General features: G+C 32.6%; 2 protein-coding genes across 2 annotated transcripts; one reads left to right on the top strand and one right to left on the bottom strand.

Moving 5' to 3' along the window:
• The first annotated feature begins 77,505 nt into the window (after positions 1–77,505).
• Positions 77,506–120,876, top strand: LOC127699947 (uncharacterized). The gene is made up of 21 exons (XM_052203321.1): positions 77,506–77,572; positions 78,782–78,823; positions 80,019–80,311; positions 81,341–81,635; positions 82,237–82,338; positions 82,745–82,780; positions 83,537–83,581; positions 83,989–84,393; positions 84,671–84,715; positions 85,756–85,787; positions 86,386–86,449; positions 96,323–96,415; positions 101,165–101,469; positions 102,745–103,027; positions 104,713–104,814; positions 105,426–105,461; positions 107,702–107,746; positions 112,323–112,727; positions 118,912–118,956; positions 119,907–119,950; positions 120,766–120,876. Exons 1-20 carry the CDS (start codon positions 77,506–77,508, stop codon positions 119,936–119,938), a joined length of 2,772 nt encoding a protein of 923 aa, XP_052059281.1. The 3' UTR covers positions 119,939–119,950; positions 120,766–120,876.
• Positions 120,877–137,377: 16,501 nt separating this feature from the next.
• Positions 137,378–139,143, bottom strand: LOC127699946 (zinc finger protein 239-like). The gene is made up of 3 exons (XM_052203320.1): positions 138,762–139,143; positions 137,707–138,251; positions 137,378–137,542 (listed from the first exon to the last, which is right to left on the bottom strand). The coding sequence occupies exons 1-3, from the start codon at positions 139,141–139,143 to the stop codon at positions 137,378–137,380; spliced, it is 1,092 nt and encodes a 363-aa protein (XP_052059280.1).
• Between the last annotated feature and the right edge of the window lie 5,036 nt (positions 139,144–144,179).

Here is a 144,179-nt window from a genome sequence, read left to right as displayed (position 1 = left end):
TTTTTTTTAGTTGTAATCTCTGTCCTGCCTTTTTATTTTTCACTCTATTCAGTCCTGCCTTTTTTTAATAAGTTTTTCCTGCCTTTTTTACATAAATTGTCATCCTGCCTTTTTTTTATTGCCAAGTTGCTCATCCTGCAATTTTTCTTTTGCCAAGTTGCTCATCCTGCCTTTTTTACACAAAACTCCTGTCCTGCCTTTTTTTCAAATTTCATCCTAGCCCCCCCTTCCCCCCCCCCCCCCTCTATAAAAATCAAATGGTAGCTCCCTAAATAGGGTTCAATATCACAATTGCTCGTGGTAAGAATATTTCAAACGACTTTAACTTGAACTAAAGTTTCTTTAATGGTACGGAACACATCGTATGGAGATGATGTATCCCCATTTTTTTCAAATTTCATCCTAGCCCGCCCCCCTCCCCCTATAAAAATCAAATGGTAGCTTCCTAAATAGGGACCAATACCACAATCGCTCGTGGTAAGAATATTTCAAACGATTTTAACTTGAACTAAATTTTCTTTAATGGTACGGAACACATCGTATGGAGATGATGTATCCCCATTTTTTTTTTCATATTTCATAAATCAATTACTTAAATTGTTGGATTGTTGATCAAAGGTCAAGGTTTTGTTTGTCTACAATGGTTAATGAAACATTTTCAAGGGATGATGTACTCATGTTTCAAATACTAATTATATGTAAAACTACGAGTGAGCTGCGTCGGATAGAAATTGATATTGCGCAAATAAATATCAATACATCTGCTAACCTTTTTTGAGTTGATTAAATCTCTACGGAAAGTCTGTTACTGTGATAATTGAGTTGTTGTCAATGGTTATATAAAGAACCCTACAGAACAGACCAAAATTCACCTTTTATTTCGTATTTGAATGTTCCAAAATTAATCAAAGGCTTATACATGTACATGTATGCACTTGCATAAGGTAGATTTCTATCAACGCAGCTCAAGTATAAAAGAGTTATACCAAAGACATAAATAAATACCCCGAACAAAACTATTTGAACTTCAGTTCAAGGCCAATATCAAAGTTCATGTTCAATGGTATACACCACCTCGTATTTTTGTTATGCACTAAACGAAATGATAAACACCGTCTTGTAGCACTTTCTTTCAGAAATGCACCTTCATACCATTTATGGTTAGTCCATGGAAAAAGAAAGAAAACATTTTTTTAATGAGAACAAGTAACTATAGAAAGATAAGAGAAAGATAACAATGTGATATTTAAACTCATATGTCAAAATAAGGCAAATAATGATAAAACGATTACTGGGCAAACAGTATACAAAACAAAACAAAGAAAACTAAAGACTGAACAAAACGAACGCGGAGGTGCTCTGGAAGGGTAAGCAGGTTCTACTCCACATGTGACACCCGTCGTCTATACCACGATATTCCATTGTCCATTATTGATTGACGAACTTGGTCATTAAAATAAGGCGGATTGGAATTCTCAAATTTATAAATACTACACGTACACCGCCTGAAAAACAAGCACGTACAATATAATTTTAACTTGTACTTGTAAAAAGAAAAAGTATCGTACCAATGCAATAGAAAACTAAAGATATTTGCGGTCAGAGCAACACAAACAGGGCGGGAACGATAGGGATGGTGGTGCTTCTTCAATCAGAATTTTCTTATTTAAATGAGATAAATAAATGTATACTTTTTTTCCAGGGTATGAGTACTACAAATAAATGCGTAGTTATCCAACATTATACTAATTACAGACTGAGCATAACATACTATCTATATGCAAGCGAATCTTTAAATCAAACCCAACTAGAAGAGGCACTGGTAATGTATTTGATAACATTTCAAAGCGTTAGTTTTATTGCAGAACCAGCTATCATCGAAGCACAACTTAACAATAACATTGATACAATTGTAGTTACAGTCGCTTTTACCATCAAATTGTCTCTAACCATTACTGAAATTAACTTGATAGAGAACAGATTTAGAGGAATAACATGGAATATGAAAATAGATAACAACGTTATTCAAGCCAATGTTAAACAGAAGTTGACCAGTAAAAATCCAACTAAACTGACGGTTTTGAAAGTAGGTAGATGGCCACCCCCTTATAATATTGAATACATAATGGATGAGCTGCCTGATACTAATTTTTCATATATAGAAAGTGTTTTGTATTTTTCTGACATATGTGAAGAGTTTAACGTTGATTTTAAAACAATCAAAGCCGTAAAAACTGTTGTGCATTTGGGTAATCATAGTTGCATAACAAACGTGGCAGACTTTTATAACAGAGACGGTTTTGTTGATTTAACGACGTATGTGACCTATTCTTGTTTCTCCATTTCTGTCGTCGCTCTAACCATAATGACTATTCTAAATAGGAGAAAAAGAAAGGTCCAGTCGATTCCCATATCAAATTTAGAAAATTTAGCAGTATCTATCATTGCTGCCAATCTTTTGTTCATGTTTGGAATTGGTGCTAATGATATCCAAAGTGTGTGTTATGTGATTGGTATTGTACTTCATTACATATGGTTGTTAGAGTTTGTATTTATGTCAACTTCAGTCCTGTTTATTGTGATAAATCTTTTGCAATTGAAGTCCAATATGGCACATAGACCTACAAGGTCAATGCGATATCGCATGTTTTTGAGCTTATTTGGACTGTTAAGCCCTAGTTTGCTTGTAATCCCTGCAGTTATTGTCGACGTGTTAGGAAAAGACGAACTTAGTCCCGGGTACAATGGGGAAGTATGTTTTCCAACAAAATATCCAGGAAATATGATATTCTTTTTAGGACCAATTTTTGTATCAATCACTATCAACTTCATCTCTCTGGTGTTATTCATAGGGTACATTGTGATGGCTAGCTCTAGCATCGGAAATGTTACTAAATCGTCTACATATTCCCATGCCTTTGTCTTTTTGCGAATAACTATCATTAGCGGAATTTTCTGGATAAATGGAATTGTTGCTACATTTTATGAAAACGAAATATTTAATTATATTTTTATTCTTCTCTGTGGTTTACAGGGGTTATTTATTAGTCTTGCTAGTTTGACAAGCACGGCTATGAAAGATATAAAGAAAATATGACAATTTACCCAAGAAAAATATATTAATGAATAAAAATAGTATGGGAGTGAATCGCAATCTTGGATCGCAAATCTCGGCAAACAACCGGTTATAGGTTTAATTGCATTTAGAAAATTATGGTGCAGAAATTAAATGTAGGTGTAGGACACTGCATTTAATGGAGAAAATTATCTACAACTTCATCTTAACGTTATGTTTTAAACAGATACAGAAAATGTATGATTGTCTAAAAAAAACTGTACTTTCAACGAGAGGTAAAACAGATAATGTATTATTTCAAATGAATGTACAGAAAATTATGTATTTTGTTAAAATTCAGTAAAACGAGAATACAGTTAAGTTTTTCTTTTTTTTTTTTTTTTTTTTTGAAATCATTCTATAAGTGCGAGCTGTTTTATAACTATTCAATTTTCATTATAGTGACCTAGTGGTGCCTTTTCCGTGCATAATCTTTACAAACTATGACACGCCTACAACTTTTAACTGGAAATTAAGTTCGATGACATAAACCCTTTAGAAAAAAAAATTAATGTTGAAAACTGATAGGTTCCACTTGTCATAGGCGCAATCGTATCTCTTCTTGTGACATCACTAAATACGACTTATCACGTGATTTTTTTTTACTTACATTTTGAAAAACTACGGGTGCAACTACTGAGCTAGAACTGTTGTGGCTTCTGTAGCACATGAGTTCAACATCAGTTTTTAGTTGGACTCGTGTTGGTCAATCTTGATTTTTTTATGTCGTGATATATGGATTGTTTTTTGTCCCAGTTCTTTTTTGTGTGCCCTGTTTTGTGTCCGTTACTCTTCGACTTGTGTTTTTGTCGCCCCTCTGATAAATCCAAGGAATGAATGAAATACAATGGTCACCTTTGAATGTCAAAATTCAACGGTAACTTTATACACTTTTCTATTTACAGCTACAATCCAACCTTGCTTTTAATTGACCTGTTGCGTAAACATCTACATAATTTAACGACCTTTAACCAGGAAAATGTCAAATTGTATATTTGCAATAAAATTAAGAGTGTCATAACATCACTACCTTATTCCTACCAAATGTAAATAAATAAAGCAACAGTGTTCTTAGTTTTACTTATTGCTTCCATTTTTATTGCAATCAACTTGTTTTAAACATATAACGATTAGTTAGACAGTTGTATATATTCCTAAGCATGTTAAAGGTTATATAATCAAATTGGTATACACTTAGTCATTAATTTTTATTCATTTATTCAACAATAAGTGCTAGCTATGAAGTACATGTATGTTTTCTTATTACAACTTCTGATTTTTTCTACAACTAGACGACACATTCTATCGAAATTTAAAATATACGTGTGTCTCATTTTTTGATCTCTATGAGAACTTCAACAAATATTAGTATACACATGTAAATGAAAAAATAATTTGTGGGTGTATATGTTATGGTGTAGTTCTTTTTATAGCATGTCCTGTTTTATGTTTAGTATGAAGACATATGAATTTTATTGTTTTCTTAGTCCCTACAAAATGTCGTATACATGATTGATTAGTTTATTTTTAATGTAATTGTTATTTGAATTTCAACTTCTCACACAATTGTACAGGTTCATTATATTATGGGTGCATGTGTTCTTATTTTATACAACTAGTGAAATTGATGTACTTATTTATTTACACTTTGTTCTTTGTTAGTTTTCATAATGTATATAATATATATATATGGATGTTCATAGTTATGTAATAAATACAATAATAATTTACAGATTTCATGACATGCTTTTTCTTTTTCAACATTTTATAATATAAAAAGGTGTGAATGGGGTTCACAGAAAAGAGAATAATGGGCACAATGTAAAGAATAAATGGCAAAAAAATAAAAAATAGAGAAAAATATAGGGCAACAAAATAAAGAATAATGGGGTGCTCAAATATAAAGAATGGAGAATATCGGGCAAAACATATAAAGAATACAGAAATGAAGGACCCCCACCCAGAGCCTCATATAAACTATGAAAACATATTTATCCGAAAAAGGATCTCTTTATGAATATTTTTTATAGTTTATGTTCAACTTGTCATTAGTGGTTCTTTTACAATTATCTTTACAAAAATGCAAATATATGTTTTATAGAGTCAAGCAAATATCTTGCTGAAAGAGACATTTATAGTAATGGTGGAAATCATGTACTTTTAGTATCTTCATTCAAATGTGTCAAAATGTTTTTATTCAGACCATTTTGCATTTGGAAAAAATAGACATGTTCTATGTTTTGCTTTTATAAACAAGAAAGAGGTGTGGTGGTATGATGGCTTATGAGACAACTATGAACCTGAGACCAAAGGACGATGCCATTTACAACTATTGGACGTTGTATGGCCTTCAACAAAGAGCAAAACCATACCGTTTTTCAAGCTATAAAAGGGCCCGACATGACAATATATAAAACAATTAAAAAAAGAACATCAACACCAAGATTTTTGGTAAACAAAAACAACAAAACAAAAACAAAAACAAAAATGGCATTGATTCGAGGATCACTGATGAGACTTTTGGATATGAAAGGCGCGTATGGCTTACAAAATTATAATCATAGTATCTTTGATGTGTTTTTTTACACAACCTAAATAAATATTCACTAAAATCGTATTAACAAAGAACTTAAACCGCAACATCCTATTTAAGTCGAAATGAGTTATCTCTCTTTGGCAAATCATCAACAAAATCACAATGTTGTGTGTTTTAAGCATTTTTCGTTTTGTCATAGGAAATCTGACTGTTGTTTCAGGCATGTGTGTAAGTATAAACGCCAATCGGATATAAGATTGTCGTTCATAAAATTAATATTATTATTCAAGATTTATTCAAAAGGCCCAAAAACCGTCAACCAAAAATAATGAAAAAAAAATCTTCTTAAGGATGTACTAAGGTCAGGTTTAGAATTTTTGTCAGAAGTTCGGACTCCTTGTTTTTTTTTCTACGACACAGGGTAAAATATTTTGCCCCATAACACCCATTTTTCTTTTCATATAAGACTTCAATAGCTCATAAAAGGTCATTCACTAAAATTTAAGCAGATTCTAGATTTCTTTTCTTTTGATTTGAGACCCAAATAATACCAAGGCAAATATAAGGTAAAAGTCCGAGTCAGCCTTTTCCCGCCATTTAAAAAAATTTAAATATCTCGAAAAGGAGCTCCATTACCTATCAATATGTTTAGCTTATTTTGTTCCTTAACTAATGCTCTTCTGACTTATAGTATCAATTTTAAATTCTAGATTTTTTTAACTTCACCTATGTACATTCTTAATATGCATTTCCATAACTTTATAGATAAAGAAATCTCAATATACTGAGCAAATTATTTGATTGATATATATATATATATATATACATATGTTTAAAAGTTCATCATTATGTGTCAAATAAAGGAATTTCATAATAGTATGGTTTTACTATTTGACTTGATTGTTAAAGCGTTTTCGTGTTAATAGTAGTATACATTGTACTGTAGTGTTAATAGTAGTATACATTGTACTGTAGTGTTAATAGTAGTACACATTGTACTGTAGTGTTAATACAGTTGGGTGCAGACCAAGCATTACATAAAGTAAACGCAAGTTAACGCCGCGTGCACATATTTCGTTAGTTAACTTCAATTTTCGCGTTTACTAGTAAACGCGCGTTTACTATAATTACGTTAACGCGGTCAAAATGGAAATTTCTAATGTCTACCCGAGTAAACGGGCGTTTACTCTGTGTCCGTTTAGTCAGTAGTAAACGGGCGTTTACTTCAGATTTCACAAATTTATTTTTACGTGCACTTAAAAGTAAACGGGCGTTTACTACAGATTTCACAAGTGTAATTTTACGTGCACTTGAAAGTAAACGCGCGTTTACTTTTCGCGTTAACTTATTGTGTAAATTAAGAAATCAACTGCGTGTTCATTTGTACATTTTATTTTATTAAAACGACTTTTATTTTAATATTTTACGTACATGTGTTTTAAACCAGAACAATTCAAAAACACTTTTAATTCGAAATATTAATTTTATTAAATTAAAAATAATCAGTTCCAATAACTTTACTGATTAGCAGAATTTCTATATTTTCTTTTCAAAAGTTACGTGTACAAATATCGAGGCGGATAGAAAGGTTATCCAACACATCGGAAAAATATTTGTATATGATGGGATATAAACATCATGGTTTACGTTGCTTCGTTCCCCATTTTTAACTGTCACTTCGAATTGCTATATACTATGAGGTATAACTCGATGTATTAATATTTAATACATTATTTTTAATCGTAATTCACCTTGTTTGATTGGATTTACATGATTTAAGCTTCTGTTTTGCCAAATGTTCAAACGAAAATTGTACAGTCTATTGAAAGGGATATTAATAAAGTTGTATAAGTATGTACATATTTGTACCATCTCTTCAATTTAAACAGACTTATCCATAACGATTATAAATGGTATTTGGGACGTCCAAAAAATATACTCGATCTGAACATGAATGAAATATTGCCACTGGACGTTATGCTACAAACAAAATCAATCAACCTACATAATGTATTAACAGTATACTATTCCAAGAAAAAAACTTCTCATAGTTTTCATTATAAAGTACATGAATCAGTCATGTGAGTGTTGAATGATGCCGTTAAATAGTTTTGTTTAAAATAAAAACCATCACGAACTGCTGACATAAAAATATTACTGATTTACTATGTGACTATAAGATTTACATAATAAAATGCAAATATGGTCAGTTTTGGTTGATGCGGACAAATAATTTTGTTATGCAAGTCAGTCTGAGGTATAAAAACTACTGAAATTTGTTTATGATTCAATATTTTGAATAAAAAAAGAAAACTTCTGGCACTCTAAATTGATGCGAACAAAATTTTTTAGTCATTATGTTCCAATATTGCTATCATTTGTATTGTACAATCCATCCTTACATGAAAAGATAACTCATTTACTATGCGGCTATATAGATTTACATAATAAAGTGCTAATATGGTCAGTTTTGTTTGATGTGGACAAATAATTTTATTATACGAGTCAGTCTGAGGTAAGAAAACTACTGAAATTTGTTAACGATTCAATATTTTGGATAAAAAGAGGACATGCTGGTACTCTAAATTGATGCAGAAAATTTTTTGAAGTCATTATGTTCCAATATAGCTATAATTTGTTTTATACAATCCATCCTTACTTAAAAATATTACTGATTAACTATGTGACTATAAGATTTACATAATAAAGTGCAAATATGGTCAGTTTTGGTTGATGCAGACAAATAATTTTGTTATACGAGTCAGTCTGAGGTATAAAAACTACTGAAATTTGTTTACAATTCAATATTTTGAATAAAAAGCGGACAAGCTGGCACTCTAAATTGATGCGAACAAAAATTTTTTGTCATTATTTTCCAATATTGCTATTATTTGTATTATACAATCCATCCGTATATGAAAATATACCTCATTTACTATGCAGATATATAGATTTACATACTAAAGTGCTAATATGGTCAGTTTTGGTTGATGCGGACAAATAACTTTATGATACAAGTCAGTTTGAGGTATAAAAACTACTGAAATTTGTTTACGATTCAATATTGTTAATAAAAAAAGGACATGCTGGCATTCTAAATTGATGCAAACAATTTTTTTATGTCATTATGTTCCAATATTGCTATCATTTGTATTATACAATCCATCCTTACATGAAAATATAACTCATTTACTATGCGGCTATATATATTTACAAAATAAAGTGCTAATATGGTCAGTTTTGGTTGATGTTGACAAATAACTTTATGATACGAGTCAGTCTGAGGTATGAAAACTACTGAAATTTGTTTATGATTCAATATTTTGAATAAAAAAATGGACATGCTGGCACTCTAAATTGATGCGAACAAATTTTTTTAGTCATTATGTTCCAATATTGCTACAATTTGTTTTATACAAACCATTCTTACATGAAAATATTACTGATTTACTATGGGACTATAAGATTTACAAAATAAAGTGCACATATTGACAGTTTTGGTTGATGCGGACAAATAAATTTGTTATACGAGTCAGTCTGAGGTATGAAAACTACTGAAATTTGTTTACGATTCAGTATTTTGAATAAAAAGAGGACATGCTGGCACTCTTAATTGATGCGAACAAAATTTTTTAGTCATTATGTTCCAATATTGCTATCATTTGTATTATACAATCCATCCTTACATGAAAATATAACTCATTTACTATGCAGCTGTATAAATTTACATAATAAAGTGCTAATATGGTCAGTTTTGGTTGATGTGGACAAATAATTTTATTATACAAGTCAGTCTGAGGTAAGAAAACTACTGAAATTTGTTAACGATTCAATATTTTGGATAAAAAGAGGACATGCTGGTACTTTTAATTGATGCAGAAAATTTTTTGTAGTCATTATGTTCCAATATTGCTATAATTTGTTTTATACAATCTATCCTTACATGAAAATATTACTGATTAACTATGTGACTATAAGATTTACATAATAAAGTGCAAATATGGTCAGTTTTGGTTGATGCAGACAAATAATTTTGTTATACGAGTCATCCTGAGGTATAAAAACTACTGAAATTTGTTTACGATTCAATATTTTGAATAAAAAGAGGACATGCTGGCACTCTAAATTGATGCGAACAAAAATTTTGTGTCATTATGTTCCAATATTGCTATTATTTGTATTATACAATCCATCCGTATATGAAAATATACCTCATTTACTATGCAGATATATAGATTGACATACTAAAGTGCTAATATGGTCAGTTTTGGTTGATGCGGACAAATAACTTTATGATACAAGTCAGTTTGAGGTATAAAAACTACTGAAATTTGTTAACGATTCAATATTTTGGATAAAAAGAGGACATGCTGGTACTCTAAATTGATGCAGAAAATTTTTTGAAGTCATTATGTTCCAATATAGCTATAATTTGTTTTATACAATCCATCCTTACTTAAAAATATTACTGATTAACTATGTGACTATAAGATTTACATAATAAAGTGCAAATATGGTCAGTTTTGGTTGATGCAGACAAATAATTTTGTTATACGAGTCAGTCTGAGGTATAAAAACTACTGAAATTTGTTTACAATTCAATATTTTGAATAAAAAGAGGACATGCTGGCACTCTAAATTGATGCGAACAAAAATTTTTTGTCATTATTTTCCAATATTGCTATTATTTGTATTATACAATCCATCCGTATATGAAAATATACCTCATTTACTATGCAGATATATAGATTTACATACTAAAGTGCTAATATGGTCAGTTTTGGTTGATGCGGACAAATAACTTTATGATACAAGTCAGTTTGAGGTATAAAAACTACTGAAATTTGTTTACGATTCAATATTTTTAATAAAAAAAGGACATGCTGGCATTCTAAATTGATGCAAACAATTTTTTTATGTCATTATGTTCCAATATTGCTATCATTTGTATTATACAATCCATCCTTACATGAAAATATAACTCATTTACTATGCGGCTATATATATTTACAAAATAAAGTGCTAATATGGTCAGTTTTGGTTGATGTTGACAAATAACTTTATGATACGAGTCAGTCTGAGGTATGAAAACTACTGAAATTTGTTTATGATTCAATATTTTGAATAAAAAAATGGACATGCTGGCACTATAAATTGATGCGAACAAATTTTTTTAGTCATTATGTTCCAATATTGCTACAATTTGTTTTATACAAACCATTCTTACATGAAAATATTACTGATTTACTATGGGACTATAAAATTTACAAAATAAAGTGCACATATTGACAGTTTTGGTTGATGCGGACAAATAAATTTGTTATACGAGTCAGTCTGAGGTATGAAAACTACTGAAATTTGTTTACGATTCAGTATTTTGAATAAAAAGAGGACATGCTGGCACTCTGAATTGATGCGAACAAAATTTTTTAGTCATTATGTTCCAATATTGCTATCATTTGTATTATACAATCCATCCTTACATGAAAATATAACTCATTTACTATGCAGCTGTATAAATTTACATAATAAAGTGCTAATATGGTCAGTTTTGGTTGATGTGGACAAATAATTTTATTATACAAGTCAGTCTGAGGTAAGAAAACTACTGAAATTTGTTAACGATTCAATATTTTGGATAAAAAGAGGACATGCTGGTACTTTTAATTGATGCAGAAAATTTTTTGTAGTCATTATGTTCCAATATTGCTATAATTTGTTTTATACAATCCATCCTTACATGAAAATATTACTGATTAACTATGTGACTATAAGATTTACATAATAAAGTGCAAATATGGTCAGTTTTGGTTGATGCAGACAAATAATTTTGTTATACGAGTCATCCTGAGGTATAAAAACTACTGAAATTTGTTTACGATTCAATATTTTGAATAAAAAGAGGACATGCTGGCACTCTAAATTGATGCGAACAAAAATTTTGTGTCATTATGTTCCAATATTGCTATTATTTGTATTATACAATCCATCCGTATATGAAAATATACCTCATTTACTATGCAGATATATAGATTTACATACTAAAGTGCTAATATGGTCAGTTTTGGTTGATGCGGACAAATAACTTTATGATACAAGTCAGTTTGAGGTATAAAAACTACTGAAATTTGTTTACGATTCAATATTGTTAATAAAAAAAGGACATGCTGGCATTCTAAATTGATGCAAACAATTTTTTTATGTCATTATGTTCCAATATTGCTATCATTTGTATTATACAACCCATCCTTACATGAAAATATAACTCATTTACTATGCGGCTATATATATTTACAAAATAAAGTGCTAATATGGTCAGTTTTGGTTGATGTTGACAAATAACTTTATGATACGAGTCAGTCTGAGGTATGAAAACTACTGAAATTTGTTTATGATTCAATATTTTGAATAAAAAAATGGACATGCTGGCACTCTAAATTGATGTGAACAAATCTTTTTAGTCATTATGTTCCAATATTCCTACAATTTGTTTTATACAAACCATTCTTACATGAAAATATTACTGATTTACTATGGGACTATAAGATTTACAAAATAAAGTGCACATATGGACAGTTTTGGTTGATGCGGACAAATAAATTTGTTATACAAGTCAGTCTGAGGTAAGAAAACTACTGAAATTTGTTAACGATTCAATATTTTGAATAAAAAGAGGACATGCTGGCATTCTAAATTGATGCGAACAAAATTTTTTAGTCATTATGTCCCAACATTGCTATCATTTGTATTATACAATCCATCCTTACATGAAAATATAACTCATTTACTATGCGGCTATATAGATTTACATAATTGAGTGCTAAAATGGTCAGTTTTGGTTGATGTGGACAAATAATTTTATTATATGAGTCAGTCTGAGGTAAGAAAACTACTGAAATTTGTTAACGATTCAATATTTTGGATAAAAAGAGGACATGCTGGTACTCTAAATTGATGCAGAAAATTTTTTGTAGTCATTATGTTCCAATATTGCTATAATTTGTTTTATACAATCCATTCTTACATGAAAATGATACTGATTAACTATGCGACTATAAGATTTACATAATAAAGTGCAAATATGGTCAGTTTTGGTTGATGCAGACAAATAATTTTGTTATACGAGTCAGTCTGAGGTATGAAAACTACTGAAATTTGTTTACGAGTCAATATTTTGAATAAAAAGAGGACATGCTGGCACTCTAAATTGATGCGAACAAAAATTTTGTGTCATTATGTTCCAATATTGCTATTATTTGTATTATACAATCCATCCGTATATGAAAATATACCTCATTTACTATGCAGATATATAGATTTACATACTAAAGTGCTAATATGGTCAGTTTTGGTTGATGCGGACAAATAACTTTATGATACAAGTCAGTTTGAGGTATAAAAACTACTGAAATTTGTTTACGATTCAATATTTTTAATAAAAAGAGGACATGCTGGCACTCTAAATTGATGCGAACAAAATTTTTTAGTCATTATGTTCCAATATTGCTATCATTTGTATTATACAATCCATCCTTACATGAAAATATAACTCATTTACTATGCAGCTATATAAATTTACATAATAAAGTGCTAAAATGGTCAGTTTTGGTTGATGTGGACAAAAAATTTTGTTATTAGAGTCAGTCTGAGGTAAGAAAACTACTGAAATTTGTTAACGATTCAATATTTTGAATAAAAAGAGGACATGCTGGCACTATAAATTGATGCGAACAAAATTTTTTAGTCATTATGTCCCAACATTGCTATCATTTGTATTATACAATCCATCCTTACATGAAAATATAACTCATTTACTATGAGGCTGTAGATTTACATAATTGAGTGCTAAAATGGTCAGTTTTGGTTGATGTGGACAAATAATTTTGTTATACGAGTTAGTTTGAGGTATGAAAACTACTGAAATTTGTTAACGATTCAATATTTTGAATAAAAAAAGGACATGCTGGTACTCTAAATTGATGCAGAAGTTTTTTAAGTAGTTATTATGTTCCAATATGACTATAATTTGTTTTGTACAATCCATCATTACTGAAAATATTACTGATTTACTATATGCGACTATAAGATTTTCATAATAAAGTGCTAATATGGTCAGTTTTGGTTGATGTGAACAAAAAATTTTGTTATTAGAATCAGTCTGAGGTATGAAAACTACTGAAATTTGTTTACGATTCAATATTTTGAGTGAAAAGAGGACATGCTGGCACTCTAAATTGATGCGAACACAATTTTTTGAGTCATTATGTTCCAATATTTCTATTATTTGTATTATACAATCCATCCATATATGAAAATATAACTCATTTACTATGCTACTATATAGATTTACATAATAAAATGCTAATATGGTCAATTTTGGTTGATGTGGACAAATAACTAAACGATACGATTCAGTTTGAGGTATGAAAACTACTGAAATTTGTTAACGATTCAATATTTTGGATAAAAAGAGGACATGCTGGCACTCTATTTTGATGCGAACAAATTTTTTTAGTCATTATGTCCCAATACTGCTATCATTTGTATTATACAATCCATCCTTACATGAAAATATAATTCATTTACTATGCGGCTATATAGATTTACATAATTTAGTGCTAAAATGGTCAGTTTTTGTTGATGCTGACAAATAACTTTATGATACAAGTCAGTCTGAGGTATGAAAACTACTAAAATTTGTTTACGATTCAATATTTTGATTAAAAAGAGGACATGCTGGCACTCTAAATTGATGCGAACACAATTTTTTGAGTCATTATGTTCCAATATTGCTATTATTTGTATTATACAATCCATCCATATATGAAAATATAACTCATTTACTATGCGGCTATATAGATTTACATAATAAAATGCTAATATGGTCAGTTTTGGTTGATGCTGACAAATAACTTTATGATACAAGTCAGTCTGAGGTATGAAAACTACTGAAATTTGTTTACGATTCAATATTTTGAATAAAAAGAGGACATGCTGGTACTCTAAATTGATGCAGAATTTTTTTTAGTAGTTATTATGTTCCAATATGGCTATAATTTGTTTTATACAATCCATCATTACTGAAAATATTACTGGTTTACTATATGCGTCTATAAGATTTACATAATAAGATGCTAATATGGTCGGTTTTGGTTGATGTGGAAATAATTTTGTTATAAGAATCAGTCTGAGCAGTAACATATATATTGAGATACTGTTCCCAGGTCTGAGGTATGAAAAGTACTGAAATTTGTTTACGATTCAATATTTTGAATAAAAAGAGGACATGCTGGCACTCTAAATTGATGCCAACAACATTTTTTAATTAACTGTTAATGTCAATATGTCAATCAAGAATGATCAGTTGGTCATTTAATTTTTATGTACCTTATCATTTGATATTTTATGTCAGTGTATCCAGGATACGATGACAATCTGCGTTAACGCGCGTTTACTACAAACAGTAAACATGCGTTTACTTTTGACAAATATAGAAGACGCGCATTTTTTCACGTTAACGCGGAAGTAAACGCGAAAGTAAACGCCCGTTTACTCTTTACAAAATTAGAAGACGCGCCGTTTTTGCGTTAACGCGGAGGTAAACGCGAAAGTAAACGCCCGTTTACTTTTTATGTCTACTAAAATTTCGGAGTTAACGCACAGTTAACGCGGCGTTTACATGAAGTGCACTCGAGTAAACGCCGCGTTAACTTTTTCGGCCCGTCTACATGTAATGCTTGGTCTGCACCCAACTGGGTGCAGACCAAGCATTACATAAAGTAAACGCAAGTTAACGCCGCGTGCACATATTTCGTTAGTTAACTTCAATTTTCGCGTTTACTAGTAAACGCGCGTTTACTATAATTACGTTAACGCGGTCAAAATGGAAATTTCTAATGTCTACCCGAGTAAACGGGCGTTTACTCTGTGTCCGTTTAGTCAGTAGTAAACGGGCGTTTACTTCAGATTTCACAAATTTATTTTTACGTGCACTTAAAAGTAAACGGGCGTTTACTACAGATTTCACAAGTGTAATTTTACGTGCACTTGAAAGTAAACGCGCGTTTACTTTTCGCGTTAACTTATTGTGTAAATTAAGAAATCAACTGCGTGTTCATTTGTACATTTTATTTTATTAAAACGACTTTTATTTTAATATTTTACGTACATGTGTTTTAAACCAGAACAATTCAAAAACACTTTTAATTCGAAATATTAATTTTATTAAATTAAAAATAATCAGTTCCAATAACTTTACTGATTAGCAGAATTTCTATATTTTCTTTTCAAAAGTTACGTGTACAAATATCGAGGCGGATAGAAAGGTTATCCAACACATCGGAAAAATATTTGTATATGATGGGATATAAACATCATGGTTTACGTTGCTTCGTTCCCCATTTTTAACTGTCACTTCGAATTGCTATATACTATGAGGTATAACTCGATGTATTAATATTTAATACATTATTTTTAATCGTAATTCACCTTGTTTGATTGGATTTACATGATTTAAGCTTCTGTTTTGCCAAATGTTCAAACGAAAATTGTACAGTCTATTGAAAGGGATATTAATAAAGTTGTATAAGTATGTACATATTTGTACCATCTCTTCAATTTAAACAGACTTATCCATAACGATTATAAATGGTATTTGGGACGTCCAAAAAATATACTCGATCTGAACATGAATGAAATATTGCCACTGGACGTTATGCTACAAACAAAATCAATCAACCTACATAATGTATTAACAGTATACTATTCCAAGAAAAAAACTTCTCATAGTTTTCATTATAAAGTACATGAATCAGTCATGTGAGTGTTGAATGATGCCGTTAAATAGTTTTGTTTAAAATAAAAACCATCACGAACTGCTGACATAAAAATATTACTGATTTACTATGTGACTATAAGATTTACATAATAAAATGCAAATATGGTCAGTTTTGGTTGATGCGGACAAATAATTTTGTTATGCAAGTCAGTCTGAGGTATAAAAACTACTGAAATTTGTTTATGATTCAATATTTTGAATAAAAAAAGAAAACTTCTGGCACTCTAAATTGATGCGAACAAAATTTTTTAGTCATTATGTTCCAATATTGCTATCATTTGTATTGTACAATCCATCCTTACATGAAAAGATAACTCATTTACTATGCGGCTATATAGATTTACATAATAAAGTGCTAATATGGTCAGTTTTGTTTGATGTGGACAAATAATTTTATTATACGAGTCAGTCTGAGGTAAGAAAACTACTGAAATTTGTTAACGATTCAATATTTTGGATAAAAAGAGGACATGCTGGTACTCTAAATTGATGCAGAAAATTTTTTGAAGTCATTATGTTCCAATATAGCTATAATTTGTTTTATACAATCCATCCTTACTTAAAAATATTACTGATTAACTATGTGACTATAAGATTTACATAATAAAGTGCAAATATGGTCAGTTTTGGTTGATGCAGACAAATAATTTTGTTATACGAGTCAGTCTGAGGTATAAAAACTACTGAAATTTGTTTACAATTCAATATTTTGAATAAAAAGAGGACATGCTGGCACTCTAAATTGATGCGAACAAAAATTTTTTGTCATTATTTTCCAATATTGCTATTATTTGTATTATACAATCCATCCGTATATGAAAATATACCTCATTTACTATGCAGATATATAGATTTACATACTAAAGTGCTAATATGGTCAGTTTTGGTTGATGCGGACAAATAACTTTATGATACAAGTCAGTTTGAGGTATAAAAACTACTGAATTTTGTTTATGATTCAATATTTTTAATAAAAAAAGGACATGCTGGCATTCTAAATTGATGCAAACAATTTTTTTATGTCATTATGTTCCAATATTGCTATCATTTGTATTATACAATCCATCCTTACATGAAAATATAACTCATTTACTATGCGGCTATATATATTTACAAAATAAAGTGCTAATATGGTCAGTTTTGGTTGATGTTGACAAATAACTTTATGATACGAGTCAGTCTGAGGTATGAAAACTACTGAAATTTGTTTATGATTCAATATTTTGAATAAAAAAATGGACATGCTGGCACTCTAAATTGATGCGAACAAATTTTTTTAGTCATTATGTTCCAATATTGCTACAATTTGTTTTATACAAACCATTCTTACATGAAAATATTACTGATTTACTATGGGACTATAAGATTTACAAAATAAAGTGCACATATTGACAGTTTTGGTTGATGCGGACAAATAAATTTGTTATACGAGTCAGTCTGAGGTATGAAAACTACTGAAATTTGTTTACGATTCAGTATTTTGAATAAAAAGAGGACATGCTGGCACTCTTAATTGATGCGAACAAAATTTTTTAGTCATTATGTTCCAATATTGCTATCATTTGTATTATACAATCCATCCTTACATGAAAATATAACTCATTTACTATGCAGCTGTATAAATTTACATAATAAAGTGCTAATATGGTCAGTTTTGGTTGATGTGGACAAATAATTTTATTATACAAGTCAGTCTGAGGTAAGAAAACTACTGAAATTTGTTAACGATTCAATATTTTGGATAAAAAGAGGACATGCTGGTACTTTTAATTGATGCAGAAAATTTTTTGTAGTCATTATGTTCCAATATTGCTATAATTTGTTTTATACAATCTATCCTTACATGAAAATATTACTGATTAACTATGTGACTATAAGATTTACATAATAAAGTGCAAATATGGTCAGTTTTGGTTGATGCAGACAAATAATTTTGTTATACGAGTCATCCTGAGGTATAAAAACTACTGAAATTTGTTTACGATTCAATATTTTGAATAAAAAGAGGACATGCTGGCACTCTAAATTGATGCGAACAAAAATTTTGTGTCATTATGTTCCAATATTGCTATTATTTGTATTATACAATCCATCCGTATATGAAAATATACCTCATTTACTATGCAGATATATAGATTGACATACTAAAGTGCTAATATGGTCAGTTTTGGTTGATGCGGACAAATAACTTTATGATACAAGTCAGTTTGAGGTATAAAAACTACTGAAATTTGTTAACGATTCAATATTTTGGATAAAAAGAGGACATGCTGGTACTCTAAATTGATGCAGAAAATTTTTTGAAGTCATTATGTTCCAATATAGCTATAATTTGTTTTATACAATCCATCCTTACTTAAAAATATTACTGATTAACTATGTGACTATAAGATTTACATAATAAAGTGCAAATATGGTCAGTTTTGGTTGATGCAGACAAATAATTTTGTTATACGAGTCAGTCTGAGGTATAAAAACTACTGAAATTTGTTTACAATTCAATATTTTGAATAAAAAGAGGACATGCTGGCACTCTAAATTGATGCGAACAAAAATTTTTTGTCATTATTTTCCAATATTGCTATTATTTGTATTATACAATCCATCCGTATATGAAAATATACCTCATTTACTATGCAGATATATAGATTTACATACTAAAGTGCTAATATGGTCAGTTTTGGTTGATGCGGACAAATAACTTTATGATACAAGTCAGTTTGAGGTATAAAAACTACTGAAATTTGTTTACGATTCAATATTTTTAATAAAAAAAGGACATGCTGGCATTCTAAATTGATGCAAACAATTTTTTTATGTCATTATGTTCCAATATTGCTATCATTTGTATTATACAATCCATCCTTACATGAAAATATAACTCATTTACTATGCGGCTATATATATTTACAAAATAAAGTGCTAATATGGTCAGTTTTGGTTGATGTTGACAAATAACTTTATGATACGAGTCAGTCTGAGGTATGAAAACTACTGAATTTTGTTTATGATTCAATATTTTGAATAAAAAAATGGACATGCTGGCACTCTAAATTGATGCGAACAAATTTTTTTAGTCATTATGTTCCAATATTGCTACAATTTGTTTTATACAAACCATTCTTACATGAAAATATTACTGATTTACTATGGGACTATAAGATTTACAAAATAAAGTGCACATATTGACAGTTTTGGTTGATGCGGACAAATAAATTTGTTATACGAGTCAGTCTGAGGTATGAAAACTACTGAAATTTGTTTACGATTCAGTATTTTGAATAAAAAGAGGACATGCTGGCACTCTTAATTGATGCGAACAAAATTTTTTAGTCATTATGTTCCAATATTGCTATCATTTGTATTATACAATCCATCCTTACATGAAAATATAACTCATTTACTATGCAGCTGTATAAATTTACATAATAAAGTGCTAATATGGTCAGTTTTGGTTGATGTGGACAAATAATTTTATTATACAAGTCAGTCTGAGGTAAGAAAACTACTGAAATTTGTTAACGATTCAATATTTTGGATAAAAAGAGGACATGCTGGTACTTTTAATTGATGCAGAAAATTTTTTGTAGTCATTATGTTCCAATATTGCTATAATTTGTTTTATACAATCTATCCTTACATGAAAATATTACTGATTAACTATGTGACTATAAGATTTACATAATAAAGTGCAAATATGGTCAGTTTTGGTTGATGCAGACAAATAATTTTGTTATACGAGTCATCCTGAGGTATAAAAACTACTGAAATTTGTTTACGATTCAATATTTTGAATAAAAAGAGGACATGCTGGCACTCTAAATTGATGCGAACAAAAATTTTGTGTCATTATGTTCCAATATTGCTATTATTTGTATTATACAATCCATCCGTATATGAAAATATACCTCATTTACTATGCAGATATATAGATTGACATACTAAAGTGCTAATATGGTCAGTTTTGGTTGATGCGGACAAATAACTTTATGATACAAGTCAGTTTGAGGTATAAAAACTACTGAAATTTGTTAACGATTCAATATTTTGGATAAAAAGAGGACATGCTGGTACTCTAAATTGATGCAGAAAATTTTTTGAAGTCATTATGTTCCAATATAGCTATAATTTGTTTTATACAATCCATCCTTACTTAAAAATATTACTGATTAACTATGTGACTATAAGATTTACATAATAAAGTGCAAATATGGTCAGTTTTGGTTGATGCAGACAAATAATTTTGTTATACGAGTCAGTCTGAGGTATAAAAACTACTGAAATTTGTTTACAATTCAATATTTTGAATAAAAAGAGGACATGCTGGCACTCTAAATTGATGCGAACAAAAATTTTTTGTCATTATTTTCCAATATTGCTATTAATTGTATTATACAATCCATCCGTATATGAAAATATACCTCATTTACTATGCAGATATATAGATTTACATACTAAAGTGCTAATATGGTCAGTTTTGGTTGATGCGGACAAATAACTTTATGATACAAGTCAGTTTGAGGTATAAAAACTACTGAAATTTGTTTACGATTCAATATTTTTAATAAAAAAAGGACATGCTGGCATTCTAAATTGATGCAAACAATTTTTTTATGTCATTATGTTCCAATATTGCTATCATTTGTATTATACAATCCATCCTTACATGAAAATATAACTCATTTACTATGCGGCTATATATATTTACAAAATAAAGTGCTAATATGGTCAGTTTTGGTTGATGTTGACAAATAACTTTATGATACGAGTCAGTCTGAGGTATGAAAACTACTGAAATTTGTTTATGATTCAATATTTTGAATAAAAAAATGGACATGCTGGCACTATAAATTGATGCGAACAAATTTTTTTAGTCATTATGTTCCAATATTGCTACAATTTGTTTTATACAAACCATTCTTACATGAAAATATTACTGATTTACTATGGGACTATAAAATTTACAAAATAAAGTGCACATATTGACAGTTTTGGTTGATGCGGACAATTAAATTTGTTATACGAGTCAGTCTGAGGTATGAAAACTACTGAAATTTGTTTACGATTCAGTATTTTGAATAAAAAGAGGACATGCTGGCACTCTGAATTGATGCGAACAAAATTTTTTAGTCATTATGTTCCAATATTGCTATCATTTGTATTATACAATCCATCCTTACATGAAAATATAACTCATTTACTATGCAGCTGTATAAATTTACATAATAAAGTGCTAATATGGTCAGTTTTGGTTGATGTGGACAAATAATTTTATTATACAAGTCAGTCTGAGGTAAGAAAACTACTGAAATTTGTTAACGATTCAATATTTTGGATAAAAAGAGGACATGCTGGTACTTTTAATTGATGCAGAAAATTTTTTGTAGTCATTATGTTCCAATATTGCTATAATTTGTTTTATACAATCCATCCTTACATGAAAATATTACTGATTAACTATGTGACTATAAGATTTACATAATAAAGTGCAAATATGGTCAGTTTTGGTTGATGCAGACAAATAATTTTGTTATACGAGTCATCCTGAGGTATAAAAACTACTGAAATTTGTTTACGATTCAATATTTTGAATAAAAAGAGGACATGCTGGCACTCTAAATTGATGCGAACAAAAATTTTGTGTCATTATGTTCCAATATTGCTATTATTTGTATTATACAATCCATCCGTATATGAAAATATACCTCATTTACTATGCAGATATATAGATTTACATACTAAAGTGCTAATATGGTCAGTTTTGGTTGATGCGGACAAATAACTTTATGATACAAGTCAGTTTGAGGTATAAAAACTACTGAAATTTGTTTACGATTCAATATTTTTAATAAAAAAAGGACATGCTGGCATTCTAAATTGATGCAAACAATTTTTTTATGTCATTATGTTCCAATATTGCTATCATTTGTATTATACAACCCATCCTTACATGAAAATATAACTCATTTACTATGCGGCTATATATATTTACAAAATAAAGTGCTAATATGGTCAGTTTTGGTTGATGTTGACAAATAACTTTATGATACGAGTCAGTCTGAGGTATGAAAACTACTGAAATTTGTTTATGATTCAATATTTTGAATAAAAAAATGGACATGCTGGCACTCTAAATTGATGTGAACAAATCTTTTTAGTCATTATGTTCCAATATTCCTACAATTTGTTTTATACAAACCATTCTTACATGAAAATATTACTGATTTACTATGGGACTATAAGATTTACAAAATAAAGTGCACATATGGACAGTTTTGGTTGATGCGGACAAATAAATTTGTTATACGAGTCAGTCTGAGGTAAGAAAACTACTGAAATTTGTTAACGATTCAATATTTTGAATAAAAAGAGGACATGCTGGCATTCTAAATTGATGCGAACAAAATTTTTTAGTCATTATGTCCCAACATTGCTATCATTTGTATTATACAATCCATCCTTACATGAAAATATAACTCATTTACTATGCGGCTATATAGATTTACATAATTGAGTGCTAAAATGGTCAGTTTTGGTTGATGTGGACAAATAATTTTATTATATGAGTCAGTCTGAGGTAAGAAAACTACTGAAATTTGTTAACGATTCAATATTTTGGATAAAAAGAGGACATGCTGGTACTCTAAATTGATGCAGAAAATTTTTTGTAGTCATTATGTTCCAATATTGCTATAATTTGTTTTATACAATCCATTCTTACATGAAAATGATACTGATTAACTATGCGACTATAAGATTTACATAATAAAGTGCAAATATGGTCAGTTTTGGTTGATGCAGACAAATAATTTTGTTATACGAGTCAGTCTGAGGTATGAAAACTACTGAAATTTGTTTACGAGTCAATATTTTGAATAAAAAGAGGACATGCTGGCACTCTAAATTGATGCGAACAAAAATTTTGTGTCATTATGTTCCAATATTGCTATTATTTGTATTATACAATCCATCCGTATATGAAAATATACCTCATTTACTATGCAGATATATAGATTTACATACTAAAGTGCTAATATGGTCAGTTTTGGTTGATGCGGACAAATAACTTTATGATACAAGTCAGTTTGAGGTATAAAAACTACTGAAATTTGTTTACGATTCAATATTTTTAATAAAAAGAGGACATGCTGGCACTCTAAATTGATGCGAACAAAATTTTTTAGTCATTATGTTCCAATATTGCTATCATTTGTATTATACAATCCATCCTTACATGAAAATATAACTCATTTACTATGCAGCTATATAAATTTACATAATAAAGTGCTAAAATGGTCAGTTTTGGTTGATGTGGACAAAAAATTTTGTTATTAGAGTCAGTCTGAGGTAAGAAAACTACTGAAATTTGTTAACGATTCAATATTTTGAATAAAAAGAGGACATGCTGGCACTATAAATTGATGCGAACAAAATTTTTTAGTCATTATGTCCCAACATTGCTATCATTTGTATTATACAATCCATCCTTACATGAAAATATAACTCATTTACTATGAGGCTGTAGATTTACATAATTGAGTGCTAAAATGGTCAGTTTTGGTTGATGTGGACAAATAATTTTGTTATACGAGTCAGTTTGAGGTATGAAAACTACTGAAATTTGTTAACGATTCAATATTTTGAATAAAAAAAGGACATGCTGGTACTCTAAATTGATGCAGAAGTTTTTTAAGTAGTTATTATGTTCCAATATGACTATAATTTGTTTTGTACAATCCATCATTACTGAAAATATTACTGATTTACTATATGCGACTATAAGATTTTCATAATAAAGTGCTAATATGGTCAGTTTTGGTTGATGTGAACAAAAAATTTTGTTATTAGAATCAGTCTGAGGTATGAAAACTACTGAAATTTGTTTACGATTCAATATTTTGAGTGAAAAGAGGACATGCTGGCACTCTAAATTGATGCGAACACAATTTTTTGAGTCATTATGTTCCAATATTTCTATTATTTGTATTATACAATCCATCCATATATGAAAATATAACTCATTTACTATGCTACTATATAGATTTACATAATAAAATGCTAATATGGTCAATTTTGGTTGATGTGGACAAATAACTAAACGATACGATTCAGTTTGAGGTATGAAAACTACTGAAATTTGTTAACGATTCAATATTTTGGATAAAAAGAGGACATGCTGGCACTCTATTTTGATGCGAACAAATTTTTTTAGTCATTATGTCCCAATACTGCTATCATTTGTATTATACAATCCATCCTTACATGAAAATATAATTCATTTACTATGCGGCTATATAGATTTACATAATTTAGTGCTAAAATGGTCAGTTTTTGTTGATGCTGACAAATAACTTTATGATACAAGTCAGTCTGAGGTATGAAAACTACTAAAATTTGTTTACGATTCAATATTTTGATTAAAAAGAGGACATGCTGGCACTCTAAATTGATGCGAACACAATTTTTTGAGTCATTATGTTCCAATATTGCTATTATTTGTATTATACAATCCATCCATATATGAAAATATAACTCATTTACTATGCGGCTATATAGATTTACATAATAAAATGCTAATATGGTCAGTTTTGGTTGATGCTGACAAATAACTTTATGATACAAGTCAGTCTGAGGTATGAAAACTACTGAAATTTGTTTACGATTCAATATTTTGAATAAAAAGAGGACATGCTGGTACTCTAAATTGATGCAGAATTTTTTTTAGTAGTTATTATGTTCCAATATGGCTATAATTTGTTTTATACAATCCATCATTACTGAAAATATTACTGGTTTACTATATGCGTCTATAAGATTTACATAATAAGATGCTAATATGGTCGGTTTTGGTTGATGTGGAAATAATTTTGTTATAAGAATCAGTCTGAGCAGTAACATATATATTGAGATACTGTTCCCAGGTCTGAGGTATGAAAAGTACTGAAATTTGTTTACGATTCAATATTTTGAATAAAAAGAGGACATGCTGGCACTCTAAATTGATGCCAACAACATTTTTTAATTAACTGTTAATGTCAATATGTCAATCAAGAATGATCAGTTGGTCATTTAATTTTTATGTACCTTATCATTTGATATTTTATGTCAGTGTATCCAGGATACGATGACAATCTGCGTTAACGCGCGTTTACTACAAACAGTAAACATGCGTTTACTTTTGACAAATATAGAAGACGCGCATTTTTTCACGTTAACGCGGAAGTAAACGCGAAAGTAAACGCCCGTTTACTCTTTACAAAATTAGAAGACGCGCCGTTTTTGCGTTAACGCGGAGGTAAACGCGAAAGTAAACGCCCGTTTACTTTTTATGTCTACTAAAATTTCGGAGTTAACGCACAGTTAACGCGGCGTTTACATGAAGTGCACTCGAGTAAACGCCGCGTTAACTTTTTCGGCCCGTCTACATGTAATGCTTGGTCTGCACCCAACTGTAGTAGTATACATTGTACTATACATTGTACTGTAGCTATACAACTTCATGTTGTCTGTACTATGTATCTACCAAATATAGTAACAAAGATATATTTCGTACCATGTCGATTTCCTGTCGCGTCGCTTTTCCTCATTATCTGGGGTTCCTTTAGGAAGGGGAAATAAGTTTTCTTAAACAGAATTGTTGAATCGTTTAGCTGAAGTATAAAAACAATATTAGGTAAATGTCAGCAGCCGGTTTTACGAACGTGTCATTAGTCTAATGAGAATGAGTCATTAAGTCTTCATTAGCCTAATGCATCATAAAGGCTTAATGAAGACTTGATGACCCATTAGGCTAATGCCACGTTCGTACAACCGGCTGCAGAACGATATCAACTTTTAAAATGTTGTACCTTTATCAGGAACAGTCAAACTAAAACAAGGTCAAGGATGTACAAATACCTTAATACTCGAGGCAATATATAGGACATAAACAGAACAACCATATTCATCTGAGGTCTATTCTACTAACGCGAGTTAGAATCTTAGTTTTAGAATACGTTTTTAAGAGGGTGGTAAAGGGTTATTTCCGTGCAACGTTTCGGCCTTTTTATTTCACGTGTTTTCGTGTTTTGACGTTTTATTTCTCGTTTTCTAGTGTTTTGTTCTACGTGCGTGCTTCGTGTTTCCCCCTATTTATTTTCCGTGTTTCGTGTCGGTACTCTTAATTTCTCATGCTTATCCGCATTTAATTAAAAAGAAAACCAGGACTAAATTCAAAGTCAGTCCGGAGATTGTTTTAAATTATGTGTTCCCAGGATACTTAGGGAGCTACCAGTTGATTTTTAAGGGAGGGCTAGGATGAAATTTGATAAAAAGGCAGGACAGGAGTTTTGAGTAAAAAAGGACCGGATAGAGTGAAAAAAAAAGGCAAGACCGAGATTACAACTAAAAAAATGCAGGGCAAAAATTTGTAATCCTAGCCCCGTAAAAATCAAATGGTAGCTCCCTAATTGCTATCAAATTACAATCAATTACTATGAATATTTTTTTTTTCAAATCAGATGCAACTAGCGGACGCTAAGAGTTGACCGTAGGGTCTTCATGACAATTAACAATGACTGCATGATCTCCGAGAACTGCTGAGTAATAACATCTTGTACATTTTTCTAAATATTTACGATTTTATTTCTCATGCTTCGTTTTTTTCCGATTTTTATTTTCCGTGCAACGTTTTTAGTGATTTTTATTTCACGTGTTTCCGTGTTCATACCCCCCTTTACCACCCTCTCTTAAATTTTACAACAATATACAATTATTATCAACATTAGCAGAATCGCACTAGTTCTTATATATTGTCCAAATATATCCTCGAGACTGATTGATTGGTTGGTGGTTTTAAGAACGTTATAACACTCTTGTCTTTATCGAGGTGGCCAGTTTTTTATTGCTGGAGGAAGCAGGGGTGCCCGAAGAGAACAACCTGCCTTAGGAAGAAAAACTGGTCAAAGAAGATCGAAGTCGGAAGCACCAACATCGAGCGGGCTTCGAAACATCAGTGTTAACAGACGAGTTATAATATTAGATTAACTACTTAGAAAAAAGTGTTAAAAATATCGATCTCCAAGGTAAATTAAAAAAAGGGGGAGGCCATAAAACTGGACAAAAGCAAATGCTCGACTACTAGTATATCAACCAACGGAACGAATTGAAAACAACAGTTATGATCCTGACTTAGTACGGTAATTTTTTAGGCCGATCGGCCACAGAAGCCCAAATCCTTGAGACCATGAATCAAGTTTTACTTGACTCTAAAAACTATATCGATTATCTTAATTTTAAGGAATAAGATTAAAAATTCATTAAGTACGATTTAGGCTTATTAAAACATGGGTTAATATCAAAGATTTAAGCGCATTCGCAACTGCAATGTCACATATAATCTTATTCACGTGACATATCATGATTAAAGGCAAGAAATCCCTATTAGACAAAATGATTATCTACCATAACATTAATATGTACATCACATATAGCATGTACATGTACATATCATGTATATATCTCTCGTCTGATACATTGTATTTGACTGACACTAGTATGGAAATAATAAAGAGCACAACCGTGGCCAACAATATAAGAAGTGTCAACATAACAATTCCTCCCCAATTTTTAAATTTCAAAGTAACTTTATGGGACTCTTACTTAAAATTATAAAAATTCTTGCAAACGAACACAATCCTATTTCAGCACTCAATAAAATATAGCTTCAGAATTGAAAACACCATCAACAAAAATAATATTAGTATTAAAATGAATCCTAGTCAGGATTACCATCCGCATTTAAATATAAAAAATGAAAACAACACGTGCTTCCGAAACGATTTTCTGGATTTACCTTCATCAGGAACGCTGAAAGCCAAATTTTTAAAAGCCAATGATGTAAAAAGGTCAACTTTGCCTGAGGCAGTTGAAACCTTAGTTTTTTTATGATTTCAAAATTTATAAACGAGCAAAGAACGGTTTGTTATAAATCATGTCAGTACCGAAGTACTGACTACTGCACCGGGGTTACGCTCGGGGATTGGTAGTCAAATAGCCGAGGTATTGACCTATTGAAAACAACACGTTGTAAATTTCATGCTTCCGTAGCGCTTTTCTGTATTTACTTTTCAATAGGAACGCTCAAAGATGAATATTTGAAAGCCAATGATGTATAAGAACCGAAACAGTTGAAGAGCTATGTGACCAAAACTGACCTTTAAAAAGTAGCCAAACTCATCTAAGGTCAACTTTGCCTGATGGAGCTGAAACCTTAAAATTGGAATGGATACAATTTAGAAAAGGTGTACAAAGGTAAAATGCATGATTGATGGATGATTATTGAACGTCCAGTGGCAAGTTAATTGCATATTCCTGACATGTGATATGAATATGAATTCTGCTTTGTAATATACCGATACGCTGAGCAGGATTTGTAACGTGCTAGTTCACACGGTAACAGTCTTCAGAAAGACATGTCACCCTATATACTCGAACATATTATTTACACTCTCGACCAACCAGTCTTCGTTCTTACTCCTAAATGCCGCGTTCTAAGCGGTGAAACAGCAAATATCATTTTTAAAGTCGTTGCTTTAACTCGAACCGGGATCAAACCCACGACCTCCCTCATCCGAGATGAACATACCTCCGAGACAGAATTAAAATCTGAAAAAAAAAAATCTGCAGTATTTTGTCAAAAAAGAGTAACGTGTGGAAAAATATACAATATGTTTTGCTGAAAGGAGAGCTAGATTTGAGGACAACCCAAAGAACCAAAAATACAAATATGTGGAGCACAATTAAAAAAACAAATTGTTTAGCACAGGAAACCCAAGCTCCTGTAGATTATGCTTGAAGCTTAAAAAAAACCCTCTATATCAGCAGAATATAAGGACGTCACTCCTATAAATATTAAATTTCGAAGTAATAGATAAACGCGGAGCAATTTACGGAATATATAACAACGTTTAGTTCTTAATTCCTAATGACAAACGATCTATTTATCCATTCATAACAACCAATAACAACCGATCTATTACTCAATTAATAACAACCGATCTATTACTCAATTAATAACAACCGATCTAGAAATCCATTCATAACAACCAATAACAACCGATCTATTACTCAATTAAAAACAACCGATATAGAAATTCATTAATAACAACTAATAACAACCGATCTATTAACATATCAATAACAACTAATAACAAATGATGTATTAATCCATTAATAACAACCGATCTAGAAAACCGTTAATAATAATTAATCTTTTAATAACAACTTATAACAACCGATCTATTAATCTATTGATAGCAACTTATAACCGATCTATTAATCTATTCATAACAACTTATGAAAACCGATATATTTATCCATTAAAAACACCGCTCTATTTATCCATTATTATCAATTATAACAACCTATATGATACACTAATCTATTCATAACAAATTTTAACAACCGCTCTATTAATCCATTAATAACAACTTATTACAACCGATCTTTTAATCCATCAACAATAACCGATTTATTAATCCATTAATAAGAACCGATTTTTTAATCGACGAATAATAAATAATAACCGATCTATTTACATGTACCATGTATTAGACGTGTTAGGAAAGGGGTTTAAATACTACGCTGATGTTAAATACCAACACCGATAAAAGATATAAGTGTGGACTTTCTCAAAATGCAATTGCACTGAAAAGTATCCCGGCGTATTATAGTTTAGCTTTGTGGTGTGTTTGATACAACATGAAGCGAACAGTTAACGTCGACTCCAAATTTTAAGACGTGCAATGGCCTTACATAGATCTTCATACATTCATACATTAATTTGTATTTGTTCGATTTAAGAGTGCAAAACAAAACTTAACAAAAATATATGTAAGAGTCAAGAATGGGAATGACGGATTTTACGGCCACAAGTCCAAATATATATATATATTAAGCGATATGATTAGAACATGTTTAATAGTTAAATAACTCAGTTTGTCTCTCCACAATAGATTTGTCCTATTTCCGTTGCAAAATATAGTAAGCATGCATTTTGTGTCCAGGGATACAGGGACGCGTATATATGTATGTGTGGCTTAAACAAATCAGTACTTATCTGAACACATCGTTATATCTTTATATAAAAAAGTAAATAAAAAGTGGACACAAGTGGATACAGTGTTATTTCTATATAAAACTTTAAGAAGCAGGGGGCTACAGTAGAAGGTTGTCTTGCTGCGCATCGTTTTAATGTTCAAGAAAACCACTTTTCATGAGCTATATGTGATTCGAATTGTCTACCACTTTCTGGGTATGAATGCAATGAATGGAAAGAGGGATGAAAGAACGGACGGATGGACCAATTCGCCAATCACTATATACCGTTCAATTTAGACAGCGGAGTGTATAGTGAATCTAAGGCAAGAAAAAATGAAGCAAATCGAAAAAAAAATGTCCGACATATAATTTAGCAGACTTTGTTTTGAAAGAGGTGAAAATTAATATTCCATTTTCAAAATAGCCTCCTGACCCAAAGATACTAACATTAACTTCTCCATATGAATTCGAAAGTTTAACGCCACTTTCAACAATATCTCAATTTAATCTTGGTGTTCTGTTTTGTTGGTGGAGGAAGCCGTGGTAACAAGAAAAAAAAAACAACTTCCGACCCTTCATCGAAACGTATATTTAACATGCTTTATAATGTCCAAACGTTGTAATCTTTTAATACTTAATTCGATAACCTCTCTTTTCCGAAAAACTAACTGATAAAAGTTGATAGAAGGAAAATGTCAGGGCAAAATTTTGTATGTGAATAAGAACTAATTCATTTAACATTATATAAAATTGTCAGTGACCTTTCTAGATAAAATAAAAAATATAAAGATAATCAAATTGAAAACGCTTTTGTTTCAGTCTTTTTTTAATTGTCAAGTACACAAATTTCTAGTTTTTTTTTTTTTTTTTTTAGAATTTTACGCTACTGTGTAACACATTTCTCTATTCTAGAAAATGATGTAAAATAAGGAGATGCGGTATGATTGCCAAAATAGACAACTATCTACCAGAGACCAAATGACGTAAATGTTTGATCACCGTTTGACAGACCCCCAACACGGAGCAAAACCATTCCCGCATATAAAAGCTAAGAAAGGCCCCGACATGACAATAATTTCTAAATAAATTTCAAATAAACGAACGTTTTGAACAAAGATTGATGTAGAGTAAAAAATCGGATTCGAATGTGATCGATTTGATTCCTGTGTTTTTTTCTATTCATTTATTTTGATCACTTTGTAGATTTTTCTTGTAGTCGTTCAACAAAATAGTAAATGGGGGAACAACGATCTTAAACTTAATCGATCCCTACTATGACACAATGCAAGAATAATGATCGTGTTGAGATGGTCCTCACTATAGCCTGTAGTGGTATTGGTATTTAACATCAGCGTCAAAATCGTATTGACGTCTATTAGCAATGAAGCGTAGATTAACGACTATTTACACTACCATTCAAAGTGAAATATAAGATGTATTAGCAATGAGGCTTACATTAAAGGTTACTCACGCTTCAATTCAAAATAAAATTGTGAAAGTATTAGCAATGAGGCTTACATTAAAGGTTACTCTCACTTCAATTCAAAATAAAATAGTGAAAGTATTAGCAATGAGGCTTACATTAAAGGTTACTCACACTTCAATTCAAAATAAAATAGTGAATGTATTAGCAATGAGGCTTACATTAAAGGTAACTCACACTTCAATTCAAAATAAAATAGAATACAGCTAATACATTCACTATTTTATTTTTGAATTGAAGTGAACGTTGAAATAATATATTAACCAATTTTTTTTCTTCATCATAACTTTTTAGCTTAAATGTGTATTAAGGCATTTGTATTTAAATTTGGTAAACAATGCCATTAAGATAAATGTTCATTTTATTTCACACTGTATCTCTAATAAGTGAAATACTAATGCCTGACCCTTTGGATAAACATGATGTAATAAAATAAGGTTTATTGAAATTGAATCATTTGATCACTACGGTCATGTTTAATTGTAATTGTAATTGTAATTTTTTGGTCAGAATAAAGGAAAAATGGATACCTATTATATCTTTTATAAAAAAAAACCGTGTGGTACGATTACCAATGTGAAAATTATCCACCAGTCTGAGATCGAATGACGTGGATCTTTCGTCTCTTTTTTGCCATTTAGTCATTGTGATATTATCTAAATGGTATATTAAAAAATAACCCACGTTCACGTCTATATACTTAGTATTGTATTTTGTTTTGTCGATTAGGTGCAGGATTACAGAATAAAACACAAGTTTTAACTGTACTGTACGAATTTCTTTTAATGCGCAAAGAACTCGTGTTGTTTCAGTACATTTGGAAAAAAGCACTGACACTGACAGAGATCAGTTGTTACGCCGAAATATTTGTCAATACGACTTAATTGAATCTTGGTCGTATGAGTTATTTTTTTTATAGCACTATCGTTGCACAAATCTTTTGACTTATAAATATATATATATATATATATAACATATACTGAATTAGACAAGCAAACATGGGTACAGAAATCAATACTAAATTAACAAACTTCTTTTATTTTTCTCCTAAGCTAGGATTAGTCCAATTCTTTGAAATGATATAGAAGTTAACAACTATAGGTCAATGAATGGCCTTGAACAATGAGCAAAACCCATAACGCATAGTAAGCTATACAAGGTATATGTTCGCATCAGACATTGTTTTATCATCCTCAGCACCTGATTTCCAGCAACAAAGGTTAAAAATCAACTGTCAAAGATGCGTCAATTTCAAATTGGTCATAAGACAAGAATTCGAAGAGGAATATAATTCATAACAGCGTGGATGTTGACACCTGGTATTTAAACGTATTCGTGTGTGTCACTGGCTGTCAAACACAATATTCGAATATTATGTACAAACTCCAACATCATATGTTCATAAATCATAATGTAAATATTAAATGGATCTTATTTGTTAAAAAAGTATTTGATGACTGTAGCCATACATATGTATGGGAAACACATAATTTTGCTTATAAGGCATGGTTGAAAGTCGTCATTATACAGAGACTCATTGACAAGTTACTTCAAACATGGACATCGGCGATAGAAAACTCTTCAAACGCAACAAATTATAAAATATTTAGGACTAAATTGGAATTTGAGAAATACCTCAATATTTTAGATTAGAAAAATGCTTTCATTTTTTGCAAATACAGAACAACAAATACTAAATAATAAAAGAACTAGGAAGATGGCAAAACATACAAGTCGGTGACGAGTACCACTATATTTTTGAATGCAATTGTTTAACTACGAAGCGTAAACACTGTATAAAAACTTACTTCACAAAAAAACATAATACAAATAAATTTCAGGAACTAACGTCCAGTAGTCGCAAGGAAGTTTTAGTTGTTAGTTGCATATGCATGTATAGTTTTGTATATTGTACATTTTGTGTTTTTTTCTTTTTTTTTCCAAATGTTATTGTATCTTCGTACCGATGTTATGCATTGGCTGTTTGAGAATAAAGATATATACAACAAAGCTTCCACTCAACTACAGTATACCAGGGTCCTCTCAATAATAGTTTTTGCTTATAGGATACTGTCGTATTTCTTTGAATGAGCCAAAATAATTAAAGTTTTATACCAAACAAAAAATAATCATCATTTTTTTATCTCGATTAATTGATGATGTCACCTCTGAATATACATTGTACTTATTCTTTCAAAGGAAACTTTTGGATGTGAATATATAAATCATATTTAAAACAAATTCCTATAAAATTGTATACAAAACTTATTTTTTTAATAGAAACGTGTTAAAAAGTAATTATGTACACCCCTATTGAAAGGTCCCTGACTTACTGCTATTGTGTGGAATCCCCGTTGTCGACATTCAGAGTGACACCTACGATCATGGCTTAATCCACGCTGTTTTGAATTCTATTCTATAAGTTGTCCCGGATCTTTAAATGAAGTTGAATTAAACATAATTAACATGTCGAGCTACAAATCCTTTTTATAACATTAATGGAAACTTAAACCGTTTTTTTTTTCAGACGATAAACCAACGTAGAGTGATATAAGAATTTCCGAAGCACATGAGATCACCCCTAGTTTTTGGTGAGGTTCGTGTTGATAAGTCTCTGGTTTTCTTTGTTGTGCTTTGTGTACTGTTGTTTGTCTGCTTGTCTTTTTTCTTTTTGAGCCATGGCATTGTCAGTTTATTTTCGACTTATGAGATTAAATGTCCCTTTGGTATCCTTGGCGTCTCTTTTAGTACAACTTTGGATTACAAAATGTCCAATTTCCTCAATACATGCTTTAAAAAAACGAATTGAATGAGGGTTTGAAAGAACCCTTTTCTGAAAAAAAAAACTATTATCCTTTACTGTAATCGTTTACTGTAATCGTGTTTATGTAAATTTGAAAGACACCTTTTAATTATGATTGATTGGTTGACTTTTTATGTTTAACGGCACGTTCGCTACTCTGTTTCAAAATAACAAGCTTTTTAAAAGACTGTTGTAAATTGATAGTATATAAATAAAGGAACTAAAACAGCAGAAAAAAATGAAGGGTCCGTGTGCTTGTTTTCGATATATAAACCATTGAAAATTTGGCGGGAAATAATTCTCTCTAGACTTTTCATACATTTAACATTGGCACCCTTTTTCTTTAAAAAATTATGAAAAAATAACAAGGATTTTATAGCATTTTCAAATATAGCTTTTTAAACTATATGTAATAAAATTATGAAAAGAAAAGTAGGGATAAGCGGGGAAATTTTTTTAATGGTAGTACATGGATAAAACCAGAGGATTCCGAATATCTGGCAAAAATTCAAAAACAAGAGGAGCGAACATCCTTAAGCACTATTAGCTATTTCGTGGCGACAAGAATTAATTGGTAGAAGAAGCCGGAGAGTCCGGAGAGAACCACCAACCTGTGAAAGGAAAACTGACTATACTAGTCAATCACGATTACATTAATCTTGTCTACAAAGAGCCCGTAAGAGTAGAGTGGAAAGACGACACATTATAACATTTTCGAATGTTTAAATTCCTTGAAATAACTAATACAAACAGTTCCTTGATATTCGCCTTTAAATGGTCAATAATGATATTTAACTTCCACAGACTTGCGTCTTTCTATAACAGTTTGGAAAACAAAAATTGACAGTAGTTGGTTTTTAACATTTTAAAGTTAAATTATCCATCTTCTTTTTATAAAGAATACACCACACCTTACCTACGCTACGACCCAGGGCGAGCCATATATTTTAGTTTTAGGACCAAATTATAACTGTACATTAGACAGAAAATGATAATCACTATGACGTACTACTAAGAAAAGGTGTATATACATATATGAATAGTTGTACATGTAGGTAGATAGTGAAGAGAGATTCCATTCAAAGAAATACAACTACCTTAAAAAAATGAAAACAACTCATAATAAATTTCGTACGTCTGAACCGCTTTTCTGGATTTACCTTTACATGTTTAGTCCTGAAGATCGGTGACAAAATTGTGGGTTTGATGATAAAAGCACCAGATTTGGCATGGTAGTAGTTCTGGGTGTTCAAACAATATCAGATATGGACCCACCTTGAAATTTCAAAATGGCGGCTATTTCCAAGATTGCCGTCATCAAATATCAAAATCAACATATATCACCAATATAAGGTCACATTTAAGGTCAAATTTGGCATGGTAGTAGTGCTGGGTGTTTCGCAAAATATTAGCTATTCAACCCACCTTTAAATTTCAATATTGCGGCTTCTTCGATGATGTTGATTTGTTAAATATCAAAATCAACAAATATCCCTGATATCAGTTCAAATTTGTCATGTTAGTTGTGCTGGGTGTTTGGAACAATATAAGCTATGAACCCAAATTGAAATTTCAATATGACGGCTTTTCCAAGATGACCGCCATAAATTATCAAAATCAACAAATATCCCTTATAGAAGGTTACAAAGTGTTTTGTTATACTGTACCTTCAGTAAAACTAAGTGCTCTATATTACAAAGTGTTTGAAACATTAATATGCTAAAGCCAAACATCGAAAGATTTGTGTAGAAAGTATACAACATCGTAACTACGGTATCATTCTTGCAGAACAGTAGTCAACAACGAGGGATTACGTATAAACACTGGCGTTGTTCCAATATTTAAGCTAGACTTAATTAGAATGTATACTTCTCAACTCGAACAGTTTTCTTTCTGATCAACTATGAAGACATAGTAATGATCTAAACAAAATGCAGTAATCCCAGGCTTGCCAGGCCATTAACAAGTCAAATGCATGCTTCTTCTGTTTAATGATTATTTTGGTGTTGCAATTAAGCAAGCAACCGCAACAACCTGTTTGTATGTCAACGATACTTGAAAAAGCTGCTCATGCAGGTAGTTCAAAAAAGATATGATGTAGGCAAAAGTCTTTTCCACAGTCATTTCAACATTAGTTGATAATCGTTGGGCCAAATATGCAGATGCCGTTATTCCATTGAGGCAAATACGACGCTATCCATTTCACGCTAAGAAAATGCCTGTACCAAGTCAGGAATATGACAGTTGTTATCCATTCGTTTGATGTGTTTGTTTTTTTTTTTATTTTGCCATTTGATTGGGGAATTTCTTTTTTGAATTTTCCTCGGAGTTCAGTATTTTTGTGATTTTACTTTTTCAAAGATACTTCTGTTTGTTTGCTCTATTCTTCTTTAATATAACATTCAACTAAACTAAAACTATCTATTAATGTATATAGGCCTTCTTTTAGATGCTTGGATTAAGAAATGAGGTACTAAATGACCAAATGTACAGTTTACGTTTGTCGTTTATGAATGATCCAATTATCTACAGTACTCAGAGATTCCATCTATGAAACATTCAACACTGAAAATGTGGTTCCTCCCTCAAACGCTAGAGGTTTTACAACAGCAGCTGTGCACAATATTGACAACAACAAGAGTTCAACTATGGCTAAAGAATCGTGACATAGTACGACACTTCCAATATTTCTGTATTTTCTCATCTTAGTGTAAATTTATGGCAAATTCGTCATAACCTTATGCTTAAAAATATATGCATTTCCCTTATAATTTCGAGTACTTTAACCAATATATTATGCGCCATCACAACTGTTCGTATTATTGCTAAAACTTAGTATATATTACTATAATAGAATAAGACATTTCCTTAACACTAACCAAATATAACCATGCGTTTCATACTTACATCTTATAATTACCGTTTTATTGACATGCACTCTGTCAATTGTCTAGCCAGAAATACATGTATGCAACATGGTATAATTACTTAATTGTGCAACTCTATCCTTACATGGTATAAATAAGTTTACAAAATGATAACACAGATGGCTTGAAGCAGATGCTTATGAAAACATTAAATATGTCTGAACAGCATTCCACGCATGTAGAGCCAAGGCAAATTGTCATCCGCCTTTATATATCAGTCCGTATTGACCAATGTTTCAGGAAGAGATCAAATCTGTTACAACGATTCTACAGTTTATGAATACAATCCAACATTGTGTTAATTTTTTCCGAGACATATATCAATTATCACTTGTGATCACTTGTGTTTTGCTTTTGCAAAATCGGAATAGTGAAACTGGGCGAACATATATCTAGCAGAACAAAAAATATTTTTGTTTTAGGTCTTCATATACATATTATAGAAATGGCATCGTTGAGAACCTTTTGTGATTGGTTAGAAAACAGTGGTTGACCAAGTGTTCAATCAAGTAAACATAGTACTTCATGAACAGCAGATTCTTTTTAGAGGCTCGCGTGCATCATAAACAAGACATTTCCACGAGGTTACAGTAGGTGTACTTTTCATTCTTATGCAAAAATCCTTACATATTTTTATTGAGGAACGAGACCCTGGTGAGAACTATGTTACATTCAAAGAATGAAGTAATTAAAGGAAATTTGAGAGTTCACTTAACCACAACTGGTCTTTAACATTAAAGACATGTTGGTGTGAAATCATTAAGAGAATGTTCTTTCTGGGTGTATAAAGATTCCATTATACTGCTTATTCATTGGGTCTTTGAATTTTTCATCGAAATTATGGCTTCCAGTACCCGTGCGCGATATTATGCCATTTACCTCTGTAGTATTAGTGTTGTAAATGTAATTTTAAGATGGTAAATGTAGATCAAGCCAATGAGAAGAATAATATACTTGTAAAAGGAGGAGGTGGGGCACTCATATTGACCATCAATATCGCCCGACTATCATTGTTATAGTCATAATTATAAATTAACTGTTTACAAAACTTTGAATTTTTGAAATACTAAGGCTTTTCTACCTCAGGAATAGATTACCTTAACTGTATTTGGCAAAACTTTTAGGAGCTTTTGGTCCTCAATGCTCTTCAACTTCGTACTTTATTTGGCCTTTTTGGTTCGAGCGTCACTGATGAGTCTTTTGTAGACGAAACGCGCGTCTGGCGCAAATACAAAATTTCAATCCTATTATCTATAATGAGTTTATCTACCGCATTTAATGGTGTTTTGTCTAGAAATGGCCATAGTAATTAACAAGTTTCAAGCCACATTTGAACTAATATAGCGTGATCAGGTAAACCACATGATGTTCTACATCAGGAACGGTTTTAAAGCAAACACACAACATTCTCAAAGCATGTGAAAGCTTTAGGCAAAGGAATGTTTCGGCTTTTTACCCAGAGTGCTACTTCGAGTAAATGTGGATGATATATACCCTATTGGACATTTATCAGAAAGGTATCGGCATTTGTAATTAGCTAATAAAATGTGGTTAGCAGATATAAAACGGATGTCACTGTAGATGAAAATGCGCGAGGATAATGATGTTAAGTACGATGCTGTTTAAAATGTGGTGGGGAGTGGGACAAAGACTAAACGGGCTGTCCTTAAGAAACATTTTGAAAACTGCATTGAAAATATGCAGCGAATTCAACACCAACCCCACTAAAAACCGGGAATGATTGCAGGTGCTCAAGAAGATTCAGCAGTTTCTGTTCAACAAGAGACACCTGCCTTGGTGCTCTGTTTAAATAGATTGATGAGTCATATCCAGTTATAAGACATATATCGTATAATATTGGATTTATAAATGTCTCTTTTCTGACCAATAGAATCACACAAAATTTAAAACATGTAAAAACCATTGGTACATGTAAATTATCGAAATCTTGACCTAATGTGAACGTTTGAAATGAAATAAGGTGTCCAATGCTTGTACGATGGATAAACAATACTTTCACTAGTTGACAACACAGGTGGTCCGGAAGGGTGTGTAGTTTTTGGCCAACTGGCAGCTCTCGTGATGTTACTCATTGCAAGTAGAAATTCGGTGATCATCTTGATGTTACCACACTCGAGGAAAAGGAAAGTATTGTAGCACGGAGAAATGGTAGATATCCATTATCATTTGTTACTCAGATAGTACTTAACGGTCAAACAAATCCTGATGGCGTGAAAACGTTCAAATGTTTTCAATTTTGGGATCTTTGATTAAATTGTCTTGCAAGCAATCTCTAGAATATTGTATGGAATGAATAATGCAATCGATAGATGTAATGTCATGAAAGCCTTGTCTTTTTTTTTTATTCATTTTCACTTTTTTGGCGGCTTTTTAAATTTCCGCCATTTTGAAAAAAATGACAAGTCTTATATAACGTCATGACTTACTATAAACGTTGGATTATATTTTATATGTTTTTAAATGATTTAGTTTGAATATAATTTGCATTAAATTATAAATGGTTGTGAAATATGGACTGATTAGCAGACATTTTTAAAATAACGTCCATATTGGAGTTTTTTCCAGAGTGGGTTCATAGCTTAAATTGACTACCAATTATATATTTACAATTGTGCAAAGTTTCATGCTTTTATCATCAAACCCACAATTCCTCTAAAAATATGCACGAATCAGCTGGACTACTTCATCATCAGGAACGCTAATAGCCAAGTATTTAAAAGCCAGGGATATCAACAAACGCTACATGTAGCTATAACGAATTAGATGGTGCGCGTAATAGTGGTGAAGATTACGTTTTGGTTATAGCTCTTCATCTTTTTAATAAGCTTTAGATTTTCAAATATTTTGGCTTCGAGCATCACTGAAGAGACATTGATTGTCGAAATGCGCATCTGGTGAAGAAAATTGGTACCGTTTATATTAGTATGCATATGCTCAAACGATATTTAACACATTTAGTTGCAATACTTAGGAAGATTACTACAAATCTGAAGTGTTATGATTAACAGATATCCTTGAAACTGTTAGGGATGATTGAATGAAAAATAATAAATAAGATCCCATGTGGTATTACACATCATCAGGCTTATATGGCTTCATTTTTTATGTGTGCAATTTATGTAGTGTACATTCTAGACATGAAAAATTGAATTATAAAATTGTATGATCTTTTATCTGTTAATGTATCATCCGGACTTTATTCGCATTATGATAATCATAAACATTACAGCATCCTTAATACAAAATGTTTTCGTTAAATGAAATGTTCAAAATACAATAACATCAGTGTCCAAATATTAATTTATTTACAAACTGAATGAAATCAAAGATACACAAGGTTAATCATTTTAAACACAAAACTTGCATTCAGCATTTTCCTTTAAGTCGTTCGAGTAACATATTCTACCCTGTTTGATTGCAATATTTACAACTATATCACTCTCGATTGTTAAATGTTCAAATATTATATTACTCGGTTAACCTCGTAGGTTAAAGTTTTGACATTGAACTATCTCCAGTGGATAAACAAAATTGTAACAAACAATATGCAATGCTTTCTCGTACTGTATATTGTATTTGTATGCCTAACAATATTAAGTGTGCATTGTATCTCTGTATAACGATGTACCTTTAATATAGAATTTCGTATAATGAACTTGTATCATGAAACTAAAATTATACTGTATATATGTCATCTGAATTTTTTTTTTTAACATTTATCAATTCAAAATAAAGATAATATTGCTTAAAATTAAGTATACATCTTTGTTTTTTAAATTGTGGTAATCGCCAACGATACGTCAACCCAAGTACCCATCAACAAAAACATTTTTATTTAGAAGTGAGGTGTTCTCTTAAGCTCGCGTGGAATGGAACATTCATTCAATTTTGAATGTGTGGCATGTACACACTCTGGAAGTTATTTAACGCTATCACTTGGGGTATAGACATTTTAGCAAGCTTTTCCGACGGAGTGGTACGTCCGTGATAGTGCGAGATGAATAAAAATACAACCTGTCCAGTTAGAATGGGAAAGCTAAATCTTTAACTATATGTACCGTTACCTATTAAGAAAGACCCACGCTTTAAAACATCCTGTGTCCGCCTGTTCAATGGCTAATTGGTCCGAGTACACAGTTATTTCGTAGTGCATTTCTTTTAGACAATAAATGAAAATTGAAAAAATCCCACCTGCGCTTTCTCAATAATATTTTTACAGTGTGTTGTATTACTTTTGGGACAAATTATATCAAACTTATAGAAAACTTCATCGGCTCTAACACAAAATATGGACAATTTTATGTTAAGGGGGTCTTCAAATCTTTTGACAGCTTCCGAAGTGCTAATTTTTAACATTTTTCAGCTGGACCAAATCACTACTTTACTTTAAAATTCATGACCCAAATTTTTTTACAGTGTCATTTCACCCCCCTACTTGCTATTTGAGTCATAAAACATGGAGAAATAAATTTGGAAGGGGTATAAAAAAAATTAGCAAGTAACACACTGTCCACACTAGGGACTATATTCGTGGACAACGAAAATCAAAGGACGATAACTGTGTACTCGGACCAATTGATTTGTCCCTACGGAATATTCCCAGACAATCACCTGTGCAGTATAACATGAGTAAAAAGTTAAATCACAAAAATACTGAACTCCGAGGAAAATTCATTTGGAAAGTCCCTTATCACATGGCAAAATCAAATGACAAAACACATCAAACGAATGGACAACAATTGTCATATTCCTGACTTGGTACAGGCATTTTCAAATGTAGAAAATTGTGGATTGAACCTGGTTTTATAGTAATTTGTTTTCGCTCTGGATATGCATGAAATATTTGCCATTGGACATTAAGCATCAATCATTTCAGACTAAATGTTTATAGAGTGTTAACATTCCGGAATTTCTTGTATAGAAACAAAAATATGGAACGATTATCCGTTACTAGTCTTTAGATAAAGATATTAATAAAATATAGAACGATTATCCATTACTAGTCTTTAGATAAATATATTAATAAAATATAGAACGATTATCCATTACTAGTCTTTAGATAAAGATATTAATAAAATATAGAACGATTATCCATTACTAGTCTTTAGATAAAGATATTAATCAAATATGATTGAGGGTCTGGGTGGGTTTACACAATAAAGAATTATGGGCAAAACAAAAACAGAATTGATGACAAAAAATTACAGAATGATTAGATACTAAAACATAAAGAAAAGAGAATAATGGGCAGCAAATTTAATAAATAAAAAAAAAGAAGGTCCCCCGATTCAGACCCTCATTAATACAACATGATACAATTACAAATACACATATACAATAATGAAGGCTCCCCTCTTGTCCTTCAGCATACCTTGGTTTTTAATAAATGATGTTTGATGAGCAGAGGATCGTCTAGAATTATCAGGTAAATTTTCTTGCGGAAAGAAATATGATTATTTTTATACCATCTGATGACGTAGAATAAATAGTTCTTTTGGTAATAGCCATAATTATATGATGAAAAGCTTCATGTTAGACATTAGTTTGTCAATTAGATACATTTGTATTCAAAAGTAGATAGTAACAGATCAAGACGTGATATTTTGATTTGTGTGTTTAGATTTTTATGATTTGTTTTATCCAAAACTATGGACATAAAAGCGCCGATCGCTTTCGGATGCCTACTTTTGTTTATATGCATATCAAATGCACTATGTATCTTCGTTTTAATGAAAACAAAGAAATTTAGGCAAAATCGTTTTCACGCTTTAATTTTAAGTTTGAGTATCAGTGATTTGTGTAACGGGTTGGCGTTGGGATTTCGGATATTCTTTTATTTTGTACACGTGCCGTACGCATGTTTAGTTTGTGAATGGATGATGTACTTTTCCACCATATTGTCACTGTTTAATACCTTCTTGGTATGTTTAGAAAGACTAAACTGTACGTTTATTTCACAAAAACGATGGATTCATAAACTCACATCAAACTGGGCAATCATGTGTTCTTTGATTATGTTCTTAATAACCGGAAGTTTGTCAGTACCCGTTCAAGTATTGTATGCACAGTCAACACACACGTCAGAAAATTGTATATTTGTTGAGTTGGCGACGCCTTTCATCGTTGATCTGCCTTTACTGATAATGGTTATTGCAATAACAGTTGTGTATAGTATTATTATTAAACGAATGCATGATCGAGAGCAAAAAATTCATCCTCTTCCGACATCAGTTTCTACTAGAAGGTACAGTTCACAGAACAACGAAAACACTAAATCAATCTGCGAATCTGTTAGAAGCAGTATTCCAACGAATAAGCAAAGCAATACGCTTTCTTCTGAAAACCCGTGTTTAGTTGAATCCAGTGCGACAACCACGTGTTCAAAACATCATCCAAACACAGCACTCAATTGGAAAAAGAACGTATCGGAACAATCTAGGTTGGAACATACACGTCAATCCAAAATTAAGAACAAATATGAGTTAAGACGTATGGAAATTCGTCCGTGCATATCAATGGGAATCGAAAGACAATCAGGACTACAAACCAAATCGGACAAAGCGACGATTACACGACTAGATGAATCTTCAGGTAGGAAAAAGAGATTTAAAAACAACGTTATAACTCTCGGTGCAATCATTTTAATAACATACGTCTCTGTGTTACCAAAGTGTGTCTTATCAAGTATAATGCTTGCTGCACCACGACTAATGGTTGATGAACCTAAACTACATTTAATCAAAGGATTTTTACTGTTTAATTCTTTGCTAGACCCATATATTTATATACTTCGGATAAAAGAGTTCAGAGAAAAGATAAAACTGAGAAGTTAACATACCGGATTGATTGAATCTAAACTACATTAATTTTACAAAAGGATTTGTACTGTTTAATTATTTGCTAAATCAGAGACATATGTCTCTGGCTAAATATACTTCGGATAAAAGAGTTCAGAGAAAAGTTAAAACTTTTAAGTTGACATACGGACAGCCACATTGCATAATCTTGTAATTTAGGAAATATGTACTAATTAAACCAGAAGATTTCATTCTTGTTATTATTTATGTATTGTAAGAGCTTGCATTTCAGTAACTGCTAGTAGTCCTTTGTTAATTTGTTAGAATATGTAACAGGAGAAACTAAGCAAAATGACAATGATACATAAATTAACAAAGGACTACTAGCAGTTAATGACATGCCAGCTCCACACCTCAATTAAACTGATTGAAAGATTATGTCCTCATCATATGAAAATCAAGCACAATCCCTCCCGTGAGGTGTTTAGTATCATACCATCATAAAATATATGAGAAGAACATAACCCGTATCATGCCAACAACTGGTTTTAGAATAAATGTGTTTATTTCCGATGCAAAGGCCCAATGAGTGAATCAATATTAATTACCAAAATATGTCATCTTTAATGACCTGACAACAGTATCGTAAATATCCCTTCTGAATAAGTCTGTTTCAAGGTTTGGTTAGCCTTTGAGATGAATGCCGACATTTTTGTTTGACTATTTTGTGATATCGAAAACCCTGGTGTAATAATTTTTCAGTAATAGAGAGATTTCTTTCGTTAGAATCAAAAACGTTGTTACATACACGAGCGAATTGAACAAGTTGAGATATATAAACACCATATCATGGTGACAAGGGAACGTCACCATCTAAAAATGGATAATTAACAATAGGAAATGAAAAATCATCTCTTTTATCATAAATTTTGGTATTAAGCTTCCCGTTAAAGATATAGATATCAAGATCCGGTAAATGTTCATTGTAAGTGTTAGCTCTATTTAAAGTCTCAAGTTCAATTTTAAAGTTCAGCCATATAAATTTCTTTCGTGTACATATTGAAGTCCTCATTATTGAGAGCCAATATATCATCCAAATATCTAAAAGAGTTATTAAATTTTTGTATCAGATGTTGTTTCGATGGGTCTTTGCTGATTTTAGTCATAAATTGTAACTCATAACAATAAAGAAACTGGTCCGCAATAAGTGGTGCACAGTAAGTCCCCATTGGAATTCCGATAACTTGACGATATACGGAATTTCCATAGCGAACAAAAATATTATCTAGTTAAAATTCAAGGGCAGTTATAGTTTCAAGGCAGGTTCAATTGGCATAGTTCTTTTGTTTGAAAATGACCTAAAAGAGTTTGAACATATATATTCGCATTCTCACTTTTTAAATGCCCATTTAATTAGGTGTGTGATTTTTTTCTTAATAAGATTATGAGGTAAAGGGGTATATAGGGTAGAAAAATCAACACTTTGAACAGATTTGAAATCACCGATATAAGCATGCTATTTATCAAGTACTTCCAACGATTTTTTGACTATCCAAAAATAATTAATTTCATTATTTTCAAAGGCCTTATTTGAACATTTTATCACCAGGTTTTTGATTGTACCAAGTGTACTAGTAAGTAGAATAGACAGTTTTGTAGTGGAACAATGACTTGCGGACGAAACACATCTATATCTGTAAGGTGTTTTGTGCAGCTTCGGAAGTCAGTACATGGTTGGAACTTTCATTGTATTTGGTTCTGCTTGTAAAGACGTAGCTATTAGTTTATGTTTGTTACAGATGTCATTTTCTGAAAATGGAGGCAGTTGGAATGTTGGTGAATTCGTGATTTTCTTTTGCAGAACCTCAATGTAAAATTTACGTCAAACCATAATGATATTATTAGCAGCCTTATCAGCCGGGACAAAACAAATTCCTTGGCGAGTTCTTTGAGCTTATGTTTGATACGAGAAATAGGGTTATTATGGTTGTTTTTAGGAGTAAAATGTTCTTTGAAATGTTGTATACGTATATCAACTATGTTCGTTACTGAAATAAAAAAAAAGAATCTAAGGATTTCTTGTCAGCTTTTTCTCGTTTTATCCATTCCGAGCAGTAAGTACGGATTGAGTCGTGGATGATATTACGACACATATTCCAATTAATAATTGACGGGGGACGATATTTAGGTCCTTTGCTGAGGAATGATTTCAACTCTCGGTCACGAACAATGTTTAGGTCTCCTGTTATAACATGGGAACTGGTCCATAAATGTAGGTGTATTGTCACTGATATTTACATCTTTACACACTTCGCTATAATGAAACACATATTTCCGGGTAGGTTTTTGGTAAACATAACAAAGAAGGGAGTTCAGTATTATCAAAATAGCCAGAAATTTGTTCTTTAACAAAGTGATCATCAAAAATACCGGCAATATTTACAAAATCAAAACCTTTCTTAATGTCAACATGCACGAACATAACGTATAAATTTAGACAAGTAAACGTCATACAATATGCCGACGGAATAATCCTGCTGAGAAATGCAAAGCCTACAATTGGAAAGTTGAAATCATCACGTTTGTCCTAGATGTCTTAGTGTCGTCCCTCTGTGTCAGTATCGAGGAAGTGATCAAGATATAAGCAGACATTCTAGTTGCCGTAGTATCCTAAATCCTAAGTTCACTTTGATATACGAGATACAAGCACTATAACTGACAAGGAATATACACAAAGTTCGTTACATTCGAAGAGCAACTTACTAGAATTATATACATCATTGTATATTTTATATTCTCCCTAACCGGACTTGACCCTTTCCTCCCCTCTCATTATACGACAACACCGACATCATTTCGCCGTATACACTCCTCTACCCTGGGATGGAAATCGCATTTTATTTCGGGAGACTATATTTTGTTGTAGGTTTAACTGTTTTCTTCAACAAACAAAAAACAACATCGAAAGAAAAAATATCACAAAATAGAGAATAAAAAACAGGACCATTTAATATCGTAATAAAAAGAGAATTACAATAAAATACTTTAAACAGTCTAATAACTGAACGTTTATTCTACTTATCTTAAATGATATTGTAACACGAGGTCTCTATTGTTTTATATGTTAAATGATCTTCGAAGCAAATCATATTGAATATTTTAGACTTAATCAAAATTTGCGTTGGGAGAACAATATGGGTCTTTATTGGATTTGAAATAATACATTGTGTCATTATATTCTAAAATACTACTGGCTGTGTGAGGATCTAGATGGGGTTATCAGAATAGAGAATAATAGACAAAAAGGGCAGAATAAAAGGGCAAGAAAGATAAAGAATAGACACAAAAAAGACTAAAACAAATTAAGAATAGAGATTAACGGATGCTGAGATATAACAAAGAGAGAAAAATGCTCTAAAAGTTTAACCCCAAGGGTGACTGCGGAACAGAAGTATGGTCACCGTTGGTCTTACTCCGTCCAGCAGTGAAACGCTCGCCAAAGTGGGGAGTCCGTTTGGCTGTGCGGAATGTACAAATTTGCAGTCACGTCCTGTCAGAATGGAGACGTTAAATCCGATGCCTCGTGTAAAGAAAGGGCCACGCTCTTTGCACGTTAAGAACCATTGCAACAACTCTTTGTAAGGCCAAATTTCTGTCCCTATCCTATACCTTCATTTCCCGTGGCAGTCCAAATTTCTGCGACCTTAATCCCGGACGCCTCTATTAAAGAACCTACCTATTGTTTTTATTGTTAATTTGTTCTCGTCCTGAATATGCATGAAATATTTGTCACTGGACGTTAAGCAACCAACAATCAATCAATCAATCAATCTAAAAGTTTAAGAATAAAGAAATGGAGGACCCCCTTCCAGACCCTCCTGCATTAATAGTTTGGTATTCATCATGGTCTGTTCTATTTTATTTCATTGAGTTTCATAGAAAATGAGATTTTGGGTAATATTACAATATTATATTTGCGTACAGTTCGTTTTCGGGTAACTTCCGCGATCCGCGTTTAAAGTATGCCTCATTTTTTATTTTTTTAAATCAGAGACAACTATTTTGATTTAAACAACAATACTGTAAAGTGACGGGTGTAATTACAGGATAAAATAAATAAATGTACATTCCAAAATATAAAATGTATTCGTACTCTCTACGAAACAGGAGTAAAGCTCGGCGAGCCTCGCTTTTCGTCATGTTTCTATAGCTCTTTCAAATAAATTTATATGTTACGACAAGGACATACATATATTGTATATGCATTTGTGTCTGACATACTTCCTGAACCTTTTGGCTTCATTTTTCATGTGTAATGTATGTGGTGAACATTCCAGACATGAACACTCTATTAATATATATTTGTATGACCTTTTTCTGTTAATATATCGTCCGTAGTGCATTCGAATAATTATAATAATAATAATAATTAATATTAATAATAATAATAATAATAATAATACCAATAATAATACATCCGGATTACTCGAAGTTACTATTGGCATCCAATCATAGATTTCTTCATACTAATTCAATCAATATATAGTTTCTTTATACTTTTGTCTGATATAAGGGAGATAATTTGATACATTCAGTTCAGAAAATGCGCCTCTTCCGGTATCATATGATAGCGTTATTCACACTGATTCCAAAAATATATTGTTTCTATATACTTTTGCCTAAAATAAGATAATTGCCAACTTCCGGTTAAGAAAAGGTCATTACCGATTTCAAATGTTTATATATGCCTATTTACAAAATATATAGTTTCTATGTACTTTTCAATGAAACAGCAAATCAGCAATAACGGCTGCTTCCGGTTAACTCCGGGTCACGTCAGGTTGACATTTTTCAAGGTCATATGTCATCCAACATTTTTGCCAAAGACCATATGGCTTTTTCATGTACCAAGTTGAAGTAATAATCGATTAACCTTAAATTAAAAATTTTAGGGGCAATAACTCCAATAAGATGTCATTGGATTGTTTTCGACTTAATGTATGTATCTTCATCACAATAAACACTTTACATTATTCTTTAATATATATCTTCAGTAGTGTCAGAGAAGACCGTAAAAGAAGAAACAATCAAAATTTAGAACATGACCTTGACCTTTGACCTTGACCTCAAATTCATTTTTGTGAACCAAGGACCTCAAATAAGGGTCTCTTATCACTTTTCATTCATGTGATACGTGAATATATCACTTGTGACAAATACAGAAGGGGAAATAACTCATGGAGTCTTCATATCGCTTCGGTCAAAATTGGACAAAAGATCCTGATGATATGACGAGCAATTTGGTAGAATAAGTTTGTCGATTTCTTTTATGGTTACAGAGGAGAGGCAACCACAAGGAAAACAGTGTTTGGGGAGATAACTCTTACAAAAAAAAGTATTCGGTTAAGCGGGGTCACTTCCAAAGGCGCTTAAACTGTGTGATATACCAAACATCTAAGCGACATCTTGCGAAACAAAATGTATTTATTTACAAGAAATAAAAGTGGCAGAAGAAGAAAAAAAATTATTAAAAACAAATTGTTCAGAGAACAATTGAATGTCTTCCCACATCAATTTTCCAACTAAATGATGAGAAGTTACCGTTGGTTTACTCAAAGTTACATTCGTCTAATCCAGATAAGTTTCTTCATACTGATTCAATATATGTTTTTTTTTATACTTTTGTCTATAATAAGGGAGATAATTTCCTATATATGGTTTAGAAAATGTCACTCCCGGTCTCATATGATAGCTTTATTCATACCGATTACAAAAATATATGGTTTCTATACACTTTTACCTGGAATAAGAGATATAATTGCCAACTTCTGGTTTAAAAATGTCACTTCTGGTCTCATATGATAGCTATGTTTACACTGATTCCAAAAATATGTGGTTTCTAGATGTTTTGCCATGAAATAAGTGCACAAATGGCTCCTTCCAGTTTACTCAAGGTCACTTTCGGTTGACATTTTTCAAGGTCAGATGTCAACCAACATTTAGCAAAGGACCCCATGGCTTTATCATGTACCAAATTGAAGTAATAATCAATTAAACTTAAATTAAAACATTTCTGGGGCAATAACTCCTATAAGATTTTATTGGATTGTTTCAGACCAAATGTATCATATTTTGATCAAAATGAGGCAAACATTTTTCACTATTTCTTTTACGAATATCTTCAAAAGTGTCAGAACAGATCATAAAACAAGGAAAAGTCAAAATTGAGAACATGACCTTGACCTTTGACCGTCACCTCAAATTCATTTTGGGAAGAAAGGGCCTAAGATCAAAATACTTAGGTCTCTATCACTTACCATTGATGAGATACATTCAAATATCACTTATGTGAAATACAGAAGGGGAAATAACTCTCACATGGAGTTGTCGTATTGCTTCGGTCAAAATTGAAAATTGGAGAAAAACATCCTAAGGATATAACGAGCAATTTGGAAAAATAAATTCTCTACGGAGGAGATGCACCCACAAGAAAAACAGTGTTCGGGGAGATAACTCTTACAAAAAAAAGTATACGATTAAGCAGGGTTAGTTTCAAAGGCGCATAAACTTTGCAATAGCATATACCAAACATTCAAGCGACATCTTGCGAAACAAAAGTTGCACACAAGAAATAAAAGTGGCGGAAGAAATAGAAAAAGAAATACTAATTAAAAACCAATTGTTAAGAGAACAATTGAAGGTCTTTCCACATTAAATTTCTGATTAATTGAGGAGATGCAACTTTTGGTTTATTCAAAGTTACTATTGGCGTTTAAACATAGGTTTCTTCATACTGATAAAGAATATATGGTTTCTATATACTATTGTCTGAAATAAAAGAATAATTTGCAACTTCCAGTTTAGAAAATATCACTTACGGCCTCATATGATAGCTTTCTACGCACTGATTCCAAAAATATATGGTTTCTTTATACTTTTATTTCAAATAAGAAAGATAATTTGCTACTTCCTGTTTACAAAAGGTGACTTCCGGTGTCAATGAAAGGTTATTTTATGCTGATTCTAAACATATATAGTTTCTATGTATTTTTCCCTTCAATCAGTGCAAAATTAGCTACTTCCGGTCAGCACAAGGTCACTAGCGGTTGACATTTATCAAGATATTGTGTCACAAAATACTTTGTTAAAGACATTATGGCTTTATCAATATCAAAATGAAGTCATATTCGATTTACCTTTAATTTTCACATTTAAAGGGCAATAACTCCTATAAGATATCATCAGATCGCTTTGAACTGAATGTACCATTTTTTTTATCTCAACAACCAATACATTTAACATAAGTTCTTTTGTAGAATAGATAAGATGCACACACAAACAAAGAGCAAAAATTAGAAAATGACCTTAATCTTTAACCTTGACACCATTTTCTTTTTAGTGGACCAAGGACCTCATATCAGGATACCCTAGGTCTCTATCACTTACGGTTCATGAGTTACATTTATATACCACTCATGTCAAATACAAAAGATGAAATAACTCTCATATGGAGTCTCAGTATTGCTTCCGTTAAAATTGACCGAAGAATCCTGAGGCCATGATTAAACGACCCATTTAGAAAAGTAAATTTGTCAATTTCTTTTACGGTTGCGAAGGAGATGCACACACAAAAAGTGGCATAAGATAAATTATCGTTAACACATATTGTCCATAGAATTTGAATACAAATTTAAGATTTTCCAATTTCATAATGCAGATGTTATTTACAAAAACAAAAACTAAATATAAATAGAAAATGAAAAGATATGGAGTAAATGTACATGGGACAAAATCGCACACAATACATGCATACTAATAAATGTAAAATGATGTGTCATGTATGCGCCAATGAGTCAGCTAAGTCTGAAGAGGTGAAAATTGTTTTACAATTGACTTATAATGGCGAATAATTAAGATTGTTACCTTTTGGTGATGTAGAATTATACGCATTTTTCTTATTCTGTTTGCATTTAAGCGGTTATGGGGAGTTAATATACCTCGCGGTGATTAATTTACCGCCATATTCCTTCGGAACATTGCATTCAACATTTTCCTTTAGAGAAACAGATTCTGCCACTTATGCTAACTACATATCTATTTAGAGAATGCCACGCTTTAAAACATCCGTTGTACGCCTGTTACAAGGCTAATTATTTTGCCCCGTCAAAATATTCCAGGGCGACCACCGTTGCAGTATGAATTGAGTATTTTTTTTCTCTGGAAATGCATGATATATTTGCTATTGGACATTGAGCAATTGCAAACACCAATTAATCAATCAATCTTTACAGACAAAATATAACTTTCCGGAAGTTCAAGTATAGAATAAAATATATAGAAAAATTATCTATTACTAGTCTTTAGATACAAATAAAATATTAATGATGGTCTGGATTAGGTTATCATAAAAGAGAATATATTCTATTGGGCAAACCAAATTAAAGAATGAAGAAATGATAGACCACCAATCAAGACCCTCATTAAGGATGTTCGCTACTCTGTTTCAAAATAACAAGCCTTTTAAAAGACTGTTTTAAAATGATAGTATATAAATAAAGGAACTAAAAAAGCAGAAAAAAATGAAGGGTCAGTGTGCTTATTTTCGAGATATAAGCCACTGAAAATTTGGCGGGAAATGATTCTCTCTAGATTTTTCATACTTTTAACATTGTCCGCTTTTCTCTTTTAAAAACTATGAAAAAATAACAAGATTTTTGCAAGATTTTCAAATATGGATTTTTAAACTACATGTGTATATGTAAACAAAATTTGAAAAGAAAAGTAGGGGTTAGTGGTTAAAATTTTTTAATTGCTAAACATGGATAAAACCAGAGAATTCAAAAAATTTGGCAAAAATTCAAAAACAAGAGGAGCGAACATCCTTAATACAACATACTGTAAACCAACTAATCGCGAGCGATTGGTTTTCGCAACTTTCGCGAATAGAAAAATAACACTAATATAAATCGTCGAGTATATGTTAAACTTCGATCTTCTCTTATATAAAGAAATCAATAAAATTAGGACATCGCGAAAATAAATCGCCGCGAAGTCGAATAGAATCGCGGTAAACGAGAAATAAAGTATCTGCGAAAATAAGTTTGTTTCCAGTAATATAATAACAGATACAATAATGAAGGCTCCCATCTTGTCCTTTGGCATTACATAATGATGTTTGATGAGCAGAAGATCTTTTAGAGTTTTCAGGTTCATATACTTGCTGAAAGAAATATGATTATTTTTATACCTTCTAATGACGTATAGTAGACTAAATAATCCTGGTAATTGCTATAATTATATCAAGTAAAGCTTCATGTCTGACAATAGTTTGAATCACACAGCAATTATATACATTTGCTGTCAAAATCTTATACAGGCAGACGTTAAACAATGATTGTATGATATATTTTAGATTTTTAATTCATCTCAAATTAGATCACATAAAAAAATCTAAATTTAGGAAAAATGGTCTTAACAAATTTCTGTAAAGAATACAGAAATGAAGAGACATACGACTAACCTGTTTTTTAACCTTATTCATCTGTTAAAGTAGTATTTGTATGTGTTGTCCTGCAATCAGCCAACTGTTGTACACAAATACATTTTAGCTTGATTTGTACTTGAGTAAAAAAATGTCTCTTGTTTCTCCGCTTCCATATTGGGGAAACAGTAATGTGAATATTTCTTTTTGCGTTCAGTTCGTTTTGGGGTCCACGGTCTGCATTTAATTAAACTATACCGATGTCTTTGAAAAATCAGAGACAACTATATATTTTGATTTAAACAACAAAATATTAAAGTGCCGGATGTAAGTTACAGAATTAAACAATAAATGTACATTGTCGAAAATATAAAATATATTTGTACACGCTACGAAATAGGATAAAAGCTCGGCGAGCCTCACCTTTCGTCATGTTTCTAAAGCTCGTACAAATAAATTTATTTATTCCGACAATTTTGGCATTGCACAAGGTCATGTTTTTCTCTGATTGTTGATGACGTCTTTACACTAAATCCATTGGTGGATGTATACTTATTGATATTTTAGTCAGGTCTGTGTTTTTGTTTGATGTTATTCTGCTTTGTATCGATGTGATGAGTTAAGCCTTTTTCTACTGATTTTTATAGTTTGTTCCTATGTTGTGCAGTTACCCCACTGTCTTATGCTAGGGGGAGGGGGGAGCGCTTACAAACATGTTTAACCCCTACACATTCTTTATGTGCCTTTCACAAGTCAGGAGCCTGTAGTTCAATGGTTGTCGTTGGTTCATGTCTATCATATTTGTTTTTCGTAAAATGTTTTGTTATGAATTTGGCCGTTAGTTTTCTCCATTGAATTGTTTCATTATTTTTCATGTCGTGGCCTTCTATAGCCGACTATACAGTATGGGTTTTTCTCATTGTTGAAGGCCGTACGGTTGCCTATAATTGCTTACATCCACTTTTTTTTAACTTGGGTGGATAGTTGTCTCATTATCAATCATACCACATCTCCTTATTTTTATAATGTACATATATTGTATATGTATTTGTATCTGACATGCTTCCTGAACCTTTTGGCTTCATTTTTTCATGTAACAACAAAACATTAAAGTGCCGGGTGTAAATTACAGAATAAAACAATAAATGAACATTCAAGACATGAACACTCTCGTAATATGCATTTGTATGACCCTTTTCTGTTAATATGTCGTCCATAGTGCATAACAACAACAATAATACTAATAATAATATTAATAATAATAATAATAATAATAAATATTACAGCATCTATATTACAAATTATTTGCACTGAATAAAATGTTCAAAGTACAATAGAATTCGTGTCCAAATATTAATTTATTTACAAATTGAATGAAATCAAAGAAACATAAGGTTAATCTTCTTTAACACATACTGTACATAAAGATTTTCCAATTTCAAAAATAAAAATAAAATATAAATACATACAAATAAATGTAAAATGATGTGTCATGTATGTGCCAATGAGTCAGCCAGTTTTTGAAGAGGTGACAATTATTTTACAATTGACTGATAATGGCGGATAATTAAGATTGTTACTTTTTGTTGATGTAGAATTCAAATTCTGATTGCATTGAACCGGTTAAGGGAAGTTTAATAAACCTCTGAGTCACTTCGATTAATTTGTTCTCGTGTCATTCACCGCCATATCCATTCGGAACATTGCATTCAGCATTTTCCTTTAGAGAAACAGATTCTACCATTCACCCTGTTGACTGCAATATTTCCAAATACATTTACCCTGGATAGTTGATTTTTAAATATTAAATTACTCGGTGAACCTCGTATGTTAAATATTTGAAATTGAACTATCTCCAGTGAATAAACAATATTGTAACTAACGACATGTTATGCATTTTCGTAATGTATATTGCATTTGTATGTCTGTCAATATTATGCACTGTAGGTCTGTAACGATGTACGTTTAAAATAGTATCGTGAACTTGTATGATAAATATAAAAATAAGGAGATGTGGTATTATTGCCAATGAGACAACTATCCACCAAAGTTCAAATGAAGTGGATGTGTAAGCATGGAACTTGTTTTTACAAAAATAATCCTGTGTATAAGTCATTTGAATAAAATCCTAAGATTTATAAATTTCAAAATAAAGATAAATTTACTTGAAATTAAGAGAGAAAAAAAGATTTATACATGTTTGCGTATATACATTTTTTAAGAGGTTCATAACACCTAAGGGAGTTAACTCTTAAAAAATCAGCTGAACGTTTTTTTCACATACTATTAGAAAAGAGTAATCAATCTTCTCAATGATCAAAATTGGATGAAATTTGAAAAAAAAAGTAGGACAGGAGTTTTGAGTAATTAAAAAATGCAGGATGAGCAACTTGGCCAAAAAAAAAATGCAGGATGACAATTTATGAAAAAAATGTCAGGATAAACTAATAAAAAAGGCAGGACCGTATAAAGTGAAAATGAAAATGCAGAACAGAGATTACAACTAAAAAAAATGCAGGACAAAATTTGTCATCCTAGCCCCCCGCCCCATAAAAATCAAATGGTTCCTCCCTTATCACAATAGAGAATAATGCTAAATAAAATAGAGAAAAAATGACAAAAAAAAAAACAATGAAAGAGAATAATTGGATATTAGAACATAAAAAAATAAAGAATAATAAGTAAAAAATATTAAAGAATGAAGAACTGAAGGACCCCTTATCCAGACCCTCACACATACAACATGATACAATTACAGGTACAATAATGAAGGACCCCTTATCCAGACCCTTACACATACAACATGATACAATTACAGGTACAATAATGAAGGACCCCTTATCCAGACCCTCACACATACAACATGATACAATTACAGGTACAATAATGAAGGACCCCTTATCCAGACCCTCACACATACAACATGATACAATTACAGGTACAATAATGAAGGCTACCCTCTATCCATACCCCCACACATACAACATGATACAATTACAGGTACAATAATGAAGGACCCCTTATCCAGACCCTCACACATACAACATGATACAATTACAGGTACAATAATGAAGGCTACCCTCTAGTCCTTCAGCATACCTTTGTTTTTAACTGATGATGTTTGATGAGCAGAAAATTGCCTAAAATTATCAGATACATGTACTTGCGGAAAGAAATATGATTAACAGGTGCATGGCATACAGAAAGAAATATAATTTTGTTTGTACCGTCTGATGACGTAGAATAAATAATCCTTTTGGTAATTGATGTCATTATATATGGAAAGCTTCATGTAAAAACATTAGTTTGTCAGCTAAATACAATTGTAGTCTGACATTTGTTGATCTCGAAACTATGGACATAAAAGCGCCGATCGCTTTCGGATGCCTACTTTTGTTTATATGCATATCAAATGCACTATGCATCTTCGTTTTAATGAAAACAAAGAAATTTAGGCAAAGTCGTTTTCACGCTTTAATTTTAAGTTTGAGTATCAGTGATTTGTGTAACGGGTTGGCGTTGGGATTTCGGATATTCTTTTATTTTGTACACGTGCCGTACGCCTGTTTAGTTTGTGAATGGATGGTGTACTTTTCCACCATAATGTCACTGTTTAATACCTTCTTGGTATGTTTAGAAAGACTAAACTGTACGTTCATTTCACAAAAAAGATGGATTCATAAACTCACATCAAACTGGGCAATCATGTGTTCTGTTATTATATTCTTGATAACCGGAAGTGTGTCAGTACCCGTTCAAGTATTGTATGCACAGTCAACACAAATGTCAACAAATTGCATATTTATTGAGTTGGCGACGCCTTTCATCGTTGATCTGCCTTTACTGATAATGGTTACTGCAATTACAGTTGTGTATAGTGTTGTTATCAAACGAATGCATGATCAAATGCAAAAAGTTCAGCCTCTTCAGACATCACTTTCTACTAGAAAGTATTGTTCACAAAACAACGAAAACACTAATTCAATCAGCACATCTGTAAGAAGCAGTATTCCATCGAATGAGCAAAGCAATACGCTTTCTTCTGAAAACCCGTGTTTAGTTGAATCCAGTGAGACAACCACGTGTTCAAAACATCATCCAAACACTGCACTCAATTGGAAAAAGAACGTATCGGAACAATCTAGGTTGGAACATACACGTCAATCCAAAATTAAGAACAAATACGAGTTGAGACGTATGGAAATTCGTCAGTGCGTATCAATGGGAATCGAAAGACAATCAGGACTACAAACCAAATCGGATAAAGCGACGATTACACGAATAGAGGAATCTTCATGTAGGACAAAGAGATTTAGAAACAACGTTATAACTCTCGGTGCAATCATTGTAATAACATACGTCTCTGTGTTACCAAAGTGTGTCTTATCTAGTATAATGCTTGCTGCACCACGACTTATGGTTGATGAACCTAAACTACATTTAATCAAAGGATTTTTACTGTTTAATTCTTTGGTAGACCCATATATTTATATACTTCGGATAAAAGAGTTCAGAGAAAAGTTAAAGCTTTGTAGTTAACATACGGACAGCCACATTGCGCAATGTTGTAATTCAGGAAGTATTATGTCTTTCTATGTTTTGATGTTACACTATTGTTTCAGATAAGGGTGAAGGTTTGGTACCATTAAAACGTTTAAACCCGCTGCAATTGTTTGAACCTGTCCTAAGTCAGGAATCTGATGTTCAGTAGTTGTCGTTTGTTGATGTGGTTCATAAGTGTTTCTCGTTTCTCGTTTTTATTTTTTATATAGATTAGACTGTTGGTTTTCCCGTTTAAATGGTTTTACACTATCAATTTTTGGGGCCCTTTATAGCTTGCTGTCCGGTGCGAGCCAAGGCATCGTGTTGAAGACCGTACTTTGACCTATAATGGTTTACTTTTATAAATTGTGACTTGGATGGAGAGTTGTCTCATTGGCACTCATACCACATATTCTTATATCTATGTGTTACCAAAGGGTGTCTTATCTAGTATAATGCTTGCTGCACCAGGACTAATGCTTGAACCTGAACTACATTCAATCAAAGGATTTTAATTGTTTCATTCTTTACTAGACCCATACATCTACATACTTCGATAAACAATTAAAGAATAAAGATATGAAGGAGCCCCCACCCAGACCCTATTGTAAGTGTTTGCGGCTATGGTGTTACATTTGTATTACCTTCCAGGTTCACCATAGTTGATCTCATCGTCTCATTGGATTTTTGACAGTCTTTGCTTTAATTTACAATATTGTTTCCTATGAGGGTCTGAATGGGGTTTACAGAATAGAGAATAATAAGCAAAAAGTACAGAATAAAACTTAAAATAAAAAAGAAAGAAATAGGGACAAATGAAGCCTTGCTTACACAGGTATAATGGTGGATAGCCATATTGTTTTTCGGTCTGTCTCTTCCGTATCGATGAAAGCTAAAGTTTAAGGTAGTTTACCATAAAGTTTTTCTCACATCAAAGTATAACTTAGTTCACGTTTTCATAATATGAAGCGTTATTTGCAAAATGTTTGCCAAAATATGAGGGTATATATGCGATTTACAGAATAGAGAATAATGGGCAAAAAGTGCAGATTAAATGACTGAAAATATAAATTTTAAAAATAGGCAAAAAGACTGAGGAATAGAGAATAATGGGGTGCGGAAATATAAAGAATAGAGAATACTGAGCAAATAAATAAAGAATAGAGAATAATATAAAATTAAATAATAAAGAAATGAAGGACCCCTATCTAGACCCTCAAATATGGTTTTGACCCACATTTCTAGGTTCACTGACAATGTGTCAGTGATAGTGACATTCTAATGCAGATTTTTATTTTCAAACAATTACCATACTAGGCGTACAGGGGCTTCGATGACCGTGTGGTCTAAGTAGTGCAACTACTGTATAACCAGGCTGTCAATACTAGTATTAAGGTTGTGAGTTCGAACCCCGCACGTGGTAAGTGTGCTCGACTCTAATCTTAATTGACCAGGATGGTCAGTTTTTCTGCCGAAGGTCGGTGGTTCTCTCATGGCATTCCGGCTACCTCAACCAATAAAAACTGACCGCCACGAAATAACCAATCGTGCTGATATGGCGTAAAACACCATTCAAGCAATCAATCAATACTACATGTACAGATACATGTATCAGGTGGTTAGGTAGACTATTAATTGATTTATTTTAGATACATGTATCAGGTGGTTAGGTAGACTATTAATTGATTTATTTTAGATACATGTATCAGGTGGTTAGGTAGACTATTAATTGATTTATTTTAGATACATGTATTAGGTGGTTAGGTAGACTATTAATTGATTTATTTTAGATACATGTATCAGGTGGTTAGGTAGACTATTAATTGATTTATTTTAGATACATGTATCAGGTGGTTAAGTAGACTATTAATTGATTTATTTTAGATACATGTATCAGGTGGTTAGGTAAACTATTAATTGATTTATTTTAGATACATGTATCCCTAATAAACTCAAAGTAAGAATAAAAAAAACATCACAATTGATAAAAATCAATTTCAAGCGCATCAACAAGTCAATTGTGGTTATGTGTAATCCTGGCCTGGTGTGAATTTGGAATTCCAGCGTGTCGTTAATCCAAATATCTTGATACAGTCCAATCTATAGATATAAACACATGATTGAATATAGTTTGATTGGATCATATTCCTGTAAATAGAAACAAATAATAATGTTTTTTTTATATAGATCAAAGCGGTTAACGGTGAAAAATACGGGTATTTAAGAATGAAAGGCTTATTTATACAAGCTCCTTGTTACAATACATGAATGTGATCACCAAACGGAGCCATCTGGCAATCAGAGAAGTAACAAATGTGACACGTGTAGTGTTAGGAGACTGATAATGAAGTCCGTATAATGTCAACATGCACGAGCGTAACTTATCAATTTAGATATTTAAACGCCATACGATGGGACAGACAGAATAATACTGCTGAGAAATGGGAGTCGACAATTGGAAAGTTGAAATCATCACGTTTGTCCTAGATTCTATCGTTGTCTATATCGATATAAAGCAGACCTTCTAGTTGCCGTAGTATTCTAAATCCTAAGTTCACTTGTATATATGAGATGAAAGTACTAAAACCGTTAAGGAATATAAAGTTCGTTACTGAAGAAGAGCAACTCGCTAAAATGATATTATTAGTTACATAGTGTGCTAGTGACCTAATACGGTATATATGGAATTTACTGACCCCATATATACCGTATTACGTCACTAGCACACTATGTAACGTATTTATCTTAATGACTATCTTAACATGTGAAATTTAGACTAGTGCCGGACCTATCAAAATGAGCAAGTCTTCAATACCGTTAGCATTAAGAAACTACTTCCATTGATCCTACAAAAACAGATGCCAACAATAACAACTTGTTAGGTTTAAATGTGTTTTATGAATTTATTTCAATCTTCATCATCAATTTCTTGGTCTGTTGAAACCTTTAAGATTTTTTTCTCAGTACCGTTTTGTTTTTATAAAGGGACGTAACACCACTACTAACCGTGTATGAAATAAGCTCCGCCTCCTTACTATATGGAATATACACGGTCTCCACGCAGACGCTTTTAACCAATCATATTCCTAGAAATGTATAGCAGGTAAGATAAATTTAAAACATCTATATTTTTATATCCTCCCCAACCGGGACATGAGCCTTTCATCCCCTCTTAATTTTCTAGCATCACCGACATTGTTTTGCCTTATAACCTCCTCTACCCTGGGAAGAAAATCAACTTTCATTTCGGGAGATTATATTTTGTTGTGTTTAACTGTTTTCTTTTACAACAACAAAAAAAATCAAAGCACCAAAGGCGCTATAGGCAGTTAATTAAAAAAATCAAAGGTAAACTTGGCAGAAGTTAAGATGAATATAGTGGAAGAATGGATGAAAATATTTTTCTCTAATTCTTCGTCAATTTATCCCTTTCTGCACCCATTGTATAAAAAAAATTTAATCAACGTGTGGTTCGTTTGATCTCAGTTCTTCATTGGTTAAAATCCGATTATGATGTCGAATTTACTTGCTTTCCTCTGAATTTCCTATTGTGACGGCATGAAAAAAGGCGACCATGCCTGATGACGTCACATAGAAAGAACACATCTTTTTACAGATCATTCGAAAAGACGGAATAAGTTTGCCTGCATATTGTTTGAAAATCATTAGAGAAACAGATTCCACCACCAAATCTCGTGTAATACGATATTTATCCACTCTCGACAGTTAAATCTTAAATATTTAAAACGCTCGGCGAGCCTCGCGTTTTAAATTTGAAAATTTAACTGTCTCGAGTGGATAAATATCGTATCACACTCGTTGCAGTGGTAGAATCTATATATCTCAGCTATTTCTCAAGTATCAAATAATGTTTGTACCGTAATGTTTCTGCTATCCAATCCTACCACTTTCAAAAGTTATTTCCAATTTATTTTTTAAAGATTTAATGTCTGAGATTATGCACATACACTGTCCCATGTTAGGGGAGAGTTTTGTGCCAGCTAACATGTTTAACCCGCCACATTCTGTATGTACCTGTCCATAGTGAGGACCCAGTAATTTGGTGATTGTTGATTGTTGCTGTATATCATATTTATTTTTCATAATTGTTTTGTACATAAATCAGGCTGCTTTAGTTTTATTGTTTTACATTTGTCATTTCGTGGTCGTTTATATCTTACTATGCAGTATAGGTTTTGCTAATTGTTGCAGGCTGCATGGAGGAATGTTCTTTTCAGAATAATAATTTCAATTATGGTGTCCAACAGTGGTGTATGGTTTAATTCCACTATGTACTAGAGTTTGAATATGCCATATTAGCGCTTTTAGTTGGATCAGCTGGTGCCACTATGCACAATTATCAAATCATACCTGAAACTATCTGAAATGGTGTAATTTTCTTGTATACTAGTATTACAAGAAATGCTGATGTTGTTATAATGGCCTAGCAATGATGCAACATATATTTTTGAAGGCTGTACGGTTGCCTGTAATTGCTTACATCCACTTCATTTGAACTTTGGTGGATAGTTGTCTCATTGGCAATCATACCACATCTCCTTATTTTTAAATAATTACACATGTCTAACCTATAATAAGCTATTAACACAACGTAATGTTTTGCCTATTTGTTATTTTGATAATGCAAATGTTACACTTAAAATAGTAATACTTTAACATGTAAGTGATATTCAAAGTCAATGAACCATGACTGAAGGTACAAGGCTAAACAATCTCTATGGAAATGAAAGGTGCCAAAGCTTGTTCAACTGCAAACCAAATATCATTGACTTTTCATAAGTCGTTCCCTTTAAACAAACCTTAACACAAATTCAATTTCTAAGTCAATGAACCATAATGAGGGGGTGGGGTTATATAATATCCATGGAAATGAAACTTTTGAATACCAATACGTTCGCATACCAAATAGCTTTGACTTAAGATTACTGGTAATTTTAAACTGACATAATCATAATAATCACAAACTCATTCATGTAAACTAAGTAAAAGTTTCAAAGTCAATAGATCATGCATATGACTGAGGGGTGAGGACCAAATATCCTCTATGAAAATGAGACGTACTAATGCTTCTACACCTACATGCCAATTATCATTGACCTACCACTATTGGTTTCCCTAATACTAATCGAAAACTAATAAATGAAATTTCAAAGTAACATAAGTTTCCAAGTAAAAAGAGCATGATTGAGGGGGCGGGGCCAAATAATCTCAATGGAAATTAGAAATGAAAAAGTTTATACAACTGCACACTAAATATCATTGACCTACCACTAGTGGTTCCCCCTAAACTGACCTAATCACAAACATATACATGTAAACTATGCAAAGTTTCAAAGTCAATAGACCATGACTAAGGGAGTGGGGCCAAATATTCTCTATGGTAATGAGATGTGCCTATGCTAACACAACTACTTACAAAATGTCATTGACCTACCAGAAACCAGAAACCAGACCTTATCACAAAATCACAAACTAATACATTGTTGATTCCGCCAAAACAGCATGCCTATATATATATATGTCTCACTTTTTGACTCTGTCAAGGCAAGACAAAAATTGCAACAAATTTAATACAAATATTTTGTCCATCTTTTTTTAATATTCTTCATTTCTTAGATTTATCAATGCTGCGTTCACACACAATTCGAATTCGATTCACATTATTAACTGATTTTAATTAGTTTAATACGCATTCGAAACGTTTAATGTCCAAAAGTAAATTCTACTTGGAATTGCAATACACGTCAAAATCGCTTTACTGTGAATGCAGGGGTTAAAATTAACATTTGGTACTGGACAGTCCAGGACCTTTGACACTCCAAACTGAAAGGTCCACAACCTAAATTCCAGGTCCTGCTTTTACTTGAAATAGTTCATAACTCAGTAAGATACTTTAATGTGCTTTTGGTGTTAAGTTAGCTTGTTTCATTGTCAGTGAAACTGTCGTTTAACATGTTTAATAATAAATGTAATTGTCTTGTATATTAATTTATGAATTCAAATAATCTTTTTTTTTTGTATTAGGAAGGCTGAGGGAGGCTGAGGGTATCACTGTGGGTGGGTGTGTTGTCTCAACAATTGATTATTTATTTCTAATTATACCATTATATTAAACAGTTCAAATTCAACACTGTTTAAGTGTATCATATCTAGTTGCACTATATATTATATTAGCTAGTTCCTCTGTGAAAATAAAGTAAGAAACTTCCAGATTTTTATAGGCCCTTCAAAATTGAGAAGAAATTACCTCATGGAATTGTAGTAATATGTTTAAACAATAAAAACATCTACATGTAATATCAATATTTATTAATGATAAGGAAAATACTGTCACATTTTATTGGTTTTTGACATGAAAATTTGTGAACTAAAAGTAATTTTGAGTTTCTGTATAAAATATTTCCTGCTTTTTCTTTCTTTTCAATATATCTTTGGTTTTCAATTCTAGAGTTTATATTTCATCATGATAGATGTATTTTGTCTCATGCCTAGAATTATTATATTTTTATTGTATTTGATCGGCAAACCCGGAATTACCCTTATCCGCCCCCGGAATTAGATCCGGTATTATAATTGTCTTCATTTCCGGTTTATGGCATCCATTGTTTTTCAATGTTGTTTTTGTCAGTCAGATACGATTTACTCGGATTTACACATAACATGTTGGCGATTTTCGGTATAAAGCTAGCGGTTGAACAAAATGATTATTATCAGAAATCACCAAATTTAAAACGTCCTTGATTTACGTTTTGTCGACGAAGTTAAAATTACCGCCAACTGAGACTTCAACTCCGTGTCATATTAGTCACAGCCGTTATACAATATTCCTGCGCTTTGTGCCATTTGGCAACTGTAAACGACTTGTAATTAGAGATTTTCGGCGATGAAATAATTCATGCAATTGTTCTTTGACATCTTGGCCAAAAGCACAGGGGATAATAAACTACATAAGGATTTCTATTGAGCACTACTTTCTATGTGCAACTTCAAAACTTTTGGGTGGTTCGACGATCATTTAAGGTTTTTCTGGTCATAATTTTTGTATTCCAGAATTAAAAGTATGAAAAAAGTGTTCAATTAGTTATAAATAACATAATAGCCAGCCAGATAATAACAATGGCACATATTTCAGCATTTATTGGGTAGAACACAAATCTAGGGTGCTCGCATAAAGCAGCTTAACTGCTTAAAAACCAGCATCGAGAGAAAAAGTATCACAAAATATAGAATAAAAAACAGCGACTCATTTCACAAAAAATCTTACGTGTAAAAACAATCGTAAGTCATTAAAGGGGCAAAAAATTAAGATATGATTTCTTTTTGTTCAATCATTATTGACAGTGATATAGTAAAATAATTCGCATTTAGCAGCCAATTTGGTTTAATTTTGTCAAAATAAGCAAAGAAACATCGCTGATGAATTATTCACTTGTAAGTGAATAATTCGACCTAATTGAATTCGTATTCATTTGACCTCGAATTTAACCCCTTAGCTAGAGACGGGTTATGCATGCATTCAGCTATTAAAAGGAAGGAATGTCAACATTGAAAGTGAAACAAGGATGAACCATTTGGTTGACTGATTTTATCCACAAAAAAATCATTCTAATACAGGTAAAAACGATGATAAACATACTTTTTAACCTACAATATGAAATCAAACAGACTTAGAAAAATCCAATTGCATGTGGTTGCTATCTGTTTATATCTATACTATTACATTTGTAGACCAACCTTTTTTAGCCGGTTTGTCTCTGTGCCGACGATCGTCTGATGTATTATATTAAATAGTTAGTGTTTGTAATGTACTCATATGGTAATTGCTTTATGAGCGTAGTTTAATTAACTAAACCCCAAATAAAGTTCCGTAGCTGGTTCCTTACCGTCTACGTTTTGTAGGCAGGCGGAAATGGTGTTGTATCTGTTTTAAGCATGGGCAAAAGGTACAAAAAAGAAAAAAAAAATTATCCGAAAAAGATATAGTCTAGAATTGAAAAACTGAACTAAAATCAAACTTTCAGACTTGCGATATGCAAATATTTATTAGAAGAGAAGGGCGGTTTGAAAATGTACCTTGGAGTTATGCATTGTGTAATTCCTTTTTAATTCTGAGTCCGGAGCTTTATTTTTACTTCGCGGCCAAGTCAGAAAATAGCTCCGGACTCGGAATTCAAAACAGATTATGCATTGTGCAGGTTGGACCCCCCCCCCTCCCCCACATACACACACACATACACACATACACACACCGTTACACTTTCCCTTAGTTGTGAAGATGTATCCTCCCCCTCCCCTCCCCTAACAGACAAATTCTTGCAAGCGGTCGTTGTGAAATGCACCCTCTGGGTAACGCGTTGTGCAGTTTGGGAACACCCCCTCTCCTCCCCCAACAGGAATGCGGTCGCTGTGAAATGCACCCTCGGGTAATGCATTGTGCAGTTTCGGAACAACTCCCTCTCCTCCCCCAACAGGAATGCGGTCGTTGTAAATATGCGCAAAAGCTACCAGAAAGAATAGCACCAACACAGAAAGTTATTTATAGGAAAAAGGTATTAGAACCGTGACTTTATTTATATAATAATATTTTCAGTTACACTAAAGGATTGACTAATTTATTGACTAATTTACTAACCAATTTACTGACTAATTGTATAAGTTCCGTAGCTGGTTCCTTACCATCTACGTTTTCTAAGCATGCAGAATTTGAATGAACTCGGCCCACGCACACTAGCACTAATTACATGTATTACCAACTTGAATCACTATATCAAACTCGCGCCAATCGAGAAAAAAAAAGATATATTACAAACTCAATGAAATCTTTAATCATCAAAAAATTCTTTTGTTTTCGTCTTCTCTTAGTTAATTCCTACTTTCTCGGAGCGCCTGTGTAACACAGAGACAGAAGCTACCAATATTGGACATTCAAACTTCTTATTGAGGACAAACTGACAAACTAATAAAAACGACCAGCATCATGCATCATAGTACAAAGAACAATTTCAAGAATACGAACCCGACAACACGATGTAGGGGTGTGCTGTGTTTAACAATAAACAGTTCAATTAGTCTTAAATTAAGCCGCGCTCGCGCGGGTTTCTTGTCTCTTAGTAAATTCCTCCTTTCTCGGAGCACCCGTGTCACACAGAGACAGAACTTGCACCACTCGAAAAAAATATACTTCAAACTCGCACCACTGAAGAAATGTTTTAAATCATCAGTGAGTTCTAGATGGTCTTCTCTTAGTTATTTCCTCCGTTCTTGGAGCACCCGTATCACGCAGAGACAGAACTTGACTCGCACCTTTCGAAAAATAAAGAAATACTACAAACTAGCACCACTGAGAAATGTTTTAATCATCAGTGTTCTAGGTTGTCTTCTTCATCTCCGAGTTATTTCCTCCGCTCTAGGAGCACCTGTGTAACACAGAGACAGAAGCTGCTAATTGGACATTCAAACTCCTATGGAAGAAGAACTGACAAACTAATGAAAACTATCAACATAATGCATCAGTGCATAAAAACAGTTTGAGAAACACGAACCCAAGCTGTGTATAACCATAAACATTTCAAGTAGTCTTTAAGCCGCGCTCGCACGGGTTTTTTTTCTAGTTTATATGTATGTTTATATCGTGTTATATGGCCATCGGCAGTCTTCGGAGGTTATCTTGATGGTTAATAAGATGACGTCTAGACAAAAATACACACGAAATGTTATACATATTATAGAGTCCATGCATTGTTAATTGTTTATTTTAGACTTTTTGTAATTTGGATATACGTTTTAGTATGTTATAAATCAAATATAAGAATTTGAGTTAAATCGGTGAACAAAAATTTGACAGATAATACCCCTTTAACATTTCAGTATAACTTGCGATCAATTTAGTCGTAAGATTTTTTTGTGAAAAGAGCCCCAGGACCGTTTGATACCGTAATAAAAAGAGAATTACGATAAAATACCATTAAACAATCTAATAAATGAACATTTTTTCTACTTGCTTTGAATTCAATTAATCCACGATATTGTAACACGAGGTCTCTATTGTTTTTTATATGTTAAATGATCTTCGAAGCAAACATCAAATTGGATACTAAGACTTAATTAAGATTTACGTTATTTTCTATCATAACGTTGAGAGAACATATTTTTTATGGGTCTTTATTGGGTTTGAAATACTATTCTGTGTTATTATATTCTAAAATATTGCTTACAGTATAAATAAAGTTTGGTAATCGTCAGTTATATTTCATTTGATAGAGTTTCTTACTAGAAAATATTAGCCCGCTGGTTTTGATATGATATTTCATGTATACTTACGTAGGAAAGAAGTCACAGACCTTTGGCAGTCTTAACTAATTGCATATTGTAAATGTATGATTTGTTTTATACTTGATCGTAGTGTTGATATTAATAATAAAGAAGGTATGAAAATAAGACTTTATAAATTATATTCGAATTATATTCGTCCGGAGCGATTTTCTGGTTTTAATTTCATCAGCCTTGGACGCTTGAAACCAAATATTTGAATGACAGGGATATATAAGTACCGAAACACGTAAAGAGCTATATGACCAACACGGAATTTAATAGTAATAGCCACGTGCACCTACTCTTAACTGTTACCATGTGAACTTTAATGTAGAACTTTAAAAATCCAACTGTTTGTTGGATGTGTACAAAGTCGGTTTGTGTGTGTGTGTTTCGTCGTTAACAATACATGATTTGTTTAACTTAATATATTTTAGCATACACGGTCAAATATATTTTTTGATATACACTGTAAAATATACTCTTTGGTATACACGGTAAAATATACTTTTTGGTATACACTGTAAAATATACTTTTTACTATACACTGTAAAATATACTCTTTGGTATACACGGTAAAATATACTTTTTGGTATACACGGTCAAATATACTTTTTACTATACACGGTAAAACATACTTAGTCTATTACATTCATATACCAAGAGGGTTGCGAATCAATTGAGATGTAGATGTTAAAAATAAGATTATTGAGGGTAAGAAACCTATTATCACTCTTGTAATTTTGGGTCTAGAGGGTGACAAACTTATTATCACCCTTCTAATATTGTGTCTAGTGAGTGACAATTGCTATGAATACTTTGTAAATACATGTATGACAACATGAGAGTGACAATCTTATAATAAATGTTTAATGTGGGCTAAACAAATTAATATCCCTACTATCACATCTATTAAAAGTAATGACGTACTGTTTACTCGGATTACCCCTAGATCTGATGACTGGCGAAAAAATCAACAGATATCCATCTCTCAAACATTTCGGGCCATTTAAGACGTTTCTTGTAACATACTAGTATTTAACCAGTATTCAATTGTTTAGGTTCTATGGGCATAGAGACTCGAAAGGGACAACATAAAACAAAAAGTAAAGTGTCTTTTGCATTGTTTGAAGACCTGGATAATGCATTTAATGAATGTAAGCATTTCGATCAGACTTGATTGTGTATAAAACAGACACCCTTCCTCAACACAAGACTGGAGAAGTTTAAGTGACAATAATTCTATACTCACGTGACCCTTAATTGTGTAAACAGTGTGCGTTGGTTGCACTTTTCCTTAAACCTTCACAGTGCAGACGTTTTAAGTTCTTTGATTAGTTTTAAAAAGTTCTAATTTAATTACAAAAACTAAACCTCATTTAATTACTTTCTTAATCATAACCATGATTCTATAAATGCATAACATATTAAATTCATGTAATTATACCATGTTTATAATAGCTATTGTTTTATTGTCTTTATGAATTGTTCGAATGGAAAAGGTAAATCACAGAAGCATATTGTGGATCGCTTAGCTTAATCAGTAGTGGATCAAGGAACTATTGAAAAGGGGGAGGGGTTACGTGTTAAAAAGAGGAGGGAGGAGCCAAACCTTCTATTATACTAAATACTAATATTTAAGATGTGAATAAGGATATAATCACTAACAGTCAGCAGGTCAGCAATCTAACACAAAAGATTAACATGCATAGACATCTATTGACTTTATGCTATATTGAAAATTCAAAATTGGAAAAATTGGAAAATCTTGTTTGATTTGCTTGAATTAAAAAAAATGGAATTATGTGCTCGCTCAGAAGTGATTGGACACACCTGACTAACTTCTAGACTTTTTGGCTAGTTTTTGCTTTTCCCTATATAGTATAGATCTAGCATGTCATGACTCGAAAATCTAAAACTAACTGTTTTTGATTTTTATAACTTCGACTTGTTTAGACAAATATGCTTTCTTTTGAAATAAAAATGTGTTGAATTTCTGGCAAAATACAAAAGAAACATTGACAAAGGTCAGCAACTGAAAGCATTACGAAATGCATCTAGTTTGACCATGCATCCAATATTATCGTTGTCATTCTTAAATTGTCTTCACGAAAGTCACCAGTTCCGAAGGTGAGCGTTTGAATTGTGAGCTCATGTTCCTGCAAACGTTTTTACGTGCAGTAATAGGTGAGAAATGACTAAATGGATAAGAACTGATGCACGTGTATTATATATTTACACTAAGACCTTGATATGATAGTTTGCACTTTTGCTCGCAGAAATCAAATTAAAATGGCATATTAAATGCATATTCAGGACGAGAACATGATAGTGTGATATGATCAGAATATAAGCCCTACTTTGTACTAGACTGACAAGCCGAGCTTGATTCTTAACGAGCTTTTTAACAAGGAAACAATCCACTGGTAGCCTACGCGGACACACTATTCTGACGCCGGGTGGACCAGTCTTTGCTTTTACTCCTAAATACAGGGTGTCTAGCAAGGAAGCAACAAATACGTATTTTCAAGTCTTTGATTTGACCCCGTCGGGTTCGAACCCACAACCTCCCGCATTCAAGGGGAGCACTCAACCCAAAAACCACGAAGCGATAAAAAAAAAGGAAATTAGAATCGATTTTGAAAACCATGTGTTACCATTTTGTAACTACCTTAATGACATTAATATCAACTAAAAAATGAATTATTTTGAAAGTTCGTTTTAGTGACACCCCCCTTTTTCCCTTACAAATTTGTGAATCCGCCCTTTTAAACTTACTAACATTGGACAAAAACAAAATAAGGAACGAAATAGTATTTTAGCGTTTCCTTGAAATTATTTTATAGTTATCAAACATTAATTTTCTTCTATAAAATGATCGAATAAGCACGCTGTGTATTGGACTCGATGTATGTGTTTATCACGTGCTAATCAATAGATACTAATAAAATAAATATACAATCATTAGAAGAGAGTATAATTTTATATTGTCTCCCCCGTGTTATGTAGATAAATAAATATCATTAATACCAGTCGTGATATAATATAACTCTTGAAGAAAGGATTTAAAATTAAAAACAGATAGACTAATAATTTGTACGTTTCGGACTTTAGTGTGACGTCCGTTTCGCTAGTAAACATTATTTTTAGGGGCCAGCTGGTGCGGTATTTTCTCGCTGCGTTGAAGACCCATTGGTGGCCTTGGGCTGTTTTCTGCCCTTTGGTCGGGTTGTCGTCTCTTTGACACATTCCCCGTTTCCATGCTCTATTCTAATATAATGATTTGATAAAAATACGGACGAACACATACAAATATCTTTGGAGTAATAATTCTATATAAAAAAAACCTATCGTACAAAATAAATGCATTTGATTTCCAGTATTAATCCATGTTAGCTATACTAATTTAACGTTAACAGTTATGTAACTACTACAAGCCCCCATGTAAAAAGTGAAACTTAATCGATCTATGATACAACATAACAAGTAATGTGAGTACCTAGATATTATTCAAAAGGTATAGTAAACCCTGTATAATAACGTCCGTCATATTGTTATACAAGCAACATGCATACTAGACATAAAAAAAACATATTTCTGAAGTTGAAATTATGTAAAACTGACATGCATCTCAACAATATTATCTTTTGTTATCATAATTGACTTCAAAAGACCACATATATACTGTTCTCGGAAAGTAAAACCCAGTTTTCGGCTTTTTGAGATAGTTTTAGACTGTTTTCGACTCAAGGTATATACATTGCATTAAATCAAGATTAACCCAGAAATTCATGATTTTTTTACTGATATATATTTATCACAACAAAACATGTTAATATTACAAATAAATGTTTTTAAAAAATATTTTCATGAAATTTCATTGATATATATATGAAGCGATAACGAATAAAATTGAGAATGGAAATGGGGAATGTGTCAAAGAGACAACAACCCGACCATAGAACAGACAACAGCAGAAGGTCACCAACAGGTCATCAATGCAGCGAGAAATTTCCGCACCCGGAGGCGTCCTTCAGCTGGCCCCTAAACAAATATATATACTAGTTCAGTGATAATCAACGCCATACTAAACTCCAAATTGTACACAAGAAACTAAAATTAAAAATAATACAAGACTGACAAAGGCTAGAGGCTCCTGACTTGGGACAGGCGCAAAAATGCGGCGGGGTTAAACATGTTTATGAGATCTCAACCCTCCCCCTATACCTCTAGCCAATGTAGAAAAGTAAACGCATAACAATACGCACATTAAAATTCAGTTCAAGAGAAGTCCGAGTCTGATGTCAGAAGATGTAACCAAAGAAAATAAACAAAATGACAATAATACATAAATAACAACAGACTACTGGCATGCTATTTTGCACTCTATAACGTCAGCGTATTTATCAGCAGTAAGGGGTGTTTAAAAACACACTCTAAAATTGCCATAGCGTAACTTTGGGTAATTTATGTGCGTATAGTGTCAGGGTAAGAATTTTCAAATTATTTGTTTCCCCTGTTTTCTGATTGCCTTGAAAACTGCAAAATGAAATACTTTAGAATGTTTATAATAACTCTAAAGAGAAAAACACAGTTTCTTTATTATTCTATGTAACATTGTTTTACAAACCAATTTCAATCGGCGTACATGAAATTCATGTCTATCCTGTAACCGATACAGATTAACCGTTAAATTATTTCTCTCCTTTTGAATATGGAACTATTCAGAAATGATTTAAAAAGCACATATCATCATAAAAATTGAACAAGACACATTTCTATCATTATAGAGTGTAGATAAAAGAAAATTCATTATCTTTAGTAAAAATAAAAGGCGTACCTTTTTATCATGTCTATTCTGTTACCATAAGATTTATAAATGACAACAATATTATACCTGTTGTGCAATTACGTGTTGGAAACCATGCAAAACCACAAACGAAAAAATTATCACTACAAAAAAGGGAGAAGTTATTTTACAACAGCATTCATAAAAATATAAATGTTTTTATAGTGTTACTGCCTATTATGTTACATTATACTACAGTTAAAGTAACAGGATGGACAACATAAAGAGGATGGTTTAAAACTAGTAACCTTGATCAATTTTGTAGTTCTTCAGATGGTCATACAAAAATTATGTCTGACAGGTTTATCTAACTTTCAAATGGTCATCACAGCCTTTGGGCGGTCGACTTTTGTCAAAAAATTAACATGACGTCAGAAAATGATTGGACAACATTTTTTGTTGTTGCCTGTATTGATTTCAATATCGGGAACTGTGGTTGTAATGTATTGTAAATGCTTCAGAAAAAAATTTAGCCAAATTTTTTTTTGCTGCCGTAAGAATCCTTTTTGATCAGGTCCACAAGACCGGAAAACGTAGTCAAACTACGTATGCATCTTGAATGGGATTGTGTTTATACTATAAAGAACAGTATTTTACTATATACTGTATTTAATTGCGTTTGTTTAAGTATATATATCAACTATAGTTAATTAGTCGTCATATACACAATTGTACGAGTCAGAGTTTAATGGAATGCAGGATAGTTGACAATCATATTTACTAGTAAATCCTTTCAAGTCGTATTTTGAGAATAACCTTTATGAGGCCGACCAGTGGATTTAACCATCCATTGGCCCTTAGTTAGTGTTACTATATAAGGAAATGACTGTACCAAGTCAGTAATAGAAGAGTTGTTTTCCATTCGTTTGATGTGTTTGGGTTTTTTTTTTTACATTTAAGGAATAACTGTAATATTTTTTCTGTCTATGAAGAAATAACATAAAAAATGTGATGCACACTGAATAACCCGCGTAGCGGGTTATTTTAAAGTGTGCATCACATTTTTTATGTTATTTCGAATAGACAGATAAAATATTACAGTTATTTCTTATAATTTAATTCTAAATTCCATTTTAAACCGGAGTAAACAATGAAAAAACGTTGATGACGTCACGGTCACATGACTAAATTATGTCTATGAGCTGATAAACAAAACAACGTCAGCCAATCAGCAGACGCGTTACATCCAAAATTAAATTATTTGATAAGGGACTTTTCGTTTTGGATTTTCCTAGTAGTTCGATATATTTGTTATTTTACTTTTTGTACGTTGTAGTTCTATATTTATACAAATAAAAAGATGTGGTATGATTGCCAATGAGACAACTCTCCACAAGAGACCAAATGACACAGAAATTAACAACAATAGGTCACCGTACGTCCTTCAACAATGAGAAAATCCCATACCGCATAGTCAGTTATAAAAGGCCCCGAAATGACAAATGTAAAACAATTCAAACGAGAAAACTAACGGCCTGATTTATGTACAAAATAATGAACGAAAAACAAATATAATTTGATATACGGCAACAAACGACTGAATTACAGGCTCCTGACTTTGGAGAGGCACATACAGAATGTGGCGGGTTTAAACATGTTAGCGGGCTCCCAACCATCCCCTTAACCTGGGATATATAGTTTATTTAAATATTCAATTTACTTCTATAAGTATGAGCGGAAACGTGTAGCATAGTTCGCATACATGAATGTTGCACTTTATAAACCATAATTACTATAACCCCGTTATAAGACAAACGAAGATGCCAGATGGCCATTACATAGCCTTGATGATAAATATACCAATTGTCCTTTATTAGTATTATTAATAAACCCAGGAACTGAATGAACATGTAAATCTTAGTATCTAGATCCGAAATTATTATTCAATAAACTTTTATATATACATATATATATACCGGTATATCATCAGTATTTCAATATGTACCACAAGTATGTAAATTTTCGTTTTTTTTACCACACTGTACGATCACCAGACAGTTCAGGTACTAAATGTAGAATTCTTTGATGTTTCTTGAGAGTACTGTAAAGCAACTTATTTTCGCGTATACTTTTTTCGCGTTAAGCTCTTTCTAACCTACTTCGCGGCGGTTTAATATCGCGATTTTCTATATGTTTTGAAATATGGAAATATCAAAGTTTTACATATTCGCAAGCGATTTATATTCGCGTTATTTTTCTACTCCCGAAAGTCGCGAAACATGTTTTTGGTATTATTGTGCTTAGACTGGTGTACACATAGACATTTCGTCATTGTTTTATTTTTATGCAGTTTTAATAAAATTATTTTATAAACCTTCGAGTTTCTCAAACATTACTTCACACAAAAACAAAATTATTTTGAAATGAAATAATATGCACTGGTTAATTGTATAAACTAATAATAATTGCGGTAAATAGACTATCCGCCTTGCATATAAACATTAGAATAACAGTTTATAAATGGTATGCGTCCGAAGCGATTTACTTTCACGTGAAGCGCTATATAACCAAAAGTGGTCTAAAGATAATAGCCAATCAATCTAAGATCAACTTTGCCTGAATTGACCAAAAATGTAACAACCAGACTTCACTTAAAGTGATATGACAAGAAAAGCTGGAAGCTGGAAGCTTTCATGTAGAGGCAGAGATTTAACCTTACATATTTTTATGAGGGTCTGAATGGGGTTTTCAGAATATAGACGAATGGGGTAAAACAATAAAAAATAGAAAATAATAGGGTGTTAAAATATAAGGAATAGAAAACAAAGTGCAAATAAATAATCACAAGTGTGTCATCTACATATAAGGTTCAGACTGAAAATAAGTTTTTGTTCCTCAAACCTTCAAAGGTTTAGGTCTTTAGTTACATACACCTCTTAAATGATTGTTTAATGAATTTGACTTTTCAATTTTGAATTCTGTCCACTAATCTATATTTTCCTTTAACATGTTTGAGCATGGAGGTCACGTGGTACATAGCCTCTTAATTTCGGAAAGCTAGGGAAGTCGCACTTTAACTAAATAACCATATATGTTTATTTTGCTTGCGTTGGTAGAGTACCAAGCCCTTTGCAACTTTAGGAATTCGTGCAACAATTTGGGGAGGTCTGAAAATGACCTGTTGTTAGCTTAAATCTCAAGGGAAAATCTCAAGGTTAAATCTCTGACCCAGCTCTTCCGGTGAACGAACTTTTAGATCGCACTTTATTGTATATTATTGACTCGTGTTCATACAACATTTGTCATCGTTTTAAGGCGTGTAATAAATCCCTCAATTAATTCGCTTTTACGGTTCGTTATAAATGCTGTAAGTTCAGCCTAGAAGCAAGATTGCATTCTTTATTATGCTATAAGTACACCCTAGACTAGTAACTTTTGACTTAACATCCATGATATAATAATATGCGTAACACTTACATCCAATACAATTTCTTATCTTAAATCAACATATATAATTATCAACGATTTATAACCTTTTGAGAGCTCTACATTTTATCGAGTTTGTAATCCGTGTTGCAAAAGCAATTAAACGCAGGTTAGAGAAAAATATCAAATTGTCAAATAGGTATTATAGATAGTAAATAAAGCAGTTATTGAAATGTCGAACAGAAGGATTACAACCCGACACATGTTTCCAACAACTTGAGGTAGGTATATAAGACGGTAATTTTTATTACAGATCATCACCACATCCGGTACAGTCATGGTACGTTCTGTCTTGGTGTTATCGCTTCTGTTTGTGGCGTTTCACAGTTCTACTGCAACATCAAGTAAGTATTCATAAGAATTGAAAATGAATTGTTTTATTCAACTTTGATTTGATAGCCAAAAACGACTTTTAGGTGAAGTCGTATGGTCAGTCTTTAGCTCTGTTTGGAGTTTTGTTGGTTTCTATTTTATAAGGATCTGGATAGGGGGGTTTACAGCAAAGAGGATCATGGGAAAAATTAAAGAATACTAGTAGTGGAAATGGAAATGAAACAAAAATAAGTTAAAATGGGGTGCTAAAATACAGAGAATAGAAAACAAATAGAGAAAATAGAGAATAGATAAAATGGGGTACTTAAATACAGAGAATAGAAAACAAATATATAAAATAAAGAATAGAGAAAATCACATTACAAATTACTGAGTGCTAAAAATGAATCCCCCCTACTAAAAATCTTGTATTCACCTTGTTAAATGTAAAATGGGTAAAGCAAAGACAAAACCTGAACAGTGGATTCTCGTTTTAGGGAAGCACGATTAAATCAGCAGATAAACCAGGAAATGAAATTAACCAGTCCACGAATTTAAAAAAAATATCAGTGATAAAAAAGAGAAGGGACAAACAACCCCGCCACATTCTTTATTTGCCTGTCCCAAGTCAGGAGCCTGTAGTTTAGCGTTGTTGTTAGTTCATGTCTGTCATATTTGTTTTTCGTTAATTGTATTGTTATAAATCAGGTCGTTAGTTTTCTCAATTGAATTGTTTCATATTTTTCATGTCGGTGCTTTTTAAAGCGGACTATAAGGTATGGGTTTTCTCGTCGTTGAAGGCCGTGCGGTTGCCTATAATTGCTTACATCCACTTTATTTGAACTTTGGTGAATAGTTGTTTCATTGGCAATCATACCTAATCTCCTTATTTTTATAATCTGAATTATGACTAGCGAGCACGAGATAATTTACCCAATTCACAAATTAAGCTGGGTAAAATGTAACATGACTGGCACCGAAGGCCCCTGAATCCCACATTATACGAGAAACCATTATGAAGGGCAAAGCCTGCCAATTACATGTATATTACTTATATAATATTACATTTGAGTTCTTTAAAAAATTTAAACTGGTATAGTAAAATTATGTATTGTTTTAGGCCTTATATCACATTGTTTTCTCAACGTTCAAAATCACATGGATTAAAATATTGATTATGAATATTTAAGGGTTTGAAATTAAAAAGTTACATTTAAATAGTCTCTTGTATTTACTTTTAGGACAATGGTCAAGTTGGAACTCTTGGTCAAATAACAAAGGAAGTAAGTATGATGTTACGTACATTGTATTAGAAGTCGGTCAATTCGCGGTTTCAGAATATAATGCATTCTGGGTAATATTTTTAAATGTGTACACAAAAACACTGATTGGTTATAAACGTCCTACACAGTGGAAATTCAACCAATGACGTGACGTTATTTTAATTTTGGGGTACGAACAATAAAATTACACATAGTGAGAGTTCAGATTCTGAACGGCAAATCCAAAACGTATCCAATCATATCAGATACGATGACGTAAACGTATCTGGGGATATACCAAAAACAACATAAGATCCCGAGTTTTGAGTCTTTCTTGCGTATAAAAAAACAATAACTTTATTTATTAAATTTAAACTTTTCCAGCATATTAAATCGAAAAGTATTTAGTACATGTTTATCGAAGTAAGCTATAAATAAAGCAATGACAAGATTTCTTCAGAAATATGAATTGTTCTAGTTGTTTAAAAGCAGGGATTGAATCGATTGGTTTGAGACCACAGTCATTTGACATACTTGTAAATGTTCTTCTGGTATTGAAAACAGCAGACTGTGTTTTGATTACTAAGGATACAACTATATTAAAACTAAAGTATATACATATTCATTTCAAATCTCGTCTCGTACCTGTGAAAAAAAGGGAGATGAAATACATGGATATTTAAGAAATCCTAAAAACGCCTTTTGAAAAAGAGTTTCTGTTCCGTAATGAGGGACTATAAAAATGAATGAATAAATAAATACATTAGCGATAATATAATTTTCATGGCAACTGTTAACATTTGAATAGCATGATATCACCAAATGCCATTTTGTAATCCTTGTTTGTTCGTTTGTTTCCATTTTTTTTCAATTCATTTTCCAAAACCCATTCTTCATGTTTTGACCTTGCCAATTCAATATAATCTTTTCACAACAAGTAAGTCTACACTAAAGCTGTACTTAATATAATGCACTAGTGATCGTATCATGTGAACAGAAATCAAACTTTGTTATTAAATTTTAATCAGCAGTTTTTTTAGCTTTTCCACTTTTAGCGCCGAGAACTTCAAATCAGTATAGACTCTTTTAAAGTTGTTGCAACAACTTTAACGTTGGAAATTCACGATCAGTATAAAAAAAGAAATGCACATGAAACGAAACAAAAAAACTTCTCATCAGTTTGATGCTATATTTTAAACATGAAATTCGTCTTCAGGTTACAAACACAGATGTGACGCGTATGCTGACATAGTATTTGGCTATGACGATTCCGGAAGTATCGGTTCTCAGGCGAACTTTAACCTTATGAAGACTTTTATGAAAGATGTCGTTGGATCATTCTCAAACATTGGCATTAGTGGGACACAGTTTGGCGCATTGTGCTTTGCGCAAAGTGTAAAGAATCATTTCCATCTTAATGCGCATACCAGCAGTTCGGCTATACAGAACGCTATAATGAATTTTGGTGTCCGAAAAGGAAGTGCAACTGCTATAGGAAAAGCCTTACAGGTAAGATAAAACAGATGCTCTAACATCTTATAGGTAAGCTAAAGGAGATGATCCAACATATTTAACTGGGGAAACTCCTTACCATACATTGGATAAGCTTTAAAAATCATATTTTTCAGGAGAAATTAATTGCCCAATCGTGATCTATTGTGATGGTTGCATGTCTTAATTAAATGCTTGTCTTCTCGTCCAAAATTGTATTACTGAACATTTTGCATTTCATAAAAGATTTGAAAGACGAATTGAATGAACAGAAACTGTTTCAATCTTGACGCGCGTATCCCAGGTCAGGAGCCTGTAATCCATTTGTTGTCTTTGGTTTGGTGTCTGCGTTGATGATTAACGTGTATTATTATTATTTGTTTTTTGCATACATCACGCCGATTGTTTATACCTTTTGAATTGTTTCACATTTTGTCATGTCGGAGTATTGTATAATAGCTTACTATACGATATGGGTTTTGCTCATTGTTGAAAGCCGTACGGGAACATACAGTTTTTACATTCTCGTCCTTTAGTCTCTGGTCAAAACACAACAGTAAATTTCAAAAAGACTAAAAAATAAAAGCTTTAAGACACAATGTTTAAGCTTTTAAAACAATGTATTTTTAACTTTTAAATCATTTTTATACCAGTTCTCTTGTTTGTACGTCTAAAAGTCTAAGAGCTCGATATAATAATCTCCAATCAATTATAAGTAAAGGCATCAGCCATTAGTTTCGTTTGAATTAGGCAAAGAGAATGTGTTATGGTACAATTCATAATAAAAATAAGGTTGATACAATTTTAGGTAGAAGATTTCTTATGGGGAAACAGGCAAAAATATTACGAATCAATACCAAAAAAGTCTATACACACTTTAAAGTTGGTATTCTGGGGCGTGTTAAAATAGGGCAGCTATGGAAATCATACCAACAGTTTTTTTGCTTGGTTTTTCTTTTTTTTTGTGTGTGTGTGTGGGGGGGGGGGGGGTGTATTATTGACCAATATTCAATGATTTTCTGACATTTTATACGTTCTCTATTTCAGTATATGAGAAGTCATAGCTTTGCCAATGGAAATAGAAATATACCACCACGTGTTTCACCAGCTAAAATCGTAATAATCTTAACTGACGGCCAGAACAATGCAGGACCAGACCCAATAGCACAGGCAGCCCTTCTCAAAGCACAAGGCGTTGTTATTATAGCTATTGGTATTGGAAACCGTGTCAGTAAATCTCAACTCGAGGCCATTGCCTCCAACAAACAATATGTATTCACTCCATCAAACTTCGGCGCACTCAGAACTCTTGCTGTACAAATAGGCAGACTTACTTGCCGAGGTAAGTGGATGTGACAAAACATTGTTATCATGTACACACTCCTGTGTCATCGTAATTTTAATAGGTCCAGTATCATGTGTAATATAAAGAAAGATGAGACCCAACAATGTAGTCTACTCTTTATTCAACATTTGCTTAAGATTATTTCAAATCGATATGTGGAATTTTGAAATTTCAAAATAACTTACTTACACTTGTCATCTATTTCCATGGGAATGAAATCTTATAAAATATATGTATTGTCATTCTAATGAAATCAGGGGGATAAAGGATTTCCTTTTAATGATTCAATCTTTGGCGCAAAACTATTGTATTGCCAATTATGTCAAATAAAGAAAAAGGTTTCGCGATAGTGTAAAAAATACTTTTTTTTCACATTGTAGAGCACAGTTTTATTGACATACATGTACACATATGAAAAGTAGTACAAATAAGGCAATATATAGATGTAAGCATTGTTATTGGTTCAATTCTTAGAGGACTTTATACACCGCTTTTAGAATTTAATCAATGAAATACCTTAATCTTGTTTTTGCGAACCCTTTCTAACTCAAAGTTAGTCCGGATCTTTAAAAGACTCATTCATATGTAATTGTTATAGTGTGTAGAGCTGGACCTGTTGGACCTACAGGAGAAAGAGGACTACCTGGACATAGAGGACCAGCCGGTCCACCAGGCGCAAGGGGACCACCGGGACCAAAAGGTAACAATTTGTATTGTTACTACAATGAATTAATACAGTATTATATAAGCACCTTTTTTCAAATTAACCTGCAGTGGCAAGTAACCGACTTAAAAATTATAGACGAGGTTTTCGAAAAACTGTAATGGTATTTTTCATTACAAAACACGTTTACATTCATTAGAACTATATTTGTTCCTAAATTATGATACTTACGGTTGTAGCAAATACACATTTGACCGGCTTTGCATTAAACCACAAGAACAATGCCATAACTGCACTCCAAGCATTTTTAGTAAGAGTTAATTGAATTGATGTTTGCTTTATTAGATGTGTGTTGATTTACTTTTTTTAAGGAGGGGATAGTCAGTTATTTTTCGTTTGATTATCAGTGGAAGATTAATACATTTGTTTGTATGCATTGTAGGAAGTGATGGAGACCAGGGACCAGCCGGACCACAAGGTATTTTTAGATTTGATTAATTTTAAAAAGAATTTGTACATTTAGTTAAGTAATGATTCGTTAATTTCAAAACATCTCGGTTTTAATACTTTAATATTGTCGTCCTAAATAATCAAAAGTTACCTAATAACTTTTGAATTTTGATATAGATGCTAGGTACTTTAGTTTCATTCTCATTTAAAAACCATGTGGCCAATATCAAGTCTGTTTACTCAAAAATGGTTTGCATCTCTATAAATTAATTAGTTTTACCTGACCATAAATTGTAATAATATATGAGCTGCGTCGGATAGAAATCGACCTTATGCAAATGAATATCAATACATCTGTTAACCTATTTTGGTTGAAAAAATCTCTAGAGAAAGTCTGGAACTTTTTGAAAATTGGGCTGTTATAAGAAAATCTACAAAACAGACAAAATTCATTTTTTTATTTTGTATTTGAATGTTCCAAAATCAATCAAAGTCTTATACATGTACATGTATGCGTGCACTTGCATAAGGTCGTTTTCTATTCGAGACAGCTCATATATTATACACATGTAGTCAATAAAACATGCAGAAATAATTATAATCTTTTACGAGATAAAAGGAATGTAACTAATGATTTTTGTTTTGCCTGTATTGATCAATTAATTGCATCGAGCAGAAATAATTTTGTCCTAACATGATAACTATAAATCACTAGTATTTTAAACATTAGCTTAAAAGTATACATACTTTTCAGAAATTAAACTATTTTAATATATATTTTCAGGACCTGAAGGGCATATGGGTTCACCAGGCCCAAGAGGACCACCAGGTAATTTTATTAACTGGTTTAGGCCAAAGTTGTGTTTTTCTTTGTTTGAGTCCTGTTTTGGATATGTTTTCATTGATCTAATAGCAAAAACGAAATAGTATTTCGGAAAGTGTTTACTCAATATCCAAAGCACCTTTGTTCACACCCGGTTTTTGAAAGGTAAGTGTTTTGTGGACTTTTTCGTAATTTTCATTTTTTTCCCCAAGGTAATGTCAGTTTTGCTTCAATTTATGAGTTATATATATGCCCTTAGTATCTTCCGCTTTTTTCTATTTTTAAACCTTTAGTCAAATTCATGTCCTAAATCATTACATGTAGCTTGTTGGGGAAAAAGCACAAAAATGGCTTTCGGGTTAAAAATATTCCACCGCGTGTTTACATAATTTACCTGATAAATTGCACTTCAGGTGACCAAGGATCAAAAGGTGTGCCTGGAAAAGATGGAAAAGATGGGGAACAAGGAGCTGCTGGTCAACCAGGAGGGAAAGGTGCTACAGGGGATCCTGGTAAGGATGGCGATGACGGCGAACCTGGAGACCCTGGAAGACCCGGTCCACGTGGACCACCTGGCGAACAAGGGGCAAAGGGTCAGCCAGGTCATCCCGGAAACAGAGGCAAACGAGGTCCAGAAGGACCAGCTGGTGCAGCTGGAAGAAACGGAAACCCTGGCCCACAAGGGCCCCCAGGACCTAAAGGACCACGTGGTGATAAAGGAGAAAGAGGTAACGTTGGACCACGGCCATCACCAGGAAGACCAGGTCCACCTGGACCAAAAGGACCAAAAGGACCGAATGGAAAGGCTGGATTTAAAGGTATCATTTTTGTATTTTAGATTGTTTATTTTGTAATATTTTTTTCAAAACATTTTTGATGTTATTTTTTATTTCATGTTTGCTTACCATTTTATTGTATTTCATAGCATTATCATTTCTAAAGTTATTTTTTATTCTATTTCTATCCGACGTAGCTCAAACAACAACAAAAACCGAATCTTTAAGTATTCTTAGTCATTGAAAGCTAGACCAAATCCAATTACAACTAATTAGATAATCATAATCCCAGGCTTACATAATTGTTTATATTTAACAGGACAAATTACAATTATCATTGAAAAAGGCGGCCAATACAGACCAGGTATGTAAATGTTCAAGTAGTCTCTGTGGGTTTTGCCTCATGTACCACTACAGCATATATTAGGCACACCTTAGTCACATTATAGCACAGTGAGAACAAATAGATTTTTCCTATGTCATGTGTTGAATCTAAAAAAAGTATTATTTAATTAAACAGAAACAATACGAGATCTGATTTTACATGTTTAAAACCAAACTCTTCAAATAACGTTATCATTAAGATAAAAGTCTGAAAATCAACAATGCTAATAATTTTAAAATAACGAACTATGCGTATTATTTTTTTCATTTATTTTCACTATGAAGAATGTCCTTATACTGTATTGAACTAAAAATTACATCATATTTATAAATTTACTAACATTTTTAGAAGATATACCAAGATAATGAAAACAATAAAGAGATGTCAGTATTTACTTTTTTCTTACTTTCAACATTTGTAGAAAATAAGTTTTTTGGCAGGAAACATTTGTCCCTTAACTTTTCCCAAATTCCTTAAACTGATGGGGAGAAGTGAATACTTCAGCTTTAAACTGTAGGAATAGATTAAATAGAAATTTTAAAAAAAGATAATGAACATATTTTGTTTTAGTGTTTGTAAATTGAGATTAATGTTTTCAATTATTGATGAATATAAGGGCTGGAAATGAAATCCTAGAAAAATGTGCAAAATCTGTCGTATTCGACATGCCTCTTGGCCTAGACTTTTTTTCGTTTGTCATTTATACTAAGGACAAAACTTTCAAATATAAAAGATAATTTAAGGGGTGTTCCTTGGTAGAGGAAGATAATCCCAAAATGAGTAGTATGCCTTTTTGATTGGCACTTTCATCAATACTTGTGAAGCTTTCCTGTGAAATGGAATTTATTAAGATATTCTGTGGTATTATTAAGACTAAAGTATTAAATATATTTATGAAAATCGTTGACGGGAAAGTTCAGAATTTACGTGTCACTTAAGTAAGTTCCGTCTCTTTAAAAGCTGTATTTTGTGTCCAGATAAAAACAAAAGATTACTTTACTTTATTTTACTTTTTTCAGTGAAAAGTCTGAATGGATACTACAAAGGAGTGGTAAGTATGATTTTTCCTCTGCCATTGTTATCCTTAAACATGTTTTTTTAGCATATTTTGTTTACATTGTGAACAAAAAATTGAAAACTCTGGATATTTGGATTATTGAAACTTCTGTTTCTTTATCCGGTTTTGATAACACATCAGTGTTAATATTGTCTGGACTATTTTTCATCAGGCCCCCAATGCTTTTATCTATATCGATAGAACATTTAAATACAGCGGTTTCGATTATTTTTAAAGGTCACAGGTTCCTTTTAAATTAAACGTCAGTTCGCAAGGTCGCCCATCAAACCTCCAAAATTGCAATTCGGATTTGACCATGTCGGAGCCACATTTCCTTTTGTTTTTGAATCACTACATCAGCGTGAAAGACTGCATTTACTTAATCGAAAAGGTATTATATAATTTAGACCAATTTCTCCCATCATGATGAACTACGTATTTTGGATATCTAGTGCATTACCGACTCGTTTAGGGCAAACGCAAATATACACAGAACACACTTTATTTATAATTAATGTAATATTGATGTATATGTATGTTCAAACTTACCTTTCTTGGTTATTTATCAATATTCTATCCAATGTCATTTCAGATCAGTGCTGACCTTGACGCCGCCATTAGGGCAGCAGTAAACAAAGGATACAAGCCACCTAAATACTGATAGATGAAAAGAACGAAATTAAAGCGTTCTGATTCCGATTACCTAGTTTTTACTATGATTGTATTATTGAAAATAAATGACATTGCATTCAATTATAGTCGTTGTTAAATGTCAAAAGTTAAATGATAGTACCATATGCATGCGCATACCTGTTCCAAGTCAGAAATCCCCTCAAGGATTGTCATGGTCTTTTTGTCTTGTTTTCGGAGATTTACGAAATTTATCTTGGATCTTGTGTAATCTACATGTACATGAGTGATTAACAGCAGAAACGACATATTAAACAAAACAGCTACAATTTCACAGTAGTAAATGTATATAAGTGAGCATCTTACATGACGGATGCCACATGTGGAGCATGATCTGATTACTCTTCCGGGACACCTGTGTTCATCCCTGTTTTTTGGTGGGGTACGTGTTTTCATTGTGTTTTTAACTTAGGAGTTCGAATATTCCTTTCGTATCTTTCGCATTTTTTTTTACATTTTTTTTTGTATTTTCATATCTGTCGCCGAATGCCGAATGACCCTAACACTGAGACATATAGTGACTAAATATTGTACTTTAAAATCCTACGTTGACTGCCTTATTGTTGTTATGATACCACCATTGAACTATTTGAGTATAACAAATCACCGCTTGTACTTTGTATTTTTTGTTGTGTCTTTTGTTTTGTGCTTCTTGCCTATCTGATGAGTATATACAAAAAAATAATAAGGTGCTGTGGTATGATTTCCAATGAGAGTGTTTTCCAACAGAGACCAAATGACGTGCATGCAAACCACTATAAGTCACCGTGTGACCTTCTACAATGAGCAAAGTCTTTACCGTATAGTCAGCTATAATATAACAGATCCCGACATGACAAGACATGAAACAAATCAAGTCCTTTCGTTCAAATTTTTACAGTTTTGTCTTCTGCTGTGATTTTACATTAAAGTCACAGGTTATGGGAGGTTTATCGCTCACACAAATATGTAACCTCACTACGGTTTTTTGTATTCCTGTCCAATGTCAAAGAGTTATGAAATTCAATGGTAGTCGATGCATGGTTGCTGTTTACCATATTTTACTTTCGTTTGTTGAATTTAGCATAAAGCAAACGGTTGGTTTTTTTTTCTCTTTTGAATTGATACACATTTTGCCATGCCGAGACCTTCTATAGCTTAATAAGCATATGGTTTTTGGATTTGCAACTAGAACATCTTCGTTCTTTGGTCTCTGTTGGATAGTGTCTCATTGTAAATCATACCACATCTGTTGATTACTATATCAAGATATATTGTTCGTCATGGTTTGACAGTTGTTCAAAAGATTGTTCGTTCCCTTTTGTTGGTTTTCCTTTTTTGGACTGTGTAGTTCCTTTTGGGTCAATCTTACGGTGCTTATTTATCCTAACTCGTGCTCGTGTCAGTAGTGACGTTATAGGTTTCAAAGAACATCATCTATTTGTCACTGGAAAATTATTAAGTCAGTGAATTCGTTACCGCAAATTACTTAAAACATTTACTAAATTCTATCATACACTGAACTTAAGTCAAGCTTAGTGTTTGATAATTCATTGATAACATTCTGACGTATCACAAACAAGCAATTTGTAACGTCCTACTTCATTGGCCGAAAGATTACAACAACAATCGTAGTGTGCACGTGAATTGACACAGGTGACCGACAATGGAATGTACTATGTTTTACTACGAACGTAAAAAGAATTAAAATAAATGTTTGAGAAATGCTTTGTCGTCGCCTGATTTTCAAATAAAGGGGTCGAAATATTATCCTTGTGATATGTTTTTATTTAGTAATGTTCTTTATGTAACAACACAATTATCATGTACCGGATGATAAAAAATATAAGGATAAATACATGTGCCATCTTTAAACGGATAAATTTATTAAATACATGAATCACTTTTAAATTTCTTTCCCACTGACGGGATACAATTATATCCTAAGTTATTGTCCTGACAATGTCGTAGTTACATCATTTTCGCTAGCGCAGCATTGAAATCACAAATGTTGGCTTAATCTGAATCCAAAAGAGTTCTTTTAAGTTGTTCCTTATAAACTAAGACATTTCTCACAAGTATTTATTTATTTTTTAGTTCCACACATGCAGAAGCAAAATCACCTCCTGTGTTACATTTCAACCCTTTTTTACACAAACATGCCTTCAATTCATTTCATTTTCGTATTAACCATGATAGAACATTCCATAGTACGTCAGTTGTGTTCATTCACTTGCACAATACGATTATCGTAAAAAATCTCATAATAATAATAATTCATGATGATTTGCATATTTCTCTTTTGTTTTAGTTCTATAAAATAAACATACAGTAACTTTAACGATTAGTCATTCAGATATAACGTATCACAAACGAAACAAATAGTCCCAATCATTCACCGAAAGATAGAAACAAAACAACGATAATCGTATTGTGCAAGTGAAAGACAATTGACGTAATATGGAATGTACTATCATGGTTAATACGAAAATGAAATGAATTGAAGGTAAAAAAGGGTTGAAATGTAACACAGAAGGTGATTTTGCTTCTGCATGTGTAGAACCAAAAAATAAATGAATACTTGTGAGAAATGTCGTAGTTTATACAAGATTCACAATTGATTATGAATGAAATTAAATTATGGAAAGAAAAATCCACATTTTCTTTTAATGTCTGTAGGAAGTTATTACCTAGTAAACTAAAATTTGTCTGATATGCAGTGGTTAAAATGTACAAGTCACAAATAATCAAGACGAAGAATTTAAAAAAAATAATGCATTAGCGGATTCAGATGTAGGATACTGGTAGTACAAATAGAAATATATTTTATTCTCCAAAAACTAATTATAAATTTACCGAGAAACATAAAATTGAAGGTAAACAAATGTAGTATGCTCATTTAAAATGAATTACAAAATTATACATGTATAATAGTCTGTTAAACGAAATATAAAGAAATTAACGATGACAAAATATATGTACAAGGAGGGACTCACCTTTTTGTTAATACATATAATGAATAAAAACACTTTCTTTAAACTGCTTGTTTTTCATTACCAAACAGTGAGTTTATTGACATAATACTTGTTGTTCTATGTAAATCTATGTAAATATATACACTATATAATTTACGTTCCATCATAAATTCAAACGAATAAACGTTCGACACGGAAGCGAAAAATATAATCATCAAACTAACTTCTTTCATAGCGTCATTGTTCCCCTTTTTATAATATTACTATTTTGTTACAAAAAGATTTCAAATGTACATGCATGTATATTGAATTGATATTTTTTGGAAACTTTTGTAAAATTCAGATGCTGAATCGTCTGCGAATTGTGGGATTTATTATGTTAGGTTCTTCTCAGCAGTATAAAACACACTCATACAGGTATCTATACTGAATTATTGTCTGTGTTTTTAGATGGTCCCCACTATAGCCTGTAATAACCGCGAAGAGGCCTATTAGATCATAGCAATATACGTGGCGTCATTAGTTCCTAGTCGAGAAAGTGTCTCAAACTGGACCATGTCGGTCCATTTTCTACACAATTACACGGTTAACAGTGCTGACAGCAGTTTTTACATCAAACACTTTATTTAAGGTGGTACCCAACACCTTGACTAATATTAATTTGGCTCGTTTAATTTTCATAAAATTTCGACAAAATGTTTACTTTGACCCTTTGACAAAAATATAAAAATTTCAAAAAATTTGAACCAACCACTTTATCAGAAAATTTCATTGGTTATATAGGAGTTTGACAAACACTAATTTTAATCATTGAGAAGCTTAATATTTTCTTAACAATACAACGTGATTAAAACGTTTAGCTGATTTTTACAGAGTTATCTCCCTGTAGTGTTAGGTACCACCTTAAGTCTTACCTCATGTACTTGTACATATATATAGGGTAAAGAACAGCGTATACATAAGCCACTCTAAAAAGAGCTACGAGAGACTGATTCAAAACACAAATACATGTACTAAAAACTTATGTATATACAAGAATAAAATCTTTTTGTTACATATATACACATAAAAGGTAAACAACAGCATATACCTACGCCTCTCGAAAAAGGGCAATGAGAGACTGATTGAAACATATTCATATAAAAGTAATGTATACATTTATATATACTAGCATAAATCATACAAATCATTTTTTTAATAATATATCGTGGCAGATTTCGGCAGTGTAGAATTGCATATCATCATTATTAAACATAAATATAAGTTTTTTTTTAAAATCTGGTTATTTAGCCGCCCATCACACATTTTTTCAATCGTGACCAGTTTCTAAATACACAAGAATGCTGTTTAAAACTACGTGGTACCCATATCAACATATATACAAAGATAAATTGGGTGTTTATTTACCAACACCCAATAAAATGTGCATGGATCTATTCTTCACACTATTTATACATGAAAAATTCTTCGTACCCAATATAGCAGTACCATATTCAATTACAGACCAAATCATTGAATTAAAAAGTTTAATAAATGTGTGCTGAAAACCTCCATTTGCTTTACACCCTAATGATCTATAGATACTAGCGGATGTTGATATTACTTTTGCCATATCATCATAACTCAAAAATTCAATAAATAGTTAACCAAGATAATTATACTGAGATAGAGTATCTATTTTGCTACCTTTAAAAAAATGGAAAAGTAGTTCTAGGTACAGACTGTGTTCTAAAATGTATAATGTTTGATTTATCTAAATTAACTGTCATATCATTTTTATTGCACCATGTATTGAGTGTATCTATCAAGTTTTTGTAAATCATTTTCATTTTCAGTTAAAAATACTACGTCATCTGTATACAATGATATACAAACTTTATCATTATCAACATAAATACCAATATTTAGCCTTTTAATATCATCAATTAGATCATTTGTAAAAATAATGAACAATAATGGTGATAATATACACACTTGTTTAAAGTCACAGTTTACGTTAAACCAATCAGTAGAATTACCGTTAATCTTTACACAAGACTGAACATTTCCATAAAGAAAACGAATTGCTTGCAACATTTTCGAACTTATATTTAACGACTGTAGTAAACAAAACAATAAATCTCTAGTTATACACATATAGACCTGTTTAAAGTCAATAAAACAATATAAGTTGAGAGTTTCCGAAGTTTTTGCGTTTCAATAATAATTGTTAAAGTACTTGAAATATGGTCCAATGTATTTCTATATTTTCTAAGGCCATTTTGTTCGTCATGCAGGAAGTTGGTGTCATCAAGTTTGTGTGTTAAACGTACATTCAGAATACCACAATATAGTTTATACGAAGTTGGCGCTAAAGTCAAACCGCGATACGACAAAGGGTCTCATGGGTTTAACGTGAAACTCCTAGGAATTGGATTAATTACACACTTTGACCACATAAAAGGTATATTCCTGGAGTTATAACAACTATTAAACATTCTGAGTTTTACTGTGCGTATTGCTGTGTGTTTGTTTATTCTACATTGGCTAGAGGTATAGGGGAAGGGTTGAAATCTCACAAAACATGTTTAACCCCGCCGCATTTTTGCGCCTGTCCCAAGTCAGGAGCCTCTGGCCTTTGTTAGTCTTGTATTTTTTTTTAATTTTAGTTCATTTATAGTTTTTGGAGTTTAGTGTGACGTCCATTTTCATTTAACTAGTACACATTTTTGTTTAGGGGCCAGCTGAAGCCCGCCTCCGGGTGCTAGATTTTCTCACTGTGTTGAAGACCCATTGGTGGCCTTCGGCTGTTTTCTGCTCTTTGGTCGGGTTGTTGTCTTTGACATCTTCCCCTTTTATAATTTTTGTTCATGCAATCAACGTAGTCTGATTCTGATAAAGTTCAACGGGAATCCAAACATAACCAGGATCTGCTTCCACTTTTAGAAGACAGTACAGCGTTCCATACTTCTTTGACTTAAATTTCACAGTCAAGCAGATCATCAAGTATAGTACGATTTTTAAGTCATATTTATAATTATTACAATTTCTATTAAACATATTAGAAAACTCAGATTTCTATTTATATAATATTTCATTTTTATTACACAAAGACCTATCACTAAGTGTCACCTGCGTAGGAATACCACTTTGACGCACATTTCAACCACTAATTTTACCAATTGTCCTCTAAATTTCCTTTGAATTGTTACAAGAATTATTCAAATCCTCTCGAGACAACTACAAATACTGACGTGTTAAGCTTTGGACAGCTTTATCAAACACTTTTCGTTAATTAATATAGGAATTTCGTAACTATGATTTTTACATTTTATCTACATTTTTTTCAGAATTACAAACTTCATTCTAGAGAACTGTTAAATCATCATTTCGTTATGGTTTCCTACACCTTCTCTTTTTACTACATCGCGTATACGTATCGTTTTCGATATTGGGAAGTCTTGACGACATTTCGGTTTTAATAATAACGCTCACAAATTCTTCGTACACACGGTCAATATATACTAGCCCAGAAATTTTAGAAATAGCAGTATAAGAACTAAGCCAATCATCGAGTAGATTGCGTAAATCATATTTGATTGTTTAACGTATATTTTGAGTAATATTGTTTCTATCGATTCCAGAACTAAAATTCAACGAGAAGTTCCATGACAGAAAGGAGTGACCCAGGACGACTCTTGTCAGATTGTATATACCGATGGCACATGTTTCATTGATCATTATGCTTGTTCTAGTTAGCTTTTAATTATCAAAACAATCGAGCATGTCGTATGGTACAACACAACAATCTACGAAGCCAGTGCCACTTGGAGATACAAATGTAAAGTCATTTTGAACTGTTTTACGTCCATTTAAAAAATACAGCAGTTTACGTCAGTTAAAAAATTACCAAAAATACTACCATAACTATTATGATGGAAGTCAATTGCATGTCTTTCGGGTAAACTGGCAATCGAAACTGGCAAGTCTGAATATCTGCTATTTCAATCGCCACACAAATAAAAAGGAGATGGCAAATATACATCTTAAACACAGTAAGCATTCTGTAACCAGTTTTAATCATCCAACCTCACCCACAATATTCCATCTGTATCATTGCCAATTATATCAACATTAGCCTGACTGCACAAATCATTTTGTATTAAAAGTTCGACCTACCCAGAACCAGATTTCACACGCACGTGGAAGTTTTTACGATTAAAACTGAACCAGTTATAACCGTCGACTTTAATGCCTTTATTAATTACTGGTCAAATACGTTTTCGCAATTCCAGCAATATGCAAATTATAATATTTAAAACATGAATCTGATCAAGGCGAATCTAAAGATGACGATAAGTCGTCTAAAGTAGCTGTTATCTGAAGAAAATTGTTTAATTTTTTAACAGAAAAACACAACAGAAAGAATAATGCATTCTTTCAAAAGTAGGTGAACATTTTTACAGAAAGCATATACAATTGCGAAAAAGTTTGTATTTTATGTACTATTTTTAAAAATGTTCAACGATATTGGAATAATTCATTTAGTAATATTTCAGAAAATACAAGAGATTTTTTGATTTTCAGTTATAGTTGTAAGTTGTATGCAAAATTTTACCAATATCTGTGACATAACCCTTTTACTGTACATTAATGTAATTGTTGTGTATGTGCCTTTTGTTTTTGATATTAAAGTACTTTACTTTAACTTTTTTTTGTAACGTACTTGCATTTATTAATACTTTACATTTAAACTTTAAATATTGTTCATTTCGGTTAAACCTAGACACTACTCCCAAAACCTGGACTGTTCTCCAAAAAAAACCCAGACAAAGAAAAATTAATCCAATTTCCAAATGACCTCATTTACTTGTATTTGCACATTTTGGAAAGCATTCAACTTTTATATTACATTGTACCTTCGAATAATATGCGGAAATAAGAATTTGTTATAACATATACTAAAATACCCTTTTATATTTATTTTAAGCAAATCATCAGTGAAAACATATGACCAGAGACATATTATTATATGTCTATGGTATTATTATATGTCTATGGTATTATTATATGTCTCTGGTATGACGGAATCAAATTCGAGCGTCACTGATGAGTCTTGTGTAGACGAAGCACACGTCTGACATACAGAATTAGAATGTAGGACAGAAAGTCACAGGAAAAAAAGTCACAGACAAAACGTCACGGACAAAAAGTCACAGGACAAAAAGTCACAATTCAGTTTCGAGATTATATTTCTTTAAACAAGAAAACACTAATTTGAAAAATAAAATTTTTGTTTTTTCTTGAACTATTATATATGAAGCAACTTTATAATTAAAATTTATTCAATAAATATCAATAATGATCAAATAATTGTTATGAAAACAAAATGTCAAAGTGGCTTGGTACTTAAATGGCTTCATTGTGCCAAGAAATATATCCTTAGCATGATTAAAATTTAATAATTTTTCATTTATCAAGGCTTATGAACAATTTCCTAAACTTAAAAATGAATATATGTAATAAAAAGAAAATATTTCAAGATCTTTCTTTTAAATATTCAAACAATTGTCAACAAATTATTTGTGACTTTTTGTCCTATCAAATTTGTGACTTTATGTCCTGTGACTTTCTGTCCGTTTACCACAGAATTATAAGCCTGGTATCTTTGATGATAATTTTTTTATTACTCATTCTTCAGACCATTAAGGTGGTACCCAACACTACAGGGAGATAACTCTGTAAAAATCAGCTAAACGTTTTAATTACGTTGTATTGTTAAGGAAATATTAAGCTTCTCAATGATCAAAATTAGTGTTCGTCAAACTGCTATATAACCAATGAAATTTTTCTGATAAAGTGGTTGGTTCAAATTTTTTGAAATTTTTATATTTTTGTCAAAGGGTCAAAGTAAACATTTTGTCAAAATTTTATGAAAATTAAACGAGCCAAATTAATATTAGTCAAGGTGTTGGGTACCACCTTAAAGATCACAATTTTCCACATAAGAAAATGCCTGTACCAAGTCAGGAATGTGACAGTTGTTTTTCATTCTTTTGATGTGTTTGAGCTTTTGATTGTGCCATTTGATACGGGACTTTACGTTTTTAATTTTCCTTGGAGTTCGGTATTTTTGTTATTTTACTTTTTCGTGTATGAATTAAACATCTACTGTATATAAACTCATCATAGATACCAGGATTGAAATTTTGTATTTGCGCAAGACGCACGTTTCGTCTACAAAAGACTCATCAGTGACGCTCGAATTAAAAAAGGTTAAAAAGGCTAAATAAAGTACGAAGTTGAAAAGCATTGAGGACCAAAAATTCCTAAAAGTTTTGCCAAATACAGCTAAGGTAATCTTTTCCTGAGGTAGAAAAGCCTTAGTATTTCAAAAATTCAAAGTTTGAAAAACAGTTAATTTATAATTATGACCATATCAATGATAATTCATGTCAACACAGAAGTAAAATATTCATTTTAAAAAAATGCTAAATCAGAAATCTTAAAGAGAATCTGATTCACTGATATATTTTAATATGCCATATTGTACAAGTGCTATTGGTTAAACATACGTCTGAATCAATACAATGGTACGTTTATAAGTAATGTGTAAAATAGCCGTAAATCGGATTTGTTATACCTTCACACAATATAAACTTAAAATTGCCAATAAAAAAGTAATCCAATACGATTTGCAAAGCTTATGCATGTAATTGTGTTGATCTTGTTTCTTCCTATGCATGTTATATAATTAACTTTATACAGTGAGTAGAAGAAGGCGGTTTAAGGCAGAACATAATTTTTTTATTAAGTTGTCAATGAAGGGATTACAAACCGTCATCTGCTATGTACAACCAAAGACCTGATATTTAAGAGGACTTTCCCTCCAACATGACTGATACATCGCCATTACAATCATGGTACGTTTTGGTGTAGTGTTGTCCTTGTTCTTTTTGGTTTTTCACAGTAAAATTGGATTATCAGAATCTGGTAGAAGTAAGTTTTAAACTAAAATAGTGTTTTACATTTTTTACTATTGAAACCTAAAAATAGGACGGATGCTTCGTGCGAAGTAGTATATGATTACCACAGCACAGAGGCTCCATGAGGAAGACTAGTACATTGTACATATTGCTTAGGTTTTAATTTAGTTCTCTAAAACTGTCGTTGTTAAAGATTTTACTTTTCCTCATAAACTGTTGTTTAAATGGTTCTTTTCTGTGGCCAAGAAAGAAGTGCTCTTACGAATGATTTCAGATGTATTGCGCAATGCACAGCTTACGAAATCTACCGCCAAATTAATACACAAATTACACAAACATTAAGATAATTATGACATAAAACAACGGCTGACTATTTTCCTGGTGACGAATTCTGCACATGCATTATTATATAGTACTGGTTTAATATACATAGATACATGAAATATTTGATATTGGCGTATATTAACCAACAATATTTTTAAAGTCATATGAAACAAGTTTCTTGAAATTATAATGTTACAGAAATTATTGAACCAATGCATGAATATCATATAATTTTTCTTAATTAAAAATTTTGTTTCATATTTTTCATGTCGGGGCCTTATATAGCCGACTATACTATACGGTATGGAGTTTTTTTCATTGTAGAAGGCCGTACGGTTGCCCATAATTGCTTACATCCACTTCATTTGAACTTTGGTGGATAGTTGTCTCGTTAGCAATCATACCACAATATCCTTGATTATATATATATATATATATACATTGTATACTTACCTAAGTCCTCTAAGCACCTTTTCTTTACATTTATTACGTACCCGTAATGTATACTGGACAAAGGCCACGATGAGCATTGATCGAAAACTCTAGCTTCTAATTACTAGTAATCTTCGAGTTTGTTGCCAAAGTTTACCGGATCATAACATTGATAAAAAAAACCTAACACCTTCATCCAAGGGCAGTATGTTTTTATTATACTGAATGCCTTATGATTCACATGTGTACTAGTTTAGTATGGCGTTCATTATCACTGAACTAGTATATATATTTGTTTAGGGGCCAGCTGAAGGACGCCTCCGGGTGTGGGAATTTCTCGCTGCATTGAAGACCTGTTGGTGACCTTCTGCTGTTGTCTGTTCTATGGTCGGGTTGTTGTCTCTTTGACACATTCCCCATTTCCATTCTCAATTTTATGTTATTAGAAGGACAATTGTAAAAAAAATAAAGTCATAAATTAAGATAGTTTACTAATGACAACAACAAATGTAGAAATAAGAATCGGTAAACCTCGGCCGGAGCGGGTGTTAATTGTTCCGGATCGACAAACTTCGGGCTTAGCTGGTGTTAATCTTAGTCATAAGTACCCGTTGCTTATATTATCACATGTTGCTATGGGTGGACGGTGCTTATGAAAGTTTGTGAAAATTAACAAATGCCGGCCGTGTGTCCAATGAAATGAATGGACAATATAAGAAATTTGCATAAAGTATAATAATATATTTACAGTTATAGTATATTATAGTTTTATTCAGGCAAATTCAAGCACATATACAAAAATTCACAAGACAAGACAAGACAAATAATATATATATATATATATACTTTTAAAAAAGTATCATAATATATTTAAAAAACAGTGCTTAGAAAAAAGCCTGGGGTGTCCCATAAAAGCTTACATAGTATAGCTTATTTCCAATGGGGTCCCTTGTTTGAAAATATATAAAAATAATATTTCAATTTATGGTTAAATTTGACCTTCACCAAAAAAAAAAGAAAGATCAAATGTTTCTTAAAAAACATATAAACAATCTCCAGTTTCTATATTTCTTGCTGTTCTTTTTAATTGTTCTTTAACTGTAGTCTTAAAAGCAGATCTATTTGATATATTTTTTATGTTGGATGGTAGATTGTTCCACTCTTGTATAGCATTACAGACAAAGCTGTTTTTATTACAGTTTTTAATATTTGGTACAAAATAATTATTATGTGCAGCACTTCTTGTATTATGATTATTCAAATCAAAATATTCACATAAATACTCTGGAGCATGTCCATGATATATCGGTCATTTTCAAAAAATGTCGAATTTTCAGTACACCCATGCTAAAATTTGTATTTCTAATGGAAATTTCAGTTGTAATGGTTTAAATGAAAGCTTGTCGGATTTATGATTTAGAACATCGATAATAAACACGATTTACATCTATTTTGATAAGATTAAAATGTATTTAAGTCCGATTTTGGGGGTATTTGTGTGCGTACAGTGTCAAAAAAACACATTGCAAATGATTTTTTCCCGATTTTCTGATCGCCTTGATATCTGCAAAAGGGACTTTTTAAGAACGTTAATAATTACTCTAACGAAAAATCGAAGCTTCTTAATTATTATATGTAACATATTATCTACAAACTAAATTCAATCAGCGTACGGGAGGTTCATGTCCATCCTGTTACCGCTACTTAAATCAGCCGTGATATTGTTCTCCCTATGAATATCGAATCAGTCAATGTTGATTTCAAAAGTTCAAAGTTACCTTTACATTTAAAACACCACGTTTCTTGTACGACAGTGTAGAGAAAAGAAATTTTAAGACATTTAGTGAAAAAAAATAGAGGGTACTTTTTTCATGTCTATGCTGTTACCAACAATTTTGATTAATTACACCAACAGTATATTTGTAAAAAGTGCAATATCGTGTTGGAAATCAAATTCACAACAGAAAAGCATAATCACTTCACCAAAGGGAGTAGTCATTTCACAACAGCATTCAAAAATGAAGAAATTTGTCTATCCTGTTACTATGGTTGGTATGGTTACAGTAACAGGATAGACAATTGTAGACAGAAACGTCGTTAAAAAAATTATCTTAACATATAGTTGCAAAACGAATGAAATATTTCGTTGTTTTAACTCATCTTAAAGTTATAACGTCTTATTCTTCCCAATTAAGCATTTGCAGGTGCAATACTGATATCGGTAACAGGATAGACTTTTATATAGTGACATATCATAAACATACGTTCCTGTTACCAATGAAATAAAGAGAAAAGTAAACTAACTTATGAGGGATTTACTTGATGTTGGGTTTATTTGAAAGAGAGAAAAAAAATGCCGAACAATATGAATTGCTATCTTAGACTTGCATTACTGGTGGTAATTTTTACAACCTTTGAAAACCAATTTTTAGAGGCATTTTTCAGTACAACCTGGAAAATTGGCAAATAATCTATTATTTTTACAGAATGAATATATATAGAAGTTTATTCTCTTGAAAACCATCTAATTGGCTACGTAAAACAAGCTTAAAATTTTATCTAAACCTTTTTTTAATAACCCAAAATTTCTTTTGAAAATGGTAACAGGAGAGACAAAATATTGTACCACCTATCAAAAAATGTTTCAAGATATTCTTGTATGACATTATTAAGATTGCATCTTTTAACATGTTGTTCTTTAAGTACTGTTTCTTTTGATTTGCTTATGTAGAGGGTTGTTTGAATAAGTAACTTTTAATAAATTTTTCAATTTCAAAATTCGACATTTTTTTAAAATGACCCATATATTGAATACATGGTTTAACCAAAGTTGACTAACTCTATCTTTTACACATATCATATTAAATTTTGTCTAACATATCCCATGTAATTCTACTCCTTGAACCCAGACCAAGGATGAATCTCACCACCTTATTCTGTACAACTTGCAACTTTGTTGTCATCCCTTTGTCCAGACTACTATACCACGAAGAGCAAGAATAATCGAAATAGCATTGTATTAGAGCAGATGTGAGAGTCATCCTTGATCTAGTATCCAAACATTTGGCATTTCTATATAAAAATCTTAATCTTGCATTAACTTTTTTTTTATGATATTGGAAACTATTTGTTCACAGTTTAAAAAATTATTAATGTCAACTCCTAAATATTTGACACAATTTTTTGATTTTATAAGGTGATCATTACATTTGACCTGAAAATTAATATTTTGTCTAATCTTTTTTGGAGGTCCAAAAAGCATACATTCAATTTTTCCTAGATGTAAAGACAGTTTATTATCTACTAACCAGACTAGAACATTTTTCTAGAACTTTTCCCAATTATGTAGAAATAATATCTGGATTTTTATGAGTATATAAAATAGCGCTATCATCAGTATATAAAGTTAATTTACAGTCTTCATCAATACTGATTGAAAGTTGTTAAAGGACGGGTTCAAACAGAAAGATTTTGAAAGCAAGAGAAAACTGTGCACCTTACAAATCAGCATGACGTTGTCAGATAACAATACAAATACTATTTATTGATTGATTGATTGGTGTTTAACGCCACTTTCAACACTATTGCGCTATTTCGTGGCGGTCAGTTTTTATTGGTGGAGGAAGCCGGAGTGCCCGGAGAGAACCCTCGACCTTCGATAGAAAAACTGACGATCCTAGTCGATTAAGATTGGAGTCGAGTGCACCTGCCCCGTACGGTATTCGAACTCACAACCTCAGTGTTGACTGGCTAGTGATACAGTAGTTGGACTACTTAGAACACTCAGCCACCGAGGCCCCCAAATACGAATACTAAAAATGCAGGCTAAAAACAAGGCATAGGTAATTTAATTCAGTCACGTACCCGCGACATGTCGCGGGTGTGTTCTAGTATATATTTATACAGACTGATTCTGTTAACCCCATCCAGACCCTCTTCTAAGTACCCGCTTTATTTAATGGGAGGAATAAAACAATTACATTACATTATCATTTTATTATTTCAGGTTCCAAATACATATACGGATCGAGATGTGATGCATTTGCGGATATTGTCTTTGCCGTTGATGATTCTGGAAGTATTGGTTCCAAGACGAACTTTGATACGATGAAACATTTCATGAAAAACGTGGTAGGGTCTTTTTCAAACATTGGAGATGATGGTACTCGTTTTGGTTCCATGTGCTTTGCACAAGATGTCGTGAACCATTTCCATCTAAACAAGTATAAAACATGTGCAACTTTACAAGCCGCTATACTGAAACTTCCAATCAGGAAAGGGCATGCAACTGCTATAGGAACAGCTCTACAGGTAAATTATAAATAAAACAGAGAAAATCCCTGTATTACATTTTAAGTCGCCGAATTTCGGGGAAATAACCGAATAAAATTTGTAATGGGAAAAAAAATAATCGAAAATTCCGATTGTTTATTTTCTCATTTCCAGTTTCATTCGGGTATTTCACACTTTACACACAAGTTTTTTGGCTTTGTTAATTTTGGGCTACTTTTAACTGGACGAAATGGGCTGCTGCTCATGCAAAGTATGATAAGCTGAAATTGATATACATGTATATACATTTTAACCAGTTTTTTGCTTCTTTTTGATAATAACTATCGCTGTCAAAAGTTTTTAGCTGATTAAAATATTAAATGTTATTAAAATATTTGAAAAACACAGATTACACACAGTGTATACAGATGAATTTGTTCTTCCCGCTTGCTCTGTATTGGAAATGAAGAATTACGTCTACCTTTGTGTAGGAATTACATCCTTGAAATTTAAACGATCATATGATCTATTGAAAAAATAAAATTCCATCTAAAATGTTTAATTTTAATAAATAATAATAAGATAATTTTGTTGATTTTCGTTCATTGAAAACATGAAAATGGTTTACAAGGTTTGAACTTGAAGAATGCATAAATTAGGTCGTTAGTTTTCTCGTTTAATTTATTTTAAATTTGTCATTTCGGGGCCTTTTATAGCTGACTTTCTGGTATGGGCTTTGCTCATTGTTGAAGGCCGTACGGTGATCTATAGTTGTTAATTTCTGTGTCATTTGGTCTCTTGTGGAGAGTTGTCTCATTGGCAATCATACCACATCTTCTTTTTTATATGAATAAAATCACCTTCAAACATCATACTTACTACCGTTCTTTGATTCGTCAAGACAAATCTTCCTACTTTGATTACTTCCCTATTTCATGTATTAAAACAAAAACTAAACGAAAAAAAGAGTTCAAGTGTGACTACAAGATTAACAGCAGAACAAAACATAGCACAAGGACAACGATGTCCAACCTTAAGGGAAATAACTCTTACATAAATTATAAAACCAAATTCAAAGTCGGTAATATGAAAAGGAGCTTATGATCAGTTTTAAATATATATATTCTTTATTTTTTATAATATTTTTACCCTTTTCATATATATTATTGCAGAGCAATAATAAGTGCTTCTTTGTACATATAAAATCTAAATTGCTTGTTTCTGAATCCTATATATTTATTTCAAAGTGTATTACATCGTTATGTGATGATTTATCTGAATAACTACATGTGTCTGAACTAAAACTTATTCCAGTATATAAGGACTGTGAGTTTGTCAGCCACATACAGCAGATTTGCAGCTACGAAGATAGTAATAATGTTCACAGACGGCGTCAATACTAAAGGACCAGACCCCAAAATAGAGGCACAGAAACTTAAAAACAAAGGCGTCTTCATTGTAGTTGTTGCTATTGGAAACCGTGTTAACCTACCAAACTTAAGGATGATAGCATCCCGAAGTGATTTTGTATTTAATCCATCAGACTTTAACCAACTTAGAGCACTTCTTGTACGGTTAATGCGACTTATTGGCCGAAGTACGTATACATACGTTTCACATTTTACTTACTTAGTTTCTTGAGCAATTCTTACACGGTGAATGGAACTTAAAAGCCGATGTAATTACACACATTTCACATGTTATCTACTTAGTTTCTTGAGCACAATGAGACTTATTGGCCAAAGTACGTACATACATTTCACGTTTTACTTACTTAGTCTCTTGAGCACGTTTCGAAGTTTTGTGTTAACATGAGATAGCATGGCTATGAGTATTTTCTGTTAATTTAGTTTATAAAATAAATATTCGTTACACTAAGGGTTTTCCTACCCCTAGGCATAGATTTCTTTAGCCGCATTTAACATTACTTTTGGTGATTTTCAGTTTAAAATGCTCTTCAACGTCGCATTTGATGTCGCCTTCCAACTGTTTTACAATAAGCGTCACTGAAGTGTGTCGTGTAGATGACACGCGCATCTGGCATACCAAAGTATAAGCCAAGCCTGTTAACTAGCTTACTTCATTTATTGTTAAAACTGATTCTTTCTCGCAGTAACCTTATATATTATTGAAAAAAATGTACTATTACAAATGGTCCCTTGTCGAAACATCGCTGTTTATGTCATTTTGATTTCTCTAGTCTGGGAACAATTTGTTCTTTTGTTGTGCTGTAACACTACTGGCCCAGGTTAGGGGAGGGTTGAGCGCTCACAAACATGTTTAACCCCGCCACATTCTGTATGTGCCTGTCCCAAGTCAGGAGCCTGTAGTTCAGTGGTTGTCGTTGGTTCATGTCTGTCATATTTGTTTGTCGTAAATTATATTGTTATAAATTAGACTGTTTGTTTCTCAGTTGAATTGTTTTAATTTTTTTATGTCGGGGCCTTTTATAGCCGACTATACGGTATGGGTTTTCTGCTTTTGAAGGCCGTACGGTTTGCCTAGTATTGATTACATCCACTTCATTTGAACTTGGGTGGATACTTGTCTCATTGGCAATATATACCACATCTCCTTATTTTTATATTAAATTGCGGAACTGGTCAATAAACAAAATATGCAAACATTTGCACAAAGAAAATCCATATTTTGACCTTCTGGTTTCACTAGTGGGGCATATCAGTTAAACTCTTCCGAGGCATCTGACTTTGCTTCCGTTTTGTTTTTGTGTGGATTCGTGTTGGTTAATGTTTGTGTCATCTATAGCGTTTTGTAAACTGCTGTTTTTTTGTTTGTTTTGGGGATTCTGTTGTTCCATCTCTAGTGTTTTGTGTAGCGTTTTGTAAACTGTTTTTTCTTTTCGTCTTTTTTTTGTCGTTTGCCATTGTTCATTTTTTTCTTCGCCTAATGAATTTTGTATTGTTCCTTATATTTTCTGCCTTTTTTTTTTACATATATAAAACATAGTTTTGCATGTTATTTTTTTTTTTTCAATAACACAAACAAATAAAATGAAAAAAACAAAACGCCAGACAAAACTGCTTTTCATATCCAATGTCCAACTAATTCCCTAATTGCACAAGAAGTTAAAAACACACCTTACCCAAAAATTAAAGGCATGTTTAAACACATTATAACAGCACAGTGTTTGAACTTAAAATACACTGAGTATACTTCTATGAATGTTCTTTGAAAAAATATCTACATGAATTTCGTCTTTTGCTTCTGTATTTTTTTATTCATTCACATATGTAACGTTTTGTGTAAACTCTTAATTTGTAGTTAGTAGAATAGGACATCGTGGACCACCTGGACTGCCGGGACCGCGGGGACCTAGAGGACCAGCTGGTCCTGCCGGATCAAGAGGTCCAAGAGGACCAGAAGGTAATTTATAACAGTTTATTTTACTTCTTTGTGCAAAACATAAAACAAAACAACATTCAAACATGCTATGCAAATATGTATTAACAAAAACACCGACTTACGTGGTAAATTCATACAAAGGAGAGTTCCTTAAACCCGACAAAAATCATATGCTCGACTATATTAACCAACAGAACGAATGGAAATTGACTGTCATAATCCTGACTTCTGAACAAAATGGTGGGTTAAATCTGGTTTTATAGCTAGCTGAACCTCCCACTTGTATGACATTTGTTTATTGTTCCGTTATATTGACAAAATTGAGTGTGCAACCCAAATAGACATAATTGGTAAATGTGACCATAATTTTGATCCAGCAGGCAAAACTCTATAAACATACACCACAGACATACAAACACAGCAGAGTTAAACATTCAAACGAACATACAAATAAGTCTGACAAAGACTCCACAAAAAGGTTTTTGTAGTTGATAGTACATACAGTTTTGTAAAACATAATTTCACATACACTAATATACTTTCATAGATCACGTTCTCAAAGTACTGAATAAGTCAATATTGTCCTCTTTCATTACTTGTAACTGAAAATGCATTTCATATGTGTTTTATAGGAGCGAGTGGGATGAAGGGAAAAGTAGGCAAAGTAGGTAAGTCACGTGACGTTTATATATCTATTTCTAAGTAAGTTATGTCAAACACTGATGTTTTAAGATTAAAGAAAAAATTATTTCAATACTAATTAGCCTCTTCATGGGGTTTTTGATTATGTGATTACTTGGCCGTTTTTATAGTTATTATTTGATTACCAGACCAAATATTTCATGATTATTTCATTATCTGATAATCTAGGACTGTATTTTTGATTATTTGATTATCTTGTTTAAAAAAATAATTAATGATTATGTGATTATATTGGCAAAAAATTTGTGATTATGTGATTACTTGGACACTCCCATGAGATAAGATTCAGTACTAAAATTCAGTTTTACCGATTAAAACAATAAACCTCTAAAGTATTAGTGGACTATAGAAGCAAGATAATATAATCTTTGGAACACAACGAGATCTGGTATGATCAGATAATACAATATCGATGGTATTTTTAATCGTAGTATATTTGTTTCACATTTTTTAGCTAATTAATTAAGAATTGGATGCTTCTTTTTGTAATTTTTATTAGGGTGTAAAAACGTTAACACCGAAGCACATGTTGTATTCGAAAAACGTGTGCACGATCAACGCTTATACAACCCTATAAAATGACCAAAGGAAGCATCCAATTGTATGCTACAACCATGAAATAAAGTGTTATATCAAATATTTCGTGTGTTTCCTGTGCATTGTTGTGACGATGTCGCGGGAAACATGTGCTGTCATGGATGTTGTATTTATACGGAAATAAAATCTAATTTTGGAATGACTCTACATTGTTGTCAGCCAATCAAATGTCCGGATTCTTATGAAACATACATGTTATGTAATTATTTGATTTTAAAGTATGTGCCGTACTTTGGCTTTTTTCTGCATCGCCATTTTCTGTTCTATATTAACAAACCCACTCCCAATCATATAAAGTCTGTCAATAATATGAAAGACATGTTTTTAGCACATGCGTCACATTATTGAATGCATTTTTTTTCAATCTGACTGTTGGGTAATTCATATAAAAATAAGATATCCTAACGGGAGGGATTGTGCTTGATTTTCATATGATGAAGACATAATCTTTCAATCAGTTTAGCTGAGGTCTGGAGCTGGCATGTTAGTAACTGCTAGTAGTCCTTTGTTAATTTATGTACATGTATCATAGTTTCTTTTGTTACCTATTCTGACATCGGACTCGGACTTCTTTTTAACTGAGTTTTACTGTGCGTATTGCTGTTTATTTGTTTATTCGACATTGGCTAGATGTATAGGGGGAGGGTTGAGATCTTACAAAACATATTTAACCCCGCCGCATTTTTGCGCCTGTCCCAGGCCTTTGTTAGTCTTGTATGTTTTTTAATTTTAGTTCATTTATATGTTTTCGAGTTTAGTGTGACGTCCACTTTCATTGAACTACTCTAGTACACATTTTTGTTTAGGGGCCAGCTGAAGCCCGCCTCTGGGTGCGGGATTTGTGTTGAAGACTCATCGGTGGCCTTGGGCTGTTTTCTGCTCTTTGGTCGGGTTGTTGTCTCTTTGACACATTCCCCATTTCCATTCTCAATTTTATGTGGTATGATTACTAATGAAACCAATATCCACTAGAGACCAAATGACGTTGATAAATGTATAAGCAACTCCCTTTTTTCAATAATACAATATTGGATGTACAATGTAACACGTCTTCTGATTGGCTGAAAGGTTTTTGTCTCTCAGCTCAAAGACATAATTTTGTCATGTGACCGTGATGTCTTCAACGTTTTTTTCATGATTTACTCCTTAAAAATAGAATTTAGAATTAAATTATGAGGAATGACTGTAAAAAATTTTTCTGTCTATTCGAAATAACCTAAAAAATGTGGTGCACACTTTTAAATAACCCGCTACGCTATGTTATTTCTTCATAGACATCTCCATTCCTTAATTAAGTAAAACATTAAAGCGTGTTCTCATTAAATAGTTAAAGCAGAGAACACATTGTTACATATGTAGCATACTAGATCATACTAGAGTTGGTTATGTACACCTGGCAGTAGTACGCACAATCTGATTTAGAGTAATATAATGCACGCATAACTTCTGTCACTTGTCTTTGTAAAAGAAATACTAGTATACCAGGTATATTTGATTGCTAGAGACACGTGCCTGTGAGTTCAACATTAATATACATGTGTTGCTAAATTGAAATCTACATAAACCCATAATTGTGCACAATAGTTTGATAATAATTACTTTTTTTCAGGATCACGAGGAATAAGAGGAAAACCCGGAGGCCTGGGAAAAAGAGGTAATGTTAGAAGAAAATAATTTAATATTATCATTAGCTTCAAAATGTATATCCACTGAATTGACTCAAACTCTAAATGTTGATTGTTAACATACTAAGGAGTATTATACGAGAATTAGAAAAGTCATTCCGGAAACAATTAACAAATATTTTGGAACTGGGCGTTTTCTGATTAACTATCGATATAACCTTGAGGATTGGCAATTGGGCTCGTTATGAAAATAAACAGATAAAAAAATACCACGTGAACATTAATAATGCCGATTTTACTATTTGATTGCATAAAGCTAAAATTAGGTGATCTAGTGATAATATATACCCCCTTTGCAAAAAATTCCTCCTTAACAGTAAATGCTAAAACCAAACTTCAAATTCAACGTGACCTGTTTAAATGTTTCATAACATTGTGTTAAAAGATAAAAAAAAAATGTCAAACGGTACTTTCCTAATCACTAATAGGGAATCCAAAAAAACAAAACAATAATTTAAGTATCTAAGGGAAATAACTTTTGGACATCAAATGTCAAAACCATCCGTGTGAATTGACTGTATTTTCGTTTTTGGGGTACGCAAAAAGAAATTACAAATAGTTCTTTAGATTTTGAAATGGCAATATACCAGCAAGCAGACTACATTGTTGGTTAATTATTTAATTTCTAAGTTAAATTCATTCCAAATCTATAGTTTTTCGTTAATTTGCGAAAAAATAAAAATAGTCTAATATTTAATACCAAGTAAATAGCAGAAAGAATAATTATTGCAAACTCCATCAACAAACTTTTCAGTCTTGAAAATTGCCCACAGATGGACGAACGGGCTAGACACTAAAAGACATGTTACCACACTTTCATAAAAATATAATTCTGTGCATATGAATTAACCTTTTCACTTCTATATAAAAGTCTTAATATTTCTGCAATGATCAAATCTAAAGACTTGCAAATGTTTTCTAAAATTGAGAATGGAAATTGGGAATGTGTCAAAGAGACAACAACCCGACCATAGAACAGACAACAGCAGAAGTTCACTAACAGGTCTTCAATGCAGCGAGAAATTCCCGCACCCGGAGGCGTCCTTCAGCTGGCCCCTAAACAAATATATATACTAGTTCAGTGATAATGAACGCCATACTAAACTCCAAATTGTACACAAGAAACTAAAATTAAAAATAATACAAGACTAACAAAGGCTAGAGGCTCCTGACTTGGGACAGGCGCAATTACAAAAAATTACATTTCTGTTTGTTCTGCATTGTCGTTAGATGATCCAACTTATCAAATTTGATGGATAATTGTAATTGTTTGATAAGTACCGTATTGTCTAAATAAGACGAAGCCGCATAAATAGAACAAAAGCTAAAAACTAAAGATTTGAGCAACGATTAACATGAAAGATAAACAAGATGAAGTGAAATCGCATTAAAACATTTCGACACAACAAACGACCTTCATCAAGGTCAGTTCTTTTTTTTTAAATGTGATAAAACCATATGAGTTTTTGTGTGTGTTAATTTTCCTTAAAAATTAACGGAAATAAATCGACACATTTAACAAGATACGTATGTTGTATTTTTAGCTCACCTGGCCCAAAAGGGCCAAGTGAGCTTTTCTCATCACTTGGCGTCCGTCATCAGTCGTCCGTCGTCGTCCGTTAACTTTTACAAAAATCTTCTGCTCTGAAACTACTAGGCCAAATTAAACCAAACTTGGCCTAGATCATCTTTAGGGTATCTAGTTTAAAAAAAATGTATCCGATGACCCCAACCATCAACCAAGATGGCTGCCCAGGCTAAAAATAGAACATGGGGGTAAAATGCAGTTTTTGGCCTATATCTCTGAAACTGAAGCATTTAGAGCAAATCTGATATTGGGTAAAAATGTTTATCAGGTCAAGATCTATCTATAAATTTTCAGACGCATCAAACAACTCGTTGTTGGGTTGCTGCCTCTGAATTGGTAATTTTAAGGGAATTTTGCAGTTTTTGGTTTTTATCTTGAATACTATAATAGATAAGAGATAAACTGTAAACAGCAAAATTATTCAGCAAAGTAAGATCTACAAATAAGTCACATGACCAAAATTGTCAATTGACCCCATAAGGAGTTATTGTCCTTTAAAGTCAATTTTTCCTAAATTTTTGTAATCTTTTACAAAAATCTTCTCCTCTGAAACTACTGGGCCAAATTAAACCAAACTTGGTCTAAATCATCCTTGGGGTATTTAGTTTAAAAAATATATCCAATGATCCTGCCCATCAACCAAGATGGCCGCCATGGCTAAAAATAGAACATGGGGGGTAAAATGCAGTTTGGCTTATATCTCTGAAACTAAAGCATTCAGAGCAAATCTGACACGGGGTAAAAATGTTCATCAGGTCAAAATCTATCTCGGACGCATCAGGTTGCTGCCCCTGAATTGGTAATTTTAAGAAAATTTTGTACTTTTTGGTTATTACTAGTATCTTAAATATTATTATAGATAGAGATAAACTGTGAACAGCAGCAATGCAGGGGTTAAAAAATCCACTAGCCCGACGCCCGGGACTAGACTTTTACACTTCGGGCAATTAAAACTTGTAACCGAATATGCCCGACGGACTAGTAACAAACAATTCTTGGCATTTCCAAAATAGTAAGTGGAAAATCCCCTCATCACTATTCTATCTTAGCCATTGAGATTCAATTACGTACGTCATCCGGGATTCCAAGAATTTGAACCGATTTTTTACATGTTTTAAAAATAGAACAACTAACTCTGGGTGGACCGGTATCATGTACTGATCGCAATTCACGTACTTTCAATATCAATTTCTCAGTACAGGGGGTATTGTACATTGCTTATGCCGAGATTTTCAATTAATGGTACTTGGGTGTATGATGAAATGATCGATATTGACCTGTCTTGTCGGACAGCTGTTAATTTGAGCTTGAAACCATGCACAAATTATTTCTAAACATTTTAGTACGGCCACCACAGGAACTTTGTCAGTTTCAAAACGAAAAACGGTAGATGAAGGGGGTAATGGGGCTGAAAATTTATCCCAAAAAATGTCAAATACGACCAGGAAAAGCAGAAAAAAACATTTATGGTGTCATGGACAGAAAGATTCCCCATGGGCAAGGTCGACTGTTACTGATGATAAACAAGAGATGATGTTTTGTGAATATTGCCGTTATTTTCCTGATCACGCTGATAAAAAGTCTGCTTTCTATGTGGGAACAACAAATATACGAATTGAACCACTGGTTTAACATGACAATATCAATGAACATGTTTTCTGTGCCCGAAAATATTTAACAACCCATAGTACAAGGGATATCCAAAAAGATGTCTAGAGATCCTTGTTATAATTAATAAAACAAAAATTTATTTGATTTATTTTATCAAATACCGTGTATAATGCCGCATTCAAAACAAGGGACACCCACTCTAAATTTGTAAGGTATACTCGGGCTAGCAGGTCAGTTTTGATGGGCTAGCAGCTCTTTCAACAGGGCTAGTAAAATCCTGCTACCAATAAGTCCTGGGCTAGTGAGCTGTAACAAATTTTTTTAACCCCTGCAATGTTCAGCAAAGTACGATCTACAAATAAGTCAATATGACCAAAATTGTCAATTGACCTTAAGGAGTTATTGCCCTTTAAATCAATTTTTCGTAATTTTTTGTAATCTTTTACAAACATCTTCTCCACTTAATCTACTGGGCCAAATAGAATTAAACTTAGCCACAATTTTCAATAGGGCATCTTGTTTGAAAAATGTATCCGATGACCCTGTCATCCAACCAACATGGCCGCCATGGCTAAAAAAAGAACATAGGGGTTTACTATAGAAGTCTAAGGGAAAATTGTAAAATAAAAACAATTTCAAATGGTCACAACTTGAAAGCTAATTTAAATAATGATAAGGGGTCTTCAGTAACTATTGTAAGACTACAATGGGATGACCTGCTTTTAATTTAACTACTGAGCCAAATTAAACCAAACTTGGCCTCAGTCATTATTAGGGTATCTAATACTATTAATTAAGATTTTAACCTTATTTTACATGATTTCCAAAACAACAGTCGATACTGGTGAGCGACACAGGCTCTTGAGAGCCTCTAGTTGTAAAATAAACATAAACTTTGTAAGAAAATAAGACAATTAATTACCTCATTATAACAAACATACAAAAGACTGGTAAGACAATTTAATTTAAAAAAAATCCGTATTCATTTTTCACCTCCAACTTGACATTTATCAGTTCAGAGTTGACATTTCTAAAGTCCAAGTTCACATTTCCCATCCCCATTTTGACATTCTCAGTTCTACGTTGACATTTTAAGTTCCAAGTTGACATTTTTTCACGTTCAGCGTAATTGAAATTTCCTTCTTCTGAGCTTACAATTCCCAATTTCAAGATTGAATTTATCGTATCCAAACTGACATTTTTCAGTTCCAACGTATAAATTGGAAGGGAGAAGTGTCAAGTTAGAAGTTTGAAATTTTAACAGCAGAATATCCCTATCGGTCTTTCGTACAAGTTATTATCAGCAAAAACATCAAAATGTAATCACATTTATTGATTTACTAAAGGGCCTAGGGGAAAACCAGGTCTTCAAGGGAACGCCGGTAGAGCTGGCAAACGAGGACTTCCTGGGCCAGCTGGACCAACAGGACCTAAAGGAAATTCCGGCAAAAATGGAGATAATGGTACACCAGGAAATCCGGGGTCAGATGGAAAGAAAGGGTCTGTAGGTCCCGCTGGAGGTAGAGGTCAACAAGGAGCTAAAGGCTCTAAAGGAAAGGAAGGTCCCATTGGACCTAAAGGTCCTGTAGGTACACCAGGGGCCAATGGCCCAAATGGGGCAGTAGGAGAACAAGGTCCTCCGGGCAAACAGGGACAAAAAGGTAATAAGGGACCTCCTGGACCAGCACTACCCCCAGGACCAAGAGGTCCACCAGGACCAAGAGGTGATCCAGGGAACCGAGGCCAAAAAGGTATTTTTAATCTTTGAATACAAGAAATTAAGGTTGATAACTAGGCATTCTATAATTATTTGTAGTTTTGAGATATCTATGTCAGGAAGTGGTGTTTAAGGTTCATGTGGACCCTTAGAAAATTTAAAACTTAACTGGATTTTGCAGTGCACTTTTTTTCGTCCATGCAGAAGATGATTAAATTAACGAACAGCTGAGTTTCACTTGATATGGTCCACTCAGGTACACAGTTTAAATGACCAATTATTGTCAGATATCTATCGTCCTTCTATTGTCCATGTCAATCAATACAGTTCAGTTCAATTATTACTTGTGGGGAAATTCTCAAACCTCTTTCCCAACTCAGTCTATGTTGGCATCTTCTGGAGGAATGAAAAAAGTGCACTGCAAAATCCTGTTAAGTTTTTAATTTTCTAAAACATAAAATATATTTGAATTTCATTTATCTAGGACATGCTATGCCTTAAACCTTTTCCAGATACACAGGTTTGTCTGTACTCAGAATAAACTTTGAGGTGAAAATGCAGCCATTTTAACCAAAGGGTCCACATGAACCTTAAAGGGGCACTAGCTGTCAAATTCATGTTCACCGATTTGACTCAAATTCTCATATTAGATTTATAAAAACATTTATCCAAATTATAAAAAGTTTTAAATAAACAATTCACAGGGCATGGGCTCGATAATATGTAGCTTCGTTTCGTGTGTATTTTAGTCTAGACGCCATCTAATTAACTATCGAGATGACCCCGAAAACAACCAACAGTCACACGACACGATATAATCATAAACATAAATATCAATAGATATATGGAACTCGTGCAAATGGATTTTTCTATGTCTGTTTGATTTCAATTTTAAGGTTAAAAAAATAAGTTAGTTTTCAATTTTACCTGTATAAGAATGATTTTTTGTGGATCGAATCAGTCAATCAAATGATTTACCTTTGTTTCACTTTCAATGTTGACAATCTTTTCTTTTAGTAGCTTAACACGCACCAATCATGCATAATCCATCTCTAGCTAAGGGGTTAAATTGAAGTTCACATGAATACGGATTCCAAGAGGTCAAATTAATCACTTGCAAGTGAATAATTCATCATTGATGATTCTTAGCTTATTTTGACAAAATTGAACTATACTGGCTGCTAATAGCGAATAATAATTTCACAATTTCACTTTCATTAATGATTGAACAAAAAAAAAATCATAATTTGAATTTTTTTATGTATCTCGTAGCTAGTGCCCCTTTAAGTCAATCAATGAAGTCTTAAATGCCATTATTTATTAGTTCTCCTATTCAAGGATAACAAGACCTAAGAGCTCCAGATAAAAACAACAGTTTAGTCAAATCTCTCTGGTATTTCTCTGTTTTTTAACAATTAAAGATAAAACTTTAAAAATTGACAAAACAGAACAGTTCTTAAATCGTTTTTTTTTTAACCAAACAACTTATGAACTAAAAAAAAGTATGTATGCGTGAACAGATCACCACAATTAAGGCCTTTGGTCAGTAAGCAAAAATATTGTTTTACTAAGATCAACTAAAAAATGCCTCCAGAGACAAACAATGTGTGTATATATTTGTATATAGATCTAATGTATACATCCTTCTTTTTGTAAAGTGATTTAGTTTTCCAACTTTTTCAAGGACAACATTGGGAATCTAGTTGGCACGAAGTAGAAAGTAAACGGCAAAGAAAAAACAAAAGAAAATAATGGCGTGCTAAAATATAAAGACTAAACAGATTGAACTAAAAATTTAAAGAACAGAGATAAACGACCTAAAAATTGAAAGAATGCAGATATGAAATGCCTCTTCTTAGACAGATAGAAGTCAACATACGGCCTTAATCAGCCGACAGCTCATATTTTATATAACAAGCTAAAACGGCACAGACAATTTTGAACAGATTATTCAGAGACTCCCGAATATCTGACACATAAAAACCCGAAGCAAACAAAAGATGATGTAAAAATATCAAATAAATTAAAAGCAGACAAATAATAAAAAAAAATCAATTTATTCAGGAGGACACACTCGCTTGTTTATAATTCTTATAAACTTACATAAATTTATGAGATCTGTTCTATTTGTAGAAGACATAATTTCAGTAAATAGTATAACAATTGGCCTTCTATTTAAATTTTGTTTTATAAATCTATTTCTCTCTTCTATAGAATTGTGAACAATTTATAATGTAATGGAATCATCCCCGATGTCTAGATGGCATAAATTACTCTTTCTATTTTCCCTTTCTATATTGAACCATCTTCCAAGTTCGACTGGAAGTTTATGGTTACATATTCTAAATTTACACCAAGTCAAAAAATCTTTTTCGTCTAAAATATTAAAATATTCTTCGAAAAAACAAGAATCAAATAATAAAAAAATGAGCTTCGTCGGATAGAAGTCAACCTTATGCAAGTGCACGTATAAGACTTCAATTGATTTTGGAACATTCAAATACGAAATAGAAGGTGAATTTGGTCTGATTTGTAGGGTTCTTATATCAACTAAATTTTAAAATAGTTACAGTCTTTGTGTAGAAATTTTTTCAACCCAAAACAGCTCAAATAAAACTACACCCCCTAAAATAATAAACTTTTAAAGAGTACAACCCAACCCAAAACATATTACAAAACAAAAATGGTACTCATTACTATAATTTCAATCGTTAGAACTCAACTGAAGTTAAGGAAATTACTAAAAACTAAGTTGATTAATTAGTGAAAAAACCCACTAAATCTGGAAATAATAACATGAAAAACAACAAGACTCATAAAATTGAGAATGGAAATGGGGAATGTGTCAAAGAGACACTGACCAACCCGACCATAGAGCAGACAACAGCCGAAGGCCATCAATGGGTCTTCAATGCAGCGAGAAACTTGAAAGAACTCTTCAATTCTATCAAATCATATTAACCATGATATTTCTATTTCACGTATCTCTTGAACAATAGGGGACCTCGGTGGCCGAGTGGTCGAAGTAGTCGAACTACTGTATCACTAGCCAGTCAACACTGAGGTTGTGAGTTCGAATCCCGCACTTGCTGGGTGCACTCAACTCCAATCTTAATTGACTAGGATTGTCAGTTTTCCTACCGAAGGTCGGTGGTTCTCTCCGGGCACTCCGGCTTCCTCCACCAGTATACACTGACTACCACGAAATAGCACAATAGTGTTAAAAGTGTTGTTAAAACACCAATCAATCAATCAATCAATCAATCAATCTTGAATAATAGTAAATGTATATGCCGATATGTAATTCAATAACGATTACAATATACGTTCATCACGGTAGTTTGAATAAATATGTTTGAAACATGCGAATTGAATTAAATTATTAACAATTGGCCTTCTATTTAAATTTTGTTTTATAAATCTATTTCTCTCTTCTATAAAATTGTGAACAATTTATAATGTAATGGAATCATCCCCGATGTCTAGATGGCATAAATTACTCTTTCTATTTTCCCTTTCTATATTGAACCATCTTCCAAGTTCGACTGGAAGTTTATGGTTACATATTCTAAATTTACACCAAGTCAAAAAATATTTTTCGTCTAAAATATTAAAATATTCTTCGAAAAAACAAGAATCAAATAATAAAAAAATGAGCTTCGTCGGATAGAAGTCAACCTTATGCAAGTGCACGTATAAGACTTCAATTGATTTTGGAACATTCAAATACGAAATAGAAGGTGAATTTGGTCTGATTTGTAGGGTTCTTATATCAACTAAATTTTAAAATAGTTACAGTCTTTGTGTAGAAATTTTTTCAACCCAAAACAGCTCAAATAAAACTACACCCCCTAAAATAATAAACTTTTAAAGAGTACAACCCAACCCAAAACATATTACAAAACAAAAATGGTACTCATTACTATAATTTCAATCGTTAGAACTCAACTGAAGTTAAGGAAATTACTAAAAACTAAGTTGATTAATTAGTGAAAAAACCCACTAAATCTGGAAATAATAACATGAAAAACAACAAGACTCATAAAATTGAGAATGGAAATGGGGAATGTGTCAAAGAGACACTGACCAACCCGACCATAGAGCAGACAACAGCCGAAGGCCATCAATGGGTCTTCAATGCAGCGAGAAACTTGAAAGAACTCTTCAATTCTATCAAATCATATTAACCATGATATTTCTATTTCACGTATCTCTTGAACAATAGGGGACCTCGGTGGCCGAGTGGTCGAAGTAGTCGAACTACTGTATCACTAGCCAGTCAACACTGAGGTTGTGAGTTCGAATCCCGCACTTGCTGGGTGCACTCAACTCCAATCTTAATTGACTAGGATTGTCAGTTTTCCTACCGAAGGTCGGTGGTTCTCTCCGGGCACTCCGGCTTCCTCCACCAGTATACACTGACTACCACGAAATAGCACAATAGTGTTAAAAGTGTTGTTAAAACACCAATCAATCAATCAATCAATCAATCAATCTTGAATAATAGTAAATGTATATGCCGATATGTAATTCAATAACGATTACAATATACGTTCATCACGGTAGTTTAAATAAATATGTTTGAAACATGCGAATTGAATTAAATTATTAACAATTGGCCTTCTATTTAAATTTTGTTTTATAAATCTATTTCTCTCTTCTATAAAATTGTGAACAATTTATAATGTAATGGAATCATCCCCGATGTCTAGATGGCATAAATTACTCTTTCTATTTTCCCTTTCTATATTGAACCATCTTCCAAGTTCGACTGGAAGTTTATGGTTACATATTCTAAATTTACACCAAGTCAAAAAATCTTTTTCGTCTAAAATATTAAAATATTCTTCGAAAAAACAAGAATCAAATAATAAAAAAATGAGCTTCGTCGGATAGAAGTCAACCTTATGCAAGTGCACGTATAAGACTTCAATTGATTTTGGAACATTCAAATACGAAATAAAAGGTGAATTTGGTCTGATTTGTAGGGTTCTTATATCAACTAAATTTTAAAATAGTTACAGTCTTTGTGTAGAAATTTTTTCAACCCAAAACAGCTCAAATAAAACTACACCCCCTAAAATAATAAACTTTTAAAGAGTACAACCCAACCCAAAACATATTACAAAACAAAAATGGTACTCATTACTATAATTTCAATCGTTAGAACTCAACTGAAGTTAAGGAAATTACTAAAAACTAAGTTGATTAATTAGTGAAAAAACCCACTAAATCTGGAAATAATAACATGAAAAACAACAAGACTCATAAAATTGAGAATGGAAATGGGGAATGTGTCAAAGAGACACTGACCAACCCGACCATAGAGCAGACAACAGCCGAAGGCCATCAATGGGTCTTCAATGCAGCGAGAAACTTGAAAGAACTCTTCAATTCTATCAAATCATATTAACCATGATATTTCTATTTCACGTATCTCTTGAACAATAGGGGACCTCGGTGGCCGAGTGGTCGAAGTAGTCGAACTACTGTATCACTAGCCAGTCAACACTGAGGTTGTGAGTTCGAATCCCGCACTTGCTGGGTGCACTCAACTCCAATCTTAATTGACTAGGATTGTCAGTTTTCCTACCGAAGGTCGGTGGTTCTCTCCGGGCACTCCGGCTTCATCCACCAGTATAAACTGACTACCACGAAATAGCACAATAGTGTTAAAAGTGTTGTTAAAACACCAATCAATCAATCAATCAATCAATCAATCTTGAATAATAGTAAATGTATATGCCGATATGTAATTCAATAACGATTACAATATACGTTCATCACGGTAGTTTAAATAAATATGTTTGAAACATGCGAATTGAATTAAATTATTAAAGTAAGAACTAGAAAATCGTTTGGAAAAAAAAATGAAACCTTGTATACACAAGGTTAGGGAGCTACCATTTGATTTTTATGGGGGGGGGTCTAGGATGAAAAATGTTTTCCTGCATTTTTTTCAAGTGTAATCTCTGTCCTGCTTTTTTATTTTTCACTCTATTCGGTCCTGCCTTTTTTATTAGATTATCCTGACTTTTTGTACATAAATTGTCATCCTGCCTTTTTTTTTTGCCAAGTTGCTCATCCTGCCTTTTTTTTTACTCAAAACTTCTGTCCTGCCTTTTTTTTCTAATTTCATCCTAGCCCCCAGATAAAAATCAAATGGTTGCTCCCTTATGGAATGTCACATTGTAACAAAACCAATTGTTTGCTTATAGGGAAAATTGAGATTATCGTTGTTGAACAAAAGGGCTACCAACCAGGTATGTTATATATGAATAATGAGATGTGATATAAATGCCATTGAGACAACTATCTATCAGAGACTAAACATCAGTAAGTCGTCGTATGGCCTTCACTAATCAGCAAAAACTGTAGCGTATAGTAGGCTGTAAAAGGCCCAAGCATGACAAATTTGTGAAACAATTTCAAAGAGAAAACCAAAAACTATTATTAAAGCAAAACAAATATTGGAGACAGCAACAAGCGACAACTACTGAATTACAAAAACATAATAGTCCGTTTGACAACTATAATTCTACAGAATTTAAAAAACATAACATGAATAAAAAAATCAGCATTTATTTTCTGATCATGCTGATAGATACAAAATCAGACAATGATTAAAATGTGTATTCTACGTATTTTTGTTTTGTTGTGTGTGTTTAAAATAAAACAAAAACAAAAACAAAAGAGAATTTTGTAATGTCTGTTTTATTTTGTCATGTGAGTTTTATCATTAAAATTTAAAAGACACCAATACATGTTACAATTGACCATACCATTGGAATTTTGACCGCATTGATTATGAATGCTGTTCTTTTATCACATAAATATACAATTAAACGTGGAAATATAAACATTATGACGTAGTAGAAAAAGAGTTAACAATTTGTTCTTGAATTTCATTTTGTGACTTTCTTTCTGTTATCGAAAGAGTTGCATACTATTCAGTGCTTATTGTCAAGTGAACTGTTACTTTGCCTTTTAAAATGTTTTTGTGTTTGTAACACAGACTCCAAACTATAATGCCAGTCCAAACCTAACCTTCAAATGACTTCCTTTTCGTTATTTAGTTGTACCAAGATGAAAACCACTAGAAAAACATGGATAGTGCAAATTTAATGAAGACTCGGTGTATCTTTATTTTATGAAACATAGACACTGAATCGTCTGTATAAAAATGCATATTGATATTCGTTTTATTTTGCAGTAAAAGAACAAAATCAGTACCCGTACCAGTAAAGTTTATACCTTGTAAGTAAGCATATTTAGCATCAATAACATGTCGTCTGCGTGAAATCACCTGACCATAGGTTTAAGCATGGTGAGGGGGTAAAAAAAGTGTGGTCAAACTTTTGGAAATCTGTTGAAGTCATACCATTATCCTACTCTTCCTTGGAGACAGACTGGGCTGATGCATAGACAGATGTCACGTGATAAGACCTTTTCAACCTCCACATTGAAACAACCGCTATTTCACAGAATCTCGTACTGCATCCCCTCATAATCAAATGTCACGTGATACAACTGTTTCAACCTCCACATTTAAACAACCGCTATCTCCCGGAACCCCGTACAGTTGAAAACAACACATAACCTTTGTCAATAAATACAATGTGTGTCGACATATAATGCCAACATAATTACTCATGCGTAACTCCGATTCCTTGTCTGTGTTTGGCTTTACGTTTCGTACTTTTTAGTTTTTTCAGCTCTTCAACGTTTTCACAAGTGTTTGGTCTTTCAAATATGTTGACCTCAAGCATCACTTAAGACACATTGATTGACGAAATCCACATCTAGTGCATTACATTTGTACTGTTAATGTTTTTGATACACTTTATAAATTTGGTACGTCCGAAGCGCTTTTCAAGTTTACCTTATCAGACGCACACAAAAACCAAAATATTAAAAAGCCGGGATGAATAAATACTTGAGACACTATACGAACAAAAATGTTTTGAATAGAATAGCTAAGCCCATTCATGGTCAACTTGCCCTTAACTTCTGAATAATTTGAAAGAAAAAAAATGTTATGTCATGCAGTGACGAATTTTTATATTTTTCAGATAGTCTGAAAACAGGACAAACACTTGCATGTGATTTGGATCGACAACATAAAGCAGGAAGATATTGTCTCTATATCGGATATTATATTTTAAACTGTTATAATAAAAACAATACACTATCTTGTTTTACTTACGTCATTATGTTTAGACCACCATATTACACAATGCAGATTTTACAGAGTACAAACATGGGAACAAAGAACTTACAAATATCCCAGTGTGGTCACAGTAGTTGTTTTAGCAACCTCTTTTTTGCTGGTCCTTTTCGGAGTTTTGTTTTAAAGGCAGATGTGTTTCAAGGCTTGTTATGCACGAAAAAAATGTTATCTGAAATTTGATAACATGCAGAATCAAAATTATTTTATTCCATAATTCAAAGTTTACTTACTATGTTGATCGTATCTTTCCCTTTGAACTTAACACAAGGAATAAAACCACTAATCCATAGCCCCGTTGCTTTCTATGTTAAATTCTGCAATTTCTAGCAGTAACTTTGTCCTATGTTCAAATAAAGTGGCAGTCATTTCATGTTAAAACTATACTTTATCCTGACTTGTGCTAAACAAATTTAACATAGTTTTACCTTCAATTGCATATTAGAGCGCACTGGTTCCTGGAAGTTTTGTAGTACAAGAACATGTACTCCTGATCTGAACAACAGGGCAAATGTGCCCTCTTAATATAATTTCATATAGTTCTTTTATTATTCAAAAGACCCTTTCAACTAGGGTTCTATAGTGATTCCAAGTCCGTTCTGATAACAAAATTACCCAAATATTTTACTTATTAACAAAGCACATCTTTCCTGTATGTTTTTTTTTCTGACCGGGACCAAATTTAATTTAGTGGTTCTATACCACATGGCATAAAAAAACTTCCTAGACAGATACCTAGAAATAAAAGGTGAGATATGTGTGAGAACTAAAACTTTATGACAGAAGAGGTTTCTTAAAGTGTCCCTCTTTGGCTTTTCATTTTTATGTAGCATCATTTACATAATTATGAAGAATATATCTCCAAGTTGTTACGGTATTCTTGAGCTTATGTTTGTATCACAGTTCTTAAATAGAGGGATGACGGTTATTAATACAAGAAGCTACCTAGCCAAAGGTATATCATGGTAGAATTGAAGTCATCAAAAGTTATGTTTAGGCTATCATGACTGTTTACCATTACGATTCACCTTTTTAAATGATAAAGTTAAAGTTATTTTACAAAAGTTTTACACATTTTGTAATCATAACTTTTGACTGTATTATCGTGATATATATATTTTTTTTAATTTTTTTTTAATTTTTATTTTACAAATCAATGTACATACATGTATATATTGAAGAGATGCAGATCTACATTTTTCAGAAAACGAAATTGATGCGAGATATAGTAGAAATATGAAAACAGATCTTACTTAGCTATTTAGGCAGCAACCATTTAACTTCGGGGAGATGGGGTTATGGTTTTTTTGTCTGAGTCAGAAATGTTTTTCTTCAGTTTTTCGACTCTATTCAATGTATGTGAAGTTAGCAGCCGGTTCGTTATTCGATATTCGATATTCAATATCCAACCGACTGCTAGCAGTTGGTTGGATATTCAAAATTTAGTTGAAAATCATAAAAAAATTAAATACTTGATAACATTAAAAGCACGATTTTCATAGTTAAGAGGACTGATAAGATCCGTAGGAAATCGTTTAATGACCTCTTCGAATATAAACCCTTTTCTAAGTTGCATATTTGTTTTTATGTAATATAGATTTTTATCAATAAAACAACTTCAAATATGTACTTTTATATATGATATTTCTTAAAACAAAAAGAAAAAACCTATAACTCTAGAAACATTTAGAAATATAAATAGAAATATTTATGGAAAGCCCAAAAAAAGAAATATATAGTGAAAACCTACCGAAGACCGCTTAAATGAGGGTGAGACCCCCTGGTCTTTCAATGTCCATAAAATTCAACTTGATCATAGACTCTGTATATGTAAAGGTTGTATTAGAAGGATTTTCCAGAATAATGTCATCTTCGATATCTACGGAGGGCTTAGATTGTCACTTTTCATCTAAAAATTGTCAAAATTTTAGGACAAAGGGCACAGGGCATGGGTGAGAGCCCCCTGATCTCTTAATCTTTCTAATATTATGCAGACATTTAGTTAATAGGTAGATACAAACGTGACTAAAAGGAATTTGGGTACACTTCTTGTCTTCCATGTTTACGGAGGGCCCAAAGTGCCAGTTGGATATTCAAAATATATAGTGAAAACCTACCTGAGACCGCTTAAATAAGGGTGAGACCCCCCTGGTCTTTCAATGTCCATAAAATTCAACTTGTTCATAGACACTGTATATGTAAAGGTTGTATTAGAAGGATTTCCCAGAATAATGTCATCTTCGATATCTACGGAGGGCTTAGATTGTCACTTTTCATCTAAAAATTGTCAAAATTTTAGGACAAAGGGCACAGGGCAATGGTGAGAGCCCCCTGATCTCTCAATCTTTCTAATATTATGCAGACATTTACTTAATAGGTAGATACAAACGTGACTAAAAGGAATTTGGGTACACTTCTTGTCTTCCATGTTTACGAAGCGCCCACAGTGCCAGTTGGATATTCAAAATATATAGTGAAAACCTACCTGAGACCGCTTAAATGAGGGTGAGACCCCCCTGGTCTTTCAATGTCCATAAAATTCAACTTGATTACAGACACTGTATATGTAAAGATTGTATTAGAAGGATTTCCCAGAATAATGTCATCTTCGATATCTACGGAGGGCTTAGATTGTCACTTTTCATCTAAAAATTGTCGAAATTTTAGGACAAAGGGCACAGGGCAATGGTGAGAGCCCCCTGATCTCTTAATCTTTCAAATATTATGCAGACATTTAGTTAATAGGTAGATACAAACGTGACTAAAAGGAATTTGGGTACACTTCTTGTCTTCCATGTTTACGGAGCGCCCAAAGTGCCAGTTGGATATTCAAAATATATAGTGAAAACCTACCTGAGACCGCTTAAATGAGGGTGAGACCCCCCTGGTCTTTCAATGTCCATAAAATTTAAATTGATCATAGACTCTGTATATGTAAAGGTTGCATTAGAAGGATTTCCCAGAATAATGTCATCTTCGATATCTACGGAGGGCTTCGATTGTCACTTTTCATCTAAAAATTGTCAAAATTTTAGGACAAAGGGCACAGGGCAATGGTGAGAGCCCCCTGATCTCTCAATCTTTCTAATATTATGCAGACATTTAGTTAATAGGTAGATACAAACGTGACTAAAAGGAATTTGGGTACACTTCTTGTCTTCCATGTTTACGGAGCGCCCAAAGTGCCAGTTGGATATTCAAAATATATAGTGAAAACCTACCTGAGACCCTTAAATGAGGGTGAGACCCCCCTGGTCTTTCAATGTCCATACAATTCAACTTGATCATAGACTCTGTATATGTAAAGGTTGTATTAGAAGGATTTCCTAGAATAATGTCATCTTCGATATCTACGGAGGGCTTAGATTGTCACTTTTCATCTAAAAATTGTCAAAATTTTAGGACAAAGGGCACAGGGCATGGGTGAGAGCCCCCTGATCTCTCAATCTTTCTAATATTATGCAGACATTTAGTTAATAGGTAGATACAAACGTGACTAAACGGAATTTGGGTACACTTTTTCTCTTCCATGTTTACGGAGCGCCCAAAGTGCCAGTTGGATATGCAAAATATATAGTGAAAACCTACCTGAGACCGCTTAAATGAGGGTGAGACTCCCTGGTCTTTCAATGTCCATAAAATTCAACTTGATCATAGACTCTGTATGTGTAAAGGTTGTATTAGAAGGATTTCCCAGAATAATGTCATCTTCGATATCTACGGAGGGCTTCGATTGTCACTTTTCATCTAAAAATTGTCAAAATTTTAGGACAAAGGGCACAGGGCATGGGTGAGAGCCCCCTGATCTCTCAATCTTTCTAATATTATGCAGACATTTAGTTAATAGGTAGATACAAACGTTACTAAAAGGAATTTGGGTACACTTCTTGTCTTCCATGTTTACGGAGCGCCCAAAGTGCCAGTTTGATATTCAAAATATATAGTGAAAACCTACCTGAGACCGCTTAAATGAGGGTGAGACCCCCCTGGTCTTTCAATGTCCATAAAATTCAACTTGATTATAGACTCTGTATATGTAAAGGTAGTATTAGAAGGATTTCCCAGAATAATGTCATCTTCGATATCTACGGAGGGCTTAGATTGTCACTTTTCATCCAAAAATTGTCAAAATGTTAGGACAAAGGGCACAGGGCAATGGTGAGAGCCCCCTGATCTCTCAATCTTTCTAATATTATGCAGACATGTAGTTAATAAGTAGATACAAATGTGACTAAAAGGAATTTGGGTACACTTCCTGTCTTCTATGTTTACGGAGGGCCCAAATCTAAGCCCTCCGTAGATATCGGAGATGACATTATTCTGGGAAATCCTTTTGATACAATCTTTATTTATACAGAGTCTATGAATTCGTCGAATTTTATAGACATTGAAAGTTCAGGGGGATCTCACCATTGCCCTGTGCCCTTCTTCCTTAAATTTTGACAATTTGTAGCTGAAAAGTGACAATCTAAGCCCTCCGTAGATATCGAAGATGACATTTTTCTGGGACATCCTTTTGATACAATCTTCATTTATACAGAGTCTATGAATTTGTCGATTTTTAAAGACATTGAAAGAACAAGGGGGTCTCACCCTCATTTAAGCGGTCTAAGGTAGGTTTTCGATTTATATTTTGAATATCCAACTGGCACTTTGGGCCCTCCGTAAACATAGAAGAGAGGAAGTGTACCAAAATTCCTTGTAGTCACGTTTGGAACTACCTATTAACCAAATGTCTCCATAATATTAGAAAGATTGAGAGATCAGGGGGCTCTCATCATTGCCCTGTGCCCTTTGTCTTAAAATTTTGACAATTTTTAGCTAAAAAGTGACAATCTAAACCCTCCGTAGATATCGAATATGACATTATTCTGGGAAATCCTTCTACTACAACCTTAACATATACAGAGTCTATGATTAAGTTGAATTTTATGGACATTGAAAGACCAGGGGGGTCTCACCCTCATTGAAGCGGTTTCAGGTAGGTTTTCACTATATATTTTGAATATCCAACTGGCACTTTGGGACCTCCGTAAACATAGAAGACAGGAAGTGTGCCAAAATTCCTTTTAGTCTCGTTTGTATCTACCTGTTAACTAACTGTCTGTTTAATATTAGGCAGATTGGGAGATCAGGGGCTCTCACCATTGCCCTGTGCCCTTTGTCCTAATATTTTGACAATTTTTAGCTGAAAAGTGACAATCTAAGCCCTCCGTAGATATCGAAGATGACATTTTTCTAAAAAATCCTTTTGATACAATCTTTATTTATACAGAGTCTATGAATTCGTCGAATTTTATAGACATTGATAGAACAGGGGGGTCTCACCCTCATTTAAGCGGTCTAAGGTAGGTTTTCGCTATATATTTTGAATATCCAACTGGCACTTTGGGCCCTCCGTAAACATAGAAGACAGAAAGTGTACTCAAATTCCTTTTAGTCTCGTTTGTCTCTACCTATTAACTAACTGTATGTTTAATATTAGGCAGATTGAGAGATCAGGGGGCCCTCACCATTGCCCTGTGCCCTTTGTCCTTAAATTTTGACAATTTTTAGCTAAAAAGTGACAATTTAAGCCCTCCGTAGATATCGAAGATGACATTTTGCTAGGAAATCCTTTTGATACAATCTTTATTTAAACAGAGTCTATGAAATTGTCGATTTTTATAGACATTGAAAGAACAGGGGGGTCTCACCCTCATTTAAGCGGTCTAAGGTAGGTTTTCGCTATATATTTTGAATATCCAACTGGCACTTTGGGCCCTCCGTAAACATAGAAGACAGGAAGTGTACCCAAATTCTTTTTAATCACGTTTGTATCTACCTATTAACTAACTGTCTGCCTAATATTAGGCAGATTGAGAGATCAGGGGGCTCTCACCATTGCCCTGTGCCTTTTGTCCTGACATTCGGACAATTTTTAGCTGAAAAGTGACAATCAAAGCCCTCCGTATATATCGAAGATGACATTTTTCTGGGAAATCCTTTTGATACAATCTTTATGTATACAGAGTCTATGAATTCGTCGAATTTTATGGACATTGAAAGAACAGGGGGGTCTCATCGTCATTTAAGCGGTCTCAGGTAGGTTTTCACTATGTTTTTCTTTTTTGGGGCTTTCCATATATATTTGTATTTATATTTCTAAATTTTTTCTAGAGTGATCGGTTTTTGTTTTTGTTTTAAGAAATATTAGATATAAAATTACAGTTTTGATGTGAGTCGTTTTATTGATAAAAATCTATATTACATAAAGACAAATATGCAAATTACATAAGCATTGATAAGGGTTTATATTTGAGGACAACGAGAGTTTAAGACAACTTGTAGGGGTCATAAAACGATTTCCTACGTATCTTTTCACTCCTTTCAACTATAAAAATCATGCTTTTAATGTTATCAAATATTATATTTTTATGATTTTCAACTAAATTTGAATATCGAACCGACTGCTAGCAGCCGGTTGGATATTGAATATCGAATATCGAATAACGAACCGGCTGCTAACTTCACATCCATCTCTATTCATCAATTTTTTTTCTTCAAAATTTAACCCTATAAGGTACGGGGAAAATCTGGATTCAGAATATTTTGGTCATCTGCTTGACCACAAACTTTTTTTCATCAAATTGGGGATCAAAATACTTTTTTTAGGAAAAAAAACATACCCCCCCTTGAAATTCGTTCTCTTAATAAAAGTCAGTCGTAACAGGGGCGGATCTAGCCATTTTTTAAAGGGGGGTCCCAACCCAGGATAATAAAAGGGGGGGGGGGGGTTTCCAACTATATGTCCCCATTCAAATGCATTGATCGTCAAAAAAAAAAGGGGAGCGAGGTCCAATCCTCGGAACCCCCGCCCCCTGGATCCGCCACTGGTAGTAATATATGCACTTCACCTTCCAAGTCAACAGTGTAATGCTTAAGTCAATCATTCAGACAACAAATGCTTAGATTTAATCAATTCTAGCAATTGGAAGGACGAACAAGCATTAACAATTTCATCCCTTGTACATTTTGTGAATTTAAATCAATGAATTGCTAAAAAAAAATACAGTACCGTAGAAACTGAAAATGTGAGAGGAGATCAAAACGCGACTCCCACACAAAACCCCAAGGTAACCATAATTTACAACCAGCGGTCAACAAAGTGCCTTCAATTAAAAAAACAACGAGTAAGAAGAAAAAACAGTTGCATATGTTAAGGGGATAATCAGAAATCATTAATCGGAAGAAAAACAGAAAATTACATTCTCAAAATAAATACAACCAAAAAGATACAATAGTCTACAAAATACTTCTATATACACAGAAAACATAAAGACTGCGGGTTATAAAGCTTTCCAAAAAAAAAAACCAGGATGATCTCAAGCGCTCTGGAAGGGTCAGCAAGGCCTTCTCCATTAGTGACACCCGTCGTATTACTCTTGTTAAAATACGTTTATGGGTCATAATAGCTGACTATAATGTATCATATATAAGCAGATTGGGGAATTTGATTGTCAAACCCTAAGAGGTCAGATGCCTGTTGATCAGTAGCTGTCGTTTGTGTGGTTCATAGGTGTTTCTCGTTTCTCGTTTTGTTTATATAGATTAGACCGTTGGTTTTCCTGTTTGAATTGTTTAACACTAGTCAATTTGGAGCCCTTTATAGCTTGCTGTTCGGTGTGAGCCAAGGCTCTGTGTTGAAGGTTGTACTTTGACCTATAATTGTTAACTTTTTATACATTGACTTGGATGGAGAGTTGTGTCATTGGCACTCATACTCCATCTTCTTATTGAATATTTACAATTCAAAAATTATATTCTCATTACCGAATTTGAACTTACCCTGAGATGCAACTTTTGAGCAGCATTTATACTTACTCTTTCTTATCACCCAACGTTTTATTTTTTTTGGGGGGGTTGTGTTGTTCAGTCTTCTGTGTTCTATGCAAATGTATTGTGAACTTGTTTGTCTGTTTGCCGCTTTCGTTTTTTTATGCCCCAGCCGTGACCGGAGGGGGCATTAAGTATAACCCATATCCGTTCTCTAACTTTAGTTTGCCTCAATCAAATTTTATACACAAAGCTAATTACCACAGAACACAGATCAAGTTCAAATTTCGGTGGCGTCACTTTTACCGTTCTTGAGTTATGTCCCTTTATAGCGTTATATGCAAGCGGGAGCATCGTCTGTGTCCCATTCTCCATTATTTGTTTTATTTTGCTATTACGTTTTCTGTTTTCAAATGCTTCAAAAAAGGTGGACGATACCAAGGGGACAACCAAAAGTGGATAATTGGAAAGTTGGAACAAGTTTCTATCTGCACAAGAAAATTCTCTATTCCTTAAAGTAAATTGAAAGACTTTTGTCTGATTTAAAAAAAAACTGTCTTGTTAAAATATTTGAAACAACTCTTGCCGCGATATAGACTATTACTGCTGATGCGTGGGAAAACAATCGACAATCAATCAATTAATCGATCAATCTATCCCTAAACTTTACCGAACTGGAAATCTTTATATGAATTACAAAAAAGTACCAATCATTATACATTAACATGTAGAGAAAGCCACAACAACAATCGTATTTCTGACTTTAGATAGTCATATAGACACAGGACTTGTTATATTAGTTATGTGAGCTCTCAGCTCTCACCCTTTTATATAGAAAATTAAAACAAGGTGTTTGGCAGCAACGACACAATACATCTTGATGTCGTCATACAGTCTTCAGCATTAAGTCTCTATAAAGGTTACAAGATCACAATTATTTTACACTTTTTTATAAGATAAAGAATAAAGTCTTGTGATACTACTGATTGGATGTCATAGGGTGTCTTGTGATACTCATGATTTGATGATAAAGATTGTCTTGTGAGACTCCTGATTGGATGATACAGGGTGTCTTGTAAGACTTCTTATTGGATGATACAGGGTGTCTTGTGAGAATCCTGATTGGATGATACAGGATGCCTTGTGAGACTCCTGATTGGATGATACAGGGTGTCTTGGGAGACTCCTTATTGAATGATACAGGATGCCTTGTGAGACTCATGATTGGATGATACAGGATGTCTTGTGAGACTCCTGATAGGATGATAAAAGATGTCTTGTGGGACTCCTGATTGGATGATTCAGGGTGTCTTGTGAGACCTGATTGGATGATACAGGATGTCTTGTGAGACTCCTGATATGATGATACAGGATGCGTTATGAGACTCCTGATTGGATGATACAGGGTGTCTTGTGAGACTCCTGATAGGATGATATAAGATGTCTTGTAAGATTCCTGATTGGATGATACAGGGTGTCTTGTGAGACTCTTGTTTGGGTGATACAGGGTAGGAGTTTTTGTTTTAGTCGAGAAATTATTCATTTAGATTTGTGATTTAACAAAGCGTAGATAATATATATACGGTGTTTTAGGAGCCATTACAATTTTTCCCTTTCCAATAAAGTGAACAAAATACCCTTTTCAATTGAGTCAACTTTTTCGCATGACCATACACTCTTTTGGCTGAAATACTACGCTGACATTTCTGGTAACAGGGCTTGATATCCACTTTTTTCTTTCTAGTCTGTTTATTTTTCAAAATTGAAATATGGACGACCTCGTACATTGTGGAAAATACATAACACGTAATTGTCATCTTGTAACCTAAATAAATAATCTTTATTTCAAGAGAATAATCCCATTAGTTATAACTAATCTTCCTGAGAGTCCTCAAAATAATAACAACATATAAAGTACATACAATATTGTAATGATATATACACAATATACAATTTTATATAGATATTAATCATGTTAATGAAAAAGCATATTAATTTGCATAATTTATGAAAAAATTTATAAAATTTTGCTTTAAAAGATACAAGTGTATTACTCATCTTTATTTCATTTGGTAAACTGTTCCATATTTGATAACTAGAATATATAAATGTTTTCTTAAAAAAAATTGTTTTTGGCTTCGGAAGATTTAATCTTTTTCATCAGCTGAACGTAAATTATAATTTTATAATTTTGATTATCAGTAAAATGAAAGTTTTCTTGTAAATAGTTAGGAACCATATCATTTAATGATTTAGTACAAGTATAGCCTTTTGATATTGAAATCGTTTTTTCTACAATATGGCAAGCTCTAAACCAACCCGAGTTCAATTATTATAAAAACAAATTCACATATAGAATTCTATAGATCTGCCATCTTCAACAAATCCTCCCAAAATCATAAACTTTTACAAACGAAACACCCCTTGTCCTAATTATGGATTGGCGCATAGCGAGATTAAACGAGATGTTTGATACCTCAAACGTTTTATACTCTCAACCAATGGAAAAAAAATACATTAAACTACATGAATAAATATTTACACAGGAATAACACTTATAACAAAAAAAGATAACAAAAACACAAGAACGAGCAAAACATTAATAAACTATACAATATCCTTTTATGTTCATAGTTACTGGAAGCTAGCTCAAAATATTTAATCTACTGAAAATACTGAAAACACACCGTCCTATACTAGCATGTAGGTGACTGTATTAAAGAGTACCAGATTTAATACAAAAATAGCATAAAAATTAACGAATATAGAGTGGGTCTCATTGGGGTCTAAGCGTGACCCGGGATTGCCGATTTTTTGTAAGCGTGACACGTAAAAGTCAAATTATTGTGCCGTGAAAACGGGAAATGAAGTCTAACGGGACACGGGAAATTACAAAAAATAAGAATTGCTTACGTACATAGTGTAAGCGGGATACGGGAATCTGACAAAACAGTAAGCGGGATCCGGGATCAGAACCCCCCAATGAGACCCCCTATAGAAATGAAGGAGCCCCCCTTATTCAGACCCTAATGAAGCTGAAGTACCCAAAGAGAACTAGGCAAATAAACTGTCAACGGTCGAACAGATCCCATCATAAAAGTAACCTAGTATGCCCTAGTTCTTCCGAACTGAAAAATTGATACATCAAAACATTGATACGTTAAATGATACATTTTGTTTGTAAATTTGCAGTAGATAAAAATAAATTATGACATTGTTCTAAGACGCAGGTTGCAGCTCTCTCAGTTAATATTCACGTTTGGTTTATGTTTCTCTGTTCATGTCCTATTGGTTTTCATGTTATAAACTTTTTGTGTCTATGGCTTTCCAATACATTTGGTTTAGATTGATTGCTATTCACAACGTTCAATGGCATATACTTCATGTTTGTCCAGGACTATACTTTACGTTAAGTGGCAAATGTTTCATGTTTGTTCAGGACAAATCTTTACATTCACGGGTACATGTTTCGTGTATGTTCAGGACTGTACTTTTCGTACAGTTGCATATATATCATGTTTGTTCACGACTATACTTTACGTTTAGTGGCACATGTTCATGCATGTTTAGGACAATACTTTACGCTCAGTAGCACATGTTTCATGTTTGTTCAGGACTATAACTTATGTTCAGTGGCACATGTTTCAGGTTTGTTCAGGACGATACTTTACGCTCAGTGGCACATGTTCCATGTTTGTTCAGAACGATACTTTACGTTCAGTGGTACATGTTCCATGTTTGTTCAGAACGATACTTTACGTTCAGTGGTACATGTTTCATGTATGTTCAGGACGTAACTTTACGTTCAGCGGCAAATGTTTCATGTATGTTCAGGACTATACTTTAGGTTCAGCGGCAAATGTTTCATGTATGTTCAGGACTATACTTTACGTTCAGCGGCAAATGGTTCATGTTTTTTCAAGCTATACTTTAAATTTACGGGTACATGTTTCAGGTTTGTTCAGGCCTATTCTTTACATTCAGTTGCACATGTTTCAGGTTTGTTCAGGACTATTCTGTACATTCACAGGTACATGTTTCAGGTTTGTTCAGGACTATACTTTACGCTCAGTGGTACATATTTCATTTTTGTTCAGGACTATACTTTACGTTCAGTGGCACATGTTTCATGTTTGTAAAGGACTATATACTTAACGCTCAGTGGCACATGTTTCGGGTTTGTAAAGGACTATACTTTACGCTAATTAGCACAGGTTTCAGGTTTGTAAAGGACTATACATTACGTTCAGTGGTACATGTTTCATGTAGTTTCAGTTTTAACACGGATTCTAAACATAGATTTTACTTTCACTTAAAATTACTGACGGAATAGATGACACATTTATTCTCATTTTCTGCACTTTTAAATTAATTAGAATGATGAGGTTGAATAACATAGCTATTAATCAACTTATTCCGCAATAAATTTTAGGTTGGGGTTTTATCGACTTTGTTATACGACTTGTAAGTGTTGCACTGCCGTTTCATTCTCCCTTTAGTATCTTTTTTGCTTTTTATAAGAATATAAAATATTTTCTAAAACTTTCAACCGCATTCACATACCCAATTCTCAGCTTTCAGGCAGGTCTACAACTATCTATTCAATATGTTAAGCCATAGTTATTAGTTTATAGTGTAAAGAAGTAGAATATCTCACGTACGTTTCGGTAGTACCAGAAACCAGAACTGGGGTCACTTAGGACTAATTCTTGTGTTGTGTGTTCAATATATTTGATCTTATGTTAATGAGATAGTGCTTTTGTTTAAATTGTTATTTGCATGTAGTTATTTATGCCTTATGCGAGTTATTTGAGCTTATAGAATAAAACAAAAATGTATCCATAGTACACGGATGCCCCACTCGCACTATCATTTTCTATGTTCAGTGGGCCGTGAAATTGGAGTCAAAACTCTAATTTGGCATTAAAATTTGAAAGATCATATCATAGGAAACATGTATACTTATACTAAGTTTCAAGTTGATTGGACTTCAACTTCATCAAAATCTACATTGACCAAAAACTTTAACCTGAAGCGGGACAGACGGACGGACGGACAAACGGACGCACAGAAAGAAAAACATAATGCCCCTAGGTGAGGCATAAAAATTAAATACAATGCATGACAGCATGGCCTGGAAAGAATTCTTAATCAATGATATGACATTCACTAGGTATATTACATATGTAGTCATATGTCTCTGTAAATTATCAATTTTACTAAATCCTTTACAAAATATCACATTCGTGAGGTTTTGCCTCCACCAAATGTCCAAATTTGTCTCTGTAAATTTCCAACAAAAAAATAAGATATGGTATGATTGCCAATGAGACAACTCTCAACCAGGGACCCAATGGCGTACAAGCATCACATGAACTTAACATTTCTAAAGATCCATAACAATCAGGTCAAGGTCAGATAAATCCTGACAGACAGACATTTACATCTTACAATCATTGCCTACACCAATATCATAGTTGACCTATAATTGCTTATGGTAATTGAAAACAGACCAAAACACAAAAACTCAAGATTGACCAATGAACCATGAAAATGAGGTCAAGGTCAGATGAAAACTGCCAGGCTGACATGTACCCCTTACAATCATTAATACACCACATGTAGTTGACCTATTGTTTATAGTATCTGAGAAACGAACCTAATCATGCAAATTTAACCTTGATCACTGGTCCATGAAATAAGGTCAAGGTCAGGTCAACACTGTCTGACGGACATGTAGACGTTGCAAGGAACCCATACACGCATATATATATATATATACAAAATATAGTTATCATATTATACATAATAAGTGAGAAAATCATATGACAAAAAGCTACAGAGTTTGTTCAAGCACTTGCAGAACCATAAATTAGAGGTCACAGAAAACTGACATATGACAGACGGAAACTTGGTAACATAAAGTATATGTGTATATGCATACAATGTATGAAGCATCCAGGTCTTCAAACTTCTGAAATATAAAGTTTTGTACATATAGTTTACGCTGCCGCCGGATTGTAATCCATATGTCTAGCATACAGCTACAATCAAATTAAAAGTCAACCCTTTTAAAAGTAAAAAAGTATTTAGCACTTTCATATCGGTCAGGACATTAGTCAGCAAAAGTCAAAAATGGTCAGGTCAAGTTTTCTAACTCTCAAAAACATTTTTTTTCCTTGTATTTATTTCAAAACTGTTGTCATCTTGCTTGATTCAAAATTTAAAGTCAATCCTTTCAATAATAAAAAAAATATTCAGCATTTTCATATCGGTCAGGACAATTGTCAGGACATTGTTAGGACATTAGTGTAAACCTATACAGCATCAAACGACAACCATGGAATGAAAGGCTCATATCTTTGGAAAGGCAAACACAGAATGTAAACCGAGCAAACCCTTTTTAAAATATCACCTACATTGGGTTTATCTCATGCATGTGTTCCCATGTGTCATTGTAAATTACCAAGTCGATTAAACGTTTTACCAAATATCACAAGTATGATGTTTATCCCATGTACGGGTTTCTTTATGTCATTGTAAATTACCAAGCCGACTAAACCCTTTATCAAGTATCACATGCATGATGCATATCTCTTGCATGTGTTCTCATATGCCTGTGTAAACTATAAAGCCAAATAAACCCTTTATCAAATGTCATACCGGTATTTATATATATATATATCAATGTATATGAGGTTTATCTCGAGCATATGTTCCTATAAGTCTCTGTAAGTTACCAAGCGACTAAACCCTTTACCAGATATCACCTTATTAATATTAATGAATAATAAATTATTTAGCACAAACGTATTAGGTTAGTGACATTTATAACTAATATGTGTGTTTTTGTAAATTACGACTCTAACAAAACCCTCCATCTCATACATCACATTTAAAAGGTTTTCCACCAGTGTGTGTTCTCATGTGTCTATCTAAAATAACAACTCTCACTAAACACTCCACCACATACATCACATTCACAAGGTTTTCCTCCTGTACTACATGTGTTCTCATGTGTCTATCTTAAGTACCACTCTAACTAAACCCTCTATCTCATACATCATATTTATAAGGGTTTCTCCAGTATGTGTTCTCATGTGTCTATCTTAAGTTCCACTCTCACTAAACCCTCTACCTCATACATCACATTTATAAGGTTTTCTCCAGTATGTGTTTTCATGTGTCTATCTTAAGTATCACTCTCACTAAACCCTCTACCACATACATCACATATATAAGGTTTTCTATTAGTATGTGTTTTCATGTGTCTATCTTAAGTATCACTCTCACTAAACCCTCTACCTCATACATCACATTTATAAGGTTTTCTCCAGTATGTGTTTTCATGTGTCTATCTTAAGTATCACTCTCACTAAACCCTCTACCACATACATCACATATATAAGGTTTTCTATTAGTATGTGTTTTCATGTGTCTATCTTAAGTATCACTCTCACTAAACCCTCTACCACATACATCACATATATAAGGTTTTCTATTAGTATGTGTTTTCATGTGTCTATCTTAAGTATCACTCTCACTAAACCCTCTACCACATACATCACATATATAAGGTTTTCTATTAGTATGTGTTCTCATTTGTATCTATATATAAATTACCACACACACTAAACACCCCACCACATACATCACAATTACAAGGTTTATCCAAAGTATACCGGTATATGTGCTAATGTTCTTTCCTATACACAATCTTTAATGGATTAATTCCAATAAATACTTCAAAACAAAAATCCTTTTTACGAGTTTTACCCCAGTTTGTATTCTAAAGTGTCTTTTTAAGTCACCAACTCCAACAAATTCTATAACACATGCATTACATTCATGGGGTTTTACAGGCTGTAGGTCTTTTAATGTGTTTCTGTAAATTACAAAGCCGACTAAGCCTAATACCACACACATGAGGTTTATCGCCTGTATGTGTTCTCATGTGTCTCTGTAAATTTCTAAGATGACTCAAACCTTTTCCACCAACATCACAGTAATGAGATTTATCGCCTGTATGAGTTCTCATGTGTCTCTGTAAACTACTAAGATGATCAACTCCTTCACCGCATACATCATGATTACAAACATAAGGTGTGTCGCCTCTATGTATTTTCATATGTATCTGTATATTAATAAGATGCATCAATTATTTACCACATACGTCGCAGTCATGAGATTTTACCACCTGTATATTTTCTCGTGTTAATCTGTAAATTACCAAGTTGGCTAAACCCTTAACCACTTACATCGCCGATATGAGGTTTATCACTTGTATGTGTTCTCATGTGAACCTGTAAAATACCAAGCTCACTAAACCTTTTAATGCATACATCACATTCATGAGGTTAATCGCCATTATGTGTTTTTGTGTGTCTCTGTAACTGACCAAGGCGACTAAATCCTTTACCACATACACCACATTCATGAGGTTTATCACCTGTATGTGTTCTCATATGTATCTGTAAATTACCAAGACGACTAAAATTTTTACCACATACGTCACAGTCATGAGGTTTATCACCTGAATGTGTTCTCGTGTGACTCTGTAAATTACTAAGATTACTAAATCCTTTACCACATACATCATAGTCATGAGGTTTATCACCTGAGTGTATTCTCATATGAAACTGTTAATTATCAAACTGACTAAAGCTTTTACCAAACACATCACAATCATGAGGTTTATCCCCTGTATGTATTCTCATGTGAATCTTTAAACCACCCGACTGACTAAAGCCTTTACCACATACACCACATTCATGAGGTTTATCACCTGTGTGTGTTCTCATGTGTATCTGTAAATTACCAAGACGACTAAATTTTTTACCACATACGTCACAGTCATGAGGTTCATCACCTGTGTGTGTTCTCTTATGTCTCTGTAAATTATGAAGATGACTAAACTTTTTACCACATACATCACAGTCATGATGTTTATCACATGTATGTATTCTCATGTGTATCTGTCATTTGTCTGTAAATAATGAAGATGACTAAACTTTTTACCACATACACCACAGTCATGAGGTTTATCACCTGTATGTGTTCTCATGTGTCTCTGTAAACTACCAAGACGACTAAACCTTTTACCACATAAATCACAGTTATGAGGTATATCGCCTGTATGTGTTCTCATGTGTCTCTGTAAATTTCCAAGCTGACTAAACCCTTTAACACATACATCACAGCCATAAGGTTTATCACCTGTATGTATTCTCATGTGTCTCTGTAAATTACTAAGATGACTAAACCCTTTACCACATACACCACAGTCATGAGGTTTATCACCTGTATGTGTTCTCATGTGTCTATGTAAACTACTAAAACGACTAAACCCTTTCCCACATAAATCACAGTCATGAGGTTTATCACCTGAATGTGTTCTCATGTGACTCTGTAAATTACTAAGATTACTAAATCCTTTACCACATAAATCACAGTTATGAGGTATATCGCCTGTATGTGTTCTCATGTGTCTCTGTAAATTTCCAAGCTGACTAAACCCTTTAACACATAAATCACAGCCATAAGGTTTATCACCTGTATGTATTCTCATGTGTCTCTGTAAATTACTAAGATGACTAAACCCTTTACCACATACACGACAGTCATGAGGTTTATCACCTGTATGTGTTCTCGTGTGTCTATGTAAACTACTCAAACGACTAAACCCTTTACCACATACATCACATTTTTTTGGTTTATCACCTGAATGTATTCTCATATGTCTCTTTAAATTACCAGGATGACTGAACCCTTTACCACATTCTTCACAGTCATAAGGTTTATCACCTGTATGTATTCTCATGTGACTCTGTAAATTACCAAGCCGACTAAAGCCGTTACCACATACATCACATTCATGAGGTTTATCACCTGAATGTGTTCTCATGTGTCTCTTTAAATTACATGGCTGAGTAAAGCCTTTACCACATACACCACAGTCATGAGGTTTATCACCTGAATGTGTTCTCATGTGACTCTGTAAATTACTAAGATTACTAAATCCTTTACCACATACATCACAGTCATGAGGTTTATCACCCGAGTGTATTCTCATATGAAACTGTAAATTATCAAACTGACTAAAGCTTTTACCACACACATCACAATGATGAGGTTTATCACCTGTGTGTATTCTCATGTGAATCTTTAAACTACCCGACTGACTAAAGCCTTTACCACATACATCACATTCATGAGGTTTATCGCCATTATGTGTTTTTGTGTGTCTTTGTAAATGTCCAAGGTAACTAAATCTTTTACCACATACATCACATTTATATGGTTTGTCACCTGTATGTATTCTCATGTGAATCTTTAAAGTACCCAGCTGACTAAACCCTTTACCACATACACCACAGTTATTTGCTTTATCGCCATTATGCGTTTTCATGTGAGTCTTTAAACTACAAGGCTGACTCAAGCCTTTACCACATATACCACATTCATGAGGTTTATCACTTGTATGCGTTCTCATGCTTTTTTAGTTAATTACTGGCTAAATAACAAAACCTTCAACCATATATATATTACACCAGTATGTGTTCTCATGTGTCTCTTCAGATAACTGTCACTAGGACATTATCTATCACAAAATTTTAATTTAAACATCTTAAATGACATTTGTGACCAGTAATTTTTCTCGTGTGTCCCTTTAATTGACTATCTTGACTAAATTATATAGCTCAAACATCACATTTCCTATTTTTTCATCAGTATGTATTCTCAAATGTCTCTCTAAGGCACCATCTCGACTAAATTCTCTGAAAAAATCATCACGATTATGAAGTTTATCACCAGCCTGTGTTTAATGTGTCTCTGTACAGTACCATTTATCACTAAATCCTCAACACATTCATCTTAGAAATAAGGTTCAACTCCAGTAATTGTGTTCTTGTTCAACTCTGTAAGGAAAAGGTAAACAAATTTAAGACTAAAGACTAAAACCTTTCGATACCTCTCTGTGAATTACATATAAACTGTCTATGTTGTTTTGGTGTAACATACTTTACATTTATGTGTCTGCATGTTGGGTAGGGTCCAGCTGAAGCCCGCCTCCAGGTGCAGGATTTTTCTTGCTGTGTTGAAGACCCATTGGTGGCCTTCGTCTGTTTTCTGCCATTTGGTCGGGTTGTTGACTCTTTTACACATTCCCCATACTATTCTCATTTTTATTTTTTGGATAATTGTACTTTAATACTATATATTGCATATACAAGTAGTATAACTGCCTTATTGTTGTATACTCCTATCTTCTTTAGGAAAAATATGTTACTAAATGGCAATATTACATGTGTACAGGATTAATAAACTATATATATATATATATATATATATATATTGACACAGAGAATGTCTCGCCAGTGTCTGCAGAAAATTCAGAAAAAGCCAATCTGATTAATAGCAACATTGCTAATTAATTCGAAGATACTAAACCATGAACTAGGGACCTCAAATTAATCGACAAATTGAGATGTACTGATATTAATCATTGTCTATCATTAGTACACATACATTATAGACTAGTTCTTAAACTAACTTAAACAGAAAACTTTACATTAAAAAATGAAATTCACTAGACCTTGACCCAGAGGACAGGGTCTCGAAATATTTGTCAAATTGATTTGTTTTGATAGGAAAGACTAATGCAACTGTACAAATGTATAAAATATCATTGATCTATCTATAATAATAAACATAAGTAGTTCCTATCAAAATAAATTAAGCAGAAAACTTGACATTAGAATTGCTCATTCATTGACAGTCACTGGACTGTGGGAACATAATTAGTCCCTGGATCATTAGTATTGTATATTTTAAGCTACAATAAAATATTATCACTTAGTCTAGTGATTTATTTGTACTACTTTAATAAGTGATTATTAAAGAAAGACAACTCTTTCTTCCAAAATTTGTGGACAAAATGATACTTGAATCAGTGATTTAGAAATCATTCATTTCAGTAAGTCCCCTGACTGATAATATTAAATAGGAAGTGTTCCAAAGACGTGATTAAAACAGGTTGGGGACAACCCACTAAATTGGAAACTGTTCCCTCAACTGAGTTAATCTTTTTTTCATGAATATTAAACATGTTTAAGTATAAAATATGTATTACAGTGTACAACAAAATATTTTTTAAATGCAAGAAAAGACTTTAGTATTCTTCATTTTTTCTTATGCACAGGCAAAAATCCCATATACCTTTATATAACACAAGGTATTTAACTCGCATTTTTTAAAAATGTCACCCGGTCGCGAAGCTCCGTTATATTTCGATTTCTCGGTGGTCAACCCCACTAAAACGTGTTATGCCATTTATATCTAAATTGATTTATCTACACAATGGTGTATAACACGCCTAACTTTGTTGTCATAATCATTCGTAGCAGGCCTACCCAAGTATGTCAACCGTAATTATTTCGTCTACCAACACTCGATTGGAAATATAAAACTCACAGTAAAAGGTATCTTTCCACTCTCTTTATATATCGAGGTTTCCGATTGGTCAAACTTTATGGGAAGGTCTATTGCTAAAAATAAATGTTTCTCGGAGTTATCTGATCTGATATCATTTCATATCTGAAGTCCAGAGGAAGTCTAAAAATAGAAACTTGTAACTCATTAGAACACTTGTTTGATTTTTTTTTTCACAGAATCGTTTACAAATTTACTATCTAGATGAAAAGTTCTATTCAGATGAAAACTAACAGGTTTTTTAAAATACTTTTTATAATTAATCATTTACTGCGAGTCTTGTATTTCCAATCAGGTGTTGGTAGACGAAATAATTACGGTTGCCATACTTGGGTAGGCCTGCTACGAATGATTCCGACAACAAAGGTAGGCGTGTTATACACCAGTGTGTAGATAAATCAATTTAAATTAACGGCATACAAGTTTTATTGGGGTTGACAACCGAGAAATCGAAATATAACGGAATTTCGCGATCAGGTGAAATTTTTCAAAAATGCGAGTTAAGTACCTTGTCACTTGTGTTAGATAAAGGTATATAGGAATATTTTTTTCTGAGACAAGCACCTACATGTGTTCTCTATATGGTATCCAGTTATCCAGAAAATCGAGGGATAGTTACTAATAGTTGGTCTACCATAAGATATGGAAGTACTATACTGTACACAATTTTTTTTTTTAATAATTTTAGTTTAACTTGATATATCTAGCATATCATTCATTGTCATTAATTTTCTCTTTTTAGGCATTGTTTTATTTACATTCTTTATTATGTTGTATATGTCATGTATGTTGTACACTTAGACAGATTACGCAATGTTTTATTGATCATATGCATGTGCTTTTGTAAGCGTCCTTTCATTCCGCCGTGTATTTATTCCGGGTAACTGTTTTTCACTAGAGAATATTGGATGTAAATAGTGTGAAAGCGTCGATCTTGATATCGTTGTTTTGTTTATATTAGACCGGTTTATTGTTTACATAAATAAATGGGTTAAAATTAAAATGATTTTCAAGGAACCAGTTTGATTAATCTGAGTCAATCTAGTAAATAATATTGATGATGATGAGGGTATTTTTATAACTCAAAATGCTTTATCAATGATCAGGACATTGAACTTGATACAAACCAAATTTAAAGAGCAGATTTGTTCTTACATAAAGTTTCAATTACAGAAGCATCCTTTGATATTGACATAGAAGATATGATTTAATATCCAAGTCGACCGAAAAGCAAATACATAGAAAAACTTCGGCAATCCAATAAATATAAATATTACTTTAAAAGCATATGATTTTATAGATTTGCATAGAAAAATTATTTAAATCTCATTCGTTAATAAGCATTATTGTGTTATCGTGTGTTCAAAATGAGTACTAATCACTTCATCAATGAATGGATCTAAAGCACTAGTGTAATTAATCCCGCCGGGTATAACATAACTAACGTTAGTGCAATCATTCCGGTACAAAATCACTAGTGTAATCATTCCTGGTTCCCAAACACTAGTGTGAACATTCCTTGAATGAAAACTCTCCACTTTTTACATAAATCAACTATGCAATTTTCAAATACACTAAAAACTATAGTATTAAGCCACATTTTATATATATTTCCCCTGAAAAAAACCTTTTTAGAACCTTATAATGACTGGTGGATGTTTTACACTGGTCCCGGATAGAAAACCCGTGATTTTTTGTTGGTTGATAAAAATCACTGGGGATTTTCTTCCTCCGGATAAAGTACACTGGCGGAATCAAACCACTGTTACACTTTATCCATTAAAATATTTGAATTTGAGTAAACTTACTTTTTATCTGCAAGAAGAATATAAGTCGAGGGAACGAAACTAACTTTATCATGATTATCTTTCTTTCTACAGACGTCACCTGTTTGAATCGCCGTTTTATTTCGGCGCACTCCTATGTAAGATAAGATAAGATAAGATAATATATCTAATATGCGCTATATACTGAAATGTACGATTTCATGCTGGGAAGATACAAATGGATCATTCTTATGTGTGCTTTTTCATATTTCACAAAAACAGGGGCTGACTCAGCGTTCGATTAAATTGGATGTCTAAAATATTGTTCAAAGGGGGCCCCTTAAAACGTGTGTCCAATTTGTTTGAACGAAATTAACTATAATTTCATATCTTACATTTAATATCAACACTTGGACTTAAATGAACCGGTAAATAATAGCGGCAGGATCGTTGAATACGGAAATTATTCATATTAAATCTTCGGGTACAATGTACGTTTATTTAGTCATTATTACTTTTACTCACATACAAACTAAATCGCCGAGGATTTGAATGCGGGGAGATGGCGGGAGGAGGTCCGTCATGTCTGTATTATTTTTTCGGCAATTTATCTCTGTTACTTATTTTTCTTTGCCGATTATTCTTAACTTTTTTTAGGCATATTTTTCTCTGTTCTTTATAATATACATGTCTTGCCCTTTCTTCTGTGCTTTGTACATATCCGGGCCTTTATTAATTATTTTGTAAACCCTATCCAGACCCTCTACTACGAGATACCGGTTAAGGATGTAGTCTTCTGACGTTTCTATCTCGTTTCTATCTCGTTCTGTAATTGTTTCCAAAACATGTGATATACAATGAATTTTAAAAATATTATAATCAAACTTAACTCTGTGCAAAAATAGACGTATTTACACTTGTATGCAAATTTGTCCGCCATTACGTAAAATCACACAGGTTCCCGTAAACTTTGCAGGGGTTAAAAAATCCACTAGCCCGACGCCCGGGACTAGACTTTTACACTTCGGGCAATTAAAACTTGTAACCGAATATGCCCGACGGACTAGTAACAAACAATTCTTGGCATTTCCAAAATAGTAAGTGGAAAATCCCCTCATCACTATTCTATCTTAGCCAATCAGATTCAATTACGTACGTCATCCGGGATTTCAAGAATTTGAACCGA

The sequence above is a fragment of the Mytilus californianus genome, unplaced genomic scaffold (genome assembly GCF_021869535.1).
Source record: "Mytilus californianus isolate M0D057914Y unplaced genomic scaffold, xbMytCali1.0.p SCAF_45, whole genome shotgun sequence".
Classification (NCBI taxonomy): Eukaryota; Metazoa; Mollusca; class Bivalvia; order Mytilida; family Mytilidae; genus Mytilus; species Mytilus californianus.
Note: the sequence above shows the minus strand (reverse complement) of the source record. Positions and strands in the feature narration are given on the sequence as shown.

Excerpts from the sequence above, each read along its gene's own strand:
- LOC127699947 (XM_052203321.1), top strand. The coding sequence starts at position 77,506 with ATGGTACGTTCTGTCTTGGTGTTATCGCTTCTGTTTGTGGCGTTTCAC. Across the intron at positions 80,312-81,340 it reads CTATAGGAAAAGCCTTACAG|TATATGAGAAGTCATAGCTT; the intron begins GTAAGATAAAAC and ends TCTCTATTTCAG. Across the intron at positions 105,462-107,701 it reads GGGAAAAGTAGGCAAAGTAG|GATCACGAGGAATAAGAGGA; the intron begins GTAAGTCACGTG and ends ACTTTTTTTCAG.
- LOC127699946 (XM_052203320.1), bottom strand. The coding sequence starts at position 139,143 with ATGAAAACGCATAATGGCGATAAAGCAAATAACTGTGGTGTATGTGGT. Across the intron at positions 138,252-138,761 it reads TCATGACTGTGATGTATGTG|GGTTTAGTCAGCTTGGAAAT; the intron begins GTAAAGGATTTA and ends TATGTGTTAAAG. Across the intron at positions 137,543-137,706 it reads TACAGACAAATGACAGATAC|ATACACATGAGAACACACAC; the intron begins ACATGAGAATAC and ends GGTAATTTACAG.